General features: G+C 46.2%; 3 protein-coding genes and 1 long non-coding RNA gene across 6 annotated transcripts; 1 reads left to right on the top strand and 3 right to left on the bottom strand.

Moving 5' to 3' along the window:
• Nucleotides 1-15,731: 15,731 nt before the first annotated feature.
• On the bottom strand, nt 15,732-19,419 carry polr1g (RNA polymerase I subunit G). Its single transcript, XM_088912303.1, has 3 exons — nt 19,154-19,419; nt 18,584-18,725; nt 15,732-17,293 (listed from the first exon to the last, which is right to left on the bottom strand). The coding sequence occupies exons 1-3, from the start codon at nt 19,287-19,289 to the stop codon at nt 16,618-16,620; spliced, it is 954 nt and encodes a 317-aa protein (XP_088768429.1). The 5' UTR covers nt 19,290-19,419; the 3' UTR covers nt 15,732-16,617.
• Nucleotides 19,420-19,463: 44 nt separating this feature from the next.
• LOC148838784 (uncharacterized) lies at nt 19,464-23,178 on the top strand. The gene is made up of 2 exons (XR_016090884.1): nt 19,464-19,516; nt 21,102-23,178. It is a non-coding gene; the product is annotated as an uncharacterized LOC148838784 (long non-coding RNA).
• Nucleotides 23,179-32,410: 9,232 nt separating this feature from the next.
• Nucleotides 32,411-64,473, bottom strand: gpr4 (G protein-coupled receptor 4). 2 transcript variants are annotated; one of them, XM_088912022.1, is made up of 2 exons: nt 64,219-64,473; nt 32,411-34,367 (listed from the first exon to the last, which is right to left on the bottom strand). In XM_088912022.1, the coding sequence occupies exon 2, from the start codon at nt 33,656-33,658 to the stop codon at nt 32,582-32,584; it is 1,077 nt and encodes a 358-aa protein (XP_088768148.1). In that variant the 5' UTR covers nt 33,659-34,367; nt 64,219-64,473; the 3' UTR covers nt 32,411-32,581. The 2 variants fall into 2 exon arrangements, with proteins under 2 accessions (XP_088768148.1, XP_088768149.1); XM_088912023.1 differs by lacking the exon at nt 64,219-64,473 and adding an exon at nt 52,913-53,267.
• Nucleotides 64,474-81,802: 17,329 nt separating this feature from the next.
• eml2 (EMAP like 2) lies at nt 81,803-113,608 on the bottom strand. Of its 2 annotated transcripts, XM_088911035.1 has the most exons (22): nt 113,481-113,608; nt 106,901-107,086; nt 106,304-106,433; nt 101,204-101,317; nt 94,593-94,621; nt 93,449-93,578; nt 92,185-92,334; nt 91,548-91,617; nt 91,000-91,110; nt 90,288-90,383; nt 89,530-89,664; nt 88,901-89,000; nt 88,066-88,220; nt 87,146-87,271; nt 86,449-86,580; nt 85,293-85,360; nt 84,806-84,894; nt 84,277-84,374; nt 84,096-84,183; nt 83,098-83,193; nt 82,675-82,805; nt 81,803-82,318 (listed from the first exon to the last, which is right to left on the bottom strand). In XM_088911035.1, exons 1-22 carry the CDS (start codon nt 113,545-113,547, stop codon nt 82,193-82,195), a joined length of 2,427 nt encoding a protein of 808 aa, XP_088767161.1. In that variant the 5' UTR covers nt 113,548-113,608; the 3' UTR covers nt 81,803-82,192. The 2 variants fall into 2 exon arrangements, with proteins under 2 accessions (XP_088767161.1, XP_088767160.1); XM_088911034.1 differs by lacking the exons at nt 101,204-101,317; nt 106,304-106,433; nt 106,901-107,086; nt 113,481-113,608 and adding an exon at nt 99,401-99,497.
• Between the last annotated feature and the right edge of the window lie 17,751 nt (nt 113,609-131,359).

Genomic DNA, 131,359 nt, shown 5'->3' with positions numbered 1-131,359 from the left:
GGCAGTTTGGTCCAAAAGGTTTTCTGTTCTTGGGGTGATGGCACAGAAATTCAGAGGAGGTAATGTGTTTATGTACACTCTGTTCTTCTAAGAGTGTGAATTGAAAATGCAAGTAGGGTTTCCAAACAGCATTTCCAGGCCTATCTATTGTAAACGACTGCCAAAACTGCAATCTCATGCCCCTGGTATGCAGATATTCTCAAAAAGTCAAGCAAAGATATGCAAAACTGCAGCCCCTCTCCCCACGTGGGAATGTGACTCCCAGAATCCCCAGCAGGGCACAGCTAGTCGAGTGTAATCCGCCTAGAATCCCCAGAATTCCCAAGACCTAGGAATCTCGCCCGGCAGACCCGGCACTTAGCCCCTGCACAGCATGGTTCCCTCGCCATCGACACGCCGAGAGGAGAAAAAGGAAAAAATGGCAGGATTCGAGGTAGACGGGATTGTCCAGTAAGTCCCAGGAAAAAAAAACGAGGGACAGAATGGAAGTTGAGATCATGTTCGCTTCCGGGACAATCCCAGTTATTAATGTTCACCCAATCCTTGCCTGGAAGTCCGAGGGGTATTTGCAGATATAGTACTCACCCTGACGAAGTACGCATATACAGTATAAGGTTAAATAGATTTCAGAAAGCAAAAAAGATAGCACCCACCTGTTCTAGAAGTGCCAAATGCCGAATTGCACACAAGACTGATGCCAGTCTTGGCCAGCTGCAGAACCGCAGCCAGGAGAGCTGCTGTCTGTGTACAGGAAGGAGCTGCAAGCTGTCGCAGGAGCACTGCATTTCACAAATGACTTTTTATGCTGCTGGGTCTCATTTTTGTGTGGTCTCTTCACTGAAGCTATTTATTTTTAACATATTATATTACTATTAATAAAACAACAACAACCGCCACAAAAAAAAGGGACGACTGGAAAGGTGAATTATTGTTTCTATTTTTGGTTTTGTTGTTATTTTGAGATTCTTTTTGAAACACCATTCGTAAAACTTGACTTAAAGAGTAATGAGTATTTAAATGTTACTGTAGCATTGTGTTTGTAAAAAAAAAAAGAAAAGAAAAAAAGTAAGTTGTGTTTTTTGACCTGTGGATTTATCAGTGAAGTCGGCATTTTAGTACTAATATATATTAAATCGTTTTTTTAATTATTATTTCCGGCAACAACAGCAGCAACAACAAAAAAAAGTCATTATAAATGTTCATTTTAGCGTCACCTGTCTTCTGTTGTCTTTTTCTCCACTCTCACAACACTCAGCCTCATCCAAGTAACACATCGCACGTTTGTGCCTGACACCAGGGGTCTGATGTGTGTGTCTGTGTGCGTGTGAGTGCGCTGTGTGCGTGTGAGTGCGTGTGAATGCGCTGTGTGTGTGTGTGGACAGTCCTCACTCCCTGGCCACGATTGGCTGGTCTGAGCACCTCTGTAGCCATGACTAGCCAAGCTTGAGCTGACGTGTTTTAGACGTTATTATGGAATGTTCTCGCATCTTTCCGGGGAAACCCTATCGTCCGATGTCTCCATGTCTGAGGAATCAGCCCCAGCCTTGTGTTGACTTTTCCAAGGAGAACTGGAGAATTCAGCCCTTGTGGGTGGGCGGATTTTGGACCGGCCAGCCACTGCTCAGGCTATGGCCAGGGACTTGTGGACGAGTTTGTGTGTGTGTGTGTGTGTGTGTGTGTGTTTGTGTGCAGATGTGGTGCAGTGTGTCTTCAGTCAGTGTTCACCAAAGCTAAGAAGTGAGGGCTCCATTTTCAAATGGAACCTACTGACGTTAGCGAAGACCATTGTTCAGTTTGAGTTCGGATTACCCTCCATAAACCCACTTTCTCACAGCCACCTCTCCCACCTTTCCCTTGCGCCATGTTCTGTATTCCATTGACTACATGATGACATACTACTGTAGAAGCCACACATCAGCACAGTGTCTCCATAACCCCGAGGAGTCAGTCCCGTTAGTCCAGTCTGCTTTCCCATGAAGCACAACCATCTCCTTCCTCTCCTTCACTTGAATCCTGCCACTGCACAAGGAAGTAAGGACGGGGTCAATATCCTGACTACTCTAGTTTACTGTGTACTGGGTTCAAGTCCCAAAGGTTTATTTGCTAGAGTCCCAATTCATTCTGAAAGTTTCTTAGGCAGCAGGAAAGAACTGGAGAAAGCAAAAAATGCAAAAATGCAGCCTAAGATGGCACCACCTTATGAGAAATGAGAAAAACAGTCAAAGAGATGACAGAAGTAGTATAAAACTCACATGGGTTTGCTTTCTTCATTTAAATAATACAGAAAACTAGACATTACCAGCAGACCTGTGAAAAAAGGAGACATTTCTGACCTTTCTTTATGAACCATTTCACAGGAAACAATTCAAGGAAACGCCTCCTGGTTTTTAGTTTGTAACCATAGTGATGTTGAAAAGGTGCCTCTCGGGACATCTCAAGAAAAAGTCGAGGCTTGAGAGATAGCCTAATGTTTGTCTCAGATGCCCACGTTTTTCCAGCAAAAATCATGTGGAGCTCTATTTCCTGAGGAAAAAAGATCTGGCAGCATGACTGCCTTAGTGACCCTGGCAGTTTGATCTTGTTAGAAAGTCATGAAATCCTTAGCTAATGCCTGGACACCGAGGTGTGATTCTCCAGTTTATTTTCAAGTACAGCTTAAATAAGAGGGGAACAAAATCAGGCGAATATGAGAGTTAGCATTTGCCTCAGACCAACTACAAAAACAGGATTTGAGATTATGGAATGGGCACATACAGTACAGTACCTGCACACTGACTTGCTGAAATGGCAGGACCCCAAGAGGTCCAAGAGGTTCTACAATAGAGATAGTCCAGTCCCTTCCCCTGTGGTTCCCATAACAGCAGTGTGTGGCCTTGAGCTGTAGTTCCCACAGGTTTCGTTAGGACTGAGAACCGGGAACTGGACGTGGACAACCCACCAGGGAGAGTCTGTTCTTGTGGGCTGATAGTGATTAATAAGTGTTCCTCGCATTGTGGCCAATGAGTGAGGATACTGCCTAATGTCTCTGTTCGTACAGGAAAGGATCCTATGAGACTAACCACTAGGCACAGGTAGTTCAGTTACTGCAAGATCAGCTTTTAAATAACATGAAACCATAAGGCAGTATATGCACATAATTCAAGTATTAACTCAAATGCCCAAAACCTAAGCACTCTCTGTAATCAGGGTCTCTTAAGGTAAGTTGCACACTACATTGCTAATTAAAAAGGTGCTGCAGGTTACAATTTGTAGCAGCTTTAAATCCATTAATAAACTTGTTTAAAAAAGTGCATCATAATGGTTACTGTGTTGTACTTTCTTGAATGCTTGTAACCTCCACAGTAAGCATGACAAGCAGGGCAGTTCTGTTCCTAATGCACAAGAAATGTCATTGCATCGCCCTGCCTGAGTCATTTATAACACCAAAAGATATCATGCTCTTTCTCCATACTGTTACTCACTGACCATTCATCTAGCTGCTGTTTTGTCCAAGAAAAACTATTGAAAAGGTCCTTATTCATTTGGTCCTGCCTGTCAACGACCTGCGACAACTTTTACATTTTGACCTCTTATTGAATATCTGTTAAGCACCCTCTAAACCTAGCAAGGCGTGCAACACAAAATACAGGGGTGGCACTGTAGAAAACGCAAACACATACATTTACGTTTTAAAACATTCTCTGTCAGCAGTTCGAGCAAACGAGGCCTGCAGGAGCCAGACATCATTTTACAGTCGCTGGAAGATTTGGTGGGGTGTAACAGAGAATTCTCTCCAACTCTTTCTGTCACTCTGTTGGTCAGTTCAGGAAAGTTTTGCTCCACACCAGGGAAATACAGGAAAAGGCTGGAAGCAGGGCTGTGCAATGCCCCCCCCCCCCCAACCCCCCAGCATGAACACGATCAATATCTTAATGTGAATTTCATGTTCACACACTCACGCGGTGCGCACCAGCTCACCCAAAGCGGTTCAGAAAAGCATGTCTGGGAGAGACGACAGCCCCCAAATTCACCCCCCCCCCGTACAAATGCGGTTCATCATTGTTTCTTTTAATACCCCTCATCTCTGCCCCTGCTGTGTCCCCCTGGACTGCTCCACATCAGGTGAGCGGCAGTCAGACCTCCTCCTCATCCTTCAGCCTGGGGGCACAGAGCTCGAGTCAATACTGTAATCCCTCTGCAGACCTGCATGAATGCATGAAGCTGTGGGTACCGTCTGCCCAGTTCACCTCCCACTTCTTACATCTCCATATCAGACAGGTTACACACCACACCAGCCCAGCCCATCCCAGCTGACGCTTACTCTTGTTGTTTACACAGGCCGCTTGCAGTAAAATTCTCACGAATCTTTAGTCCACAATTAGCTTGGCAAAAACAACTGTGCAAAATTGTACCGTCCATTCTCAGACCCGAGTTCGCTACAATTCAGCCTCTGACATTCAGAAACAGAGGGGAGCTCCAGGCCAAGGAGCCTGAGTGAGTGTGTGTGTCAGAGAGGGCCAAATAGCTCTTTTGTAAGATGCAGGTGCAGGCAGAACAGAACACGTTTGTGTTTCCACGCAAGTGCGTGTGAGGGGAGTGGAGGGGAGGCAAAATGCTTTGAAATGCAAAGGAGGTCTTTTTTTAACAAAAAGGGAATTACGTGTCTAGAAGCTGAAATGCTAAATAAGCCTCTTTTTAAAAAAATAGATAACCTCATAATCTTGAAAAGTCCCCTCATTCTTTTTCTTTTTTGTTGAATTCTTGGAATAAGACAAACATGGACCAAGAATAAAAAAAGAAATAATGAGCAGAGCTGCTCAGTATATACGCTGGCAGCAGACGGTCTTATTTTTGTCACTGCTGTAACGATATACAAAGCCTGCAGTATTCTGGGGACGCTTGCATTTTAATTTACCGGATCTCCAGTGCCGACTGGGAACACGAGCCAGCCCACTCCATCCTTTTATTTCTTCTCCTCAATCAAAGCCTGAACTGACCAGAACTGCACTCTGTGCATTAATGTCCAGTCAGCTCACGGAGGAATCCCAGGAGTGCTGTGGTCATTAACAATTAGAATTACCTGCTCTTAGGAAGCGCTGCTAATTAAAATGCGGCGCAGCATTGATTGTTAATAATGGAGTACCGATGGAGTAACTGTTACTTAAACTAATTTTCGGAGTGGGCAATTTTATGAAGAAACGCTTTCGATCCTCAGAGGAGGAAGGAGGAGAAACCACCTGAGTGTAACGCTTGGACAGGCAGAAGAGAACCTGACCTGTAGAAGACCTGACTTCACTTACCCCTCCAGGCGCTCTGTCAAAGCTGTAGAAACCCTCATAGTGGAGCTGGAAAGTCACGGCATTCTTCTAATTGCACACCTTTTCCCAGAAGCAAGGAGTCTGCAGGCTAATTTATTTTCCTTCCACCCTGCATGAGGTTTATCCCTGGATCTTTCGGAGCTGCAGGTATCGCCAGCTGTTCTCCTCAGAGCTCTGTCTCCCTTCATGGAGGACACAGAGCGGTGTCAGGGTGACTGGCTTGGCCTGTGTGACCTTCCGCTGCCCTTTAGAAGCCAGAGTGATAGAGCCTCTTGCGCCTGTCCTGCTGCGGCGATCTGTTGTGGTTTTCTGAAGTCTGTCATCTTGCTGAAAGAAGAAGAGAGACAGGAGCCCAGACCCGCAGGAGACCCCGGAGTGGGCCGGCGAGGAGGCGAGCCCAGCAGGCTGAGCTCATCTGGGCCCTCCGGACACCACAGATTTACAAGTCTGCTCAGACAAAGCCTGCTCCTGTATCTGTTTCTCAAAGTCGTGGCAAGAAAACAAATCTCAGGTACATTCAAGACCGCCGAAGTGTGCAGGGTTACTGACCGCTGGTGCCGAAGTGTGCAGGGTTACTGACCGCTGGTGCCGAAGTGTGCCCTGAAGGTCATTCCTCCTTACGGGTTTACAACCCGTCAGTCCTCAGAACCCAGGACATAAACAACCGCTGATAAGAACACTTCTCAGTGAGCTAAATCTTGGACAGGTCTTCTGCCAAACCCTGACCTGAACTAGCATCCTCTTCCAGCGATCACACTTGAAGAAACCCAGCCCTGATCAAAGGAACTGCTATTCCCTGAGCTCCTTGCGTTTATAGATGCTAGATGCTCAGCTGAAGCCCTTGTCCTCAGCAGTTTGCAGACTCACTCCTGACAGGAACCCCCTCTTATAGCTCACCTGAAGGTGCAGAAGCAGGTGACACAGAGTCAGGGGCAGAGCTGAGCTTCGAACCAGGAAATCCCAGTAAGAGGCCCTGCACCTTAACCACAGCAACACCACGTCTCCGTGGTAACAGATACAGGGGTGCTCATAACTGTATCCCAGTCTCACCATCCCACCCTTTTCTTGTGCAAGCCACTATTGGGGTTTGTTGCCTCACACTGGAGAAAAGAGCAGATGTTTTCTGTCAATCCCAGGGTGCTTCCACACGTCATCAGGCTCCTTCTCCCCCATGGCCACACAGTGACACAGATCTGAGGCAGGGGACATCGCTGTACTAGTTTTGATTTCGCGCAACACGCTGTTAAATGGGTTAAAAAATTTTCACGAGTGGCTGAGCAGACTGTTATTATTTTAATTGAAGTGGAAGATAAAAAGTAGTGGATGGAAAAAAAAAAGTTTAGCAAAGTAGCTCTGTGTTCTATAACTAAGTACAGATCCATAACTCACAATAGAGGATAATACAATGTGAAGATCATATTTATAAATACAACATTTTCAGCGCCTTTCAGAGCTATGTTCACCCCTATGTTCCATCTGAACTCATTTCGAGGTTCATACCAGGTTTTAGGTAATTTTCTGTTTTCTCTAGCACTTTCTTATGACTCTTAGGATGAATTGATAAAAATAACTCTAACTCTAAAAACTGCGTGTGAATAGCTGTTTGCCAAATTAAATGATCTGAACTATTTATTGACAAAACAAATGGACGAGCCAATCAGAGGCTAGAACATGTACAGCTACAGGAGGCTGACTCTAACGCCCTCTAAGGGCAAGGGTAAGAGTTGAGTCTGTCGTGTTCAAGCACGGTAAATTCAGGGTAAAACAACAGGGAGGGGTGTTGTAAATGACAGGGACGTGTACTACAGCAAGTCTGGTACGTTCTGCAAGAAGATTTAACAAAAGTAGATGCATGGTAAAACCATGGAAAGATTATAGGAAATACTGCGTATTTCAAGAGATCTGCACAGACATACAGCGAGTGAGGTTAGCAGCCATTCACACTAAACTCCAGGGAAACAGAAACAGCACACACTTCTGGACAGGCCAAGAGGGAGGAACAAGTCCAGCTAGGCAAAGCTCTATAAAGCTTTACACAAAGGGAGGTGGGTGTCGGGAGCAAGCTGCCCAGCCGCGTTGCATAAGCTGATTTCAACAGATCTTCCAATACATGTTCCGGCTGATCCATCCTCAGAACATCAGGAACCAAGTAAGATGGGTTACATGGCTACCTGCTGTTTCTTTTCCTATCCTCTTCTGACAAGAAGGGTCTCAGTGCACATGCTGTTCATTAAGACCATAATTCAGTAAATAAGAGCTGGAATTAATCTCCAGAGCCCGGGCTGCAGATCACTCTTCTGTTCTTATGGATGGCTGACAGAAGCCTTTTTTGTGACACAAGTATTGTTTGAAATACTTTTCACAACCTGTTCCCACCAGTTGTGTGGGAGGGCGGTGACGTCTCTGTGTTTTGAACAAACCAGATGAAAAGATGTGAACTACTTCTTCGGCATTGCGCTGTGTCACCCCCTTCCCATCCCACACAGCTGCCTGGATTACCCTTCATTAAAGACGTGACAACGGCACCCAAACGACTGTCTCCCGCATCTCTGCTCTGCCTCAGGCAAAGCGAGCAGGACAGGTCGGCCCAGCTGGCGTTTCGGCACCGAGCCGGACAGGATGGCTTGTGTGCCTCGGCCGGAGCCGCCACCCCTGGACTTGGGGGCAGCCCAGGAGCAGTCAGACTCGTCTCTCGGACGGGCCTCTGTCTCTAGAGTCTCTACTGACCACATCCAGCAAGCTGGGCTCCTGTGTTTCAGAGCCTCTTCTCTCCTTGCAGTACAATTTACAAGCAAAGGTCTAATCAATTCCCCCCCAGCCCCACAAAACCACCCTTCAGGCGATTCCTCCAAATCTGCAAGTGTCATACCAGTCAGTTATTCATTCATTCTTTTATTTTCTGGCTTACATACAATAAGTCCAGAGAGATTTTTTTGGTAAAATAAGGTTTTTGTACTTCAAGGTCATTATAGATGAACTAGTGAGTGGCACTGGAATGTGAGAGATTGTAATCTGAACATTTTCAACAGAAATGTACATTTCTTTTGGCACGTGTAAAACCGTTTTTTTTTCCTTCTTTTAGACCATGCACACAGTGGAATGAATGTTTCAGGGGATAAAATGTACCCTTATCTGAACAACTATAAATAACGTGTAAATATAAACTGCAAAGCAAGGACTAGGTTTTTAAAAGCACTGTACAGTTTACAGTGATATCTTTATCAATTTTATGGTATACAAAATGTGTTTCTGCAACTTTGCAGGCGATGTTTTATTTTCGTTCAACAGACCATGCTTTAATAAACTGATTTTCAAAAATTTCCAGGAGAACACCTAAATGCATTTAATTTAACGTTAAAGGTTTTATTTGGTCACAGGTAAACAACAGACTTCCCACATTAGGAAATACAAGTACACCGATGGGAGAGGAACCAACTACTCTGAGATATATGAGTGCTGTTGTAAGTGGTGCTGGTGGACCAGTAGGTGGCGCTCTTACTGCTGATTCAGAATTTCTAAACCAATGTCCCAATATATTTTTCAAGAAACGCCCTGGGATTTTTAATAACCACAGAGAGTCAGGACCTCGGTCTTAGTATAGTGTCCCCATCACTATGATTGGCTGGAAAGCTGAGGTCTGGATTTAATCCAGGCTCTTGTCTTCAATCACTGAGAACATCTTCACAGAACGGTGTAAATTTGAGGCGCTCTCCTCTCGAGGTTCTCTCAGTCACAAAAGAAAAAAAAGACAAAAAACACAAAAGATTGTCCCGCGGGTGTTCTTATGCTCCAGTCTTTCCAAGATCACGGCGTCTCCAGAGATCGTCTTTCTGTGTCAGCTAACGAATGAGCTGGCTGAGATGCGATGTAATGGGGTGTGCTGAAATGAGACCGCACCCCGCTGGGCTTACAAACGTGACTCCAGAAGCAGGTAGCAGGGCCTTGTCTGGGAGCAGCAGGCAGATTTAGGCTTGTCAGCATCGCCTCATTTGCCACTGGCCAGCAGGGAGCAGAGGGGCGCAGTGCCTGCCATCGCCCCCTGCAGTGCCACCAGCCCCACGGACAAGCACACACACCTCACTGGGAGCCCAGCACCAGCCGAAATTCCACACAGCGTCGGGGTTATTTTTTCACCTACAAGGCAGGCAGCTCGTGCTGCTTTGTGGACGCGCCGTTCATTGGAATTCAGTTCAGGTGCGCAGAAGCGGATTTATCATTCTCAAGGACACCGCAAGAAGCCTGTCATTAGGCTCCTTGTGTGTCAGAGACGAAGTGATTCTTCTATAACAACATCATGCCAATTGCATGCAGCTGTCTTCTCCGGTCCCGAGATGAAAGCGTCTTTAAATAAACACACGGACCCCCGAGTCGCCCCCATTAGGAACCTCAGGCAAAACTACAGCCAGCAGAAAGCAGCTTTTTTCTCAAACCGCCCCGCAACCCAGGCTGAGAAGCGAAACCTTCTCGTGTGAAGCCGGGTGGAAGGAGGTGTTTGAGTGACGGCGGGTTGTGAGGCTGCCTGTGAGCAGCAGTGAGCACACACACTCTTGGGGGGAGGGGGCACTGGCTGGAGGGAGGGAGTCTTGCTTGCGGGGGGGTCAAAGGTCAGATTCTCATACACCTGGAAGAGCCAGCACCATGAAAGGGGGAGATGGGGCCACACAACTGACCCCCCCAAACATGAGCCGCTTGTGGAACCAGGTTTCAGCGCCATCAAAGTGTGGGTGCACACTTCCTCAAGCCCCCCTGAAGCACAGCTCGCGCACATGTGGTGGAAAACCAGCACGTTCCATACAGCACCGCCTCTTCAGACACGGCTCCACGATTCACCACTCAGAAATCCTGGCAGAGGGACCAGAGCTCCCAGAGACACTGGAGGTGAAACTCAGCCGAGCCTGGGCTTTTCAAGCACTGAGGTGGTGTGACCGTATTGTAGAAATAAAAATATCTGACAGCAATCAAACTAAAATGACCTCCGCTGGAATGCAAAGGCCATGAAAGGACGGCTGGTCTTCGCTCAGTTCGGGGGTACAGGGAAATGTGCAGGTTTGTCCGCGACCGTCCCGCAATCCTGACGATCATGCCTCTGTCTTCGTGAGTCCCTTCACTGCTTTTCTCCCTGAGCCCCACTTTAAACACGAAACACACAGAGTGCCTGAGAGGCGCCGGCCCAGTTTCCACAACAGTTGCAGCCCAAATAATCCAAAGTGTTTTTACATAACCCAGATTACCCAGGATGAGCCACTAATGCTTGGTTTAGTGTTTCCCCCAGCAGAACTAGATCTCGGCTTTAACACACCCGAGGCCTGTGCAAGGTTACTGCAGCTGAGGAGGAGGAACCTCTGAAGAACACAGATTTATCCCTCAGAGCTGCCGACTACTGCAGGAGGGGAGAGGGACAGACCCGCACTTCAGGAGAGTCCAGGTGATATTCCTGGGCAATACTGATATGGATATACTGTAGTACTGAGCTGGTTACTGCAACGACAGGAACAAGCCACCTGCTGCCTGATCTGTTCAGATCTCTGAAGCGGAGAGAGGCTGGGCCTGCTCAGTGCTGTCAGTACGTGGGAGACCGCACGGAAAATCAGGTGGCTGCAATGAAGTAGTGCTGGCGGACCAGTAGGTGGCGCTCCTCCTCCCCAAACCAGAATTTCCAAACCTATGCTCCAGTATAATGACAGGCAATGACTAAAATCCACACTGAGTCTAAACAATCTGTCCCTCCTAAAGTTCCCCCTAATCCACCTGGTGCAGCAGTGTGTCTCTCCTCCTGTACCCTGTACCCTGAGAGTGTCTCCTCCCTTGTGTAGATCGCTCTGCGATCCTCTGGGAGTAATTGCAATTAATTATTGTTAATTTAGGGGAAAAGCATGCAAATATTTGTCCAGCATGAAATATCTTTGCTGGATTTTGAAGGCTTTTGGTAAGAGGATATCCCCAAAACTTTTTTTTTTACTACTTTAAGGAGGTGCTTATATAAAATGACCTTTAGCAACTGAAACAAAAAAAAATAGTCTTTCGGCTAATAAGGGATGAAAACAAAAAGTGAATATTTTCCAAGTTCTAAAAATAGTTATGTTGATGAGCAAAATGACCAAAAAAGAGTTTAAGAGCAACAACGAAAACATTTCTACACAACTTTGCCAATTGTTATGCGAGATTTTTTCCCCCCCTCAACTCGTACCAGAAAAGCCTCAGAAGACTATGAAAAGCTTCTTGTGTCTGTACGGCCTTTGCCTTTGGGATTCTCTCGCCAGCCAAAACCAACAGCGTCGCTTCCTGTCCAAACAAAGGAAATTCCGGAACCGCTGGGGTCGAACGTCTGGCGAAGCCTTTTCCAAGCCGGGATCACGAGCACACACGCAGAACATGAAAGCTTCCTGTCGCACCGGGCGCTGGCAGAACGGGCCTCTGATTCCAGTAAACAACCAGCAACAAAAAAACACAGGGCTGGCTCACTCGTTTTCCGTCCACAATTCGTAAAAAGAGGGCGCAACAAGGCCCACGCATTTTTTTGAAAGCCGACTTGTGCCAGACGGTTCTGTAACACTCCCAGAGCCGCGCCGGCTGCTCTCGGCCTCGCTCTCACCTTCCTGTCGGTCCTCCGCTCACGATCCCTTGATCCGGCTTCTCCTGCTTTTCTAGGACACCCAAGCAAAGCAAACCCGACAAACTGCGGCGGAGTCTATTCTTGCTCCAAGACATCGAAAACGACGTGTTGTGTGCGGGGGGGAATTCTTGCCAATCTTCAGGGGAGCGTCTTTCCGTCTGTTACGTAAAACAGTGCGATAGGACGGGCGCTTCTTCAGTGCAGTGTAGAGTAATCTCAAGACAGATGGTCACCCAGCACGGCCGAGGGCCAGTCTGAGCCATGAGGGCTGGACACACGGCGAACTGCGCGGCATCGCCCCTGTTCTGTGCCAGCCCGATCAAGGAAGCGCTAATAACACTGTAGTTTTACCTCACCAACACCCCCTCACGTAGAAACAGACAGGCACAATGACGCCATTGTCTTCCTTGCACCTCTGACAATCTGATGCCGTTTGTTCATCGGGCCCATGAGTTACTGACAGAAACGTTATCACAGACGGATCAAACGTTGAGCTCCCTTTCCGCGGTCTCCACACGCGTTTGTCACGGGAAGAGGGGCTAGCCTTGACCACAAAATAAATGCCCAACACACACACACACCTCGACACACAGAACAACTTCATTCCTTCACCCCACAGTTCCTGCAGCTACAACAGCGTTGATATTTCGCAGAATCTTGATTTTCTTATACAGCCCTCCAGCGAGAGCTGAACAGAGGAACGTGCGTCAGCAGGGCTCCCGGGGACGCGTTAACGGCTACTCCACCCCAGAAAGCATAGCACCTTGATTCCCCAGGCATTTCCAGGAGCCAGCACTCGATTCTCCTGTCACTTTTAATGGACATCACCCAGCGCACTTTTCATATCACTCTCGGTGCTGTCTGGAGGCCAAGCGGGGTGATTTTTCCTGAGCTTCCATGTCAACGCGGCACCGACTCCACCCCCGAGCTCCCCAGTCTGTCCTGTCACAGAAACACCAGGGGGTCACATGCGCGCTGCAGGTAAGAGCACTTACAAACTGGAGACTTCAAATTATAGCTCGGAGCCAAATATGTCTGCTAGACGGAAGCATTGTAGCATGGAGTAATGTTGAAAAAGAAGGGTTGCTTTCTGTTTTCACGTTGAAATCGTTTGACTGCCATGCAAAAGAAAACTTCAAATTGAAATGTAATTGTAAAATGTAGATAACTTTTTTTCTTGCAATGTATATTTCAAAGCACAAAAACAAATCTATATTCCTTTTTTGAGCGCCACGATCTTATTGCAAGATATCTGATTTTCTGGGGGCACCTGAACGAGTAAATTAGGGGACGTGTCCACAATTCTGACCTGCGCTCACTGGCTCAGATTACACCTCGGAAGCCCCACTCTTGAAAAGACTGAAAGATTTGAGAAATATTCCATATGTGTTTTAGCTTGTAACTGTAAGTGAGCACATTTTGTTACTCATTTATATTACATTACGAACGATTTGTTTAATGAGTAAGGTTTACCAAACACGACAACAATAAGGAATCCTGAAATCTGAAATTGGGATTTTTTTTTAAAGTAAAAATGTTCTCCTGGTATGTCTGAGGACCTCTCTCCTGTGTGGCCAAGAGCAAACATTTTCTCTGGGCTGGGAGAGAAGGGGTTAACACTAATGCGGAGGGAGAGTGGGCAAGTGTGGGAGAGAGGGATCGCATCCTGTTGCCATAGAGACAGTTCATATTTCCGAGCTCAATATGCCCCCCTCCCTGCACGGAGCGTTAGAGCCACACACCCGATCGGCACCTCCTCTCTGTGCGATCAACACGCATACTAATACTCGTACTGGCTCACGAGCAGACTTGGCCAGGTGACTGTGTTAGGATAAAGTATTTAAGGCAGTTTAAAAGACCACGTCGTAGAGAATATGATAAGATCCTGAGATATTGCAGTTTTATACGCCTAAATTAGGATTAGCCATCGTCGAAGTATATGAATAAGGCAAAGACTTGTCTCTCATTCTTTACACAGGAGAGAGAAAGTTTGCGTTGAGTATTCGCCAGTTTCCAGTGAGCGGGATAGTGGCCGTGTCGCTGCGCGTTTCCACGCGAATCTCGTCGCTGTGCACGGGACGGGCTCGATTGATTGTGAACCATTATCAGCAATATTCAGAAGCCGATATCAAATAATTACCAACACGCCGCCCACCCACCCCGGAAAGAAAAAAAAAAGCTTTATTTTCGGGGGGGGGAGGGGGAAGGGGGACGGATTGTCGCAGCAGCCGCGATTTCCCGACATGAAATGCAGAACGCGCACCTCGATCCTAACCCTCGGGAGAGAGGGGGGGCGGGGTGGGGGGAGCCCGGCGGCCGCTGCTCCAAGCGCAGGCTGCTCGCCGTGACGGACGGATCCGCATCCCCGGGGTCTCAGCGGGTCTGCGTCGCCATGGAAACCGCTCGGTGCCGCAGCGCAGGCCGGCTGAGGCGCGCGGACGCAGCAGACCGGGATTCGCCGGGAAAGACAGGCAGGGGTGCGTGCGTGTAGGTGGCGCGCACGGGGAGGGGGAGCGGGGGGGGGCAGACTGCGGTAGCGGGGGCCTCGCGTTTGGACTGCGGCCCAGCTCGGGATTTTCACCATTCCCGAGCTCCGACAAGGCTGCAGTCACGGGTACGGGTCTGGGCTGACCCGAACCCCAGACCGACTCGTCCTTCCAGTCGCGGGGCTTGTCTCCGCACAGGGCGACGACTTCTACATCCATTTACAAGCCAAGCTACGAGCTCATCCACGCCGTTACAGGACAACCTGGAAAACCTGTTAAACCCGACGACCTCCGCAATGGACGTTAACTTTATGTGTGCTGTGAGGCTGTGCGGCGCCGTCATTGGTATTCAGGATGTACCCTTTTATAAAATAAAACTCTCCAGTTAAAAATTCGGATGCACAAGAAAATAAAATGTCTACTTTTTAGCATACAAATGTAATAATCCTGTGATTTATTTACGGCCAGCAAAAACACCGCGATATTATTCTATTTAAATGTGCAGAATGATTTTGTGCATGCTGGTGAAGTGTTTATCAACCAACTAAATTAAAACAGCAGCCGGCCCCGTAAAGTGGGGTTCTCGCCTGAGGAGAATATTGAGAGATCTAAACATCTGAAACTGAAACCATACGAGCCCCAGTACTGGAATCTGCAGCCTTGTCTCCAAACGCCCCCCAGACTCCCCCCAGCTCCTGCAGCCTCTGGCCAGAGGCTGTCCGACACCTTTTCCATTGTAAGAACACCACTGACACTGTACTACTGCATTACCGCAGAGTCGCTTTCACATTTCTCAAAAAACCTCCTTTAAGACATAAGGGAATCGTGTTCCAATGACTTTCGGCAGGGTCTGTGGTTATTTTAAAGAAAGCACGTTTTTGTCTACACATCACAATTAAGTTATTGTACGTAACGAGATTATCTAGAAAGGGAGATTATGAAACTGCATTTGAAATCCAACGGGAACGTCGTCCTTTAAAGATGTAAACGAAACCTTTCATCAATGCAGGTATGATAGGCGTACAATGCAGGCTGTTTTGAGCGCAGACGGGTCTCACTCGGGCCTTGGGAAATCACAGTGCAACACCGCCACCTGCCGGGCACTCTGGTTTAAAACAACTGCAGCGGCAATAAATCTGACGCGCGTAACGTCAGCACTGCAGCCCTATTCGACTCGACTCGTTTCTGTCATTCAGCATTCTTACACGACTGTTCAGCAAGTAATGTCTTATGAGTACTCACCCTACAGTGACATCTATACAGCATTTTCATGTCACAATGACATTCAACACTATCATCATAAAAAAACACAAAGAAATACATAGAGCCTTTAAATGTAGCTTCTCAAAACGCTTTACAGCAAGAAAAAAAAACACACAAGGAGAGGAGACAGCAGCATGACACAACTGCAATAAGGGTTTGGAGTACAGCAGGAAAGCAAAGGAGCAGATAGGACTAGTTCTCAAGAAGGTTTTGAGGCTGCATGTGAAAGTGCGCACGGAAGGCGACTCCAATATCCTAAGGGACATCAGATACAAAAATGAAAACCCTGGCTACATACTAGTTCACTGAAGTTTGGGATGGGGTCTTCCTGTGTGCAACCCTTCCTCTGTCTTTATTTTACTGCTGGGAAATCAGTTAGCAACAGACATCTGAACAGCCTTGTATCATGACACACAGAAACAGAGACATCGCACTTGTGAATGCAAGTTCTTATTTGCCAGACCCGTGCCAAGATCAGAGAAGCCGCACACACTGTGTCCCTCCCTCCCCCATACGGGGATGCCGGTTGTCAAAAGGCTCTCTTATCCCTGTGCAACAAACACGTTAATCGACAGCGGGCCAGGCTAGAAGCCAACCCTGACAAGGGCACTACATCGGGGAAAAACATTGAGCACTAATAGCCTGAAGGTGGGTACTACTTTTTCGATGATTCAAGTCCAGAGAAGCAAACAAGGAGGAAAAGATGCAGGAATATTTAGAAGTGGGAGGTTCTGACTGAAACTGTTTTTTTTCAATTATTTTTCTGGATGGGTTTGAAGGTGCACTGGGCTGGGACTGGATACACGGGGGCGTCAGTGATGTGAATCATTCGTGCTCTTTCAGGCACAGAGTTTCTTTCCTAAGACATCCATGTGCAGCTGCACCAAAGGCTCTATATAAAACGAAGGTTGCACTGTGGCTGCCCTGTACTGTATTTGCCTTTGTGTTAAAAACGGGCTCAGGATAAGTCCTCCATTTTTAACTTCTCCTTCTTCTTCTTTTTCTTCTTCTTGCCCACATCTTCTTCGTCCGCGTAGCCCAAGTGCAAGGGCTCTGTCTTCACCTCTACTGGCTCTTCCTTAATATCGGCCTCCTCCCTTTCCTTATTCTTCTTCTTCTTCCTCCTCCTCCTCCTTTCCGCTCCCTCGCTCTCGTCCTGCTCGAGCCCCTCAGCCTGGCTGTGCTCCTGCTCCGTCTCTTCCCGCTCCTGGTGTTTGTCTCTCTTCTTCTTCTTCTTCCTCCTCCGATCGCCCTCCTCTCCCTCGGACGGCTCCAGCTTGATCCTCCTGGCCAGCGGGGGAGAGGCGCAGGGCTCCCGATTCGCCCGGGACGGAGCTGCACCGCCAAAAGGCTGGAACCTCTGCTTCAGGCCTTCGGGGATCCGGGGCGCAGGGTTGGCTGGAATGGCCTTGGGCTCCTGGCTGCTGTTCAGGTCCCCGAAACTCTCGCAGATGTTGATGTAGCCCTCGAAAGCTGGGGCGCACAGCATCCTGTCCGTGTCCCGGCCTGTCGTCAGTAGGCGCATGCCACCGTGCCCCCCGGGCGTGCTGAAGATGTTGTAGACCTGCTGGGTGCTGCCATTTTGCGACGTCCATGTCTTCATGCCAACCACCGGGATCTTGGAACCGTTAAAGCTGAAAAAGAAAACAGAAGGTTCCGCAGCTCATTAGAGCGACAGAAGGCAGGACTGCATGGCGCAAGAGCGGGACTTCTTTCTCTGGGAGGAACACAGCTTCCCTTTCCATGGTCTCTGGAATACTGCCAGACTGACGGAAAGGGAACATCACAGTACAAGGGGTGGTCAGAGATCCACTCCTTGCTTTCAAACCTGTTAAGGTGCTCTTAACAAAATTCAAAAAGATTTTCATAGCCATGGGTATCAGGAGCAAGGCTGGATTACAAAATACCCCTTTGTAAGGAGTCTGGTCAACACCTTGTGCACTGTGATGGGCTTCATGACCTCCTACAGCAAGTTATCAGTTTGTAGTCTGCAAGACACTGTACAAATAAAATAACACAGGAACTGAGGACCACTGTATATACAATGTTCAGCAGAAAGGATGTAGTGCTCTAAAAAGCTCAGCAAGTTCTTCTTTGTAAATGTTTGGGAGTTTAAGAGCTCGGGGTACTTTTTGTTAGAGGAACCAACAATCTAGTTGCACTATGAAACCTCGAGGTAAACTGGCACAAAACTAAATGCCAATGAGCAAAGTTTCACTTCAAGACTGGTATGAAAATCAAATGGAACAACTCCCAAGGAAAACCCACCTGCAAATCAGTAAAAATAAAGATTTTTGACAAGCTGGTTAAATCTGGTGTAAAGGGTTATAACCTGGTAATAAATTGAGCTATTGGTCTTCCTGTATGACTGCACATCGAATGGGCAAACACTTCATTATTGCCAATGACAAACAAATACTGGCTATTCTGTAAAACCAACACTGCCACTGACAGCCACAAGGCACATAAAAATACTCTTAAACAAAAAAATCTACAGATATATTCAGTCAATCCTACACATCTTCATAAAAACATTCTGACATGATTTCATTAGTCACAGACTAGTAGCAGTTCTCTAATCACCCATGGGTCCACATTTTAGCATTAAAATACAAAAAAATGAGTTTATGCCAATATAACTGGCATGTGAAAGAGATATGTGGAAGACGCATGTGTGAGGAATAATCCCTTTTAAAAATCACTAATATTACAGATACATATGAAAAAAATACAGGATAGGACATGGCACGCCATGTCATCACAAAAAAATAAATCACCCCATTTCAATCGAAAGGTGTAAACGGAGAAGCAACCATCTCTAGACAGAATTATATTCAGTTTCAGCCTCAGTCAGCCAGACAGAAGTGCCAGACCCAGAGGGCACCTCGTTGAACAGAACCACCATCTCCCCCGTCCGAACCGACCTGTCCGGGTTGAAGCTGGCCGGCGATTTGATAAGCCACAGCTCCGAGCCGCCGTCAGTCAGCCTCTCCAGACTGGTACCCTCGCAGGCTCTGTAGGCACAGGGGACGAAGTCCGCAGGACACTGGTACTTCTCGCTCGTCTCTGCAGTGCACAGATAAGAAACTGGGAATAGGTTCCTCCAGGACCGCCATCTGGGAAACGAGCCTTTCCTTACCGCCTTTCAAACATGACGAGCAGCACTGTTTGTAACGAAACCTCTCAATTTGCCGTTTGTACTACTTGGTTTTGAAAAAGCATTCATGTCGCTACCCACCAATAAACTATCACAGTTGCTGGCAGCACACATACACAGCAGCAGCAGTAATGAACGAGTCCATTTTAGTCTGTATTTAATCCCCGTTTTAAGTGCACGCTGTATTGTTGTGCATTTGATAAATAAACATTGACTGATTAAGCAGTCTCCCAGAGGTTCTATGGACCCAGCTGCAATCAATACGACAAACGCATTTATGCGGCCTTGGGTTTGTTTAAAAAAGTGCAGAAATTTCTAAAACCTAACAAATACTTACTCGGAACATGTGTTCGCTCCTGCCGTCGGTGGGCCGACGCATTGCCGGTCTTCCGAATCTGAACATCAGCTTCACCTTCTAAATCAACTTCAGCCTCACTGCTTGAGGAGGAAATATCCTTCCGCTTCGCAGACATCACTGCAGGCTTTCTTACATATAACCTACCGTCATTCTATACTACGAAAACTGACACAGGAGATGAAAACAGAACACTCGCGCTATACAGCACTGAAAAACACGTGTGTACACAGACGGCAATAACCTTTGCCCCGGAGGTAGTAAGTAAGTCGGATGTAGCGGAAAAGAGCACCGACGTCGTAGATATGGCTAGAGCGGTCCTAGAGAGCAATGGAAAGTAAGCAGGTAATTTAAAACATCAGGTGTTGTAATTGCTGTATCTTCTCAGATCAATATATACATTATATATAATTAGATATTGATATTTTGTGCAACGCAAAGGTTGCCTCTTGACACTACAAAAAAACTGTTAGGGGATATATAAGGGGATTCTTTGCTTTGTGGTTTACGGGAGATGGAGTCTCCAAAACATTACATTTACATCGACGCCACCGCGTACTATCAAATGATCTGTTCTTTTCCTCCAGAAACCTAAAATGGTCATTTTTATCTTAACTTTCTTTATTTAGAGCATAATTGGCATTATCGAAGAATTACAGGGTTGCGACAGCAAAAACCATCGGCCTGTTACTGAGGAGGCTCGCTCTCTGTTCTCGCACAGAGCTACCAGCGCTATGTGAATGGCTGTTCTGATTGAGGCTGGTGCGGGGATACTTTATTTGAGGAAAAAATGTTTCTTTCAATAACAGGGTTAAATGATTCGGTTTGTAGTTGCAACGGAGTTGCACGAGGTGGCGCACGCCTGCCTTCCTAGTTCTTCCGGAGCCGCGACGTTCCTGCATAAAACTGCAGAAATGCTGGAAATATCGAGGACGCCTCAGAAAATAATAAAGCACTCCTGTACGTGAGAGAATATACGTTCCTGAAGGAGGCATCCTCAACGATTTTTACTTAGCAATTTTACACTTCCTGCTAGACCTAGCTGCGGTTGGGCATTTTCGTAGTTCTTTTTGATTTGTGGCTGAAAAGCTGATCAACACATTTGTGTTCTCTCAAATTTACTACTGTAATGCTCTACTCGCTGGGATATCTAAATCTACTTTGAACAAACTGCAGTATGTCCAAAATTCAGCAGCCAGAACCCTGACCAGGTCTAGTGCAAGTGATCACATTACTCCTATCCTGGAGTCCTTGCACTGGCTTCCGGTCAAATTCCGTGTAGACTTCAAATTCCTCATGCTCACCTATAAGGCTCTGCATGGCTTGGCACCTCAGTACCTGTCTGAACTATTATCACCCTACTCCCCACCTCACAACCTTCGCTCTTCTAATTCTGCTCTCCTTACTGTCCCCCAAGCCCGTCTACACTGTATGGGTGACAGGGCCTTCTCTCCTGTTATGCCCTCAAGCTCTGGAACTCTCTCCCCAAGGATATCAGAGAGTCACCTTCTCTAAACTCCTTCAAATCCAGACTCAAAACCCTCTTCTTCAGAAAAGCCTTTACTGAACTGGTTCCATTCTTCACCCCTCTGCTTTTCTTAGTATCACCATCCACGGTCTCCTCTGTATATTGTAATTGTGTTTTATCTTGTGTATTATTTTTATTTGTTGTTGTTGTCATTCTGTAAAGCGCTTGGAGAAGCCATCTTTAAAGGCGCTATATAACATAAAGTTTTTATTATTATTATTATTATTATTTTGATTTGAGGGAACGTGTGCTTAGGACGCGATGAAGTCAGCGGGGGAGAGAGAGAGACAGAGACAGCAATGCCTGTTTTTTCTTCTTTCACAACTTCAGAGGGGAGGTGTGTGGAAACGATATACACTGACGTTCTCGGAAATGTCTTTATGGCTCATCATTTCACTTTAGGAGATTCTCCTTCATGGAACTGGCAGCCGGCGTTCAGGGCAGAGACACTCATCACTGGGTCAAGGCGAAGGAAAGGGCGGGTCAGAACGCCTGCGACCTACATCATAAGACCATTATTATCATTACCAAAGCAAAAACCCAATCCATCCCAAAGCCAAATCCTTTCCACCACCCAGACTGCACCTGGGGCTGGATACTGAAAGGGCCGGGCAATTCAGTCATGTGTGAAAATCCCCTGCACGTTCACTACAACAATAACATCATGGTTTGGGTCCGAACTGAGGAGAAATGTCATTGACGTAGACCCAGTAGGACAAAGGGGAAGGCGGTTCTTTGGGTCTGCCGCTGTGTGAAGCATCTTCTAAGAAGCAGCTGCTGAAGAGTTGGAGGAAGCTGTTACATTTGTCCCATTAAGCCAATAATGAGCTGATGGAGTTTGTTAAGAATCGAGTTGGCCTGAAGACTGCCTAGCATATTCCTGGTGTAGCAATGTGCCTCGTGAATCACTGTCTCCGCATTCCCTGGCCACTACAACACACACACATAGTGCTCAATTATTCTTCCACTGTATAATTCTTAAGATGCGTTTTATAATCACTTGCCAGGAAACAGCTGCCATAGTCCCGCCTTCTCTAATTTATTTTTTTTTTTCGGCTTTCTGTTGAAAGACGTAAGCAGGGTTTGTAGGTCGCCCTTAACTCGTCAACTTCTAGACACTTGGAAAGATTGCTAAAAATTCTGACACTGTGTAGCGCTCCACGATCACATCTGGCAGCTGCTGAACCCAGTGACCCAATTAATGATGAGTTCAGTTGATGGAAACGTGTTCCAGCTCTTTAAAACGGCTGATTGACGTGTCGGTTTTCAAAGCTGAGGACCTGTGGCTTTTCAGGGGCAGGACTGGCTACCCCTGGTCTAAAGTGTAAAATGTTTCCAACAGAAAACTTTACGCCACAATGATTTTCCTTATTCAGCACTTTATCGACAGTAACTGAACTTGATCTACGACTGCAGCTCTGACGAACGGCCCTCCTGTTCGAGAAGTCTGCAGACTGGAGCAACCCGAGTGAGGCCGGTGATTTTAATTCCTGCGTTTCGTTTCAGTGCCCGGGGTCATTTGCTGTGTATATTTCGAAACATTCCATCATCTAAAGCCCCAAACTGGCGGCGTTTTACATAAACTCATGACGTTTAGTTAGCAAAGCTTACTTACGTTCCAGCTGTTGCAGTCTGGCATCTAGGGGTCAGTGACCCTCAGTACCTCTCTTCTGACACCCAGGGCTGAGACACGTTTAGAAAGGCTGAGCCCGAGAAGAGTCCCCCCTAACTAGCTGATCCCGAAGCTCACTGATACAGGACAGCAGAGCTACAGCAAAACCAATCACAGCACAGTCACCACCCACATCACAGCACAAGACACACAACACTGCCTCACCCACTGGGACACACACACACACACACAAACAAGCTGGAGTGCTACAGAACCCTAAACAGACAATACACACTAGGTGAGGATCTGACCAGGGTGAGAAACAGCAGGGAGAAACAGACCTTGACAAAGTACAGGCTCAGTGACCACAGCCTGGACATAGAAACTGAAAACAAGCAGACCTGGCTGTCCAGAGTGGTCAGGCTCAGTGACCACAGCTTGACCATAGAAACTGAAAACAAGCAGACCTGGCTGTCCAGGGAGGACAGACTGTGCTCCCACTGTCACCGGGGAGAAACGGAGGCAGAGATGCACTTTCTGCTGCACTGTGAGGAATACTCTGGGATCAGACAAACATTTTTTCCTAACAAATCTAATCCCAAAATGTCCCCACCTGCCAGAATCACAATACCTTCCAATCCTAGTGGGAGAGGGGGGAGGGAACTCAGTTGAACTGGCAGCCCAGTATGTGATCTCCTGTCACAGCCTGAGGAGCAGTGAGCCTGTCTCTCGATAATGCTGTATGTTCTGTGTAAATGTCCTATGATGTATTTGTATTACAGATGTCTGTAAATGTTGTATTGACTGCATATGCTTTGGCAACACTGCAATTTACCGGTCATGGCAATAAAGCTGTTTGGACTGTATTGAATTGAAAGGCTAAGTCCCAAACCTCAGCCCTCTCTCCACTCCGACACCTCTCCCCGGGACACACACTGGCTCCTCTCCGCATGCAGGATCACTCCCTGCGACACATTCCCAGCGCCGCCGCAGTGCTTCCATGCTTCCCGAAGCAGGCCGTGAGACGTGGCCGCCAGCTGCGGGCCGGGCCGCGCTGCGCTCAGCTGGAGAGCACGCTCTGCTCCTGCGCCGGTGGCGAAGTCCGGCGTCCAGACCACCGAGTCACTTCCTTCACTGCGAGAGCGTGAGAACGCATCTCCTGGCCAACAGCTCCCTTCCCTTTGGTCTTGGGAAGAAAACGAGTGGGAACTGTGTCAGCTCAGCCCACAGAGCTGTAACAGCAGGGAAGATTCTGGTGGGATTGTTGAGAAACTAATGAGCCGTTGTGGCACATTTGATATTAACATGGAGTTGAGAAACAATGGACAGTGTGCAGCCTTGGCCTGTTTATTTGTTGTAATGGCTGTGTTATTGAGCGGGATGTTTCCAGCAGCTCTAAATTATCGCTGGAGTGCACAGTATTTCGTTTAATTGCATGCGCTAACCTATTTATCAACATCAACAAAGCCTTTGAGGTCCGAAATAACTTTTTCTGTAATCCAATCCAAGCTACCGACAATAACGGTAATTCGATTGTGCGCTGAGACTTATTAGCGACTATTTCAGCTGTGCCTACGGTAAACAATACAGCACATTCCTGAGGAAAAAGAGGATTAGACAGCGTGGTTTCACTTTTCCCACTTCAGACAAAGGAGGTTTCTCACTTTCTCTCTGTGTGTTTTGTTAGGTTTCAATACTCTGTGTTGAAAGGTGCTAATTCCAGTTTACAGTCCTGGACCTGAAGGACCAGAATCTCTGTGGATTGTCACTCTAGTTCAGCTCTTAACAAGCACAACCTGCCACATAAATTCTAACTGCACCAATTGAGTGGATTCTCCCAGCATCCTGCCAGCAGCCCTATCACCCTGCAGCTCCCGGCCAGTACCTGGATGGGAGACTCCTGGGAAAGCGAAGGTTGCTGCTGGAAGAGGTGTTAGTGTTGCCAGTAGGGGGCGCTCACCCTGCAGTCTGTGTGGGTCCTAATGCCACAGTATAGTGATGGCAGACCTTGTACTGTAAAAAAGGCACTATCTTTCGTCTGACACTAAACCAAGAAGAAACTGAGGTCCTGACTCTCTGTAGTCATTAAAAATCCCAGGGCATTTCTCAAAGAGTAGGGGTGTAACCCTGGCGCCCTGGACAAATTTCCCCCTACCCTTTACGAGTCATGGCCTCCTAATAATCCCCATCTCTGAACTGGCTTCATCACTCTGCTCTCCTCCCCACTGAGAGCTGGTGTGTGGGGAGCGGACTGGTGCATCCTCCAGGTGGGGGTACACATTGGTGGAGGGTAGTCCCCATTACCTATAAAGTGCTTTGAGTGGGGTGTCCAGAAAAGCGCTATAGAAGTGTTAAGAATTATTATTTCTCCAGATGCTGCTGCTGCTTTACAGAGACCTTGCAGCTCTGCCAACACAGGGCCCTCCAGGAAACTGACTGGACCCCTGTGATAATTCCAGGCACTATTTTGCAGCCTCAGCTGATGGGAACAGCTATGTGCCAAACAAGCAGAGCTTTAAAGGAAAACAAATTAACCTGATCCATGCAGAGTAAGATTAGTGGGTCAACTTTGATCGCAAAGCCCTGTGCTAATCCCTTTAAAACCAAAGTGCCACGGACCAGGGTTGTGCAACCCTCCCACTAATCCTTAATCTCCAGAACACCAACAAAAACTTCCAGAGCTTTGAAAGCACATTTCTTAAAACGGACACCTAGGTGGTGATTTGTCTGCGTTAGAGCCCACTGTAGGCAGGACATTGTGTTCCTGGAAGAGAAAGGAAACAATTTAGAGAAACACAAACCGGAGGAAATCATGTGCTTTTGTAATACACATTGTGTGGTTATTAGCTTTTCAAGCCTTTGGCTTGACTTGCGGTCAGGGAAAAACAACAGCCCTACTGATCCAACAAGTACAGGTGAAGGCAGAAATCAGAGTCAGTCCTTAGCAGAATGGCCATAGAGTTGTTCAGCGGTTTTTCAGGCACTTCCCTTATCTAAACTTGGATTGGACTTTTAAAGCACTGAAGCTCTTTTCAGCAAAACTGAGGAACACGTCTTCAAAACTAAACTAAAACGCCCACAGAGCCCTGGCAGAAGCTTTCTTTTCCCCTTCCCCTTTTATCACGGACTGTTGCGAAAAAGGGATGATAACCATCCGAATGCTGCGAAACCAGAGCTCCTTTCACACTTGGAGCTTGTTAAGAGCAACACCCAAGCATCCGTCACCGACAGTGTACCGATTCATGAGAGAACTTCCCGAACGCGTCCGGGTGGAAAAGGCGCCGAGCTCGTCGGGGCCAGCGCGCTGGGGATGGGCGTGCCTGTACTGCCCCTTGTCCCCCCGGTGTCCCGGGGCTCGGCAGCAGCGGAAGAGGGCTCTTGTTGGATGGGGTCAGGTGCTCCTGGAGGCCTTGTTTACACAAGGGATGGGAACACAGGAATTGTGACCACATCCCGACCCCCCCACCCAACAAAAACATTCCAGCGGGGTTCACAGCATCTCTCCGAGCCGGAGCGCGATTGCTGGGCTGAGTAAACAGGGTGACGTGGGCAGGAAACGGGACGGCTCATGCTCGCGTTTCCTCCTGCTCTGCTCCCCGTCTTCGCTCTGGACTCGGACAGCGACCCAGACCCAGGGAGGAGGTGAGAATCCTGCTGGACAGCCTGAAATACTTCGGTCCTGTCAGGGGGGACAGGTGGGGCTCAGAAACCCAGCTCTTGTGCAGCTAATAAGCATAACGGCAACAAACACCTCCACCTCCATCACTGTCTGGTGAACTTCTCTCCTCTGTCGTCGTTCCTGCGGGTTCTGCTCACAAGAGCGTCTGAAAGGTTACAAACAGCAGGAGGCATTCTGTCCAGCCAGCATGTTCAGTAATCGGTAGCTAATGGATCCCAGGATCTCGTTCAGCCGATTTTTGAACGAAAGCAGCATATCAGCTTCAACCACGTGGCTGGGCAGCTTGTTCCAGACTCCCACAACCCTTTGTGTAAAGAAGTGCCTTCTGTTCTTTGTTTTAAATGCACTAACACTCTTGTCCTCTTGTCTGCTGGATCTTGTTCCCCTGTTTGTTCTGAAGAAGTCCACTGGATTTACTTTGTCTGCCCAGCGGATGGCTATACATGCACTATGCTAATTAATTCCCTCACAGTGCTGACAGGCTGTCAGCTCCAATCCATGTGCTGCTCCAGCAGGAACTGGACTCCTTTGAACTCTGACCCACACCCTCTGGATAGCGCACAACCTCTGGTGCACTTTGTTAACAGTGCAGTGATAGAAATATGGCAAGCAAAGGGTTAGGTAATCATGATATAAATTGCTGCTGGTTTGCTTTTCTAAAATTCCTTAAAGAGTAAGTATATAATGTAGTGCAGACAGACACCCAAGAGGTATTACAGTAAGCCACAAAATTACAGGAATGAGGGAACTGGGAGTTAATGCCTTTACTTGTGTTGGTCCTTCACATTGAGAAGGGGTTCAAAGGGTTCACAGTGTGCTCAGACCATGCAAGGGAGAAGTGTCAAACTCTTTTTTTCCCAATGAGCCATGTGAACCATCAAGCTTTGAGCCCACATGGGAACACAAGATTTTTTACCTCTCTTGCTTTTTGCAGAGAACATGTGAAGTCTCAAAATTATTACTGTGCACCTGCGTGACTAGCATCCCTGCCACAAGGGTGCAGTCTCATCTTTTACCCTACTCTATCTGGGATAGGTTCTGGGTTGACGCAACTCTTGCTAGGAGTAAGTGCCTAGATGGATGTAGAGCAGACATGTAGTTAATGTACATTTTAAACCTTTGAGATGCACGGTGAATACAAAGGGCCATGGTGGAAAATAGGTGAAGGACCCCTGATCACAGCAAGTGACATCTAACTCACCTTTTTACCAGCAAATTACCACACAACTTTTAAAGTGCAAAAGTAAGGAAGTACCAACGACTACAGCTTTTTCCATACCCCTCTTCTGCTTTTACCTCTGCACAGCTCTTTGGTGGAAAAGACTACAAAGGTCTGGGCTGAATTGAAAGCCCTTAACTGGGAAGGAGCAAAAAACTTCAAAAGAAGAAGGAACACCCCAGGCCTCAGATAACGAATATATCTTCTGTATGCGTCTCGACAGCTCTCTTGACTTCACTTACACACAGGTCTCAAAAAAGGATGTTGTGTGTGAAGCAAACAACCTTCCGATTTATCACAAAATCGCTCACTATGCTAATCTCTCGCCTCTCAGCGAGGCACTTGTACAGAGGAGAATGCGGCGGCGCGCCTGCAGGGAGGCTGCCCTTTGAGACAGGCGCTCTGGTGCCAGACGAGCGCGAGAGAGAGGCGAGAGCTCAGCGGCGCACGACAGGGCAGGCGGTGGTGACCCACAAGGATTTCATGCTCACGAAATAACCCCGCTAAGTTTTAAGTCACTGCTGCCACCTCCTCCCTGTCAGGCTCAGGCACCCTGGAATTTTGCAATCTAAAGGAAGAGATCGTTCGAACCTTCTATAGTCTAGACTTCTAGCTCCTTACCTAATGCTTAGCTCACGGCAGCCTGTGCGTGGAAGGGCTTACAGCTGTAACCCAACACAGGTTAGAGACGCGCCTTCAAAAATAAGCACAGGAATTCAAGGAGATGGTCATCTTCCAGCAGATAAAGATTTAGATGATATCATGTCTTGGTATGGTTGGAACTGATATTTTTCAGTCACCACCTACAATTACGACAGTTCAGAAAGGCCGGGCACTTCTACTGGATCAAACTGAGGCAACGCTGCACAAAACCACTCTAGTTCAGGCGGGGAAGGGTTAGGAATAGGAATTCCTTTGACTTGTTTTCTGTGGTGTACCAGAATACAACCACATGAAAAAGCACAGCTAGGTGTCGTGCAGCAGGACACAAGACACAGGGAACATACAGGGTAAAGGCATGGGAATGATGGAAAAATCCCAGTGGACTGAGAGCAGAATTCACCGAGTTATTCCAACACCAGTGCACAAACAAATTCTCCTCTTCACAGCACAAAGAGCTCAGATTTATATGGCTGTTGAGTGGCAAAGAAACCATTATTTTGTCCTTTGTCAAAGAACAAGAAGGCAGAGAGACCTCAAAATGGGCTCCTGGCCAGAAGGATCCCAAATCACACAGAAGGTTTCAGCTGGGCAAAGAGGCTGAACACAAACCACTTATCCACTTGAGAAAGGAAGGGAGTGAAAGTAAGGATAGATGCAGAGAGGGAGCCGTTTAAAATCTGGCACTTGTCAGAAGTGGGCGAGGAGTCAGAATGGAGGAGCACATCGACAAAAAATACCCACTTTAAAAGGTCATAAAGGACCGTCCCAATCACAAAATGTCAAATACTGTGAATTACATCTCAGGCTTCAGGAATTGTTTTGATACCTCCCTGTGGTGTTGGCAGAGATTGTGCCTCCACAGCGTAATTTGAAATGCCAGTGTGAAAGTTATGTTTAGAGAGCTTTTACAGCCAGACGGGTGTCTTTTAGAATGGATGCTGCTAAAAAGGTAGCTTGACAGACTTTGTTTTGCTTATTGTTAAATAATCTTAAATTGTCCTTGGGTGGAAGTGGTTGGTGCTGCTCACAGCTCTAACCTTGCGGCACAAGGATCCTGGGATCCTTTGAGTCCAGCTTCAGGTTCCATTCTGTGAGGAGTTTGCATGGTCTTCCCATGTTCATGTGGGTTTCCAGGTGCTCCGGTTTGCCAACACTTCCCAAAGATGTGCTGGGCTTGGCTGTCAATTCTAAATTGCCCCTTTTCCTCCTGCCCTTCAAGGAGAACACAAAACGGGGACTGAGGCATAAGCAAGGGCATTTTACGCAATTTTATATGTGGCAAAAACATCAACAGAGCTCATCCATTTATTTTTGTCATGGAAAAGCAAATCTGAAGGCTTTCACACACTTCATTCTGTGACTGCCTTGACAATGCAGCTTTTGTGCTCTTTAATTGGTTGTTTACCGAGTGTGGGAAGCTAAGGGTTCAAGTTCTTCTCCTATTTCCTGCCAGGGAAGAAAGTCCTTCTCTTTCCCAGTGCTCAGTAAAGCTGCCATTCATTTGCTCAGGGCAACTCCGTCTCCTCCAGGGACTTGAGTCTCATCCATCCATGTCCGAGAATTCCGATTCATTTAAGAGAGATTACATTTGAACATTTAGAGCTAGAATCGTTTTTTTCTTTGCACACCCGAACAACATAAATCACCAGATGTGAATGAAGTGGGTTACCTCCGATGCTCCAATGCCCAGGCTGTGGAGTCGCACTCAGGATCCCCACGGCGCCCTTCATGCCACCCGCTGGCCCCAGCAGCCCTGCCAGTCGAAGGCCTCGATCCCAGTGACACTAGCGACAGGCCTGGAGACCGCCACAGCCCGGTTTTATGCTGGTGACTCTCCGGCTGCCGCCAGCGAGCTCAGGTTGGATTCTTTTCAAGTGGGAAGCAGAGCACATTGGAGCGACTTGCTTCCTTACAGCCGGGGCTGTTTGGAGCACCCTGCTTCGTTACCTTGACCAAATTTAGCCTTCTGAAGAGACGCAAATCAAAATCACGACACTTTGCATTTTTCAGCGTGTACGTCAGTTCCACAACAATGTGAACCAGGGAGGGCAAGGGCGGGTATGTTTTGTTATTTAAGAACTGGAAGCCAGAGTTTTATCACCTGTATGAGAGCTCTCGTAGGAAAGATTAAATCATACCCACTGCACAAATTACATGAAGAATAATTACAACCGCAGAGGAGCAGCCCTTTGAGGTAACAACTGGAACTGGATGCATTTCAGACATTACAGAGCCAGCTGCTGCCTGACTGACCACAGCCATCAACACTCTGCTTTTAGAACTGGGGACAGGGCGGTAGCTGTAAATGAACTGTCAGCAGTTAAGCGAGATATCTGAAAAGCACACAAGTGAAGCACGCACCTTGTGGAAACCACTAAGGTAACACCATGAGGTTCAAAGCGTTACAATTCAAGCTAATTAAGAGATGTTTTGGTATTGCAGAAATATAACACACCTGAGAAAAAAAGCAATCATCACAGTGGAATACATAATAAAAGCACAATGGCTCTTTAACTGGGAGGTGTTATTTTTTATGCATGAGGCCTATAGCTCTCGCCCAGGAGAACTGCTATTGCCCCTCGGCAGTCAATTCATTCTCCTGGAGAGCAGCACCTTCAATGGCAAAAGCCTCTTCTCTGCTGAAGGCTGGGAATGGGGGGGTGCTTAGCATGTTATTTTGGGGGAAGTTAGCTAGAAAAACAGATTGGCCTCTTCTTCTGGTCAGAATGTACAAATATGTACAATATAATTACAAAAAAGCATTAGCATTAGGAGCCAACTGGCTGCTCACAATCTCCTCTTGCCTTTCCGAATAAAGTTCCTCCAGTCGCTCTGATCGATATCACACTGTGCAAAAATCAACACAATTACCTTGAGATCTAAAACTGAGACAAGGCAGCTGCATAACAGAACAAAGAGTCTGAGCCAGACCTGGGCTGAACTCACAGATGGGGTCGTTCTGTCAGGACAAACCAAGCTTGGCTCGCAGGCAGGAGAGGAATGGCAGAGCAGTTCACTGACGAAGAATCTCATCAAGAGCTCAGTCTGCAGGAGGGCTCCCCATGAGGGCACTGAGCACACAGCATGGTGCAGTACAGGTGCCCCGTTATTCTGACTCTGCAGTTGAACAATACATAGTCCTCAGCCAGCGATCGTGAGGGCTGGGGAGACGGGGAAGACCCCTCCCTTCTGAGGCCACCATCCGGATTCTAGATGCAAAGTCTTTTGTTTGATAGACAGGCGACACTATGAAACCCACTGGAGCCTGAGCACCGGAGGGCTATCGATCAAGTTTAAATTTCTTACCCGAATGAAATGGCTAATTTTATGAATGCTGTACTGGCTCACAGTGACAGAGCAAGGTCTGAACAGATAGCCTGTGTGTCTGTACAACGGCATGTCCACCAAGTCAGAGACGGAAATATTCACAGTGCGCACAACTGCTTTACTTCCAGGGACGACAGTTGGATTTTGTTTTACCACCGTCGATGGATTAACAAATCATTTTGCTCACAAGGCCCTGTTTTTTAAGCAGCGTCGATCATGTGCATTTCACCAAACATGCTGCACAATCTCCACCCTGAGGTCAAGCTGAATAAGACTTTTTTGTACCAACATCTCAAATGAGAAGAAAAATTCAAACATAATTAAAGCAAAGCAATCAAGCCTTGTTGCTCCCCCATCATAATGTGCACACTTGGGCTGTGTCTTTGAGTCACTCAGTTACAACCACGTGCCTGAGCCTAGTTCTCTCCTTAAAACTGCTTGATCTGTTAATCTCCCTGAAAGGAACCCCAAACCCAGAAAAAGCAGACAACGTTCCCACTTTGTGTTACCCCTCCTGAAGCAGCTTGTTGGGGACCCCGTATTGAGGGGTCCTTGACAGTGCCCGCAGTTCTCTGGGTCTCCAGCTCAAAAATTAAGAGGTCCTGGTCAATACACTTTTCATTTTGTACAGTATGAATTTAAAATATAAAATCATTTTAATATTAGGAGCAAACATTAAATAAGCCCTGTTCACCAAGAATAATTGTCTCATTCCATTTGTGGTTACCATAACTTTGTACAGTTATTTTACAAGAAAACAGAACAAAAGATATATAAAACATAGCAAAATAACTTATAAAGTGACTGTGACTGCAATGTGCACTAAGACAAAACCTTCCAAAGCATGATAAGAACTCTTCTTTTGGTAGCAATTTCAGCTAACTGTGCGTTTGAAATTATTTGTGAAATTAAAACAATAAATTAACCTTCTTATAGAAACAAAACTATGGCTATGCAGTTCCAAAAAACTAGACAAAGGATCATTGCAGCTCTGGTACAAATAAAATAAACTCCACAATCTGGAAGCTGCTGAGCTCTGGAAGAAGAGTTAACCCACAGTGCTGCACAGCTCTCTTTGTCGTGTCTGTTCGTGTTTAATCTTTAAACGCTGAACTTGGTTTGTACATCATTAAAAACATTTGACTTTTTGTTGCAATGAGTTACAGTTGAATTCCCCTCAAGTTACTTATTGGACATAAATATGGCAACCCTTCCTCAGTAGTAACTTTAATTACAAAATGTTGCATGGTTTTACGGGAAACAAACCGTGATTGCTCATAACCCTGATTTACACAAAACACTTACAAAAAAACAAAACAGAGTAAAATAAAGTACGCTCTAAAAACAGAATCGAGCCATCAGTCTTGGCGGGCGTCTGCCCTTTATTTTTTGATACTCAGTATTTTCATCTGAAGGCACTCTTCTCGCAGGGCCACCAGCTCCGTCTTGGCCTCGTTGTAAAAGCTGGGCTTCTTGGAGGACAGCGGCGTCTCCACGGTGACGGAGGCGCTGGTCAGGACCTCGGGCCGCCGGGCCTTGGTGAAGATGCGCGTGAGGGTGCTCAGGGCGCGGGTCACGTCGTGGCGGGCCCCCTCGTTGACAAAGCAGTACAGGATGGGGTCGGCCACGCAGTTGAGGCTGGTGAGCGCCAGGGACATGTGGTAGGCCGTGAAGATGTTCTCCTCGAAGCTGCAGTTGGACGGCTTGCTGAGGAACACGGCGCTGCGAGACAGCAGGATGACATGGTAAGGGGCGAAGCAGAAGAGGACAATCACAATGAGGCTGAGGGCCAGGCGCTTGATCTTGGCTTTCTCCTGCTTCTCCGTGGAGATGTTCCCTTTGATGGCCTTCAGGATCCCATGGTAGGAGAACAGCATGAGGATCCAGGGGAACAGGAAGCCCAGAAATATGCGGTACAGGTTCATCCAGGCCACCCAGTCCTCCATGGGATACTTCTCAAAACAGAAGGTGTGGTTGTAGCGGTCCTTGAAGAGCTCGTTGTGGAAGAGGGGCGTGGAGTTGGCCCCGATCTCGATGGCCCAGACGACGAGGCTAACCAGCACCGCAGTCTTGACCCTGCGGATCCTGGCAAATTTCAGCGGATGAGCCACAGCCAGGTAGCGGTCCACTGAGATGCAGCAGAGGAATGCGATGCTGATGTAGATGTTGGTGTAGAAGATGAAACCAAAGAGCATGCAGGACTCCTGCCCGTGGATCCAGTTGTCGTGGTGGAGGAAGTAGTCAATCCACAGTGGTAGGGTGGCGATGTACAAGAGGTCGGCGATGGAGAGGTTGATCAGGTAGATTCCAAGCTCGTTCTTCTGTCTGACCTGCAGGTAGGCCGCCCAGAGGGCCATGCAGTTGGTGGGCAAGCCAAGGACCATCACCACGATGTACAAAGTTGGCTGGAAAAGATGGTCGATTTTCGAGTCCACATTGCAGCTTGAGTAGTTGCTCATTGTCTTATTGTTGTAAACAGTGAGTCAAAAATGAAAATAACTCCAATGAAATCATAGATGTTTATAATCCACTTCACAACAGTAAAGTGTTCCCAGTGTCTCCTAAGGTAACAGAGCCGTGCTGGCATTTGGTTTTGAAAAGAATCCCACTGTCCTGTTTTGAGACCATTACCCACACCAGTGAGCCTTGATGACAGTTTGAAGTCAGTAAGTGTCCTGAGGAGGAGGCACCAGTCAGCAATCTAAACAGCGCGCTGCCCTTTGTGCCTGCCCCCTGGGATGTACAGAGATTCTGTCAGCAACAGAAAGGGATAGAAATTTCCTGTGGTGGAGTTTTAGGAGATTTGTGCAGTACATGCAATAATACATAGTCAGGTTTAGCAGATTTGCGTCTTTAGCTTGGGGGGCTTTTCTAGCAAGGCTACCTCAGGATGGCTCTCCAGTCTCCGTCCCCTGTTCCTGCAAGAGGCGCTTCCCAAGGGCCAGAGGAGGTTCCTGTTATCACCAGAGGGACACGCGGTAAAACCTGGCTCTCCCCTAAGGCTTCCATATATATCCTGCTGGGATATTCCCAATGTCTTTCCAGCACCACAGAGGAACTCGAGGGCTTCCTGGCGTCTTCCCTCTGTTTCTGTCAGCAAGGTGAGTCGGTCGCATCAGCAGGAGGCCAGCGTCACGGATTCTCTCCGGGCCTTTGCCTTTACCCCATCTGCAGGACGGAAAAACAGGGGGGTGACTGGACGCTTCTGGAGACGGTAACGAGGAGTAAACTAGACCAGCCTACCCGCATGGATTTAGAAAAGACAGGTCTTGCCTACATGAATGGGAATCCTTGACTGAAGTTTGGGATGGATAGCAACAAACAAGCCAACTTCACCCAGCTGTTCTTAATCACGATCTTTCCCAGCGTCATCTCAAGCAAACACCTCTTTCACATTCCACTCCAGTATTCCTCCTCCAGCCCATCTGCCACATTCCCAAGCAGATTCATCCAAAACTATCCTAACACACTCAATAAACACTCACAAGGCATCTGACTGCTGGGTGTCGGTATTCATCAGGAAATTCTGTTTACAAGCAACAGCAACAATGGATAGTAAGAGAGCCTTTGACATGGTGTATTTAGGTTTGTAACAAAGTTCCTCATTAAGGATTTTCGGGGGATGAGTCTGTTGGGATTGAGAGCTTAACATAAAACAGAGAGTACAGATAGGAAGGTGAATGCTCAATTGGTGAAGTAAGTAGTCAAGTTAGAGCAACAGGGATAATAGTGACTGAGCCTCATATGTATTTTAATGAGCTAGAATATAGTATCATTAGTAAAATAGTCTAGGAGTAGACTAGTTTTAAATATTCAAAATCCTAAAAGCCACTGACAAAGTGAACTGCATGGCCTCCTTTAGAATCATCTCTTACACAGGAATCAGAGAACACAGGTGGAAACTAGTGAAAGTGTATTCAAATCTGAAAACAGGAGGCAAATCCTTACACAAAGGGTAGTGGGAGTCTGGAGCAAATTACCCAGCCACGCTGTTGCTAGACCCACTCAGGGCTGCTGGTAGATGAGACCCTCAAATTCACTGATTACAAATTGAAGTTATTGCAAAAAAACTACTCACACTAAATAGCCTTCTGTAATTTGGAAACGTTCTTATGTTCTGTCTAATACATCAGCAAATAGATTCAGCTCATCATTTGTCCAGGCAAGTATAAAAATAATTTCTCTACTCATGTCTTAAAAAGATTTCAAGATTTTGCTCAGGCAGCTCAAAATGTGAAGCAGAATATTATATGTAATTGGTCACCTTACATACTTCTGTGGGGTTTTACTATGCCAGAATTCTCAGTAGATTGATTTCTTTCATTTCATTGATTTTGAAGGTCCTGTTTCTTAATAATAACAATAAGCTGATGGTTGCAAGTACAAAGGAGTGAGGATGAGTGAGTTCAAACCATTTGAGATTTACTGTAAAAACAGTTTCATCTGTCAAATATGGATAATGATAGCCCTTGCTATACATATATATAAACATCTCCTATACTCGATGAGGACTGCCTTACTCATTAGCGTCTGTTTCAGTTCAGGTTTATTTGCCAGTATTGTGGTTGTGTATTATCTAAACCAGAGGTCTCCAATCCTGATCCTGGAGTGCCAGTGTGTCTGCAGGTGCTCCAGGTCTCAAGCACCAGAGCACCTGAAGAGCTGGACGAAGCTGTTAAACTGGTCCAATTAAGCCAATAATGAGTTGCTTCAGGTCGTTATGAACCACACTGGATTGAAAATGTCTAGACACACCAACCCTCCAGGACCAGGTCTGGCGGTCCCTGATTTAAACACAATCTTAAAAAAAATCTCTGTGTCGCACAAATTTTCAGCTTAATCAACAAACCAAACATTAAAAAAAAAATTGTTTTTGATTAAGCTGAAGACACATGAAACTAAAATAAACATTTCTGCTGTCACAAGCAGGGCAGAAAGATGACCCTGCTGGGCTCGGTACCTGGGGGAGACGGGATCTGCTGGCAGTGCTGGGGGAAAGAGATGTGAACACTTTGTTCCACAGGCTCATTAACGGGTGGAGCTAGGGACTTTTCTTCTCCATCCTGCCTACTGGGGCGCTTGCTCTCTGGGGCACTGGACTGACTCAACTAGAGGCTCACTAAGGGGCTGAATGTCAGCACAGCTTAAAGACTGACCCCACAAACCACACTCCTGCTCCTTTCAGGACCTCGAGTGTCCAAGTAACGGTCATAACTGGGCCCTTCCTTGTAAGGAAAGAGACCTCAGGCAGGAGATGAATTAATCACATTATTTTGTTTTATCCTTTAGCAAACTGGCAATAACTACCAGTTCCTAGACTTCCAGGGAAGATGAATGCAGGACCAGCAAGGGCAGGATGGGAAATGGCCCACAGAAAACAGATCTGTCGGGACAAGGCAGACACAGAGCTCAGCAGACACGTTTGTAAAGCAGAGCTACAGATTGAACGGGTGAGGCATAAAAAGTGAATACAGCATGCTTGGACTGGCGAACAGGGGAAAGCTCTAGGTGGCAGATCAACTGGACAAAGAACATCCAAATAAGGTTCAATAAAAAGCACTGAACAAGGATCCATCCAGGGTATACCGAAGGAAGGACTCTGCACTGGAGCTTGGATACAGAGATGCATCTGTGTTTGAGAATGTGTTCTGGCTGCAAAGGAAGAAGTGAAAGCTAGTTCTTATGTTCCACTTCTAATTCCTCTTAGATTAATCTCTTCTTCAGGTATGACCAGCTGAACCATTGCATTTCTTCTTTCTACTTTACAGCGCGGAATTAGCCTTTCCTTACTCCTGGACATCTGGGTCGGCAGCAGTGATGTCTCAGGGGGTACAGTGGGGGTAGCGCACCTCCCTGGGGTCCCCCAGAGCCACCATGTTTTCAGTGTGTTGGGGTGACAAGAGCGGGACTCAGCAAGCGCATGTTCACAAGTCTGCCTGTCACCACAACAACAAACACAAAAAAGAGATCAAATTCACCTGAGCTGAAATGAAAAGAGAGGAAAAGAGCTTGAAGCTGTACAGCCGCAGGGCTACAGTGCTGTATCTCAGAGGGCCTGATAGCAGGAGTACAGCTGCTCTTATCTAGGTCTTGACATTCCAGCCAAACATCTCTCTTGCCAGCTATAATTAAACTTCCTTTGAATGCCTTCCTTTACAATCTTCTGTGAATACATTCTAGAAAAAAAAACAATAATGAGCGTAATTGCAATTTCAAAAGCTTGCAATCTGTGACTGGGGCAATTTACTTTCAGGGTACAACTTTGATAAAAATCTCATTTTGTGATTAGCTTGAAATTTCTCCTCTTGCTGGGCAGCTTATTCATAGCCTACTGTGTACTATATTTGCTGGATTATAGCACAAAAGAGATAAATTAATGTGTGTAGCCCAGCAAAGACTGATCTTATTCAGAAACAGAACAAAAAACAGCCAGATTGGATTTCAATGGGTTTAACAAATCTGATAGATTCCTTTCATGGTGGAAACACATTTAAAGAGTTTTTCTGTTCTACTTTACATTACTAAGGTGCAGCTTGCCTTTTCAATTCTATGTATATTTATATTTAGCTCAATGTAATTGCATGGTTACTGTACTTACTGCCTGACGTAAGTTTCAGTATATAAAGCAAAAAAAAAACAGACCATGAAATGCAATACACCTTTCATTAACAGGAGTATCAGCAAGGCTTATCTCTCACATATCGCGATCATGTGCACTTGTTTCCAGTTCAGATACAGGTTGCACTGGTTTATGATAAAATGGCTCACTCAATTCTGGCCCTGCAGGGGTGGTGTGTCTGCAGGCTTTCATTCCTGCTCAGCTCTTAACCACCGATCTCGGCTCATTCTTGGCCTAATGAAACCAATTTACTTCTCCCAGCTCTTCAGCTGCTGGTGATTTCGGGGGAGCTGGAAGACCTGCAGACACACCAGCCCTCTGGGAACCAGGACTGCCCTGAGCTGACACAGGGAGCTCACACAGGGGTCGGCCGTGTCTTCTCTGTGTGCAAATGAAAATGAGGGCACCTGCAGGTAACGCTCACATAGCGCCATGTGACCTTGCTTTGCAAGGGAAGTGGCACAGAAACACATTCAAGTCATGATATTTGGACGCCATTATTCATGTGCACAATGGGAGTGTTTGTGATAAGGATCAATACTGCTGCTCGGTGCAGCATATGATCAACACTATGGTCACAAGTTTGGCCAATGGCACAGTCTTTCACTGGCAGCACAAACTCTAAAACACACTGCCTGTTGAAGTCTCTACGGCATGCTCTTGCTAGTGACTTTCAGGTTACAAGGTTTCTGGAGAGATACCAGCCTCAGTGGCTGGTGTGCTGCCTGATTTTTATTGGCCCAAACTAAGTTTAATACAAATCAGGTCAGGAACAGTTTCAGTCCATGCAGTCAAGTCGTCAATACAAATCAGTAGGAATCAAGTCAGGGACACCCTCATTGTTTTTCTTCTTTTCTAGTTATCATATATCCTCCTCCCTGGTTTCCTGCTTAAAGCTTTTAAGCTTGGAGAGCTGCCCTGCATTTGCCTAAAACTCTGGAAAGCCAGTTAAACTCCGGGAATTATAAAGGCAAACACTCCGGCCAGATTTCAATGTCCTTTAAAGTTTCTTCTTTAGTCTGGTGGCACTAAGAAATGTGTGAGGTTGTCAGAAATCCACTTGTGGTAAAATAAAACAGAAAAAGACCTGCCTCAAATACCGAAAATCACACCGGGACCCACTCCAGAATGACAGATGTACAACCACAAGCCAATTCGCAGTGCTTTGTTTGGCTCTAAATCCCACTAAAATTAGGTCCCTGCTGTGTTAGACAGAATACCACAATCCCTCTGCCAGAACATTTGATCTCGCTGCATTACAGCTAGGGTCCTTGTATCCTAAAGTTTCCAGACAAACCCAGAAAACATGAGGGTCAGGCCACACAGTGACTGGCTGTAATTTGATTGCAACTTCAGCTTTTCATTGTATTTCTGCTTAATTTTACAAAAAAAGGTATGGTAGCAGTAATTGCATCCACATGGGAACAAGAGGTCTGTAATCTTACTTAACCTTTCAATCAGTTTAATTCAAATGAAATAAGTGCTTCCTGGTTTCAGTCCCCATGCATGCTTTCATAGTTTCCACTTGGCCCCTCTGCTGTCCCTTGGAGACTAAAGAGATTCAGTTCCCTTGGCCTGTCTGTCCTAGACATTTCTTTAATTGAATGTACAAATGCAATTATGTTTAAAACACTGTGAGACTTTGGAGAGAGACAGTATGGGAAAATTGTCCCAGTTGAAAATTTAGACTCAATGGAGTATAGTACAGACAGTACAGTACAGTACTCAACGGAGTATAGTACAGTCAGTACGGTACTCAATAGAGTATAGTACAGTCAATACAGTACAGTACTCAATGGAGTACAGTACAATTGCACAGTCACGGAGAAGCCAGGAGCAGTGGTGACCATTCAGAGACTGAGATGAACAGCAGCTGAGCTTTGGGATTTCTCTGCATTATCAAAACGTACACAGTAGAGAACACCCAGAGAAGTGCAACAAGACTCAGTACAGGTCTTTAGCAAATGTCTTACACAGGAACTTAACCCTTTCAACTAAGAAAACTCTTGTTTTGAGGTTTTAAAAACTTTCAAAGTAGTAAATAAAACTGACCCCGGTAGTTCCTTCAACACAACACCTGGGACAGATCAGCAGTGCACTTTGTAGAGTCAGAGATAGAAGAAAATGTCAGAGCTATTCCTGATGCTCTGATAGAAATGTATTGTTTATAACAATGACTCGATAATATCATTACCAGGCTTCCCATGTCTGGAACAAGCACACTCACTCCCATCAGCACAATATTAACACTCAACGGCCGTGAACTCACACCAGCCCTGCCTGCACAGCAAGCAATACTGTATGACTGCCCTATCTCCCTCACACCTGAAGAAGGCTCCCCAGCCGAAATGTTGCATTTTCTTTCTTCTCTTTTCAGCATGGAATAAACCTATTACTTGTTCCTAAGCAATCCGGTAAGAGAGCACCAGGAGAAAGTCCAAGCAGTTGAAAAACATGAAACGGCAGAAAAAAAAAATTAGTGTGCAGAAAAAAATGGCGAAGGTCAATTTTTAACGTTGTCATCAGCTTCGTACATCACATCAAGATGTTGTGACAGAGTCGTTCCATACCAGTTCTGCCAGAGAACTGTATAAATTTGAGGTTTACGTCTATAAAACATACTACATGCACATTAACAAACAGTTGCAGGAATATCTGATAGCACTTAAAAACTGCCTTGGGGATTGCCGTCTTCTCTCTGTGAGTCCAGCGGCCCTAACTGAAAACTAATGTGGACACTGACTGCTGCAAGGCACGCGGAAACAGACCGTAGCATCTAGTGTCACAGTAGTGACATCACAGGTGTTACTCCTGACAGCGCAGGCCATCTCTGCACACGGCTCCAATGCCCAAGGCTTTCAAGGAGCATGGCGCTGAGGAATCGACAGGAGATTCTGGGGCAGGACTGGCTTGTGTTTCTCTTCTCTTAGCAGCATAGAATAACCCTTTACTTGTTCCATTGTCCTCTCTAGTTCTCCCGCTAATTTTGCTTCCTTCCAAAAACAGCTAATTTGTGTTCAACTCAGAAAACACTCACACACACACATACAGCGGAAGGCAAGCAGCCTGTTGCAGGAAAGACTGTTTTGCTGTTAACAATCAGAGATCAACAACTGTAGTATTGCGTCACACTTTGCTGCATAAGATCACCTAAGGAGTTCCTGCAGCAGATACTGCATAAGAATGTGTTCTAGTTTCAGATAACAGCAGAGCTCATTCAGGAGGAGCTTGAAAACAGAGCTTCTCCTGAATCCTCCTGAACAACAGGTCCAGGCACCCATGCAGACACTAAGTCATCTTTCAAAATAGCACCAGACTTCATTAAAACTGCAAGATCCATTAGTCCCCAGCACAAGCCCTGTTTGCCACACGTAAAAAGCTTTTAAAATCAATACAAAGGATTTTTGACTCGAGGATATCCGTGGAATGACTTAAAAGCCAATACTTTGGCAAATGTAAGGCCCTTCTTGACTCAACAGTGTTGTGGAAGCAATGCAGTACACACCACTTAGTCATAATATTCAAAATAAATCACAATAATATCCACAAAAGACAATAACTCATGCATTATTCTAAGGGATCTGGAGCTACAGACCCCGAGTGCCTCAGGATTCTGTTTAGAGATTTAGGGAGAACTGTTATCAGAGCCTTTGGGGCAGATCCATCCCACCACACTGGAAACAGTGTCCACATGTAACCGAAAGCAGTCAAATTCAAACGGGACAAGGGTATTACTTTGGAAACCACTCATACAAAAAAACACACAAATTCCGTTTGGAAGAACTGCACGGTGAACAGAGGAGAACAATAATTCTCACCACTGAGTCCGACGGGAAGAAAGAATGAGGGACAGGATGGCTGGAACTGAGCTCCTCTTCCACAACCGGGATGACGCTGGACAGGAGCTTTTTCCTGCATCTTTCACGGGTGAGAGGAGGCCGATCGAGGCACCAGCTTCCTATCCGGCTGCCGAGACTCAGCACTGCTGGGTCTGCAGCAGCAGCGCCACCCCGCGGCCTGTGGCTAACTGACCCCTGACCTTATGCCCGGACCCCCTAGCGGGTGCGGGGGCTGGCGTCTGGGGGTTGTGTTCGGGTGCAGGAAGGCCCGGAGCAGCTCTGCGCAGGAGGGTGGCCGGGTGTAGGTGTGAGAGGGGGTGGCTGGGCACTGCCGAGCAGGGCCAGGGCAGGAGAATGGCAGCGGAGAAACCCTGTGGAGTTATTACTGGCTCCACGTCCCCTCTGCTTCCTTTACCCAGGAGCTTTCCCAGCTCTGCACTGCTTCACCTCCTCTCTGCCCTTGGCTGCTTTATTGATGACGTCTTCCGAGCCTGAGCAGCTGGCCTGCCATGTCCTCCAGGGAGCCCAAGTGGACGAGGATGCTCTCTAGCTGAAGCCTGGGATCAAATCCCCCTGCTCTTCAAACCAGCACTTCTCCCACAGAAACAGACCCACACACTTCTAGCGTGGAAAATCAGGAGTTACCAGTCCTGAGGGTTACTGGTAGCTTAAGTTCGGATCCCGTTTCTTCTGCTTGGCCCGGAGCTCTTAGCTGTTCTTTGCCTGAAAGTCTTCTCTGTCTGCTGTGCGCAGGAACTTTTCAGATTTCTTTCATGGTGAACACCAGTGAAATGCACCAGGCCTGAGCCTGCACAACGCACAGGAAACCACTGACGAAGACAGCCTGCTCTTTCGCTCTGCTTCCAAATCTCTTTTGTCCTGTTTCTTTACTAAAATACAGTAGTTAGTTAGTCCCATTCCCAACAAAGAAACAGGCACAAAAAGGGGTGGAGCAGATAAGACATAGGAAGAGAGAAAGTAAAAGAGGAGGGAAGACCGCTATTAAATTAAAAATTTAACAACCACCAGTCAGCCAGAATGAAACACTAGCCACTCGAATACAACAGTCCAGAGCACCCAGACGAGGTAGAAACTGTTCCTCAGGGATTTTCTGCTTCACCATTAGAGTCAACGCTGATCTCTGTGTTAAAAGCACCTGTGAGATTAAAAGAGCTGCCCAGCATGCTGGTAGTGCTGGATTCCTTTTTGTATTTGATGCTTTACAGTCATCTCACCTGAAACGTGGTTGACGAGTGTAGAGGACTTGGACATGTTGCTAAAGTGAGTTTAATCTCTAGGGCTGGTGGACAGAAAAGCAGAAAAATCAAGGGGTTTCGATGTTTGCTGTGAGGCACTGGGTTTGTGTACATTGGCATGTCAGCCTGGCTAATCTGCATGGCGATTTCATCTGCAGCTTTTATCATCAGGGAACATTTTTGCAGAAAGCTAAAAGCAAATAAAAATCACAATAATAACAGGAACAGACCGCTGGGGGAATAAATAAAATGCACATTTGTCGTGGGAAGAGGAGCCATGGATGACGTGCTGTTCAAACACAGGTTTTATCTGGAGGGTCACAGAGTACAGGAACTGGGCAACAGCCATTGTGCCTGCAGCCTGCCTTAAACATCACAATCTTTTAATCAAATGAGATGATAACGGTAATAATATGGCTCCCAACACTTCTAGAAGCTCCACTTTTGCCTTTCTTTTAGAAAGCTGGCTGCATGGAAGCTTCATGGAAAGTTAAATATTTATGTCATTTTTTTCTTTTAACAGCTGTGAAAAGGTGGGGAATACCATGAGACTGCCTGCTTTCTCCTTGATGTGACGTGTCTGTGTTGAAGCTTCTGGGAGCATCTGAACTTCAAAGGCAACCAAGCTGTCTGTTCTGAGCTCACTGCATGGACCATCACATGAGAAGCCACCACTCTGCAGCCATGCTACGCTACACTAGGTCCCCATCGCAGACAAACGCATTGTTATCCGGTAGCTCAGCCTTGTGCATCATGCAGGCCCTGACACAGATGCTCAAGCAGTAGGTTGAGATTTGCAACAATAGTGCAAGAGGGAAACTAGCTGCTGACTCTGCAGTACTCTCTAATCCTGCTGAGAGTACTGATGTGGTTGATGCACGTATTTCTGAACCTCTAGGCTGCAGCATCTGCAAAGCAGACCATCTTACTTAGCCAAACCCTGAGTCTCATGAGGTCACCAAGGTCCGGTCAAGGAGAGGGACTGCACTGGGGATCTCAGTGTTCGGATCTCAGTGACTCCCCTTGGGACTCAAAGCAGAAATGGCACAAGCGCAGCAGGGCCTCATGGAGAGCACTTAGAAACATCTGATGGCTGCTGGATTTGACAGGTCTACCGTTCGTCAGAAGTTCAAATCAGGTTAAAAATCATTTGCCGACGCATCACACCGATACTTCTGCTCAACAACAGCCGATACATTAAACTCAAGCTGAAACAAGCAGAAGAAACGTCCCCTGAGCCCCAGAAATGTTATTTAGTCTTCCTTACAGATGCAGAACTACGTTGCCGGAAATTCTTTTCCATGCAGAATAATCTTTGCTGGGTCGCAGTACCCTGCAGGGCGTGGGAGTCTGGCATTTCGGGCAGCAGGAGTCGGCGTGGGACAATCCCGGAATACACGTGTAGGAAGTGCAATGAAATGTATGAAATCTATACCTCCAGCGGCTGGTCCCTCCCCCTCCCAGGGCCCTTAGCCAGGGGGCTTCACCTGTGGCACAGGACACCACACCAGCCTGGCTCAGTGCCTGGAGGAGCTGTTCCTCCCAAGCCTGCGTTCTAATGCTCGCAAGGGCACCTCCTGAAAATAAAGGAAGAGCTCGAGGGATATCTGAATATTTCTACTGGCCTAACCTGGCATTCCCAAACTTGGTCCTGGGGACCCCCACCGTCTGCTGGCTTCCTTTTCAGGTGAGCTCTCTTTTGCTGCACCTGGAATTAAGTTCAGTTTTTTTGTCAGATGCACAGGTGCAATGCAATGCTTATTTGCATGTGTGGTCCAATACAAAGACATTAAGGAGACACCTAAACACAGAACAGCACCAGCAACAACAAGGCTAAATAACATACCACTGACATACAAGTCAGCATAGGCAGTGTGGAAAAAAACATCACTGTGAGTCAGTGGTAGAGGTGACCCAATAACAGGATTAATTAGAACTCTTTAATTATTTTCAGCTCCAAAACATTGCAGGTTGCCTTGTAACTACTGCATTTCGTAAGCGTCTTCCAAGATCCTTTGGGAGACCAAAGATTTGTCAGCTTTTGAGCAAAAAAAAACACTTGTAAAGGTTCCAAGGATGCAGGTCAATTAAGGATTCGGTTAAATAACGGGTGGAATGAAAGCCAGCAGATGTGGGGATCCCCAGGGCTAGTATTGGGGTTCCTGGGCCGAACCATGTGCCCTCAAATTCTGGATGGGATTCCTGAAGGACTGAATGACCTCCTGTCGTCTGCAACCTGTCATGTGTTCTGCTGTAACACCTACACCACACAGCTCTCCATGAAACACCCCTGGAGAAACGATGGAACTTTCCCAACAAACTTATTTTTAGTCACCAATAAAATGTCAAATTGCCCCATATGCAGGGATTACACTAATTACGTTTCCCACAGAATATTGCCTGGGATCATACTTAACAGCTCCACACTGGCCTTAAAAGAGTTCTTGGTAAATAAAAAACAAAATACTTGAAACGAACCAAAAATAAAGAACATTACAGAATGATTTATGGAGGGAAAAAATGACTGGGATAAACACCATTTGGAGCAGATTACAGAGAAGTACAGAGACACTAAATTATTTAAATCCTGAGCTGTTAAAACAAACAGACACTTGAAGATGTCTTTGTTTGTTTATGCCCGTAAATAGAGACATCTATACAACTAACAATTTGCTTCCCCCCCTCTCTTGCATGGCATGCACCCCATTACTCCCGGGGAGCCTCTCCTCTCCTTGCTGCTTCTAAAGATAATTGTCCCGGTATAGAAACACAAACGACACTGTGGATTGCTACCAAGAAGCACCTAAACTAAACTAAAAGCTGTTTTGGTCTGATGCTGCCGGGAGACCCGTTGCCCAGGAAACCACAGAGGAGGAGGAATGTGGATGAGGAGTGTGGCACCTGCTGGAGAGAGCACCCCATCCACAGCATTATATTACTGGGGTTCACTCACCGGGTAATTAGCCATTAAATGTGTGAGAGGAGAGATGGCAGCGAGTAAGATGTCAGAAGCATCTTAATTCTGCAAATGAAGACAAATCCTACGTGTGTAATTGAGACAGAGGGAAGTGAGCAAAGGCATGAAAATTGAATTTTTCATTTTACTTCCCGTTGTACAACTCTGACACCCTGGTAGTAACAACTCATGAAAGAACATTTCCAGCAGCCGCACATTCTTGTTGCTACTGAATCGGTCACGCCACCATCCTTGTGGATACCAGAGCAGCACGTGCACGAGAAGACACGTAAAGGACAAGATCGAGGTGCAGGTCTATTTTTAAAAGACGCGGAGGTTGCAAGTTCTTTTCTGAAACAATACAAGCAGGTGTTCACTGCTCAGCTCCAAAGAGCTTGATGTTACTGCAAAGCAGAGACAGGGAGCAGGCTGGTCTTGCAGAAGTGCCACAGAAGCATTCCTTTCTCAGATCAAGTAGCTACTAACTACCAAATGAGACAGATTCAAATGAGAAAAGGCCATTTGACCTGTTCTTACACTTTTAAATTCAATACATGCAGAAGAAGGTTCGCAGTGCATTTAGAGGACAGAGACTGTGTGCACAGACCCACCAGACTGTGCAAGTACATCAGGGACGGGGACGCCAGCACCACATTACTATGTGAGTCTGTATGTGTCTGGGGCCACAGTTGTGAGGAATTGCTCCTCCTCGAGCTCCTGAGGAATGCTGTTGCACTGCTGGGATCACACACTGAATTTGGACTCAGGACACTGAAATAAATGAGAGAAGCTGCAGAAACAAATAGATGCCCTAGGTCATAGGTCACCGCCAGTCAATATCACCGGGTGTTGTGTAACACACGAGCTCCACAAGAGTTTCAAAGCAGTTCCTCAGCTGCACAAACAACAGAGTCAAGTCTCTGAGAGCGTAAAGAACAGCATTAGAGTTCTGGCATTTTCCCTCACTTTGCAGTAAAGCGTCTGAATCCAGATACCCCAAGGAGAAATCCTGTCTAGGGGATGGACTCAAGTGCGACTTGAGCCTGTTAATCTTCTTGGAAAACAGACTCACAAACATCTCATTTCCAGTTCCACATCACTGAAAGGCCCCACAAACTCCAATAAAATTTAAAGTCCTGTTCTAGTTCGGTTTTCCTCTGGGGATCATTTTTGTGGGTCCCCCTGTCGTGCCATGCCTCAGAGTGTGCCAGAGCTGGGGATACATGCTAGCCCTGGGGAAATGTTCTCGATAACGAAAGCAGTTGAACTCCCTTTGAGGAGCTTTCTGAAGCGCTGCCAAGCCCCGACAGGCCTCTGCAGCAGCTGGGAGCCCTGCATAGGATGCGATAAAGCCCCCATTATCTCCTTCCTATTTGACAGCAGCACACAGCTATAAACAACAGATTCCTGACACTGTGGGTTCAAGTTGGGGAGTGTAAGATAGACAGTGGGACTCGAGAGATCTGCCTCCAGACTGTGCCTAGGCTGCCCGAATTCGGTACCGATGTACCTTGAACTGTCAACAAGGGTGATTATGAAGGAAGCCGTGCTGAGCTTTAGATTGATCACAGCCCCATGTTAAACCCAGCCCCAAAGCTCATTCAGTCACCCAGCGTGGGGAGGGCAAGCACATCGAACACAATTCATTCCATTATTCAATTTAATTCTTTTTGCCAAGTAAGTGCAATTTTAAAGCCTAGAACAGGCCTGCTGAGTGGCTCCCGGAGAGCAAGCTGAGCTCTTCGATCCAGGTGCTGCAGGTTCGAGCCTGGGTCATGTCTCAGACCAGGATTCTCCCCGCTGCTGTGCACAACTCACTGAACACCGCCCAGGTTCTCTCAGCCCTCTACCTTATAGTACTACAGTGCACTTTGTAGGGAAACGGATGTTCAAACACGCAGGTTAGTTATTACTCAGAAACATTAGAAACGTCCTAGATCTGGCTTGTGATCAGCCTACCACAGGCTAAATATATATGCGCAATACAGAGATTTCATGCCAACAGACACTGAAAACAGTCACTGTCCAAATATAGATCTCTGTGATACTGAACTAATGACATCACCTGAACCTGATTATCTATCCCTTATCTGTAGTCTATTGTTTTTACTTAACCGATCTGCAAATCGAAGACATTTCCTGAAATGCCTACTGCCAGTAATTTGAAAAGCCATCTGAAATCTAAATACATTATATTGTTTAGTTTTGATAATTGTTCCAAAGCCTTACATGCAATAGAAGTCAGACTCATTGTTCTGTTTATTTGCTTTAGTTTTGCCACCCTTCTTATGGATGGGCATCACACTAGAAATCCTCTAATCCCTGGAGAACGAACTGCCCTGTCTGGAACAGATGTTGGAAGAGCTGCGTCAATGTCTTACAAATAAAATAATTTCCCTAAGACGAATTGATAGGAAACTTTCAAGTCATGGAGATTTATTAATCTTACATGCCTCAGGTACACAAAACACTCCTGTCTCTTCTATGTTACTACTCTTTAATTAAAAAAAACTTTGTCCTTCCACTGTCTGAGGCAGGTTATTGACTTCCTTAATGAACACATGATAAGACAAGAAACGGTATTTTGGATATTAATGTGTTCTTTAGGCTTTTAGTCTTCAACACGAGCACTTCTACATCTTGGCCTTGATGCTACAAATAAGCCGCCTTGCTCCAGCGTTTCCAGAAAAGATCAAATGATTACCCCAGCTAGTGCAGAACATCTGGATAACCTCTCATCCGGTTCGCGATCCCAATGGTACGGAATTCTGACCCCTTCCTTCAAGCTATTGGATGCAGTGCTGGGGTTATACAAAGTCACGCTGCCTGTAGAAAGTCTTGCTTGTTAACACCATGTTACCACTCCAAGTGGTATGAGCTGTTTTCTTTTTCTGCTTCAGCTGGCACAGTGCCGGGAGAGAGGCACAGGGATTTGCCTAATCTAATTTTATTTGCCATCACGTCTTCCCGCACTTGCAGGTACAGGACTGTCAACCCGAGCTCACAGGGCAGTCTCAGCGCTCAGTGCATGGTACTGTTCTTTGTTTTGCAAAATTGTGGTTTACACCTCTTACCAGTTCCTTCCTGTGAAAAACATGGCACTTACTGATTTTTTTTCACATTAACATAAGATGAGCATAAAGAACGTGTTTGCAATATATTTAAGAGCCACGTCCGCTGTATATAAGCTGTGTATTTAAATAGCTTTTAGTTCCACTACAATAACTGTACCTTGTTCATAGGTGCTTTTAACTGGCGGGCTTCTATTGATAGAACTACAAACAAGGCAATGTCAACACCTCATCGTATTTCAAAGATCACCTTCAGACCCATGCACACCTGCATTCATGCATATACAGAGCAAACCATGCGAGTGAAACACCAAGCACAAAATGGAGCACATACAGCAAGATCTAGCTTGTGCAGGGCCCGGTGCAAATGCTCATGCTTAAGGCTAATATTTATGCCATTAATACAGCAGCACAGCACAATAAGAAGTGGACAGCTTTGCTAGGCTTCAGGTCAAGAGCTATTTTAAGGATTTTACTGGGTGCTGGTGCAACCTCTGGCACTGCCGGCACTGCTTACCCCAAATCCCAATTTCACACCTGCAAGAAACAGTCCTGCACTGTAGAGAAGAGCTCAAGCCAGTTTATGTGCAAGAGGGACTTCTTCATTAGGACATTCTAAAATGTATTATTCTTCCTCATGTACTGTAAGTCACATTCTATTAACTGCTCCAAATCTTTCGGTCTCACAGCTGCTAGTGCATGTAATGTACCCAAACCACTGAATATAAACATAATAGATAATAGATCCACTATTTGCACAATGTGCCTGGAACAGTATATGTCAAAACCCTAAAGTCCTCACCATCCATAAGCAAGACAGTCTTTTTGTCTAATCTTTGGGATTGAGGTACAATTAAATATCAAGTTTTGGACTGCACCTTGACATTTTCTGTAACGTACACACGCACATCCTCTAAAGACTACTCAAATCATTCCTTAGTTATTAATCCTGCAATTAAATCTGAGAACAGGAGGCATTTCTTGACACAAAGTGTTGTGGGGGTGTGGAACAAGCTACTCAGCCATGTGGCTTCTTTGGCAAAATGGCTGGATGAGATCCTGGGATCAATTAGCTGCTGGTTACTGAACAGGCTCGATGAGCCAAACGGCTCCTCCTGTTTGTAACTTTTCTAGCCCTCTTCCATTATTTAGAACGGTCCGAGAACCTCAGCTATGTTACTTGGAGGTATTTTGAAAGCATGAGCTGAGCTCAGAGAGATTAAGAACAAAAGATTTCAAAAAGGTAGCTGTCCAGATTGCATGAAACACGTGAGACAATGTTCAGGTTTAAAAGTTGAGAGGCTTTGCTCCAATTATACAGTACCTGAAGAGCTTTTTAAAATGCAGCAGAGAAGGTTTTGGTTCATCTAAATATACATGATGAGTCACTCAGAATGAGGTATTCAGTCGGGCACTTCATATCTAATTATGTGTAGATCATTTAAGTCTGTTCACCAACCATACATTTTCAGGCTCAGTTATTTGCATGTGTATTAGAATTAGTTATTTTTACCACCAAGTATGTTTCACTATACTGCAGCTCTCCTGCCTGTGCAGCTCCTCCTTTTGGACTATTTATTAAATGTGCGCTACTTACAAAGCTTAACAACAAATCCTGTCATCTCGTCCACCACTATCAGAATAGATTTTTTCTGCCCACTGTTAAAACTCCTTGTATTTGGTTTAAAAAATTCAAGGGACTTAAAGCAAACAAGCAGAATTTTCCAGATAAGATTTGTTGGATTACAAAGGACCTGTTTTTCAGTCAGGACAGCTGAACCTTTTTGTGTCCTTTGTAATGGAAAAACACAGGGCTGAATACGTTACGTACGCATGTCTGCACAGAGCATTTCTTACACTTACTCCTAGAAATAAGATCACGAGACATCAAAAATACCATATATACGAGACAGAGGAAGTTTTACACAATGCTGCATATTGCACAATACGTAACAAGCAATCAGCCACTGTAAAAAAGTAATAACGTTTCTTTTTTTAAAAAAGGAGCACTGTGACTCTCAATCACAGCTTTTGGTGTCAGATTTGTATAAATTAGCATCATTTCTGGGGCCATATTCTGATCCCATGGAGGTGAAAGTATCTTCCGTAAGGAAGCGTTTAAAAATATTATACTGTAGTTGGTAAATCACCAGCCCTTAGCTAACCTCAGTCGCTTTCCTGTTGAAGCTTTCATGTCAAACAAATGCAATTTTGAGAACAGTAGCAAGACTAGGAATTAAAAAATAATGCTCTGCCTTTGGAGGAAATTAAAAAATTTAAGCTTTAGGGCTAACATGGCTGTGGTTTGTGCTTGTTAATCCATAATTAATACAAGAAACAACATCCCGATTCCTCCCTCTTGAAATCTGGGGTCTCTGTATATAAAACATCTTGGTGCTGAAGAATTAAACCACAATTAGAGGAAACAAGCTCAGCCTGTTGTGGATGAGCCCAGAGTTTGTGCCTTTCCTTATATTCTAGAAACACAGAAAGAAGCCTTTCCTATTCTCCATCCTAAATTTCCATTTAGTTTATAGTTTAAATAGCCTCCTGTGCTGCCCCCATCTTTACCCCTCAAAAATCTCCTCTTAATCCCATTTGTTCCAGACTGAAGAGACTGAGTGCCTTGTCATATGTCTCTGCCTACGACAATTCCCCCATACCAGGAATCTTTGTTGTTGAACTGTTTCGAAGGCCAAATCTGAATGTAATATTCTAAATGCGGTCGTACTAAGGCATTGTTAAGCTTAAGCATTACTTCCCTTGAATTAAAGTCCACACTTTTCAATATTTACACCAGCACTCTGCTATTTTATTGGTTCCCTGCATTGTCTTGAGGAGGACATGGAAGAATCTACATAAACACCCAGATCCCTTTCGCGCGACGCTTCCTGCTGCGCAGAATGAGCATGTGATCTGTACAGTGTGTTCCTCATTCCTGTATGGATCACTCGCCCATCACTTCTGTAGTTTCTACTCTCCTTTATTTTGCACTGTCTGCAATTTCAACTTGTCTGCGGGATGTACAAGAAACTAAATGATTGATACAGATCAAAAGATCACTTTCTTGGCCCTATACAATTTCTTGCATTAGGAATTTGTCTTTTCGCATACCCCAGCTTGCTCTCCATGAGACACACAGACAGGGAGAGAAGCTTGGGGTCAGAGCGCAGGGTCGGCCATTTATACAGCGCCCCTGGAGCAGTTGGGGTTAAGGGCCTTGCTCAGGGGTCCAGCGGAGTAGGATTCCTCTGCCAGCTGCGGGATTTGAACTGGCAGCCTTCCAGCCACAGGCGCAGATCCTGAGCCACAGCATGAAGAGCAATAGGCATAAGTCAGATCTCCAGTCTACATGAGCCCTCACACTGGTGCAGCTAAAGGTTATATCCCATAAAATCTGATATTTCATATTCATTACAGAAGTTTCCCATCCATGTGTATACATTATATACATTAGTGGATTCCTGCAGCTTTTAAGCTTTCTACAGTTTATTCACGAGGAAGCATATGAATCTCATTCTGGAAATCTAAACACTCTGAAACATGTGACATGAAATGAAAACGTTTTGCTTGTCCTGCTTTGAACTGCTGGCGCAAAGAAATCTAGTCAGGTAAACAAGACCATCCTTTCCTAGATCCACATGGGCCATCTCTATTCATGTGCAAATATTTCTCTAGTTTGGCTCTAACTATTGCTTGCATGACATCAGCAGCAACAGAAATAAGAAGTAAGGCCCGTGATTAAAAATCCCTCATTTCTTAAGTATTACTGCAAGAATACCCTGGTAAAAAACACTAGAAAGCTGACGAATGAAACAAGGCTAATAGTAGCTAATTGCTTTGAGGATCTCATCTTTCTTGAATGAAGCCAGGGAATTGACTGCTACAACATGACTGTGTATCCTGTTCCATTCTCCCACAACCCTTTGGGTAAAGAAATGCCTCTTGTTCTCAAGTTTTAAACGTTCTTACCTCTAGTTGCCACCTGTGAGCTTTGTTTCCTGTTTCCCAGTTTATTAAGCAGTGCTTAAATAGCTCCTGACTGGCTGTGACAGATAAGCCACCAAATAACTTCCGCAGGCTATTTCTTCTGAAACGTTCGCTCAGAATGCCAAATTCCTCAATCATAATTTCTTCAGATTTCCTGGGAGTCTGGCCAGGCTGCCAGGTTCGGATTCGAGACCCACCCTGAAGCCGCGCCGACTCGCGCAAATTTCTATCTCGAGAAGGTTCTCCAGAGGCCGTCGGCCGAGGCCAAGGAAAGGTCGACTGATCCGGCGGGGCTGCTGTAGCCAAGAGCGAGCAGCTCGTCAGAAAGAAGAAGAGTAACGTCACTGGCAGCAACAAGGGAATGGTTAAAGAAGAGTGTCATCCAACAGGATGCAGAGCAAGCGAGAAACTGCGTAACAGGAAGAAGTGTGTTGAGACTTTAATCCCAGTTGTGCCATTTGCTGGCAAAAGAAAGGTCAGGAAGTGCAGCTGAGGGCTGATTTAGACATCTTACAGAGTCACCGCGGGTGTGTTGGGGTCTGCTCCATTCTGCTTGGGGTTTGTTGAATTTGCTGCTCATATAAAAAACATGCTGTTGAGCATGTGCACATCATGATCACAACCATGGGTTTAGGAGGTTTCTTGCCAACAATACACAAAGTAGCTGTGCCCTCCACTCCTCCCTCCAACCCCCCCCCAATGGGATTAACTAGAAATATCACAGTTTCTTCACAGCTGTGAGTGTGGCCAGGAGTGATTGTGATATTTATTTCTCAAAAGCTGCAGAGTGGGGAGTGTGTCCCGGTGAACAGGCTTCTCTGTTTCTGGCACAGCTCGATACGTGGGACTGCGTGTGTGTCTGCATGCCACTACAGACTCTGTTTATTTTCTAGCAGATCTGCTGCTGCAAGCTCTTAGCCAATCTTCTACAAATTTACAAAGAAGTACCAGATAACACAAATCCTCTACTAGTTTCTTTTAGCTAATGTTTGAGTTTTTGTGGCTTTAAATCTTAAAGATAAGAGTTCATCAATACTCATGTTTTCACACCCAACAAAAAAAACAGGAACAAACACCAAATCTCACATGTAGCAAAATATTAAGTCGCAATCTCGGTTCAGGGTACAAGGTTTTGGAAATATCTTCTCATGATTAGAACTGCATTTTTTTAAATGAAGAGTCTGCTGAAAGCAAAGGCAAAAGTGTTATCTTGAATGCAGCTTTACCAACTTTATTTTTTAAATAATTTCTGTCCAGTTCATTATTACGTATCTACCTGTATCTGTCTGTGTAGTGGGTATATTGTGCCATCTCAGTTTAGTTTATATCTCCCACCTGCCCAGGGACAGCTACTACACAGCTACAGCTTGTAGCTCAAAAAAACAGTTTTGAAAACTGTACAGTATCTGTATTAAACTTGTACTGTCATCCATATTAAGCTATCAGTCATTTTGCCCAATTCTCCGATATTATAAAACCTAGAAAATTTCTGCTGTGTTTCCTGCACAGCACGAGCCCTCAGTTCAGTCCTCATCTGCATGTTAATCTCCTGCCCGTCAGCATGCACCATGCAGATCCTGCAAGAATCCCATCCCCTCTCTACCAGGATATTCCCGCTCTCCGAAGGGCTGCCCTGCAGGGCCCTCACGGTTCTGGGATCTGGAGCTCTGAGTGGTCGCTCCGTCAACAGGGTCAAAGGTTTAGGAGCACGACATCACTTCGTTTTTAATCCAGGCCCTGGCATGCTTACCTGGAACTGTGTGTCGTTTCCAATCAAGTGTCCTCTCATATCACAAAAGCCAAAGTCATCCTCCGTACAAGGCTGGAGAAATGAAGAAACAGGTCTCGGCTCGCGCTGTGTGACGGTCCTCCCGAGTGCCACTATCACACAACAGACCAGTGATTCTCTAAATGCACTAAGACTGGAAACCAGTTCTTCACCCTTGCTGAAAGCAGAAGCCGAGGGTTTTTTTAAGAGTTACCTTCTCAATGGGATAGGAAAAGTCCTCTTGTTTTCAAGACCCAGCCAGGTCTAAGTACCGCGTGAAACAGAGAAAGGAGCCGGGCCAGGCCCACAGGTAGCAGGGAAGGTAATTCTCTTGTGGAAGAAAATGAAACAAAGAAAAGCAGCAGAAATCCGGAACCTTTTCGCATTTTCCACCTTTCCTTCCTTACGGCAGCGGGGAGTGATTAAAGTCTAGACACTGTTGGCCATGGATTGGTGCTGTCACAAATTGTTATCTGCTCACCCCTTCATCAGCGCAATTATACCTGGGAGAAAGCTGTTAGGCAGGCGCTTCACCCTGCTATTTCAGAACGTGTGGGAACAAATTCTGCACGGCACTGCAAACAGGCAGAGGAGAAAGTGACAGGAGGGCCCAGCCACCTGCGCGAGCGAGGATGTGTAGGGAAGAGGTCTTGGGCATTTCCATTCAGCACAGAGGGATCCCAGGAGATCACACAACAGTCACCTCTATTGACAGTGGATAATTACAAAATACCAGCAGTGCTCGAGGGCTCCATGTAGCCTTTTTGTTCCAGGTGTCCAAAGACTGGACTGCAAATGGTTTACTGTGGTTTCCTTAAAACACAAAATCACAGCATTGCTGCTCCTGTAGGTGTCCAGATTACATATGCCCGAAAAGTGCCCAGTCTCCAGTAAGCCTTGGTATGCACACTGAAAAGGACACGCACAACCAATCCAACCGCAAATAAGGGACCAGACAGTTGTTTGCAACCTCGACTCAATACTTCAGTTAGCAGCTTTGAAAAGACTGCTCAGGACTGCCTGCTAAGAAGCGAGCAGGGGAGGAAATTTAGTGTTGCATAAAAATACACGTAATATACTACCCCATGCTAATTAAGTCTTCCCTCTCTTAATTTAGGTTGCTAGCTATTATTAGTTTAGAGTGTTTTTTTCTGCCGCAATGCTCTGACACCAACAATGCCAGCACAGTCTAAATAAATAAAATCACAGTGAACACATAATATGTAAAAAAGTCTAAGCTGACGAAACTGAGCACAAAATCTACTATTTTTAAAAGAACCCAACCAACATGAGGAAATCAAAGTCCTTTGCTCTCAGCTCATTTCAGTTTAGATCTGAAATTTCTCATCTAAAGCAAACTGAACAAAGGAAGTAAAAGGTTTCCCAGCAATTAAAGAGAGCCTGAGGCCGCGGCCACACTGGGCCTCGTCTTCTCCGCGGCCCCAGACGTTCAGCTGCCCTGGCTCACTCGCGGCTCCACTGCTCGAGCAGCGCGGTCACGGTGTTTACCACCTGCCCTCATCAACACCATTCACTCTCTGTGTACGCGGCCCGCTGCGCCTCATCGCCGCTCGACGACAACCGCGACGGAGGGGAGGAAAGGTCCGATGACTGCGGCCAGGCCTGCAGGCTGTGCCCTCGCGCCATAGCGGGCCTGTGAGAAGGCCGGCTCCTGCCAGCGAATACCAGTGACCTCTCCCTGGCACGGGACTGGGGAAGAGATGCTCTTTTTTCCCCATTTCACGCTTCAGTGAAAGACAGTGGGGTGAGTACTGGCTAAGTCAGGCATCAGGAGAAGAAAATTAATTACTTCAGTGAAACTGCAACAATTTTCACATATAAATTCCCGGCTGAGCTGTGACTCAGAAGATGAATTCATCCCTATTACTCTGTCCTAGACCTCTCTATAGAATTGTGTGCGCTTTTGTTTTGCACAGTTTTTGTTTAGATAATAAACTATGAACTCACTTCCCAAGTCAAATCCCCCACTCACACAATCCCATTTTTGGAATCAAGTGAGTCCAGGGGGAATTTTCAGACTAGGGATTTAACAACAATACTTGAGAGATTACTCTCCCTTACTGTACATCACTCCAATTAGTGACTGATTAGTGCTCTGTATCTGATAACTGTGAAGTGTCTAAAAAACATCTAATCTCTTTGAATCTTTTTATTTCATTAAATTGCACCATTTTACAATATTGCCATAAAGGTACCTTGACCAGTTTGGGAAGGTTTTCAATTTAAACATTAATTTCAGTCAAAACTGCTGCAACTTTTATCTGTCTATATCTGTCTCAAAGTGTCAACAGGCTGACCTGGTCCTCTTACTTTTAAAAACACCTCATGCAACAAATGAGATGTTTAGTTACCCAATCAGCTTATTATTCAAGAGTCAACAGAGAAGCGTGTATAGAGATAACTAGAAGGAACTGCATTACAAGAACAAAACGTGCTTTTTACACTAAAAATCTTGGGAGTGTGGAACAAGACACCCAGCCATGTGGTTCTCTCAAACACAGCTGGCCGAGACCCTCGGATCAACAACTGCTAACTTCCAGCTGGCTGGATGGGCAGAATGACTCGTCTTTCTTGTAATCTTTCTCATACTCCTACGTTCGTCAGAACCCCAGAACCTCTTTCACTAGCAAGCAGCTTTGACTCTTTTCAGTTGAAAAAATGAAACAACAGTTTGGAAGGCAGAGGCTGAGAGATTTCTCACGAAACTGTAGCTGCATTGACTAAAACAAGTGAGGCTCTTCAAAGAGGATATTTCTCAGGCTCCAGATCCTGCCATTTCCACATCCGTTACTCTTGAAAACACTTTAAAAAGAAACACAAACCTTGCCCAGTACATTATTCTGCTGGGTCCTTCACCTTTCATTTTGTCACTCCCTCCAAAAAAAGAAAAGGAGGAAGTTTCAGGGAGGAAATTTTGCTCTTCGGGTGTTTACAGTTAGAAGCGAACCGTTCCCAGCTGCTTTTTCCACTGGGTTAATGATGGTACAAGACCAACCTGTTTTATTGACAGGCTGTGTCCTCCAGCTCGCAAAGTGCAGGAGGTCTGATACCATTTCCTAGCTAGACCCTGTCCAGCAGAGACACAGCTGCCGTTTCACAGCTCTGAGAGCATCAGAAAGGTTACGAGCGAGAGGAGGCTATTCGACTCAATGACATGGCTGGGCCGCTTGCTCTTGGTTTTAAATGCACGTCCACACAGTTTCCACTGGTGCTCTCTGGTTCTGCTGGTCTCTTCTTCTGAAGAAGAAATCAGCAGAGCTGGCTGTGTGCATGCCTCGCCATGCTAAAGAAGAGGCAGATCTCCAGGCGGACAAGACAGAGACGTTAGAAAGCACCACATCACAGGGCATCTCAAAGTTTGCAAAGGAAGGGTGGGCACACCAATATATCCCACAGGGGCATGATTATTAAGGGTGGAGTGCAGAAGAGAGGATTGTGTAAGAGCAGACTGACACACAGACTTTCAAGAGTGTAAAGCTTTAAGGAAGCCTCAGCTCTTAACCAGGGAAGAAGCCAACAATATGTGTCAGGCAGAGGAAAAACTAAGTCCTATATTCATCTAGATTTGCGTAGAAGAAGCCGGAGTGTTACAGGTGCTATACTTATGATGTTACAGTAGGAGATGAGATATTATTTATAGGTCATTAATAAAACTCTTCCAGCAGTCCTTGAACATAGCTAATACCAACTGACTGGAATGCTATTAACAGGATGACAAAACTGAACCGAATCATTATAGACTCACTAGCCTTTAACATGTAAGGTTCTGGAAATGGTAATTAGAATTAACTGGAAGGTCATCTTTGGTATGAAAGCTAGACCCCGCTGAAACGACACAAATGTCAGAGTTCTCAGAATAAGTAACAGCTGCAACAGATACAAAGTGCAGGATGCTGTGTTATATTTAGATGTTCAGTAGGCTTTTAATGAAGTTAATATTTTATGTAAAGTCCTTAATTTGCAGGTGGCAGGCATTCAAGAAAATGCTTGACTGGTGTTTGAAAACTGGTCACTTGGTCAGACAGAAAGGACAGATAAGGGGCAAATTCTCACACAGGAGTGTTGTTATTGAGGGAGCACCGCAGAGATCAGCACGACAGCCACTGCTCTTCCTAATTTCTGTCAACAATCTCCTGTTTTTTGTCTAGTTGGTAAAACTACTCGCGGTTGCAGATGATAAGAAAATAATGTAGGAGCTGCTAAGTAAAATCCAAAAGATGTGGACAAAAATCAGAACTGGCAGGTGGTGATTAATGCAGACAAGCACAGAATATGGCGCAGAGGGAGCAGAAGACAATTGTAAACAAGATGGGAGACACTGAGCTGGGCGAAGCTACTTCTGAAAACGACTTACAGTTTATTTTATGTTGACAATTAACAAGTTATATAAAAGGTGGGGAAGCAAAAACAAACAAGACCAAACAAAATGCTAGATCATGCATTTCATAGGGATGTCTTGTTAAAACTGCACTAGTAAGAATTCATTTAGAATACGGTCCACAGTTTTATTTACCATGTGATAGAAATATGTCTGCTGATCTGGAACCAAGCCAGAGGAGAGCAGCCAAATATATTCCACAGCATAAAGAAATGTAGTGCGCTGACAGGCTAAAGGAACTGGATCTCTTTAGTCTGTAACCAAAAATAACTCCACGGGAACTGGTTTCAAATCTTTAAAGACACTGACAAAGCCAAGGCATGAGACTACTTCGGAAACAACAGCAAAACACGAACCACAGGACACAAGTGGAGAGGTAAAACCGAGAACAGAAGGCACTACTTGACACAAAGAGTTGTGAGGGAGGGGAGCAAGATGCCCAGCTTGCCGAAGCCCGTAAGACCCTGGCTGCTTTCAAGAAGGGGGCAGTCTTAAGTTCTCATGCTCTCATCAAGAGCAGTGCAGCAGAGACAGAGTTGCACCCGAGAAGCAGTTCAGCGTAGTAACGCCTGTTTGTCTCGGCTGCAGGACTTCAAACCCACAGGAATGCTTTGTAAGTGCAGCTCAGCTCCTCATTTTCCAGTCTGTAACCGAGTGCACCATCTCATAAAGGCATGGCATGTTTTGTATTTCAAGACCATGTAAACTGCCTACTAACTTGTCCTCCAAAGCAGTGCATTAGCACTTTTTATTCTATTTCACATAAAACACACTGCAAAGTCCAAAAAACACACACAAGGGTTTCTCACTTGCCAGTAACTGCTGACAAGCTGAAACTGCACACCCCTACATTTTCACTCCGGCTGAGCTCCTCAGGAGGTATTGAGCCTGGAGATCATTAGCAAAATAGGTCTCTGTAGCGATACATATGCTGATAAAATGAAGGACAATGTTTTTTAAAGTGACATGAAAAAGCCTAGGCCAGCAATTAATTACAGCACATTCCTGTCAGCAAGTCAACAAACTCGACAAATTACAAGCATTTTAAGTAAAGGCAAAGCTTAAAAAAAGAAAGGAGATCAATTTGCTATAACCTTATGATGGAAAGGACTTTTCATTTGCAATTATCAGTTCCATTGATTGGAACCAGGAGGATCCTTTCCAGCTCAGGAAATACAAGCCACACGTATGATTAACAGAATTCCACAGAGCCTGGACGTCAATCAGTCTTCACTGCAAGAATACGCGTCCCGGCCACTGGATTTACTACTGCAGGGTAACTGAAGGATGCCTGCTGTCTTTGGCAAGACACCTCATTAACCCGGCTCCTGTATCCTGTTTGCTGGATAAAAGTGCCCATAAGCCAGCCAGACAGCCCGCTGGGACCCTGCTTCCTGAAGAGATGATGCAGATACAGCAGCAGAAACCGCCACCACGCCACTCAGCCAGGAGTGCTGTTGACTGTCAGGTGTTTCATTACATCTTCTTTCATTTTTAATTCTAAAGTCACAAGAGAGAAAGACAGAAAGACTGCTGGACAAAACAGAGAAAATAGTCCTTTGCTCCATAGGTACATAAGAAAGATTACAGAGACACGTCGGTGGGTTGTTACATACCCCTGCACCCCTTTGGGTAAAGAAGAGCTTCCTGCTCTCGCTTTCAAACACACAGCCCTGTCCTTTCTGCTTCCCTGGCTCACATTTCTCTGACTGCTGATGGTAAAGAAGAAGGAATTTGAGTGTTTGAGTCACAGTCTTCTCTGTCCTGCCTGTCTCTGGCTGTGGGCGCAGGATGTCCCCTTCAGCCCTGGAGTGGATCCACCTGCTCCTCTCTCTGCTGATTCCAGAGCAGTATCTTTTTTGTGAAGTGGTGACCAAAACTGTGCACAACAGTCTACATGAGACCTACAAGTTTAGAACACTTGATTTAGTTGACACAGGTTTAACAATTCGTCCTAATGTTTCTGTTAGCCTTTTCCATGGCTTTTCCACATTTGTCTATGTTGATTTATTCAAAATAAGGCAGCAATTGTGAAATATCAAGCGCACAGCATGACCCTCCATGCAAATGTCAGCAGCGCACGGCACCTGTGAAAGCCCGGAGTGGAAGAACAGCAGGAACCGGACTGGACTTCACTCCCTACAGGTAACCCTGCTGGAAAGGCAAGGTCACCTTCGTCCAGCTCTCCTGCCCCTCTCTCCCAGAGCGCCTGGCCTGCCTCTCTCTCGCGCTGCCCCACTGCTCCGCTGTCGAGTCAGGACACCCTGCTCGCTCTCCGCTCAGCGCGCCCCAGTGCTCACCTCATGGGGGCACAGGGAGGACACGGCATCTCCACAAGTCACGGCTGCTAATTTCAACATGGCAGGGCTGCTCCGGCACAAAGATGCTGCCAGTGTTTCTGTGCCTTGATCTATGACTGTCAATGGACTCCCGGCTCTGATATCATTTAATATCATCAAGAGTGATACCGCAGCACTGGTTTCAATGTCACGGAGCCGCACTCGGGTCTAGCTGGGATACTTAGCTCCAATTATTCAAAGTGCATTTCTGAGGCTTGCTCTCCGGTATGGCAGACGGATTCCGTAAGAGGAGACTCGTCAGAAGACTTGGACACTTGACTCAGTGTCCTGCCTGCAGCCCAAACCGCTGCCTGGACAGACAGTGTCTTCCCCTGTCCACGCTCGAAGGACAGGGTCCAGCCTCACACCTATTGTCCGCTAGGCCAAGACGGGGGACAGAGTTTGAGAATGAAGTATCCAGGATGCCCAGGTAGGTACCAGAAGCACGGGGAAGTAAAAAAAGACACAGAAATAAATTGTGATGACTGCATGCCTGTCAAGAGTCGTGTGACTGAAATTAATACAACTACAAGCTATACTCCAAGTATCCCTGTTCTTAGGACATTTTGCACCAGTAGAGAAAAAAAGGCAACATAAACAAAAAATTTATCAGGGCATCTATTTTCAGAAATTTGCTCCAAGCACAAGAACATAACCTAGACCTGACAACGGTTTTTCACACAAGGACCAGTCAGGCCAGCCTTGGTCCTGAAGGCTCCCAGTCCAGCAGATGCCCTTAAATCAGCACATTAGACTGGAACAAACGTGAGTTTGATCAACACATTCGTTTTACCCTTTTGTGCCAGTTCCAGCCTAAATGGGCTGAGGGGCCTCAAAACATGTGAAACCTTTCTTGGTAATATATCTACCTTTCATGGGAAAACACATACTGCACTGACGTGATTTTTTACATAAGGGTATGAATTCTACGTCATCGACCTTACCTCCTCCCACCCACCTTCTGTTTACACAACACTGAGATTTTGTACTCAACCACATGCTATTAAAAAAGTCAAACATTTGTCGATCAGACCCGCGTTACTGTCATTCTCATAGTTGCCAGCCTCATCACCGGGGCTGCAGCCTGGAGCCGGGTTGGTGTGCAGTGCCAGAGCCTGTTGAAATAACAGAGGCTCATCCAGGAGTGCAGGACGGTCCCATGAAGAGGGCCGAGAGCCCACAGCCAGGCCCTGCCTCTGCACCGAGGGCTGGCGGCTGTTCCTCCTCCCGCAGGAAGATCACAGCTCCGCCTTCGCACTCCTCCTCCCCCCTCCCCCCAGCCCGGAGAGCCAGCAAACTCCAAAACTCCGCGACAGCAGGGAGACGACCGCGCCGCTTGGGAGCAGCCCTGCAGCCAAGAGCGCGTCCAGCCTGCTGCACAGATGACCAGCACACACCCCTGAGGTGCACTCTCAGGACCTCCATTTTGAGGCAGGTGTGCTTTTGAACAGGGGGAGAAAGTCTGTGTCTTCAACACCAAGAGAACAGGGGACGTCACATCAACAGTGATCAACAGTGAGGCTGCCGATCCGCAGATAAAGCGATTTGAGATCATTTGACATGAAAGGCGCCGCACACGCGCAAAGAATTGCCATTGGAAAGAGAAGAGCGAGACGAAGAGAGCGCTTTCAGGACCGGGTCGTTTAACAACGCTCCTCGGGGTTTTCAGGAAACAAACACAAAAACTCATCGCGGACACAACACTAGCTGTCATTTTCGGCTGCGCTCGTGGTCATTTATCAGGCCTTATTAAAATGAAGGGGGGAGCAAAATGCAAATCCGAGAGAGGAGAAACCGAGACGTCCGGCCAGCGGAGTGTTGTGGCAGAAATTTCACACGGCTCGTGCACGTGTACCGTACCAGAGCGCGGGTGCGCCACGAGCCCGGCGGCTCGTGTTTGTTTTTTCAGTTGAAAGCCCGTTATCTCGAGACGACCTGTCACCCCCCCCCCCCCCCCCAATTAACGACATACGCCACTACCGCGCGGCATTCGCCAAATAATTGTTCTCATTACCAAACTCATTACAGTCCTGGCGTATCGCCACGACCGGCAGCTCGGAGACACCACCGGTGGGGTACAGCGTCTCCTGTATTTGTTAATAAGCGAACACCATTCACCTGCGTTAAAGTCATTTGGCCTCTTACTAACCTGCCTGTAATGAATTATTTACAATGAATATGACCGTCAACCTGCTTGTTTGTGAGCGGGAGAACAGAATGACTTTCAAACTTCATGTCAGACGCTGAAGGGGTTCATACAACACCGGCCAGACGCGAGTAGGGAGCGGACCGATGGAGGTCTCTTCTCCTCGGCAGGCCAGCGAGAAAGGTTACCTCGTCCGAGGGGCAGGAGTACGTGAAACATCTGTAGCGATCACCGCGCCTCGCCATACTCCTCTTATTATTTTAAGTCTTTGCGGGGGAAAGAAAAGTTGCCCCTTTCGCTCTGAATCCGCCCGGAACAATGCAGACCGGTACAAACCTCGAACAGCTTACGGTGCTGGTACTTCAAAAACGCAGGACCGCGTTAACGCGTCGCATCGGCGCGATAAACCCGCAAGACTTACAGAAGCGCCTTCGCCCGAGCAGGTCCAGTCGCCCGACGCTGGCTGCGAGGGAAGAGGTGCTAAACTCTGCATCCGCAGCGCCCCGCCGTCGTCCTGCCTGTACTCTCCTCCCGCGGGCGTGTACGGTAATGAGCACACGGACACGGTCACGGTCACGGACGGGACCCCGGAGCGCCAGCGCGTGTGCGCCGCGCGCCCGCCCACCCGCCACTCACCTGGGCTGGGAGCCGACACGCGCCCGCGGCCCCGTGCGCGGCGCCAGAGACGTGGGTTGTGTGTGTGTGTGTGGGGGGGGGGAAAGTTCAGCTACTGGCGCTGCAGACCCCTGCGCCCCATCGTCCGCAGGGCTGTACTGTCCAGGGCCCCCCAGCCGCAGTCGGGTGCTCTCACGCGATGCCAGAGGAAGCGGGGCCGGCCCGGTGTGCGCTCTGCTTCCGCGGCTGCTCCGGAGACAGACGGGTCAGGTTGTCTTCGCTCCAAATTAAGAAGCCGGCGGCAGCGAGCACCCTCTCTCCCTCCCTTCTCCCTCCCCCTCCTCTCTCTCTCTCTCTCTCCCTCCCCTAGAAGATGGCACTTGCTCTGCTCTGTGTTGCTTCTCACTCGGACGGGTTTTTTTTTAACTCTTCTGCCGCCGACACGCAGCTCTAGGGCTTGTGCGGCAGACGGGTGGCCGGGACGATCCGGGTGTGTTCAAACGTGTCATTGCTGCTGGAAATAGCCAGCGAGTAAACAGACACCGCCGCCGTCGTCATCACCCGATATCACGACAATAATAGCGATAAACACCGCGCTTATCACTGACAAGTTCACGAGTTCTGTTCTAAAACGGTCTGAAGTTCTGATTGTTTTCCCGTCTTTTGATGTTCAGCAAAGAAAGTCATGGACTAGTTGCTAATTCAACAGCGCACAGTTCAGTTTCGCTTCTCTGAATGATCTTCGCCTTGCAAGACCCAGGCGGGGAAACAAGATGGTCAAATTCTGAGGCGCCCCTCAGTCCCAGGAAACCCCATCAGCACTCACACCTGAGGGGGGGAAAATGAGAACCGATCAGTTTCACCGGCTGAAAGTTAAAACGCATTGATATCATTTTAATTTCCACTGATTTCAGGAGTTTCTGCTCCGCTCGCGGAATGGATTCAATATTACATCCCTGTTCTCTTCCTCCTTAGTGTTAGTCATCTTTGACTCTCCGGAGTAGAGTTTAGTTTGCCATACTGCTGTGTGGGGAGAGCTTCCGCTGTTCGGGGAGGCAGCCGCGTGCAGGCGCGCTTGCTCAGATGCTGGGCTGTGTCGCTGGAGACTGTACCCCTGAACAAGGAGCAACTCCCGGGCTCTGCTGCTCTGCTGCTCTGCCCTCTGCCCTCGTTTGTTCCCTCCTGGCGTATCCAGCGACAAGCAGGAATAAAAAAAAAAGGCTTCGCTCGTTACGGACTCGCCCCTCCTGCACGTACGGCGGAGGAGCGGTGCTCGGGCGCTGCGGGCCGTCGGTGTCACACCGGGCAGTGAGGAAGAGCAGTAGCGGGATGGGCTGCCACAGACACTGGGGTGCTGTCCTCCGAGGCTTCGCTGACTGACCCCCCCCCAAAAAGCAATCTTTACGCTAAGGGTGGTGGGAGCGTGGAACAAGCTACCCAGCCAGGCTGCTGAAGCTGACACCCTGGCTGCATGTGTCCCTCGACTGGGTTAGCTCCTAGCTCCTGAGCTCGGGACGGGAGGGGTGGAGTGTTTCTAGTCTTTCTTGTGTTCTTGTGCAGCATTTTATTCTCGCGCCGTTTCCTCTCCTCTTCCCCTGTGAGCTGGGGGCCGGGGCCGGGTGTGACCCAGTCCAGACCAGCCGGGTGTAAGCACTGGGCTCTGGCGTGACCAGAGGGGACAATCCCAGTGCAGTCGGAAGAAGAGGCCAAGTCCAGCAGCTTGAATTCTAATCGTCTTGAGTTACAGACGTGCATTCATGGGAATCTTAAATAACCAAACTGGTTTATCATAAATTGGTCTGAAACTGGAACCACATGACCCAGGTGCTCCCTGGGACTAAGACCGAAGAAACCCTCGATCTGTGGCTTCGCACATTCAGTACATCCAGACTTTTTTCAGGGGTGCTACGGAGACGATGTTCCCCCCGTTTCCAGCAGAGGAGTCGGAAGGCAGCAGCCGGACTGATGGGGGACACACTGGGCTTTTTGAACCTTCGCAGAAGGTCAAGCTGTTGCATCTCCATGAGGCCCCCGGACGCCCTTGAAGCCGTGCAGGGTGGGAGACGGAGGCCTCGGGTTCCAATTTCAGGTCTGTTCCGGCTCCCCCTTCGTCTCGGGAAGGTCGCAGGAGAGCCGCCGCGCTCGGCACGGAGGGAGCAGGCTGAAACCGTACACCCCGCGGTGCTCTGCGGCGCCGCCCCTGCCCAGCCAGCAGGCCGCAGCAAATAAGGTTATTTTGAGTCTGAGGTGCCTAAATGCTTTTAGCCCTGACCGTATTGAGTCCCGGTAGCGCGGGGATATTGAGATAATTCCATTGTGCATCATTTTCAGTTGTGAGGGAAGTGCATTAAATAAATAGGCTTAGCAGGCCCCGCTGTGACCTCTGTTCCAGCCATTAGGCAGCGGATGAGAACCTCCCAGCGCTCAGGCGGCAGCGCTGGTGCAGCGTGTCCAGCTGTGCTCTGCAGTGTCTCTGTCTGCGGTGCTGCAGGAGCAGGAGTGTCAGCCCCTCCCCCAGCTCTCTGTCCTGTTCGCAGCACCTAGTGGCAGGACCCCTGAGAGCCAAGCGCTGAGGGAAAGACGCTGTCGCAAAACGTGGCAGCAGAACCTTATGCAGTGAAGGTAATTCTGGTGCTCTTTCTGGAGCGATCCGGGGTGAGATGGGACAGGTTCACATACCTGTCCGTGTGGAGTCTGCACGTTCTTGTGTGTGTCGGGGGCTCCAGTTTTCTCCCACCTACCAAAGACATGCACATCAGTATTGATTGGCTGCTCTAAATTGTGAGAGCAAAGGGAAGCTGGATTGAGTGGGATTTCATATGAAGGGGCTATTCCCAGTGTGACCAGTCCTGGCTAACGGAGTGCGGAAAGTACGGAGAGACGGAACCAAATCCTTAAAAATCTTGGAAGATGAGCCAAAAAGCAGAGAGTCCAAGAGTAAAAAGAACAGTTTCTATCCATCATGTTTCGTTCCGAAGGGAAGGGAACAAGCCCACACCTCACTGGGAAAATGCCGGAAACCAGGAGTCTGAGCGGGCAGAGTGGCGCAGTGAATATCGCTGGGTTCGGCAGACTGGCAGCCCTGCGCCCTGCGTTTGGTGCTAACAGGAGGAGGAAGGTTGAACGCCACTGCAAAGATTAGCAACTCTGAGGGTGGCATGTTAGCAGCTGCTGGAGAGAAGAAAAGACGTTGGTGCAAGACAAACAAAAAAAATCTGTTTCACGTCTGCTGCCAGGCAACGGCTATAAAAAATGTTCAGCAATTCAGGGAGAGTTAATCTGAGCATTAGGGAAAAAAACATCTGTAAACTTCATGGAAAAAATGAGCCAGATCTTTTTTTTTCTGAACACAATAAGCAGAAAAGTAAATAAGCGCTTCAGCCTCTGCTCTCAAGAGGCGAGAGGTCAAGGAGAAAAATGTTGTGGTCATCGAAAAGAAGCAGCAGCAGCTCTGCACGGACAGGGCCTGCCGGGCTGCTGCGTGGCACTGGACAGCTCCAGGGCCCGGCAGGCCGGGCGCCTGTCGCTGACCAGTCCAGCGCTCTGAGAAACTGACCGGGGCTGGGTCCAGGCCTCAGGGGTCAGGAGTCAAGAGCCACAGCCGGGGGTGAGACGGGAAGGGAGGCCGGTCGTCCCAGGAGGGCTGATAGGGCCCTGACTTTACACGCTGTCGCAGGGGCCGTCCGGGAAAGCAGGGAGTCACTTCCCCGAGCCTGTCCTTCTGCCATCCTCTTAAAATAAACCGAGACGGCTCAGGAATTTCCTCTCTCCGGGAACCTGGGAACGTGTCCACTGACATTGCATAGAAAATCCCTTTCCCCCGGAGTGCAGAACTGCCACCAAAGGAGAGCATGGGGGACAGCTGACGGGGGGGGACGCTGTGGCCGCCAGTCTGGGGTTCATGGCGCGCTCGCTGGGTACAGCGTCTCGCGGCTCCGGCAGTGAGCAGGAGCGTGGAATTCCACTTAAATGATCCTAGAAGAACAGTTGGACTTCAGGCCTTCTGCACCAGAGTTTCGAATCCTGGTATTAGCCAGTCAGGATGTGCTGCTTCCATCATGTGACACGTTGAGCTATGCGAGACAGCAGCGTCTGAATTGCAGTGGCCGTGAGTGTGTTTTTATATTTTGTTGTGCATGTCTAAGCAGCTCATCAAATTAAGCTTGATTCGCCCCCCACGATGACCGTTCATGAGGTCGCAAAAATACAGATGAAATGAAATCGTCTGATGCCCCTTCTTCTCTTCTCTTTCAGGTGGCTGATGGCCCGGACCCCCCTCTCACCTTCCTCCTCCTTCCAAGACTGGTCCGCTGAAACGGCCTCCTGCCCAGCAGCGAGGAAGACCCTTGCAGATGGTTCTCCCCTCGCTCCCCTTGTCAACGAAACAAACCTCAGACAGGCCGTGAGCAAAATGAGGCCATTCGTCTCCTCCTGCTCATATGTTTGCTAATAGCTTATTGATTTCAGAGCCCTTTCACCCTGTCTCACGGAGGAAAACTTAGCAGCTCAGCGCAGTTGTGTGCTCTTTGCAGAGCGCCAAAAAGTCTGCATTTCTTTGAACACCCCCTGCCACAAGTCCTTGATTTCAGATTTTAAACACTTGTTAACACAAGGTATCACAGTTGCCTATTTTCACCTATCTATAGATGAAGGATTAGAGTAGCAAACTGCAGCATGCAGTTCTCCATACATGGACTTAGAGCGCCCTTCTCCCAGAGACAGCTGAGCCTTAACACTGGCTGTATTCCTTTGAAACTAAATTGCAAACTCTTGTCTCATAATGATCCTCTTTATTTGATATTGTATTGTGGTTTTCATGACACTTTACAATCAAACAAAGCGAATGCAAATGGCAAACAGAATTAAAAGGTAGTGGCTCCAGTTTCCTTCTACTGTCCAAAGGAATGCTGTCCAGGATGTGAGGTGCATGTGTGCGTGCGTGTGTGCGTGCGTGCGTGTATGCGTGCAATGGACTGGAGTCCTGCCTTGTGCCCAGTGCCAGCCCACTGCAGTGCTCTAAGATTAAAGAGGCTGCTAAAATGGATACCTGAATAAAAACTGCATAGAAGTATATAGTTGTATGGTAAGTACAGAAGTCAATTGTATGACATTATATTAAAAATGATTATTAGAGAATGCGTGGATAGTTGTGGTTTGAGATCCCAGATCTCCAGAATGGCTCCAGTAAAATAGCCACATGCATAAATCCACGCCTTGGATTGGAGCATGAGCCGAGTAAATTAACAGTAATGAGCAATAAAGTGCTAACTGAAGCCCTAAGATGGGCAGGAGGATCATTCCACCGCCTTGGAGCACCAGAACAGCGAATGTGTAGGTGTGGAGGGATTAAACAGGTCCCTGATGCAGTCAGGAGCCAAACCATGCGAGCTCTAAGCTCTTAGAATGAGCAGCAGTATTTTAAATATCCTGAAATCCACAAGGTGACAGTGCAAGGAAGCTGAAACAGTTGATATGTGCTCCTGCAGTTTAGTTTCAGTTCAGAGTCAAGCAGCTCTGAGTTCTGAGCATAGAGCAACTTAGTAAGAACTCGTTGAGCAAAAACTACAAAAAACACTGTAAACACGAGCCCTGGGATTCCTAACCCGGGTGCTTGGAGTGGTTTTCCCTGACACTCAGGTATTCCCTGCTCATCCTTACTGAGACCTCGGCAGACTGCTAATCCTAATTAATATTAGGACCTCACTTATTTTCTATCTTTACAAACAGACAATCTTGAGGCAGGAATACACAGAATGTGATCAGTGTTGTGCTACATGTTGTTCAAAACCCAAGTCAGTTGTCCTGCTGCAAACTGGGGCAGGGAGCAATTGGACACAAGGAATGTTTAATCACGTGTGTCACAGTGGCCTCACTAACTGTGTAAGTTATTGTTACACAAAACGAGTTCACCTGAAAATAAGCAGGTCTTGAAAACCACACTGTGCTCTCAGTTCGCTTGCTGTCACTCTGCACTAATTCCTGGTCTGAGATGGGATGAATTAGGGATCAGAGTCTGCTGTGGTGTCATTTTGTGACGTACGGAATGTGTCAGTTTAGCAGAGGAGAATGCCGGAGATAATGTGAGGAAGAGGTGCTTGAGGCAGGCGAGGTCCAAAATTAGAAGCGACTGCCCAGAAACACTGAGGAAATACAACGGAATTTAAAATCAAAAGAGCTGCTCTGAAGCCTGTTTCATGTCTTAATGTGCGCACAATGATTAAAATTACTTGGCACCTTGGATCTAGTGTCGAGAAGAACTGTTCCGACAAAAAACACGCAACTATCAGGTCATACTTGTTTTGCCTTTCTAAGAGAAATAACCCATTAAAAACCCTATTAGGACCCAAGGACACACATGGAAGGTAAGAGTTAGAATGTTGAGGACTAGGAGCAAGAGGCGTGTTTTACACAAAGGCTGGTGGTTGTCAGCAAGAAGCCTCCATGTCAAGCTGTGGCAGCTGATGCAACCAGGTGTTTCAAGAACTGGCCATGGAGGAGAGATCCTTGGATTAATAAGTTACCAGTAGCAAGAAAGGCGGTCATTATGGCCCCTTCTCCTGTTGTTATCCACACAGATCACGTGCGCACAAACCTTTTTATCATTTTAAGAAGTGCAAATAACTTGTAAAATAACAACCATGATGTTAAAGAGGGGTGTCAGTGTGTTAAACATTTACCCTTTGTCTAAATGAGTTGTAATAAAATATTACAGCTCCTGACTGGTGATTCAGATGAATTTTACGTACTGGAAGTTCTGGGGAAGAATTCCTTTAATAACGGTAAGCTGATATGGAATTCTATGACAGCCTATGACAGGAAGTGGTCATTTTCCTAAACATCCTGCACAGATTTTTTTAAACAATACAGCAGATAGGCCAGGTTGGTAAAAAAGGAAAAACCCAGCCTGATTCAGTAATCAGCAATCCACGCCTCTGCCTTTTCTCCCACACAGAAGCGTACTACAGAAATTGTTTTGCCTGCTAAGTGCTGGTTACACACGTTCCGAGTTGGCAGATGCTCCTGCTCCAGGCTCTGGGAGAGATCCAGCTGGCTTTGATGGCTAGGAATTTTGTTCCTGGTTCCAGACAGCATTCTGTGAAGCCTGATAATGTACCCATGGTGGTTTAAGGTCAGAGTGCAGGACCATGCATACTGTCTATCTGGAAAAAGATGTATACACGTGTGCTGAGAGTAGCTGGGAAGCGAAGGTGTGAATTACCTAGCAAATGCACGTCTCAGGTGGGGAAAGCGAGTCATTTTTCGAGGTTTGGTTATTCCTGAGCCATGCCTGCGCTGCCGTGCCTGCTCCGAATCGCGTGCTGTCGGGACTGTCATCAGTTTGGCCCAACCCAGGAGACTCTCCAAGGTCGGAATTCCAGCGATGATGAGGAGGTCTGTGGGCTGTGCTGGAAGAGCCGGGAGCCCTACGCCACCACTCCATTTCGAGGGCTCCGAACAATCTCCAGACAAGCCTGATGCGCTGCCTTCATGCGCGTGAACGCACTGTGTCTCCAGGGGAGCCATGATTCACAGTGTTCGCCGTCTGCACCGCTCACAAGCCCCCCCATGAAGCCGAAGAGGATGAGGGCAAGATGACAAGATGGAACTCTGTCTCTTTAAAAGAATGTGCGTGTGACAACCAGATGAGCGTGTACAGAGCAGTGATTGTCAGAGGATCTGCACATCAACTCCTGCATGTCCTTGTGTGACTATATTACTTTAAACACCTTTGACACCTGAAGAAGGATCCGTGGCCGAAACGTTGTGTTTTCTTTCTTCTCTTTTCAGCAGGGAATAAACCTAATTCTTTTTCCCTTGTGTTCCTATGACTGCTCTCTAAGGGCTGTGACCCTGATACATCAGAGGCCTTTGCATCACCGGTTCCTCACTCCGGTCGTCCAAGCAGAGTTCAGGTTTCAGATCCATCTTCCCTTTTGAAGCTGCAGCCTTTGGGAGCAGATCACACTGCATGTTGAAATCCCCCCCCGCTCCCCAAATCAATCGAGCTGTTGTATTCATTTAGAAAATTTTATTACAGCTTTTAAAAATGGAATACGTACAGAGTTGTATATTTCCACAACATGGCATGCAATATAGGTAAACTGAAAATACCATTTCAAAATAAAAATGCTGCTTTGTTTTTAACAGTTAAGTATTTTGCAAACATTGTGAAATGTTATTGGTATCTGATCCCCTGTTTTAAATGTCTGCAATGCAGCAGATGTAAAACTGCCACTGATCTTGAACACTTTCGAGTTCTTACTAGCTTGTGCTTCTACAACCCAGCTACACCTTATCACATAATTGCCTTTTGTTTTTACAATCCGCAGGGCCAGGCAAGAAAGGCCATTTCACACAGCAGATCACGCACTGGGTAGTGATCTGACCGAGTCACTCTTGTTGGTTTATATATGTTTCAAAGTGCATAACACCAGAAAACATAAACACCTGAATTTTATCTGTCTGAACCAGACACCTTGTTTACCTTCGAATACGTACACACAAACAGCGTGTCTCTCACACACGGGAAGAGCAGGTTTCTTACTCTTTCTCAGCAACTATTCACTAGTGAGCCCTCCGAGGGGCCTGCATGGCGGCGCAGTGGTGAGCGCTGCTGCCTTGCAGCTCTGGGGCCCTGGGTTGAATTCCTGGGGCGCTGTCTGTGTGGCGTTTGTATGTTCTCCCCATGTTCATGTGGGTTCCCTTTCGGGGCTCTTGGCTTCTGGGAGAATTGGCCCTGCTGTGAGTGTGTGTGTTTGCGTCTGTGTCTGCCCTACGATGGCCTGCTGTCATGTCCAGGGCGACCCCGCCTTGTGTCTGTTGCTTGCTCGGCTAGGCTCCACCTCCAAATTGGAATATGCTGTTCCAGAAATCATGCAGTTGTTACTCTATACTTTCCCTTTGCTGTGCTTGTGTGTTTTGCAGCTTCTTTTCCGCTGCAAGAGACTGTATCTCTGTGAGGACGATACGTTTCTCCAGGCAGGGCTTCAGAGTGACTTCTCGGCAAACTTTAGACAGTGGTGATATTCTATGGCTTCCTGAGCTCGTGTTCCAGGCAGCGTTTATCTGACGTTTCCAGGCAAATAAATAAGCTAATGAAGCAGCTGATGTTTTTAAGAACGGTAGTCTTGTTTTGGTTCGTCCTGGCTTACTGTAGATCTCCACGCTTAAGGACCTCATTCAAACAAATAATGAAAAAGAAATGTACAGCATATACACACACACTCACTTTTCTATCAAAATATTAAACAATGTTTTGTTCCATAGTGACTAATCCATGATCCACAGTGAACCATTCTGTCCCAAGTCGTGGGAACAGCCGAGCTCCCCCATGACTCCCAAGCAGTGTGAAGACGTACCAGACTGGGCTTTTTTTCTAAGCATGTTGTACACTGTGCATGCTGTGAAAGAAGGCTGATCTAAGCAGTCTCACAAGTGGCACGAATGTGGGTGCATGTTCCTCAGGCGCTTTACTTAAGGCAAGAGCTGACCTGTCTAATGTGTAAATTCAGACATCCCCCAAGGGGTTCACAGGGAATAGTTGGCAAAAATTAAACAGCCCAAACAGGAATTGCAATCTTGGCCACAATAAGATACTAAGCTGTTCCCCATACCTCAGAACCAAATCTACTGTTTTTGGTCCCATAACTTCAAAGAGACATGCATTAGTCTTCCGCTAGTCATCCAGAAGATGTGAACCTTCGGTAGAAATGATTCTGCAACACGCTGCAGCCACAGTCACTGCTGGAGGTGAACTGCCTCTCTGTTAGGAGTATTCTCGAATCCCAGGACTGAACCGCAGAGTTAGCCGAAAACGAAAGAGCTTAAAAGAGAAGAGAACAATTGTGAGGAGGGACACAAAGGACAGAAAAGTTCCAAAGCATGGTTTTCAATTAATAATTTAAACCTTTTGTGCACATCACAAAGCCTTATGCCTCTTTTTTGATCTAAGTGTACACATGGATGCTTTTGAAGACAATAATCTGTTGCAAAGTAACCCTGTTCCCTCGCTGATCTGCGTGACTGTGGTTCCAGGAAGCCAACGAGGCCTGGCTTCCTCAGGCCTGTTTCTGCGGGCCAGGTGTGAGCTGGCAGCAGGAAGAGCGAGGGGCGTGTGTGGGGCGCTAGCCTGTGGTGTGTCACATCCTCCTGCCAGGCCAACCCGAGCGTGCAGTACACATCCAGCACAGGCCTGGCACCAGCACTGTAGCGCAGGGCTACCTGGCCTTTATTTAGGGGAGACCCCCTGCCCAACACCCCTCCACTGCCCAAAACAGCAAATGATAGCAAAGAAAAGGAAAGCAAATCGTGACGCAGAATGTGCAGTGGGGATCAAGGAAGGACAGTCTCTGCTTCTCTCTGCCCAGGCGCAGGAGCCAGACGTCAGTCACGGGGCAACAGAGACTTCCAGCCCTTTCATTTCCTTGCAGTCTGTGCTCTTCACCTGAGCTCCAGCGTCAAGATACTTTTTAAGAGGAGAAAAGTTTCCTGGCTTGTCTGACAGCCTCATAATAAGGATCCCGGAGCCAAGAGTGAGTATTCAGGGGCTCTCGAGCACTCCAGAGGCGAAAGGCCTGCCAGCGCAGACGGCTGGGAGCGTGGTCGCTGGGTGTCTGCAGCACTGACGGAAATACCGGCTGTCAGCCACGATCCTCACTGATACTCAACAGCCATCAACACCCAGGCACCACCTGCGGAGGAAATAAAGAAGAAAGCGTCTTTTTCTTCCTCCAGTACACAGTAACACGATTTCCAAAGCCCAGAAGCATCTCCTGGCAGGGCCTGGGTGATGGATCTGCCTGCCAGTTCGATTACACCAGCGCTCCAGCTGTGCAGAGTAATGGCCTTTAAACCAGCAGTGACATCATAAATTATCTTAATGGCATCGCCTCCGTCCGCCCAGAGAGGTGCACGCTGACACCGATCCCCTCCAGGGTCGGGGTTTAAGCTCGACACTTAATCATTTGTTTCGAAACGAAGCCTGGAGCCTGTTTCCAGAGAGAGCAGCTGCCTTGGGGAAGGAAGGCCTAACATTACGCTACTCGTAGAAATGAATGCCAGGTGAGCAGTTTCAAATGGTGCTGTATTAAATCCATTTTGTGACAGACATGTCTCTTCTGGTCATTTATTTCTAAGAGAGTTATCTAGTCCTGTGAGAACAGCAAACTTCAAAGGATATAAAATGCCCTTTAAAAATAACTGCACAAACCTCCCAGGTTGAGAGATAAATCTACTGTAGCTTTCGGTTTTTAAAAAAATACAATTTTTAATGCATTTTCTTCTTTAAAAAAAAGGCTTCTGTAAATGCCATGCCCAGCATAAAGAAGCATGTGATTGTGTCCTGAATTCGATTCTGAAGTAGAGCACCATCTGTGTGGAGTTTGCTAGTTCTACATGTGTGCATTTGGGGTTTCTCCAAATGCTCTGAATCCCACATTCCCATAGCTAGGTTAATCTTTGTCTCTCTGTGCTTACATGTGTGCCCTGTAATGGACTGGCATCCCTCCAGGAATAAGCCTTTTTGTGTCTGATCTGCAGAGATCTGCAGAGTCTGTATCTTAACCTAAGAAATTCTTCTTAACGGCCTGGAGGAAGCAGCAAAAACATGTGTTTTTTGTTTGTGGGTACAAGCTGTGGAAAAAATGCAGCATATTTGCAATTAAAAATCATCACAGCCAGAGGCTGCCTGTCCTGAAAAAACCCACAGGCGAGCTCCCCTACGCCCTTGCAATCTGACCACTTTCTGTCTTTCCTGTGCGCAGTGACATGAGCTCCCTGCCAGTGCCAGTCGCCCCCAGAGGCAGGAGATAAACTCAGATTTCTACCTGACTAACATGTTGCCAGATCCTGACTGCCTGACGTAAGACAAGGAAGCAAACCAAGAAGGGAACAACAGTGGAAATGAGAAGAGAATTGTCCCACAGTGGCCGTGTTATTGCAAGCATGGTGTTCACTCATTTTGCCTATACACATATAAACCAGACATATAGAAACTAAGGTTAATAGTCAAGTCTTCTGTAAATGTTCAGATCATATGGGTTCTGAAGCATGCAAAGTTCCCCAGTCCCAGTCCCAGTTTAGATTACATGTGGATTGCTCTTGTGTGGAACTTTGAAGCCCCTAACTCAGCAGACACACACTTATAGCAATATAAGGCTAGTTAAAACTATAATAACTTTAACCCGGCAACTGCCAAAAGAGGCAATGTAGTCCAATGTGACTCATAACCCCATAAACTAGCTTCGTGCCATGCACAACATGTTGAAATTTGCTTTAAGGGCAGTAAGAGCAGGTGGCGGATTTCACAAAGGGCCAATAAACTAAATGTTTCTTCCTTCACAATAAACAAAAGGGCAGGCTTTCTCTGCTAGTTTACCCCCCATTTAAACCAGACAAATAAACACTACATTTCGCCTACAGTCCGTCTGGCCACGTCCGATTCAAATCCCAACTGGGGCGAGAAATCCAATTTCGGTCCCCTACAAAGTGACCTCGACTAAAAACAGAATCCAAAATACATGGCTTCTGATCAAGACTCCCTGAGCCCAGCTGCACTATTGGTAGTATTAAGAGGCGCATCATTCAATTAAAAAATAAAACTTTCCATGTTCACACCCTGCAGCCATTGACAGGAATTACATTTGTGCAGCACAACACCAAGCACAGACCAGAGCAGCCACAAACCAAGCAAGACCTGCTGTCTTGGCTCCTGGGGATTTCCAAGAAGGCTGGTATGTGCACATGGGTGCAGAGCCGCTGTGGGAAAACTGGACAGGTTCTATTTTCTCTGGAGGCGGTCATTTTCATACGCCAGCGATCAGGATGAGTTAGAGGGAGGTGATGACAAGCCAGTGTAAATATTATAAACGCAAATGATATGATAAAGGAAAAATGAAGGAGGTAAAAAAACAAGCAGATCTATTCTTGCCCTGCACGTGTGGTGGCATCTATAATGGCAAGCAGGGCATCCCGGATATATAGGCTACATCTGTGGTTCTCCCTGGTTTTTTTCCAAACAAGCCCCTGCTTTCTCACAGCTCCGGCTTCCTATCAAGAACATCTTGTTCTCGACTGACACAGCACTGAATAAACTGATCCCAGGCCCCTGATTGCAGCAGAACAAGGCAGAGAGCTCAGCAGCAGGGAAGGCTGTGACAATAGGAGTAGAACAGGAGCAGCATCAGTTTTTTTATTCCCTTTCTCACAGCAGAGACGTCACGGCATTGCACGCAGAGGACAACAAGGACAAGACACAAAATCCAGGGTCAGCTGATTAAACTTCGGAGTAAAGAGAATGTCCTGTTTCAGACATCCCTGGCCCAGCTGTTTTTAGGACTCGACAGCAACGGCACAGGTCTTTGGTTGTGGGAAAAAAAGCCGCCTGTTTCCATGGTTATGTTAAACGACAGAAAAAAAGAGACTGAAGCAATTCTGTCATTGAGACAAAACACAGGCCCCTCGCAGGAAAGCCTGCTCGGGATTGTTTCTCTTTCCATGGATTGCCTTCGTTTTCATCATGGAGCTCTTATTTTGATTCCAGCATAAAAGAAAATGACAAGTTTCATTAATCACTCCGTCCTGACTTTTGAGATCATAAAAACTTTGTCAACAAATGCAGATAGTGAAAAGCACACCAGAAAAATCTATCAATCTCGGTTCAGAAATGCACCCCAGAAGGCAAACGCTTAGCAAACGACCACACGGAAACCGGAAAAAAAATATTATTTTGAAAATGTCTGTTTTGCTATTTTGAGGCACCCTGGACTAAAATGGTCAGCAAAACATTGCAAGTTGGCAAAACACCAGCTGTTCGAAATTTGCTGTCAGTCTAATGCTGCTTAAGAAATAAAAAACCTTTTTATTTCCTGATCCAGTCAACATTGCTTTCTCTCGCCTGGGGATGACTAAACTAAAGACTCAAAATGAATGTTCCCACACTCCTGAGCCTAAAAACACCACCACATCTCGCACTGTTGCTTGGCAACCAATTAACCAAGATGTGCACTTCCTCTTTATACATGAGCTAAGAGAAGTGCACAGTGGCCTTATGTGTTGTAAATTTTTAAAAAATTGTACATGGGCTGAAGGTTTCAAGTCAGTTCATCCTGGATTTACACTAATACTGCTTTTAACAAACCTGTTTGAGTTATCTCCAAAATCAATGCCCATTCAAAGCTAATGATATCAGGGCTGCTGGCATCTGTGCATCCCATAAATGACCAGCTCCATTATAATCCTCACCAAATTCCTCCGGATGGGGTCTCTTCTGCAATGCAACCCTGAAGCGAGAATTAATAGATCAGACAAGTCTTTCTTCTGCAAAACCACCAAGACAAAACATATTGATAAAAACCCAAAAGATCAAAATTGCCTTCTTCAGTGGCAGCTTATACACAAGGATGGTGAAAAGAAAATGCAGATTTATATATTCTTATTAAAGCACAATTCGGCGCGACCTGTTTGTTGCAGATGCAAGCAGGTCCTTCACCAGAGAGGAAGAAGAGAGGGTTAAAGATGCATCTCCAGACTTGCCAAGATGAAATATACGCAAGTGCAGGGCCTGTGCACTGAGCTCTACCTTTATCTCGCTGTGTCACCTGTAGGGTGAAAACAACAGGGCTCGTCCCGTGATCGACTGGAAACGACTGCAGGCCACCAGCACCTGCACCAACGACGAATGCCGGAGCCTGGCGAGCTGTGCAGAGCGGGCGCTCTGGACTGGGGCAGCTGGGCGGCAGAGGCGTGCCAGGGATCTGAAAGGAAGGGAGTGTCACTCTGACAGTCAGCCTGGACTCCAGCTGTAGCCCTCAGGAAGAAGAAGGATTCCTCCAGCCTGAGGGCTACAGCTATCGATTATCAGGAGAAATCAGAGTTTTTGTCTGAATTGTTCAGGTTCGGCGAATTCTCTCCAGTGTATTCCTTGTTAAAACCGGGCCGCAGTACAATGGACTCGAAGACAATGATTGTGCTCTCCCCAAGGCCCAGCTGGAGTAAATGGGTCATCCCACTAGCTGCTGTGCCATTACTGCAGTACATGGAGAAACAGCATCATGCCAGCTGGACAGAGATGCTTTTTACTTAATTGCCCTCTTTCAGTGCAAACATACCATTAGCACTGCAATGGCAAGTTTGCTTTTCAACCTAAGAACAGACATTTTACATGCAGTACTTTCTTGACAGGTAACAAATCATTACAAAACAATTATCCAACATCATCATGATAATTGATTAGAGCCCCGTCCCTAGTAATTAACTAAGTGCCTGTTGCACAGCCAGCTCAGTTGCAATGACACTCACTGGGTTCAGAGCACTGGCAATCAGACAGAAGAGAAACACGCTCTTGGGTTTTATTGCAGGATCATCCTAGATGTTGCTCCAGCCATGTAAACATCCATTTTGTGCTACGTTGCTGCGTTGTCATATGCATTCATTTTCTCTTAATAGGAAAAAACAGTGCATTTTCTAAACAGGCTGGGGAGCTGAAACTAAGCACTGTAAATATCAAAATGAAAGAATTATAACAACAGCAATATTCCTAACGTGATGGCTGCTTCACAGAGGTGGTCGTAATACTCTTACTACTTACACAGTTTTTAGCACAGAAGTACAGAACCAACCTTTTGGTTTTATGGAGGTGTACAGAGGAACACCTAATGATAAATCAATCAGACTGGCTGCTCTTGTGTAGTATACTTTATCTTGAACTGTGATCACGTTTTTGAAGATCCTGATCACAGCAAGTTAAAGATCTCTAAATGACGAAACCTGTCGGTTCTGTTCTCACCGAAACCAAGCTGTAGTACCAACAAAGATGTTGCAGTGACAGAAATCATGAGTGGGAGCAAATAGTCGAGGCTCACAGGCACATTGAAACTCCTGGCTGTGTCCAAGGCTGGTGCGTGTTGTCATGTCTTTGCAGGCTGCAGCCAGGACTGTAGTGTTTCTAGTGCTCCCGCTGTGCTGGCAGTAAGGTGGCAGATGGGGAGACAGCGGGTGTGGAAGCACGTGGTCCACTGCAGCGATCTGCTGGACTGGTCATCGTGGTCAGCGGACTCACAGAGCCCAGTGGTCATCATGACCATCACGGCCAGCGGACTCACGGAGTACAGTGGTCATCACGGCCAGCGGACTCACAGAGGCCAGTGGTCATCACGGCCAGCAGACTCACAGAGCCCAGTGGTCATCACGGCCAGCGGACTCACAGAGCCCAGTGGTCATCACGGTCATCGTGGTCAGTGGACTCATGGAGCCCAGTGGTCATCATGACCATCACGGCCAGCGGACTCACGGAGTACAGTGGTCATCACGGCCAGCGGACTCACGGAGCCCAGAAGGCCCTGGAAGAATTGAAAGCACAACCACCTCTTAGACAGGCCCATCTCCCGGGGCTCACTGTCGAGGCGATGCCCCACGGGGGGGTGAAGCCTGTAGTGCTGATGGAGGAGTAACTCACTGGCTCCGGCGCCGGGAGGTTTTTACACACACTTCTCGACTCTCCTGATCTGGGTAGCAGAAAACACTGACACAAACTCACACACGGCCCTCGCATCCAACTTTCTTTCTCATTCTGCATATTTTTTAAGGATTCTGCAGGGAATGAATATGGTATGTCTGGGGCAATGGGTCAAATCTAAATTCTCTCCCAAGAAGTGTGCTCTTTGTGCAGAGTGACCTATTTGCACGGGGGGTTCCTGACCAGGAACTGCGCAATCTCATTCACCCCTCCTCCCCCGTGGTGCCTGGCCGTAATTGCAGGGCGGGAGCTGGGAGGCGGATCGGAGCGACGCGATGGGGCACCTGCAGGTGACCTGAAGAACTTTAGAGGCCTCTTGGCTGCTCAGGCCCGACTCCTGCAGCACTTCTGGGTCTCACCCAGATTTGCAGATGTGCAACTAAAACAGTAACAAGTGTCTGAAAATATCCAGCTGAAGAGTTTTTTTTTTAAATTACAGAATTGCTTAGAACATTAAGAAGATGAAGTTTCCAATGGTTTCCAAAAACACAGCACTGAAAAAGATGAGCTTTGTTTTAAAACTAATGACAGTTGCCTGGTGCTGTTTTTCAACTGACTTTCTTCATTTTGCTTTTCCTCAAGCTTCTGATTTTGAAGGCAGTTTTTTTGCTTTACATTTGCAGATGGAAAAAATTTCCAGTCCACAAAATGTTATCATCTCCTTCCCACCTCTTAACGGAAAGCTCAACTTCCACTTTAGGCTGCACTACAGCTCCTAGAAATCCTGGGGCTTTCCTGTTACCCAGGAAGAAAATCTTTGCACGGCTTGTGCACAGTAAACACGCCTACCTCCTGCTTCAACAGTGCTTGAACTATAATCTACAGCTACAGCCAAAACCTCTGCATGATCCTGGCAGCGCAGACAGCAGGAGAGGGATGAGCTCCTGGCTGTAGCTGCAGGAAGGCTGCAAATCCAGCCTTGCCTGTGCCAACCCTGTGTCCTGACGGCTCATCTTGGCCGAGGAACTGGCCAGGGCTCCCACTCTAGTGAAAATAAAATAAAGCTGGAATAATGAAAAAAGGAATCATGCCCACATCAAAGCAATAAAATACAGTAAGAAAACACAGAGACATGCCGCTGCAGCACATATCCAAGTACAAACTTTATTAACCAAAAAAAAAAAGAGGAAGAGGTGAGCCTAAATACAAGTTACTTAGGTCTGAAGTACTAAAGTCATCAGTGCTACAGCAAAATGAAATAATTAACCTCCACAGCCATTCAATAATAAATCTTAATCTTTCTCTTATAGAGTATCGCAACAACACTTACAGCATCTACAATTTTCTTTAGACATCTTTAAATAAAGTTTTCTCAACATGCTTATTTTCTGTTAGGCGGTGCCTCCCTCTAGTGGCTGCAAAGCTCATTGCAATGCTGTGTACCCTTGACTAGTGGAGAAGGGTTACAAACAGGGTCAGGCACAGCAGGGCTGCTGCCCTCTGGTGGTCAGGAGGCTGCAGTGTAAGACTGGGCAGTGTTGCCTAGGCAACGGTCCACTGCAGGATGCTGGTGTCCTTCCCTCCAGTGGAGATCAGGTAGCTGTCATCATGGAGAAAGGCAACATTGGTCACGTGGCTGCTGTGGCCACCATAGACATGGCTTGGAGCCTAGAGGAAGAGGAAAGACCAGAGAAGAAGAGTTGTTATCCCATGCTTCATTAACCGGGAGTTTCTCTCTCTCCCTCACACCTGAAGAAAGCTCCACAGCTGAAACGTTGCATCTCTTTCAGAAAGGGAAAAAACCTTTACCTGTTCCTTTGCAGCCTATGCTGCGTGCTGACTCAGCTCCCTACTCAAACAAGAGAGACATTTTCACCAAGGCCGAAGGTGGCATAAACCTAAATCTGCCAAGATATTTTAGAAAATGAAATGAAATTGCTGGGATGAGCTCTTAAACAAGGGGCTGGGCTGTTCTTCTCCCGAGCTTGTAGAGCCGCCTGCACTCGGAGACTCGGCGCTCTCACCCGGGGATGGGAGCAGGGGTTGCAGAACAAGTGCACTTTGCCAAAGTCGTCCGCTGAGGCCAGGAGCTTCTGACTGTTGGACCTGCAGACGGCATTAATGTCCGTTCCATCCACCCCTTCGGGCCAAATGCCTGGAGAAACACGAAGGAGAAACCAAAAACACGCTCAGTTAAAGGAGCCTGGTTTAATATTTTGGGGTTCAACTTAGGTACTGTAGTCGCGCAGCCCTGTTTGGCGTCTCTATGAATTGTCAACATTTTACAGAGCTTTTCACCATGTTACTGAATCACATTACTGTTACTGAATCACAATGTTACAGTGTGATGAACTGGAGCCATTGGCTTTCAGCAGAATACACTTAGAGGAAGCGATAGCTAGAGCTACTGTATAGCTATGCTGTCCAGTTCCACCGACTTCTCTTACCGAACACGCTGAAGCCCAGGACGCAGGTAGAGGTTGCCCAGTCCAGGTTGCGGACAGCGTCTGCGTTGGTCACATGCTTACAGCTTGAGGATTCCCCTTTCGGACAGAGGAGGATTTTTATACAGACACTAGAGTATGTATGATGATTTCAAGACAGTCCCTCAACCAAGAGAGACTGTTATCTTGAAATAAGCTTACATACAAACTGCCAACACCAGCAAACAGTCTATGTGGGCAACTTAACTCGAATCTGAGTTTTTAACCAACATTTGACTGACATTTCTGTTCTTTCAAAAAAAAGCAGAATGAAAATAAAAGCCTTACAAAGCTTTTCTGCTCGGTTCTGTGAAAGAATGAAAGTGAAAACAGGGAGAGACCCATAGGATGATTTCCTGTGTTCTTTATAAATGACAGCTGGTGCCTGGAAACGTGCTGACTACAGGACTACAGACCACAAAATGTTTTTTTTACATGCACCCCTATACAGTCCCCCCCCCCCCCCAATAAATCTTTATCTCCTTTCGATTAGGACCCTGAAGATGAGCAATCTAACTATTTCTAATAGTAAGTGCACAAAAAGATTGTAAAAGACATGTGGACACACACTGAAAGAATGCACGTGAGTGTAATTGTACACCGTTACATCCATCCATTATCTAACAGCTTCATTATCTAACAGTGAGAACATACAGACTCCACACACACAGTCGCCCAGGAATCGAGCCCAGGGCCCTAGATCTGCGAGTCAGCAACGCTCACCTCGGCAGCACCACGCCACCCGGTGCACGGTTACATTTCACAGGGAATTCAGAAAGAGACCTGTTTTAAAGAGTTCTTTATGAAACACCTCAGCAGACGTTTATTTTCAGATGCTATATAACCTGTTCTGTTGGGTCACATTCTGGCCTTCACTGTTTTTTCTGCACTTCCTCTCATGAGAAATCTTCCTAATTGGTTTTTTGTAGGCAAAGGGAGGTGAACCTCCAGAGGAAACTCACAGAACAGGATTTCGTAGTCCCCTGAGTTGGTGACGATATACTGGCTGTCCACAGACCAGTCCAGGTGGGTCACGAAGCTGGAATGACCCTGCAAACCAGACAGGGATGAAAGGACTTCCCGGATTTCGGAATGCAGCAGGAGAGGCTACGCAAGCAAGATAGATATTCATCTGGGACCCACCGTGCACTTCCCCACTCGGCTGTACTTCCTGCCGTTCTCTGACACCGCGTAAACGTAGATGAAGTTGTCGTGGGACGCGACGGCGAGGTAGGCTCCATCTGTAGATGACGAGATCAGTCAGCTCTCTGACCAGCTCAGCCCAGCGCACCTCCTCCAGGCCGAATATCGCCCCGGCCACTTAAAGGCCCTGATCGCCGAGCAAAACTCGATATGTGGTGACAAAGCACAGATTCTGTTTTCAGGGATGGATTTCCATAATGCTGGAAAGAAGCTGTTCCCCAGTCAAAGCAGCTTTCTGCAGACTATAGGCACATTGCTAGATATTAAAATAAAATGTGTACTTAGGCTGCAAGTGAAAAAGCCCCTTTTGGCGCATTTTGCATTTTTAGAAGTTTAGAAGAAAACACATGTGATTGAAGGAGGTATGGAGCCTTTAAAAGGAGGGGATTCTATGCTCTAGGCTGGACCACACTGCATCTGTGATACTTTGACTTACTGGATGTGTTCACTCTAAGAGCACCTACAGTACCTGGAGAGTATTTCACAATGGAGATGATCTCATTGCCATCCGTGTGCGCACACACTACGTCTTGAGTCTCTGTGTCCAGCACCAGCCACCTACCAACAGAGAGGAGACATGACAACCAGCAGATTCGGACCCGAGCTTTGAAGTGCGTTCCAGTTCCCTTAGGGCTTCTAAATCACCCCTGTGGGCACATGTGTGCTCACCCTGGTAAGGACTGATGCCCTGTCCCAGGTATAGCTCTTTCACACACTTCCAGCACGGGCTATGGGATGTTGTGACCCTCAGCAGGATTAAGCGCTGGATATCCTTCAGTAGCCGTGTCCTGCAACTCTCTACTGTCCCACTACAGCTACACGGGAAGGGCTTGCTCTCAGAAGCACTGGAAACACTGCTTTTCTCCAGCTCATGCACCGTCACCGTCTTCCACACACCGTCACGCTGTGGAACGACTGCGCGTCGAGCAGTAAAAGTGAAAGGTGAGATGATTTACCTTCCTGTCATGGTTCCCAAGGCGACCACTGATCCGCTGGGATGGAAACCAGCAGAGCGTGCCGGATCCTGTGAAACAGCGGAATAGAAATTCAACGAGCAGCAGGTGGAGCAGACCGTTCCTTAGAAATTAAAGGCATGATTTCTGACACAACAGAAAATGAAATTAATGGTCGACTCCATGTACAATTTCCCCTTCTCGTTACTTTTATACCACATGCCCCCCCCCCCCAGCAAGCCAGCTGCATGTTTCCTCATACACCAGAAATTGCGACATTTACTTGGCACAGACAAGCCATTGCAGTTACATTATGATATACAACCTTATCAAAGTTCTGTTGACTTTTATTGGACTAAAGGTAATAGTACTATTTAATCAATGGTGTCCTGCCATGTTGTTGTGGCGAACACCCTAAGATCCTCCAGAAAACGGAGGATGGAAGATTTTGGGGAAAACAATATTGCAATAGCAGCAAAAGCAAATACATTTTTTCCAGGACAACAACAGCAAAAGAACTGTATGAGAGTAATAGAATGAACTTTGTCACATTAAATACACTGCAGAATGCAAATGTGTTCAAGAAACACTTAATTACGAGGTTTAATGTTGCAGACTTGTTAAAGTTATACAGAAGGAACCAAACAATTACAGAAACCCAACAGAACAACCGGTTTCCCAGACTTCCAAGGGGTGGGAGACCGAAGGGGAAACCAGGGTGCTGCTGTAGGTGGTGCTGGTGGACCAGTAGGTGGCCCCTTTTCCTCTGGAGTGGAATTTCCAAACCAATAACCAGTATGGTGACAGGGGACACTGTGCTGTAGGTGGTGCCATCTTTTGATCAAGATGTTGAACCAAGGTTCTGACTACTGGGTCATTAAAGGTCCCACAGTACCAGTTCTCAAGAAGAGAGATGTTAACCCAGGTGTCCTGGATGAATTCCACCCTGGGCATGTGCAGTTTACCCTTTCTAAAATACCCCTTAGTGAAGCATTCTCTGATTTCTGTGTAGTGGGGCTGCTGGTGATGAATGGCACAACCCAGGTGGGTGCTACAGGTCACTGCTGGGTGAAGCCCGCTCTTACGTGAAAGTGCTTGACGATCAGGAATGAAACCACCCATGAGTCCAGTTACGAACCGGGCTGAGTTAGCACCTTACCTCGATGTACTTGCTCCACAGGGGCTGGTGGGACACAGCATCCCACAGGTGCACCAGCTTGTCTTGACCGCAGGTGATGAACTGCTCCAGGTTGGGGTGGATGTCCAGCCCCCACAGCTCATCGGTATGACCCTGGCAGGAGGGAGACGACAAAACTGATGACCAGGGCTCAGATTAGCTGGTTGGAGGCTTTCAGCTGAAAGTGGTTTCTGTACATGGGACTTGTTCAGCACTGGTGACCCTACAGTGATATCAGCTGTAGAGACACTCCTGCAGCACTAACTCTCCTATAAGATGTTGTGGAAGCTGTAATGTGTCCAAAGAGCAGCCCAGACTGGAGGGCAGATGGAGGAAATGTTTCTGTAGGCATATACATGTCATACATGTCTTTAGATGAGCCTGTACTTAACTGGTTCTGTTCTTTACCCCCCTTTACTGTCTCTTCTTATTGTGTGTGTCTTGTGTATTTGTTTTTTACAAAAAGCACTTAGAGAAGCCACCTTTAAAGGCACTATGTAAAATAAAGTTTATTATTATAATTTACCTTCAGCAACAGCTCTTGTTGCTGTTACCCTGCTTGCTTTGTAGTTACTACAAGTACACAGTGCTGCTACTGAAGACAACAGCTGTGTTGCTCGGGAGCCCCTGCAGGGGGCGGTGCCCAGCTTCACCACTTCACACAAAGCCTTGCTCTCACCTGCACTATGGGGCGGAGCTCCCCGGAGAGGGAGCCCTGCAGAATGCAGTTCCGCGTCGTCCCCACAAACAGGCTCTCCTGCTTCCCCTCGGCCAGGCAGCGGACTGGGCCGAACATCTCGGGCACCTGCAGCGGCAGGCCGGCGGTAAGAGAGGAGCCGACACGCGGGACAGAGTGCAGGGAGCCCAGAGAGGGGTGCACAGCGAGGACACAAGGACGTGAGCTCCAGTCCACAAGGACAGACGCCCAGCCAAGATACTGAAGCCAAAACCCCGGCTTCTTTCAAGACACAGCTGGATGAGTCCCTCCAATCAGGACAGGAGGCACTTCTTCACACCAAGGGTGGTGGGAGTGTGGAACAAGCTACCCCTCCATGCTGCTGAAGAAGATACACATTTCCTTTCAAGAAACAGCTGGATGGGATCCTCCAGAACAATTAACTAACGAGTGGGCTGGATGGGCTTTCCGCCCTCCTCTGGCTTGTAACCTTTTCTGTTCCACTAAATAAATGTCATGTAAGACGTGTCAAAGCTGAGTTCCAGGAAATGTTCAAAAGCGTTGCTCAAAGCTGCAAAACCTAACAAACCGAATCACCATCGCTTTTTTGCTGTTTAGTTTTGAGCGTTCTTCACTTTCACATCTATTTCCCGGCAGTCCCCTCAGAGAATCGGTGCCGTCTGTGTTCAAGGCCCCAGTTAGACGAGACCCAATGTACACGGTGACAGACACGTACACCAGTGCAGGCAAAACATAAAAAACTAAACGCTGTATAATATTCATTTTTGCTGACAAAACAAACTTCCCAATAAGAAATTGTGGGAAGAACATTCCTGAAGTTGTACAAAAATGTTAAAGGAAAAACAAAAGGCTCCAGAATGAACGGAAAGAGCAGAGGGCTGCGGGCGTTCAGGGCCCCTCACCTCCAGCTCCTGGCGCTTCTGCAAGGTGCTGTCCCACAGCACCACTCTGCGGTCCTTCCCCCCGCCCGACACCAGCGTCCCGTCCCTCAGCACGCACACAGAGAAGATCCCGCCCTCGTGGGCCCCTGCCACCACCTGGCTGATGCGGTTCCCACCTGTCAATCACACACTGACAGTCACACGGAGCGACAGTGAGCGACAGTGAGCGACAGTGAGCGACAGTGAGCGACAGTGAGCGACAGTGAGCGACAGTGAGCGACAGTGAGCGAGCCCTCTCTGCAGCCAGGCCAGCACCAACATTCCTCATCTCAACAAAAACATTCTTCTTACCTTAAAAAGGCACGGATGCTTCTATCAAGCTTTTTTTTATTAATGTTCCTGTTTGCAACAACCTATTAAATGAGCAGTCTGCAGCCCCAGTCTGCTTTGAATATGCTCAGCTCAAGCCCAGATTAGCGCGGGATGAATTGCAAAGCAAAACACAAGCTGCAATAAAAAGCAGCTGAAACTGAGAACTGTAAATGATGTTGGAGGAAACCCGGTAACGGCGCAGTGGGAGAGCAGTCGGATACAGATTAGGCATTCGCTCTCTCGGCTGAGTCCGGATCTAGCAGAGCGCCCTGCACCGACTAGAGGCCAGGGGAGGGAACAGAAACTAACTTCACAGGATCCGCGTTGTCAACGAGGGATGATCTGTAGCTCTTGAACTTCAGGTACAGCTTCCGAGAGCAAGTGGCAAGCAGATTTTCCAACAGCCGGCAATTACTCCTCTGACCATCTGCAGGGGCGTCACGGACGCAGCACACTGACCGCGGGGGTGCGAGAGTGAACCCACCTTTGCCCCATATGTAGATGTTCCCACTGGAGTCCCCAGTGATGGCATCTCCATTCTCCGCAAAGGCAATGCACAGAACGTACTTTGGCTTCTCATGTTTCTGAAGCAAAATTACAACAAAAAACAACAGGCACGATAATCCTAGGATTAAAATAGCAGGTACTGATGTTTAGGAGCATTTGTAGTATTAAGCAGCAATCATAAAAGTGCAGGTATAGTTTCACAATAGTTCCAGGCTCAGTTATGGAGAATTAAGATTACACAGAATAGTGGTTGTAAAGGTAAATGAGCCTAGTTCTCGTACTCATCAGGATCTGGGATACTAAGTCCCTCATGTATTTGAATAGTTCATTCACTAGAACGTAACATTATTAGATTGAAGGTGTGTTACATTAATAAACATGGTAGATTTTACCAATATTAGCAAATACAGAGATTCCAATAGAATAAGCTATAAAATCTGCTTCTTGGGATGAGTCAACCAGCTTTTTTCAAATAACTGAAAACTGAAATCAATATGGGATTTCAAAGTCCACTCTACGATGCCAAGAGCACCTTCGTGTCTCAGAGCAGAACAGAGCTTTCAGGAGCTGTGCAGAGACAGCGTCAAGCGCTGGGCTGAATCCTACCTCGAACAGGCCCTGGCGCTTGGTCAGCGTGTTGCCTTCCATGGTCCAGAAGTTGATGTGCGACTTCCCACAGGTCACAATAAGACCGGCCTCCATGGGATGGAACACAGCAGCCAGGACAGAGTCATTGGAACACTGTCACGCGAATGAAACACAAATACCAAGCTGTTGACTTAAGGAAAGCTACTGGACAGACCTGACCGTTGTTGTCTGTCGTTTACTCTCCCAACCTGGAAATCGACCGAGTGGCCGACGCGCTGCACTGTGCCAGACGGGAGAGCTGTTCTGGTGCTTCACTAACCGCACAGCGCTGCTTGGGGAATCCCAGTCACACTCGGCTAATGACTGTGCTGAGCGGGGCTGCCTTTTTCAAATACAGCAGGTCACCTATCCCACCACAGTCTGCATTCTCAACAGCTAACTGCAGGGCCCAAACACACATCTGCACTGCGCACGTCTTGCATGGTCTACCATGTATTTTTTTTTGTTTTTGGTCTCACTACTACATATTTATTTTTCCACACCATATTTATGGTTCCTGTTGTCTACACTGTGAGGTGTTGTCTGTTGTACTGATCTCCCGAGAGATCAGCGCGATGAAGAATTCCAATGCATGTGTACATATGGCAATAAACTCCTCTACTCTACTTTTTTAGCAGGAACAGGGCTAAGGCTCTGGCATTTGGTGGCACGCTTAAGGAGTTACAGGTAAACACTGTCATTCAAGCAGCCTGGAGCCTGTGTCTCATTAACTTCACCTTCACATCCGCGAGCTGCTTCTCATTCTGCCAGTCCCACACAGTCAGGATGTGGTCATTTGCATCATCCACAACGCACAGATTGGCACCACCATTCTGGGCCACAGAGAAGAGAAAGGAGCAGAGTCAACACTCCCAACTGCATTTGTATTAGTTTTCACCGAGATCTATGCTAACTCCAGTACAGCGTGATTCCTTACACTGTACAGAACAATCAGCTGCCTGCACTATGTATGTAAATGAAAAGAAACAGTATCATTGGTTCCCTCCTTAAGCTGAAATAGCAAATGAACAGACCACACAGTCTTGTAGGAGATACAAAACAATACATCAAATTAATGTTCTTAACAACCTATTCACATTTTAAAGCGTTTAATAAGTCAAAAAGATAAACAAATGATTTTGAGTAAGCTACTAGCTGCTATGAAACGCTGTGGCTTATTCCATCTAATAATTAATTCATTACTGTTATCTGAAATTTGAGAAGTGAGAAAGCTGAAATCTAATTATGAAATTGGAATTAGTTCCAATAGATGAACTGTTATTTTCTCAAAAGTATGGATGACTGTAAATGACTGCAAAAAGTACTTGACCTAAAACAAAATAATTTGACTTCTACTAATCAAGAGACAGAAACAAACCCACTTCAGGTATTCAGTAATTGTCCTGGCTAATGCTGGTATAAACATCAAGTTACACCTGTAGGACTTACAGACTTGGAGAAGGCCACACACGTGGCCGCCCGATCGATCACCCCCATCCCGATCACGTGCAGAGTGTTGAGACTGACCGAATCCCACACCCGGACATGGGGGGGCAAGAGCTTGGGGGGAGGGGGGGGGGATAAGGGAGAAAGAAAATTGGAGTCACGGTCAGTAACAGAAGCCCAGAACAAACTCAAGCGAGACCCATACGCAAGCTTTCTTGCTAGAAATCAGAGGACGGCGGTTGTTTCTCATTTGGCAGAACCGCAGATTTTTTTTTGGCATCGGAGTTAATTTTGCTCCATGTTCTCATAAAGCATCACCCAAGACTGGCCTGCGAACAGAATACGAAATATAACTGGCAGGCAGCCTGGACAGCCCCCGAGTCTCCACAGTTTGACTGCGTCCGCCGTGACCAGGAAAGCACAGCGAGACATATCTAACAGCCCAGGCTGGGATCCACGTGCAGCTCACAGACACCCCTCCAGGACAGAACAGGCCTGGGAAGCACAGCGTTTTGAAAAACTCTTACTGACTGACCCCCAGAGTGTAATACCTTGCCATCTTTGGACGTTCCAGCTACTTGTCCTGTTGCTACAGTGACCATATCAGGATGGACCCCCAAACTGCAAGAGAGGAACTACTGATTATTTCCAACGTACACTGCTGAGCGAATGAGTCACTGCTGGGCGACTTCCCCAACAGCACCTTTTTGTTTCTGTACACAGACACTGCACACACTCCTTCTAAATATTTGTTCTAAAAACGAAGGCAAGAATAGGGCTGCCTGTTCCCTAACGCTCAGACATACTGGAGCCACACTGCACTGACACACAGTGTCTGAAGAAGAGAAGGTGTGATAGCACCATACAGCCTTTAAGTGGCTTCTGCAGTGTACTATGGTAAAACACGAGACAGCCTGGGAAAAGCTGGGCAGAGCAAAGAGCTGCAATTCATGAATGGAAAGGACACAGAAAATAAAGGCCTGGCGGGGATAACTTATTAAATTATAACACACACGTGTCTTGGGAAGACAGGAGGAAACCACAGCACCTGTGGAGAATCCACACAAACTCCACACAGAAGGGAACAGGGCCCCGGACTAACCGCCACACAGTGCTGCGCTTGCTAGCCCAGTTAAAACTGGGGTTTCAGGTGGCCGTGGCGACGCGCGTCTCGCAGGCCAACGTTACCATTTGACGTCATCGTTGTGGCCCAGGTAGTGCCGCTGCTGTTGCTCCTCCACGTTGTACAGGACCACCACAGAGGCCACGAAGTACACGACCTCGCCGGTGGGCAGCAGGTACAGGTTGGAGCGACAGTCCCTGCCTCTGTATCCGTACCTGGACGTACCCAGTCAAGGCAGATCCAACAATGCTCTAGAGAAACACTCGGCCAGATCAGACGAGGGTACAAATGAGGCTGACAAGAAAAACTGTCCTATGAAAAGCGCTGTACCTTACTGCCAGTAAAGGCAGACATCTACAATCTGCCTTTGCGTGGATAAGGATTGTAGCCCTTGTGAAAGGAGAGAAAACAAAAAGCTGCTTGTTCATGTCTCATAATTACCTGTACCTTGGCGATTCTTAAAACACAGACAGTGTGAAGCCCCACTTCTCATTCTCACACAAGGGAAACACAAAAATAAGAGCAGGGAGATAGGAAGATGATAACCAATGCTGCAGTGCAAGACGGCGAGGGGCAGATCCCCCCAAACTTGAACATCGTGTGTGGGTGCAATTGTTTAATACTGAGATTGTACCATGTATTTCAGATGTGCCACAGTGTTAGTGCCATCACACACACACACACACACACACACACAGGGGCATGTCACTGCTCTCTGCTTTTCACACGCTGTGAAAGTCATTTAAGCCTGGTCCCTCCATTAAAAAAAAACAGGAGTTCAACAGCAACTCAGTTCTGCTGGGATTCCTCCTGTTGGTTCAGAGAAATGCCTTTTGCCTTGATTATGAGCCAAGGGCTAAATTAAAAGACCCCAGTAAACAGGCTCACTAATGCTGTATAGTGACCTTGGCTGTTTCTGAGGGGTTTTATTAATCCTCTTCTGGAGCGATTATTGCAAGGGGTCAAAGGTCAACAGGCTTAATGCACTTGCCAGGCTACAGGCAGTTTACATTTATTGGTGTTGGTTAAGAATGAAGGCAAAACCCACACAGAGGAAAATGCAGTCTGTCTGCTGTACACCCCTTTTTCGCAAGCTCTCAGTAAAAAAACAAACCACAACGTACGCAATTCAATTACGCCACATGTTGGAACCTCAAGGGGTGATTGTCAAAGCTTCTTGTAATATCTGATCCAACCTTTCTTGCTAGGCACAAAGATCAAAATCTACTCATGAGACAAGGAGAAATAGTGTTCTGCAATGAAATAGAAGGCTGCATCTGAGTTAGCAGACGGCCAAAGCAAAGCCGGCCTCAACCAGGAAAAGGATACACCCACTGCATCTTGAGCTTGTGCTCTGGCAGGTCCTGCTTGCTGTCCAGGCTGTAGGTGCCTTTCAGCCGGTCGGGCAGGTGCATAGTGACCGGGCGGCCGCGCACAAACATCTTCACATGGCCATCGTCTGGTGGGGGGGAGGGGGTTACACACAAGGCTATTCAACAGGTGGATGTCACTCTGCAGTTAGGAGATGCACAGAGCACTGCCAAGTAACACAGGCACCCCTACAAACAAGCACAGCGGAAGATCCCCGCATCACGGCCACACCCACTCACACCACCTTCTGCGTCAGCCCCCGCACGAGAGCTTCGCACAAGCTGCCACGTCCCGTGCGAGGTTTTCTTTTTCTTTGTAACATGGCTGCTCGCCTTAGCTTAGCCACCAGGGAGCATCAGCACCACTCCTGCAGCCTTCCCCGTGTTTATCACCGCCTTGCAGAGCTCACGTTCATCACAAACAACGGCAAGTTGCACAGGACACCTTGCGGAAAATGTACACTTAATGCCGCTTTCGTGTTCAACATTGTTGCAAAATGTTGTATCTTTAACCTTAGTTTCTGCACTATTTTAAGGGCCAGTAATTTTGTATTTAAACACTTCAAGGTGACATGATACATGATGAGTGAAAGCCTATCTGATTGTTAGCAGGACCAGCACACTAGACAAGGGAAATGCGCAGGGCCCATACAGCTCCTGCTCGACTCTTCTCAATAGAGACTGGCCGGCCGGCAAACTGCTGCTCTGCTCACCCCCCTCCCTGGTCTGTGCCGGCCAGAGCCTAGGAAAGCCTCGGAAGGCTTTGTCCTGGATAATTGGGTCATTAAAAATGAATGAGGCTTCTATTATAGAAGCAAATTAGGTCTACAAAAACACTATGGACTGCTTTTCTTTTACTATGACTGGGAGTGCCACTGTTCCCCAGACTGAACAGAAATAAATGCACTTCATTGTCAAAGTGATGTCCCCTTTCCTCGCGTTCCTTTCAAGTTCTGCGGCTGGGCTGTGGGCGTCATTAGTAATCTGGTGCCGTTGCCATCCTCATTCCTCTTCTGCCGCTCTTTTTTTCTGGCTGGACTCCACAGAGCAGAGCGCGAACCTGCGAGGCAGCGTAACTCTCCAGCCATGCGATTCAAACTTACCAGCACTAAAGGTGGTTTCTTTGGATTTGCTAGAGAAAGAGAGAAAAAACAGACAGGGATTAATGGTGCGCTCGCCATTCCCCCCGTACAAGTACAAACCCCCACATGAGCATCACTTGCAGGTGTGAATTCATTTTCATCTCCGTTCTCACAGTCCTGTCACCATCTTTATATTAATAAAGCTGCACTGGAAATTATTTCTGAAGCGCCTGGAAAGAGCACAGTGAAAAAGACCTTTGCACTGTTTGGAAAATGCAGCATTTTTTTGTACTTCAAATTCTATTAATCACAGAAGCACTGTCCTCAGAATGTTCCCACGAGAGACTGAACGCTCTGCCTAACCCCACGGTTCACATTTCAAAATCTTCCACATCTAACAGAGAAACTCGACTCTACCCAGCCAGTTAATAAAATAATAAAACAGACTGAACTGACAACACGTGTCTAACAGACACCATTAAAAGCTAGTTCTGACAGACACGTGAGCCTGGTACCACCTGGCCAATCTCTGTGAAAATGGTCGTGCTCACGTGTGCCTGTGTGGATTTGGCTTTTTCACGGTTAAGGTGTACAGAACCTGATTCTTCGAACTGTTAACAAGATGCAAAACCAGGAAAAGGAAGTTACTACCAACAATGGGGGATCTTTTAAAGGTAATTTTTAATTCATTTTTTTTAAAGATCTGATCTGGATTAAATTTGACTGTGCTCAGTATATCAGAGGAAGGAAAGAGCTTCCCGAAGATAGCTCATGCGAGAACTGACGAGATAAGACAGCAAAGCGTGCGGAAAGCAGCGTGCGCCAGGCATGTGGTCAGCACTACCGCCCTATGGCTGGAGCAGATTTATTTCCTGCTTGGGGGATGTCTGTGTGGAGCTTGCATGATCCATCTTCCATGGACTCCAATTTCCTCCCTGCTCCAGAAAATGTGCAGTTTAGGTTTGCCCGGCTGCTCTTAATTTTTTCTGGGGGTGGGGGATGGAGGGGCAAACTTTTAATTAGTAGCCATTCTGATGCTTGGAGAAAACTAATGACACGGCTGCTGTCAATGCAATTCTGCGAGCAGGCTGAGTGTGTGCGCCTACACTGCAAATTATAAAGATCTATGAAATCCCACAGGGCCAGGCTGACAGTATGTCGATTTCCCATAACCTGCTCATGGAAAAATCGCCCAGGCGTCAGCTTAAAAGCCATGTGGTTCTGTCAGTGTGTTTGACATGCAGGGGAATGAGGACACAGGACCAACATTAAAGGCTACAGAGGCCGCGGACTTCTGTGGGGACTGCTGGGAAGCCAGGATTTGTAGGTACCATTTTCGCTTTCCTGATTTTACTTGCAATAATTAAATATAATTGGAAATATTTTGTCACATAACTCTAACACTTGTGGAAGCATAGCAAAATTAATTACATATTTGAGGTAGGATTTACAAACAGAAGCAGTGACCACACCTACTGAAAATCCCACAAGAGCACAGTGTTTCTTCAGTCATGTGCAGGTCTGAGTCTGAAGGACTTTATTGTACAGACCAGAGGAAGGACTGTGGTTGTTTGCAGGCATCTGACCGGAAAATGCTTTTACCGGCCACTGAGTTTTGCATGCCTTTGCAACTCTTCCTTGGAGCGACACTTTCTGGCTTAATGGAGCTGCATAATATCAGCTCCCTTGTTTCTGTTTTCTGCCCTGAACGCACTTCAATTAAAACCTAGGAGCTTTGTGGCTTAACCTTCTAACACTGCAAGAGCTCTCTCTCCAAATAGAGCCAGGCTAAAATGTTTCAGCGGTAATAAGTTATATCGTATCTTCTTCCTGATTTTTTTTTTTACCGCTTCCAGAGAGCAAGGAGCATGTTTTGTGTCCAGAACTTTAAAAGCCCTGGAAGAAAATGCAGGCTCAGAGTTTCGAATGTGAACTAACATGGTGCACTATTATGTACACACCCTGTAACAGATCCTGATACAGTGCGGGGGGGGGGAGGGGTGGAAAAGGCATTTGTTTATATTGTTCCAAACAGTGTTTTGGCAAGAAACCAAAAACGGTTTCTCCTATTTTACTACAAAGCTACATATTTAGTTACAGGCCATCTAACTACACAGACCTCCCTTTGGCAGGAGATAAGACGTTAGTCCCCCCCCCCCCCACTCATCGTGGATTCCTCAGCCCGAGCTCGGTTTGTACGAGGCTCGTCGGTACGCCTGTAACAGCACGAGCAGGACCGTGAGCTACACCACCGCAAGCAGGGATAACACTTCCAAAGCAAAAGCAAATAAATTACAGGAGATGCATCGAACATGGATTTCCAGAGCAGAGTATGTGTCCAGTAATTATATTTGACTTAAACGGGGCAAAACAAAAGCCAGTGACTAGTTTTCTTCTTCTGAAGTCTGCAGAGTGGAACCCGTTATTCTTTTCTTAGACTAAAGCAACCTTAAGGAACAGTGGGAGGCAGGCTGTCCTGACGTGGAATCTACAGTTCCAAAACCACTAATTGCACAGCAAAACAAACAGCAGCAGGAAGACAAGGAGCAAACTGGGAAGAAGCGCTGGCTGTCCGCTGCAGATTCAGCCTTTTGAATGGCGCAAGCTTTCCTTCAGGTCTCTTTCCACAGCTGACGCCCCACACGGTGTGCTCACTGCTTCCTCAGAAACACCAGTCCACTAGCTCAGAGCCGAGCACCAGCAAACAGAACTTCAATTCAGCTTCCTTCGGGAGAAAACGCACAGGAGACCGCCTCAAGACAGGAAATCAAGGAACTGGAAACCAGGTTTCCGCCTTTAAAAAAAGTGTGAATTGATTTTGTAAAAAGGGAGTGAAAAATAAGTCTCACTTAGAAACTGAAAGTTTCCTCCAGTGTTTACTCAAGGTCTGGAAACACGATTACAAAACAGCCATGTCTGCATGCAGCCCACTGTCCTGTTGTGCACTATTAAGCCATTGATCCATTAACCAGCAATTTCAGGATCAATACAACTAGGAAATGGAATTTTAAATGTATTCAAATCAGAGATGGGGGGGGGGACATCCATAAGCTACTCCACAGAGGTCTCTCTTGCCATCTATTTACTGTATCTAATTATTTTTCTTTTCAATGCTTGTGACAAAGAAAGTATTTTTCAGCAGTTTTTTTTCTGTTTTTCTCTGAATTCATTTCTCATGCACTTTCATTAAATGAACAATAAAGCTTAATATATTTTGTACAACCTTCTAAGTCAAAGGAAGGGAAAGTAGCTACTCTCAAGATTTTAAAAAAAGTAATGACAGCACTGTATGATGTGAAATGTGTGCTGCCATTCCCAGATCTTTGCTTTAAACAGTCTTGGATAATCTACCCCGCTGGATGCAAATTCAGGATCCTGCACACAGCACAAGAAAGCTGATAAGGTGGGTTTCAGGAAGCACCAGGACTGTATTGCAGTAAAAGAAGGGAGGGAGGGAAGAAACTAATTTCAAAGGGATCGCAGGGCTGAAAGGGCAAGAAAACTTGGCATGTTTCCCCAACGAGCACATTCTCATCCGACTGGATCGGTCCCAGCAGAACTGAGAGCCAGATCTACCCTATCCTTCTTCTCCCGCAGGCTTTTCCAGAACAAAAAAAAGACTTTTGTTTGAGGTTTGTCTCCAGTATATAAATGACACGACTACATTTGTTCTTTACTGTCACGAGTAATTATCTTTCTGTATAGGTGCCTTAACAATAAAGCATTATTGAGTATAATGTGTCAGCCAGCTGACAACATGCAACCTACTGTACTAACTGAAGAGTTTGAGCTGATCTGCCCGATATATTAAATTGGCACACAGAAACTCAACACAGCATGTTCTCATTTCCCTGCTTCAGAATGCGAGCACTTTAAACCTGGATTTCCAGTGTCTGACATTTCCTTTACCCATGGGAGCCCTGAATTAGTATCTTCATGTACAAAATCATTAAAATGTCATTTAAAGCTGTGAAAACTCAATACAGGAGAAATAAGAAAATAAAGTGGTGGTTAAGCTTTTAAGGAAGAACAGTCTAGTAGTAGTAGTTCAGGTAAGAGATTTGATGTGAACAAGCAACATAGTTCCTCATGAAATTTTCATTTATGTAAAGGTTTAAGCAAATGTCATGCAGTGTCACCATGTCCAGAGCCCTATCTTCTTTTCTGCTGTGGCTTGGGATTCATTTTGAGGATGAAAGAAATCAATGTGCACTGACAATATTGAACAGTACGTGTCTGCCAAAACTAATTACCCCATTGCACAACACCAATCCCTTAGGTTGTAGGTTTAAAGTAAAAATGTCATTGTGGAACACTATAATTATATATATATATTTAGAAAAGCATAGTAAAAGTTGAGAGCACAGCTTTTTACTACAAAATGTCACACAAATCACTTTAAAACAAGCAGCTGTGGTGATGTTGCTATTATTAGTTCTGCTACATCATATGTTAAAGAAATTAGTTCACCATGTTTTCTACTTCTCCTGATGACTATACTTCAGCAAAACCCATCATGATTTTTAAAGTCTGTTATAATTATTAAGTGCAGATTAAACTACTGTGCAAGCTCACACAGAGAGAGTTCTACTTCATCACTGATGGCCCCGGGTGTAGCTGCAGATTCAGAGAGCGAGCTCATTAGAACAAACAAACCAGAAAAACCACACCAGGATGTTCTCAAAAGTACACAGAGCTAGACTGTGTAAAACAGAACCCCTCTGACATGCAAATGCAAGTTAAAAAAAATGAGCTCCACAGCTACATACACATGAATTCTTCCCACAACTTTAGCAAAAGGACAAAAAGTTTACGGGCAAGAGATTTACCTGGATCCCTTTTTCATGGCGAGTGGTGTAGTGTAACAAAGAAGAGCAGAACTTCAAACAGACTGCTTCAGCCTTCCCTGTTGTTTCAGTGAACTCCAGATCCTAGTATATATATATAGAGGGCTCACATGGCCCTGTGAGCCAATAGCAGGCCACTTCCTGACTAACCCTGCCTGCCTGATGCCACTCCCACTGCCTGCAACTCTGTGGGCCGTCTGCCTGCCTTCATGAGGACAGGGGAGGGATTGGCCGGCTCATGAGAGAGCTCACATCTAACTTCATTTACAACGTAATACAGCATGATTATGGCTGCCTTGCCTTGTCTTGTTTATTTCTGCAACAATACCCAGGTGGTAGGGGATGAATTAACTATCAACTATGCTGGACTCTGTGAGCTGAAGTTTGAGGTGTAGATTTACTATTACATGCCTTTAAAACAGCAATCAATCAATTAATGAAAGAACTCCTTTTAGAGTTAAGGTGTCTTTTTAAGAGCAAGCTGCCTCTGTGAATTATGGGAATGAATATTAGCTCTCGTCATTCATTCCCATCATTCCTCTCTATCAAATCTTTTGTTAGGGCACACTCTGCCATTTTTGCATTATTTGTTCTCACTGAGAGGAATTCAAAATAACTGGATTTTCAACGACAGATTTACAATGGCTATGCGTCACGAGCCTATAGTCCATCTCCAGTATGCATTCTTACACTCCGCGTGCTGAGTGCTTTCGCCCAGTATGATCCTGCCCTGTGTCTGTGTGCCCTGGAGAACTGTTCCAGTCATCAATATCCCAACTGGGCTGGATGGGCTGGGAGCAACAGTCAATTAGGTGCTCAACAGCCACGGTCTCACAGTTCTCACCCCCTGGGCCACCCATGACTAAAAGCCTTGGCAGAACAATTCACCCATGAAGGAAACCGAGAGCTCAGGGAACACAATTAAAATGGAAGAGATTTGAATATTGGCAACTGTAGTGTCGGCATACCTTTTGTGATTTTATAGCCAGCAGCCATATCACTCTGCAACTCACAACAATGGTATATAATAACATGTACGTGCGTTTCCTCTGAGTGCTCTAGTTTCCTCCCACTGTCCAAAGACATACTGGTAGGTCAGTTGGCTCCTGTGAAACCTGGCCCTGGCGTGAGTAAGTGTGTGTCTGTGTCTGGATCTGCCTCCCGTCCAGGCTGTCCCTGCCTTGTGCCTGTTGCTTGTCGTGATGGACTGTGGCCCTCCCACTACCCTGTACTGATATCAGCGGCTAGAAAATGGATAAATGGATAGTAATAGTAACTTGTTATTATAATAATTATTATTAAATTTAAATTTTTACATGTGAATTTTGTGAACCTTGAATATCGCGTTTTGCTTAAAAAGAAGTACACTACCCTGGAAGAAGGGTATTGTCCTTGAAAAGACAGATGTCCATAACTGTGAAGCACCCAACACATCTCCCCCTGCTCACAGAAAGGTGAGCATGTTTCTGATCAGTACATGTAGAAGGCTTATGGCTCCTAACACTACAGCACTTCACTTCCTGGAGGACGGGGCTGAAGTCACCGACTGACATTCACTGCTGAAGACTGAAAGAGCTAAAACGTCTTCTTCACCATCTGCTTTCACTAACAAACAAGCTAGTTCACTAAATGCAGTGCAGCTAATGCAGCCATTTCTCCTGAAAGGGTCAGCTGGCTCTTGCTTGTGCCTCATCTGTTGTCTAATAAAACAGGAAAGGACATGCGGAGACCGCTGTCCCTCGGCGGGGTCCGGGCTGCCCAGGGAGGAGGCCGGCGGTCAGTCACCTGTCCTTCTTCCCGCTGGACGAGCTGCTGGAGGAGGTGGTCCTGCTCCTGGAGTCCGACAGCACCTCCCTCCGCACCGAGGACAGGCGCTCTGTGGAGCTGCTCCTGCGCATGCTGAGAGGAAGAGAGGCAGGCCCGTTAGCACACAGCTCGACAGGGAAACGAACGAGCAGCTTTTGTGTTTGTGGGGGAAACCGTGCAGGGCGTTAGAGATCACCTCTGGCAGGATTTCTGTAGCGTAGCTAGACCAGAACAAAACCCACCATGCTCAGTCTTTTCATCATCATCATCATCATCATCATCATCGCTTTCCTGTGCGACACATCCGGAACAGAAACCGATTCCCTTCCACTCACTGCGGCTATGAGGAAGACAACAAGCAGCCCAAGGCCTACTGGTTTCTTTCAGTCAAGCCGTGCTGTGAGGAAGAAGAACCATCTAATGCTGCGCGAAGGAGCCAACTCAATTTGTCATCACACACAGTATAAAAGGAAAAAAACATTCTGCGACAAATGTGACAGGTGAAGTTCCAGCAGTCGAGGTTCTGCTCACCTGGCCAGTAGCTAACCATTGCTGTGCTCCCCCCCCTGGCCAGAGCAGAGCTCCTCAGTGTCCTCACCGCCATGTGTACACACACACCAAGACGCTAAGAAACCCTGCTACCTTTCCCCCAGTACCATACAGTTCAGGATTCATTATGGGTCACACAAAACCATGGCCTGCTTTGAATAAAGAGGAAGGCAGGAAAAAATAGGAAGTGTTTAGTTAACAAAAAGCCTTTGTTCAAACTTTGTTGAATAATACTGTCAATGTCTTTGATCGATATGAATCTGAGTGTATTTGTTTAAGTACTGAGAAATGGATTAACCGTCCAAAAGCACACAAACGCATTACAAACCTACTACATACAGGTGTGCATGTGTCCAGTACAACATGGATTCTTATGATGAAAGTAAATGGGAGAAACAGGGCATCCTGTTCAACTACAATACATTAGACTAGCCTTGTCCAGGAGACATAAACTGCTTGCCCGTTTAGATTTTAGTCTCTAAAATTAACATCAGAGAAAAATAAGAACCTAATCTTACAATACAAAAAAACATCTGTGCCTCTATCATGGGTTACAGTGATATGCCATTGTAAAAGCAGGGTAAAGTGTAGTAGGACAGTGAAATCACAGTACAGTACAGAGCTGTCTGGTGATAGAAATTGAGGAACTGTGAATAAAATAAATACATGGCATAGAATAACGGCCCCTTCTAAAAAGGTTCATTGTCAATCTAACATGGTAAATTGTTCTAAAGGTATATACCGTACAGTTACATACTGAATACAGTATACTATGTTAATTAGCTCTAACTGTTTCACACCACAAGGAAGCAAAGGTGTCTAAGAAGACACATAATTCACAATTCACAGCAACTACTAGTTCTTAAAATAAGCAGACACCGGAACCTGAAACATACCCTATATTCTAGATATTTACAGTATCTCACAGTGCACATCTCTCAGGGGGAGGCCTTCCACACTCTCTTTGCAAGTACTGTAGCTACTGTTGTTCAGGCCCTACTGAACAATGCGTCAATTTTCCATCTCAAACCTTTTCAATGGATGAAATGAACCATTCTGAAAAGACTGCCCCGTCTCCATGGAGAGCGCCTTGTTGAACCAGTGCTGTCCGGAGCCCTGGAGGCGATCCTGGGCGGAGGAACCCGGGATGGCGACTGTGTCAACGGTCAGCCCTGCTCTTCTCGGCCGGAGGCGCAGAAACATGTACGATGCACTTGTGGACACTTGTGGACACTTCCCCCCCCCCCATTCATCTCAACGTCACAGCCCAGCGCTCAGAACAAATATGGTGTCAGGGTTCTGGGAAATCTCTCTATCTCAGTAATAATTACACCTTCCTTGACTGAAGAGAGAAACTGAGACCTGCGTCATCAGTGTCACGTGTTGAGGGGATTATAGGACAATCAGTGTGGATTTAGGGGATAATCAGCCTCATTTCAAAGGGCAGGTCTTGCTTGACTTAAGTCGTTTTTTGAACAAGTGACGGCCAATATGGATACAAAAAGAATATATGATATGGTATTATTTACGTATATTTTCAGAAGGCTTTTGATAGAATTCCTTAGTAAAGATTAATTCCAAATTTAATTTTGCATTCACTGTAAAGCATTATTTGGAATAAAAATAAAAAAGGATACAGGTAAGGGGTGAAATTAGAGTACTGTAATTACCTCAGGTATCTGTATTGGAAGCACTGCTCTTCTAGAGCTATAGCAATTATCCCGATTATGGTATAGTTGATAAAACAGTCACGTGTAGTGATGGTATTTAAATATAATTCAAGACGATAATCTGAAAATGTAAAACCCAGAGTATTACATACAGGTTGCAGAAACAAACTATGTATGCAAGATGAGAAACACAGAGCTTCCAAAATGGATCGAAGAAAAAGCCAAGGGTGTTTATTGTCGACATTTTTCTATTCTAGATGAAAGGGGACATTGATATGTGAGGGCAAGAATGCTATGTAGTTAAAAGCACTAGAGAGGCCTCATTTAGAATAGTGTTCAGTTAAGGTCACCATGAGGCCAATACAATATTGTCACTCCACTATCAATCCAGAGAAGAAATTAATAATAAAACTGTGAACAGGAGGCACAAAAAAGGTTTGTGGGTATCTACAATAAGATGATGCTTGGTTCATTGCAGGAAACAGCTGGATGAGATCCCTGGATAAGCTACAGATTACTAAATGATCTACATGGGCTGTATGGCTGTAGTCTTTCTTGTGTTTTTTTATACAGGGAATTGTTTACAGTTAATTTTTACCACCAAGAAAACAGTAGTGAGCAAATGTATAAATATCAAAGGTCTTGTGCTGGAGGAACCTTGTGTATCCTGTCATTCCACAATTCAATAAAAAAAGATACTACAAACCATGACTTTGGCGGATGGTAAAATATTTGAATGTTTTATGGATGTTTCTGTATTTTGTGGCATAATAGTTTATTTGTGGACTGGGCCTCTTACCTTGTAAACGAATTGGGATTTAAATATATCAATTAAAAAAAACTGTAAAGCTTTTAAAAAGCTGGAGTGATCATGTTTAATCATAGAAATATAAAATATAACAGTACTGTATACTGAAAATAAAATGTGATTCCAAACTATGACTAATTGCAATAATCGTATTCAGTGCCACTTGTTAGTCTGAGATGGCATTGTTTCAAATGTGTCATTTGCTCTGTGCTTATAGCTTGTCTTTCTCTGAATGGGCATAAACCACACTATTGACTAATACATTACCAGGACACTTAGAAAACGCACATTAAGATAGCAGGCAGGCCATCTACAGGCAGGACATCTTATAGGAAAGCTGGAGTGGTGTCTTTTGAAAGCACAGCTGAAGAGTGGGTTGCATTTCACACGTTAATCAAGCTTAATGTTAAATCAGAGGGACGACCCACGGGGTATTTCACTGTGTGGTTTCTGGTTTTATTGCCCTGTCTTTTGCAGTCTCAACACTTTCATATGGATTTAATGTAAACATTTCAAGTTAACTGTCTCTGTAACCAGCTGGTCGATATCGAACATAGAGCAGAGAGACACCAGAGCCTCACTCATTATGGCAGACCTACGCCAATGGGTATGAGAACACGCAAACTCCACACAGACAGAACATCCAAGACCAGACCAGAAGCCAGGACCCTGGAGCTCTGAGGCAGCAGTGTTGGCCACCATGCCAGAGTGCTAACTACACTCCAACAGCATGTTTAGGATTGTGAGAGCTAAGCTGCCCTGCCTGTATGTTTGCCGGGCAGAACCGAGGGATAGACATAGTATCACTTCATCACACATACCTGACATTCTTCAGTAATTCATGAGCATTGTTCCAAAGTCACTTTGAAACCTAGCAGCCTATGCTACACAGGCTGCAAGGTTATAGGGATGTCAGCACCCCCCCCTTTCCACAGAGAATTCCAAGCAAAACAAGGTTTTACTCCCTGTCTCTCTTTGTAATGTTAATATGACAAAGTTCCTGTATTTCTACAGAAAATTTGTAATCGTGCTGTTTTCGGTACATGCCACACTTTTGGCAGTCTAACACAGCACTAACTGTGAACACTCCAGCTCAAATGTGGGCATGTGCATATTCAGACTGTGAAAACTACTTTGTGTAACTGCAGATATTTTACTAAGTTAATTTTGTGAACTACACATCTCAAAAGCAGTCCCTTTTGGATGGATTTTGTGATTTTATTTTGAGGAAACACTGAATGTCATCTATATCATTTTTGTGATAATATGGCAACACTGTTATGTGCATGTGGTTTACTAAATAATCTGAAGACCAAAAAGGAATGTATGTGCATTTTAAATTAGTTTATTTTATCAATTAATCAACCCTGTTCAACTTACGTATTTATGTATTTTATTTGTAGAAAGGCAACTCAAAAGGCAACTGGCAACTTCTTACCACTTCAGATGTAAATTACTGTCAATGTTACCATCTTTAACAGTGAAGTCTCCTTAATGTACTTCACTTTTTAATGTAAAACTGTAAGTGGAATTTGCTATGCACCCATAAATTGCTTTTGTTTGTAACAATACAGCATAACAAAAATACTAGGACCAGCTGCCTTTCCAGAACTAGTGCTTACCTCAAGAATGCATTTGCTAGATTACGACACTTTATTGAATTTACTGAATTGACATGAATAATGCACATATGCGGGTCTATTCTCAACATCCTTGACTGTGCACTGTACATCCACATTCCATTTTCGTATTAAAATTTATTGTAAGCGGCAACAGCCCATAGATATTTCTCATTTAACAGTATCATATCAGACAAGGGATACACTGACCTCTACTGGCAAAAAAATGAAAATGCATTTCTGGCTGCCAGATCCCAAGCTTTCAGAGGATCAAAGTGAAAGAGATTAAAACATTAACACGATTTAAGATGTCTTCTAAAGCACCTCACAAAAAAAGGATTAGAAAAAGAAAGGAGGAGATCTATCCTATACATGCATATTGACATTTTTACACAGATAAATCCTATTTGTTTAAAAAAAATAAGCCACTCACTTTTTGATAGACTGCAGCATGTCTTTCTTGGGGGAGGACGGAGATGAGGGGTAGCCCCCCAGCCTCTTCTGTGGGAGGTACCCATTGCTGAAGTTGGGCTTGGATGGCAAGGCTTGCAGAAGCTGACGAACTGAAACCAAAAAAAGAGGAAACCGGAGTTTATATATACTCGTACAATACATGAGCATTTCATGGGTAATACAAGAGCAGCTCTGTTTGTCTGGAAGCTGAACATCAATGCTTTCAGAGGCATTCAGATACAAGTGAATAGGACAGAACTGAAGCTCTGATGTCAATGAAACAGCAGAAGCAGATGCCCGCCCCTGACTTACAGTACCAGTGCTGAGAGGTATATGAAATGTAAAATGTATTTCTTTCTTTTACCAGTTCACCTTCTCCCCATCCTTGCCCACATCTGTTGCCTTTCCCATAAACAATCTGGCGCCTGCAGTTATAACCCCAGGGGCAGCTCTGACACCTGTCCCTACCCCTGGAGCTGGCGACGCAGAGGCTGCTGAGCAAATAGATGCACTCTGGGACGGAGGGCACCGCCCGCCCCTCGAGGGGAACACTGCACCCCGCCCCCTGGGCCCTCACCTCTTGAGGGCGCCGCCCTCTTGCCAAACAGCTGGCCCTGCTCCTCGCAGCAGCCCAGGCGCCGCAGCGCGTCCGCCAGCGCCGCCTTCAGCACGTGGATCTCGTCCTCCTGCAGCTGGACGCGCTGCTCCAGGTAGGACAGCCGGTCGTCCACCTCCATGGCGCTGCTGGCCGACAGGTTGTCATCTGCCCGGCGCAGGGGAACAATGCAGTGCATGTAGATAAGAGAAGATCTTGTATTAGGAATTTGTCATTTCGCATACCCCAGCTTGCTCTCCATGAGACACACAGACAGGGAGAGAAGCTGGGGGTCAGAGCGCAGGGTCAGCCATTTATACAGCGCCCCTGGAGCAGTTGGGCTTCAGGGCCTTGCTCAGGGGCCCAACGGAGTAGGATTCCTCTACCAGCCGCAGGATACGAACTGGCAACCTTCCAGCCACAGGCACAGATCCTGAGCCACAGAGCCACCACTCCGCCCATATACATCAAATGGGACAAACTCAGGCTCTCCGGCTGGTGCACAACAGACAGTACTTTCTTTCCTTAATATGGATCCAAGGGTTCCGACTTCTGCATAGAACACAAACCAACCACAAAGTGTAGCAATTTAGCCTATTTCTCCTGTGGACAAACAAAAACTACACAGGGGAACCCGCACTGAAATGGCAGTGACGTCTTTAGAAAGGTACTAACTGCGCTGGTTACTGGCCGGGAAGGATGCAAAGCACTGACTGTTCAGAGTCTCTTCTTCGTCAAGAGAAGCTCTGGGAACAGCCTGCAGCAGATTTCCAAACGAACGGCTGCTCCTGGCCACAAGCAGCCACACTTTTCAAATAGAGTGATGTGCAATGTTTGTCTTTTCTTCTTCTTTTTTTTTTGTTTGCATTCTATTTAAATGTACAGGAGTGCTGGGTGTCCATAAAAAATTTCCCTCAGGGGACAATAAAATCTTATCTAAAAAGAGTACAGCAAAATAGAATTACCTATGACAAAGTGGCATCTTGCTCGGACAACACCGACGATCCTATTTTGCAGTCCAGAAACAGGTATGACACAACAGAACTGATTTGTAGTGGAATTACATCCTGCACTGGTAAATTCCTTCACGCTCAAAAATTCACACGTTCTCCAAAACGATTGAAGCGGGTCTCGTCACAGGGCCCAGACCAAAAACACCCCTTTTCATTTCGTTTCGGAGAGCAGGCTACAGATCCCTGGGGCGTCCCCTGGTCCAGCTTTAAGAAATGAATACAACACTCTTGGAGAGTGATGATCACGATCTGACTGCACCGTGAGAGCCAGCTGCTGACTGTGCCTGAAGAGTCTGTATTGAAAATCCGATAATAACAAAAAGAGACGACTGCAAAGACAGGGAGGGGAAAGCCAGGGAACCTGGACCAGGATGCTACAGGACGAGAGGATGGTAAGCAGCATCCACGGCATTCGGCTTGCTGAGGAATTAAATATTTATTGACGTTCTGCCTCACCGCCTGCTTACCTGCCATCCTGCTTGTCAGTCTGTAGGTCCAGCCCCAGCCCTTCTGAAGCTCAGGTCCTCCCCTGGGGTTCCTCACCAGCTCGTGTGCCAGCTGTCCGCGGCACACGGGAGCACGGCGCTCCGCAATCGGACACCCCTGCCCTGCCCTGCCCTGCCGGTCTGCAGACTCCCTGATGCAGCGTTTTGCTCCATGCTGGCTCAGGCCCAGACACGCAATCAACCATCCCAGACACCCAGTCGAGGGGGAGGCTAAGCCAGGCGGAGAGAGCAGCAACTTCCTTGCTCCTGATCTTTTTGAAAGGTTCTTTACGATTTAGGAAAAAAAAGGTTCTTTTACTAATTAGAACTTTGTCCCAGGAGAGGGGGGAGGAACTGCCTGGGGGAAACACGACTAAAGTGAAGAAGCAGGTTCAAATCCACATTTTGTCAGCTGAGACTAACAGTCTACAGCGAGAACTGCAGCCACCCTTTGACATGGCAAATATCTTTTAAAAGAGGCAGAGTCCCTGGTGTCATCCGACACTGTCCAGCCAGTACAAGCAAATTCAGATAAAACGAATTAAAAACAGGCTTGCATGCTCCTTTAATAAAAGCAACCTTCAACTACAGTACACTCCTCCGTAATTTCGCAAAGGTAAAACTCACATTTAGTCTTTTCCTTTGCAGTAAAACTAAACTATATTTGCATATGTTTAGGCAATACAGTATTGTCATGACTTTTTCTGTAATGCATTTTGCATGTGCCATTGATGTAATGTATTCATATGTACATAAGCAATGTGTGTCCCTAAAATCAAATCACCCCTAGGATACAATAAAGTTTCTTATTTTACATATTATCTTAAACATTTTAAGATTCTGACCAAGATATGCTGATTAATCTCCTGTGAAAATAACTGCTCTGTCCCACAGTAGGTTTTAAAGTTGTGTGATCACATCCTCTAAAAGTGTATAGTATATTGCTGATAGTAACTCTTAACACATTATCAGAGACAATTTCAATAATAATAAAGATCTTGTATAAAACCTACGCTTTCAGCAGGGAATTGGGTTTCAGTCCTCACATTAATTATTTACAGCAGAACAGGAAACTTTGTGGCCTTGTCATAACCAGCAGAACAGCGAGAACTGCCTTTGCAGTCAACCATCTCCCACCCTTCCTTCCCTGACGGTTATTTCATGGATGACCTCTGCTGGTACTTGAAAAGACTTCACAAAGCAGAAGGAATCTCGTCGTCACCACCAGCACGTCGGGAGGCTGCTTGTTGTGCCCTTCAGAAGACAGCCTTTCCCAACAGCCTCTCTCGAACCTGCTCCTTAATCAAAAGCCCTGTCTTCCAGGAACAGGTCTGCCCTGCTCCTTACAATGACTGTAGCTCATGCAAACGCAGCATTTTCACATATAACGCCTCTGATGGTGCTGGGGTTGGCCTGCCGCCTCCAGCGAGTTGCCCTCTTGTGACCGCTCCCAGGGGAAATTAAAGCCGCGCAGGCTGGGAATGGATTCAGCCACCTACTTTTCTTTTTCCAGGGATACAAACACCGATGCCACTGGCAGGAGGAAAACAGCTCTCCCAGCAGTGATATTGAACTTGGAAACACCTAAGCCGAGACCGAAACACTTTCTGTACTAATATCAGCCTGCCGAACTGGGAGAAGAGAGGCGGGCAGTAAAAGCTTTTGTAGGAGCAAAAAAAAGTACGGGATGGTACGAGCAAACTATGGGAGAGCAGAGAGAATTTTCCTTAAAAACCCTTTGTAGACACGGATGTAAAAAATATCTACAGCGAATATTTTACATGCAGTTACCATAAGATAAATTTAAAACAGTCAGACAAATTCAGTTGTTCAAGCATCCTTTTTTAACTATCTGTAACTAGAATAACGAGACTCTATAACGCTACAGTTCTGGGGGTTTTATATGCTATGATCTAGTAGGTAATGTGCTTACTCTTTCTTCTACATCAGAGCCATGAAACTTTAATGATCACGTGCATAAGACAGGACCTGGGCTACACATTTAACTGAAGGTCAGCAGAACAAGGCCGATCTTGTCTCGTGTTTTCACTTGCCATGCTCCCCTGTATCTGCTGCCTTAAGATCTTCTGTTGTTTTCCAGATGCGTCACAGATCAATAAATAACTAACCAGAGGAAAAACACTGGTGATGTCAGACATCCCTGCATCATCAGACAGAGTCTTAAGTATCAATAATACTAGGATTTTTGCTGCTGTTGTGTATTAATATTATTGGGAATATTGATTGAGAAGAGTCTGAGAATTACCTTTTGTTCTTCGTGGAGAGAGTTACAAAATGGGCATGAACACCAAACATTTCTCACACATCTTACATTCCAAAAGCATGTCACAGTCAATCGCACACTTCAGGATGAGGTGTAGGAACAATTCACATAGCAAACTGGTTTTTGCATTATTCATCAAAAAATACAGACAAATAAGTGCTATACAGTATGAGTAGTCAATTTATTTCCCTCAAATAGACATTCTTCACAATTTCCTACTTGAAGCAAGGAAGAAAAAATGTTTAATTCAATGATCCATGATTGATACAAAACCCCCAAACACTGCAGCAAATTCATTTCGACAGGCAAAGAGCCACTTTTGTTCAAAGTGTTTCAGGCAGCCCTGCTGATGACAGACAGAAGTAATAACTCTGCTACCACACAGGTAATGTAGGGGCCTGGGTCCTCTGCTGGGATCTAGCCTCTAAGGAGAGAGAAGTCTGTCAAGTTCTACAGAATGACATACAGTACAATGCTTGCCTGCTGCAATTCTTTAAAGATCAGAGCAATAATTCTAAGCAATCAGTAATACTTCCTGAACATCAGAGCAATATCATTTTAAATGTCTCTGGCAGATTCGCTGTTCCATTGCTCCTCCATTAAAACCAGCTCATCTGAGTCTTTCTGGTCATAACTGTCTGATTCTATTTCATCTTTCTCTTCCCCAGTTCTACAAATGAACTCTTAACATTCTGGGAGAGAACTACTATATGAGGTAGTCCTGTGTGCATGTTTTAAATAGTGAACAACTACAGTACATTACACATTCGAGTAAGGCAGAAATAACATGTCTTGTACACACATTTCACCAGAGCCTTGTGTTTTGTTGTGGGAAACACCCACAAATATGATCTAATCCTTCATGTGAGATGAAATGGTATATATTCCTATGATGGAACAAGAAAAGGTTTAAATCATGTTGAAAAGAGAAGAAAAGAAACAATGTTTCGGCTGTGGAGCCTTCTTCAACACTCAATAAGCTACCTACTGTACGTGAACTATATTCTTATGATGATAACTAATAAGAGTTAAAAAATAAAATCCACATCAAGCCCCACAATAGCCACAGATCAAAGTTAGCAATTGCAGGTGTGTGGCTGTCTGCTCTGCGCTCAGTATCGTGGCCCAGATGTTTCACCACTCCACTGAAGCGTCTTGATTTTTAAAAGGCAAAGGTGGTCCTCTAGGCAGAGGTAGAGGAAGGGGAGATGGCAGCAGTAACTGCTTCGTCAAATCCAGACTAGAAAAAACCGATCCCATCTGGGTCAGATGCACTCGCTTCTCTAAGAAGGCTGGGTGGCGGTGACACCTGGGAATCCGCTCCCTGAGGCAGACCCGGCAGATCAAATTGTGGTAACTGGATGATCACCCAGCAATTAGGGCTGTCTGTGCTCATCAGCTGTTCCCAAGGGGGCAGTGCACACAGCGGTACGGAGCCCAGGTTACTGTACAGCATCGCGCACGGACCTGCTGCTTTCTCTGATGATGACATCACTTGCTGCTTTGTTTTCCTTGCGACAGACTGGAGTCACATGACGCAGCCAGGAGCGGCTGCTCTGCAGGGAGACACAGAGCTGGCGGAGGAGCATGGGTAAGGCACAGGTGCCAGAAAAGAGGCTCCTTCTCAAAGACGGTGCTGCTTTGAAGCCAAAGTATTCCAGCCACTTCTGGTACTTGAGAGGTGCTGCTTTAAATTCTCCATTTGTCACTTTGCTACAAGCTTACGGATGATACGACCTGCAGAAAATTACCAATTTAAGCTAAGGAAAGAAACAGCCAAAAAAAATAACAGCCAGTCAAAGCAGGAATGTCACTTGAGCCTGTGGTGAAACTTAAAAATGAGTCACTGATGATGAACTTGTTTTGGTCCTCTATCAGATCCATTCCTGACAGCCTGAGAGCCTGTCCCACCAGATGAGCTTGACCCCCTGCAATGAGGGTCCCCACTTAATTACACGGGCAGACTCGGACACAACAGCACTGCCTGCGACAGGGCCTCGAACCCACAACCAGCCAACGCTGAGCTGAGTCCAACCCACTACTCTGTAATAGTCTATATCACAGAGCCCTGCTTTCTCTCTCTACAAGACAACAGCGATGAGACCCAGAAGAGTCCCTTCTCCTCAGTCTTCCACATTTATAGAGCTCAGCGGACCTGGCTACTGTACATACTGTAGCACACTTCAGCTACTTAACATTAAGGACACGTCCGTTGCCGAAATACTGGATCACACACTGTCTGCGCAAGACATCGTAGAACCAACGTTTTAACTATCATATACTAGTAGGTCTGAAATGCACAATAACTTTGAATTCAAGGAAGATAAAGCAAACAATGTTTTTAATTTACGCTCAAGTTTCAGCACTGGGGCGGCCTCTGCGCGCCTCACCTGTACCTCTGAAGGTGCCTTACATTGCAAAGAAGCCCTAAGGTTTTACTCAAGGATGCAAAACCTACCGGGCGCAGTGATATCTGCCACCACACGCCTGACACCTTTCACCGGTGCGCCGTGCTGTCATCGCTAAGCTATGAGCCGCGCTGGAGAGCCCACCTGCGCGGCCTCGCCGTGTTTACATCGCCGCCGGCCTCGTTCTCCCCAGCACGGCGCACGGAAAGGTCGAGCCCCTCTCTGCCTCGGGGTCAGGAGGGACGAACCAATCCCACACGCACGCACGGATCAGGGCGACACAGACTCTATAACCTGCGCGGCCCGGCGCCCCGACAGCGCTCCGCTCCCGGTGTGCAGGCGGCGAGCTCCCCGGCCCGGTTACAAACTTACCGTTGCAGTACTGGAGCAGGGAAGAGGTGTCATAAAGGTTGCCGTACGACGATACCCTCTCTGCCATTTCGCCCCCCTTTCCTGCACCCCTCTTTATCAACAGACCTTCCCGAACGTCTACACCCCGATCTCCACCTCCCTAAAACCCACTTCTTCCCTCTCCGTCTGCGCATCCGCCTCGGCTCCTCTCTCTCCCACCTTCTCCCTGCTTCGCGTTTCTATAGCAACCGCCTCACCACCGGGACTTTGTTTTTCTTCTTCCACGGTACGTGGCTCACAGGAGCAAAAGCTTTCACATCACCCCACTAAATAAATAAAGGAGCTGCCGTTCGTTTCGATTTTTTTTTTGTTTAATAAAAAACAAGCTTTTGACAGCTTTTTTTTTGTTGCCGTTTTGGCTCTCTCTGATTCGTGCGCATCTTCTGTGAAGCGTGTTACCACTGTCGCGGGGCTGCGTGGCGTGTGCACGCGTGTCGGGAAGCTAAAGCCCGGGAGCTACTGGGGGAACTACAACCACGCGTGGGGGAACTACACGCGTGAACCCACGTGGAGTCCAGCATATCCGACTGCGATGTGAAGCGGGGGACCTGAACGCATTTGATCAAATTAATACACTTTTGTTGTGCTTCCACTTCAGCCTTCTAGGAAAATGAGTGTGTGAGCCTCCTGTGGTGACATAAAGAGGCTTCACGCGTGGGGGCCGTGCAACTTTTTGTAAACCACGTCCTGTGTGCCATGTTCTGTTGACTGCTTCTGCTTTCTGCTTTAACTGGCATCGATGTACTGTAGACACATCCAGCGGTTACGCGTTTTGTCTGTCATATTTACCATTCATTACAGATCTGCAGAACGGAGCGCGGAGTTGTCGTATGAATGTAGACCACGTTTCACTGAGTCGCCCCCAGACGGGGAGCCCACGCCTGCGCAGGGCAGGGTACACCCTAGACGGGACGCCAGTCCATCGCAGGGCAAGCGCAAGCCAATGATAGGACCTTCATATTCATACTATTAATTTTTATTTAATCCTTTATTAAACCACATGCATCAACTGAGAACAATATAATCATTATGGGGGGCATGGTGGCGAGGTGGTTAGCATTGTGCTGGGGCCCTGGGTTCAATTCTGGACCTGGGGTGCTGTCTGTGTGGAGTTTGCATGTTCCCCATTATTACTCTGATGTTCATGTGGGTTTCCTTCTCGTGCTGCGGTTTTCTCCCACAGTCCAAAGCTGGAAGGTTAATTGGCTTCTGAGAAAATTGGCCCTGGTGTGAGTGTGTGTGTCTGTGTCTGTGTCTGTCTGTGATGGACTGGCGTCCTGTCCAGGCTGTACCCTGCCGTGCGCCTGTTGCCTTCTGGGATAGACTCCGGCTCCCCCACAGATGGATTTGCTGCAATACACCCATTTACACAACAGAGCAGTACTGCAGCAGTCTGAGTGAAGAGCTTTACTCAAGGTGAAAGGAGCAGCGTCTCACCTGGGATTTGAACCCACAGCCATCTGGTCCACAGCCGCAACCACTGCTCCACACATCTGCCACTGACTGTGTACAGTCCTGTGTTTAGAATCCTTTAATCACTTCAGGCAGCAGAGAAATCCGAACCAGCCAGGAGACTCAAAACACTGCTGCGCAGAAGAAGAAGCAGTGAAAGAAAGGAAAAATAACTCAGTGAAATGTAACTATAACACAAGACGTAATCGGATGTGAGTCAGGCTTGGTACAGAGCAGTTTAGATTCTGACTGAGAAGTTTCCCACAGCCGTCTCATGAAGGAGTCCGAGAGTTTAGAAGTGTGTAACAGTGGGTCTCTGTTGATAGACAGACTAGCACATAAAAATGATGAAGCCTAGCTAGATTAGGCAACAAATAACCCATGTTTCACTGCGTACAGCAGGTCTCTGTTACGCATCATGTATCACTCATTTACTATTGCTCAGCAAGCTGTGCTTTAGTAGTAAAGTACTAAGAGAAGGCCTTCGGGTTGTGTTTTAATAGTGGTCACCATGAAAGACTCAGAGCGATGATGCAAACCGAGTTCTCCTTCACCTCCAGAGGTGATCGTGACGTCGTTACCCAGAAGCCACTGTTCTTCAACCCGTCACATGCAGTAATGTCCGAGAGCACTGGAGGGCGACATTTCCCCAAATATAGGATTTTGTTGGAAAACAGTTGTTTTCTAATCTTCCCTCCTGCTGTCGCTGTGGTTATTGCAGAAGTGCGATACTGTACCGCTCACGCGCAACCACACACACTCCCAAAAACACTCTGCAACCAGGAGTCCTCCAAGAGTGCAGCAGGGATAAGGAGGAAAATTCAAGGCAGGATTCTTGTTTTTAAATCTAAAATATGTTTGAACGCTTGAGGGTACAGAGGCATGATAATAGACTGAAAATGAAAAAAAATGCTGTTTTTCCACAGCTACTAGCCAGGTTTAGACTGCAGACAAACGTGACAGCAACTCATCATATCAATTTGCATTGTCATTCTTGTTTCACACGTAGTCTTGGAGTTTTGTTGTGGCAGAAAATGAATCAATTCCTTCACAATGCAGAGAAATGCATGTAACTAAAAACATTTCAGGAATGACTATGTTTTATGAGCTCCAGTTACACTACGAAACAATAGCCACACAATTATATCGCTTATTTTAGAAAATCCATTTTCTAGGCAGTTTACGTTCAGTGATTCACAACTTATATTTATAGCTTATGGTTCTGCTACCTGCCTGCACCACTCCTGCTGTTTACATTAAAAATCATCTGTTATGCGTGTGCCCAGTCTCGAATTCTTTTTGAATGACCTTTGCTGCTCCTACAGATGATCAGTTAACACTGGAGAAATGTAAAAATGATGTGACTGAAAGTCTTCATCAGAGGTGACTGGAGGCCTTCTCACAGAATTGATTCCAGTGTTCAGAAACCTCAAAGGCTTTGACAGAGTCACCCCAGTGGATTTTCACAGCATCAACAATGAAACACAAACCACAAGTAACTGAAAAGAAGAGGCATTTCTTTACACAAAGGGTTGTGGGGGTCTGGAACAAGCTACCCAGCCATGCTGTCAATGTCAGGTTCTAACAATAAATGATTGAATTAGCTCCTCAGATAAATTAGCTACTAACAGCCAAACATATTGGCCCCCCTCCTGTTTGTAAACATTCATATGTTCTTATATTTTAATGAATGGCACATCACTCTGAAAGGTTATTTTAACATGAAATTGAATGCATGACTCTGTATAGTAGCATGTGGGGAATTGTAATATTGGCTCATGGTGGTTCAACAAGCTATGCTGCATTGTGCAGATTTGACTGGAACTCTTACAACAGGGATTAATTGTTCATCATAGCAGAGAGCAAAAGCGCATTCTTCTCAAGAGCTGAGGCTGATTTAGAGAGAGCCCTTTTAAAATAAAGGGTTAGAAAGGCCAGAAAATTAAATTCACAAGTTACATCCTCAGACCCTGACCCTTTATATCTTAAATAAAGCTTGTGTTACCAAAGCCTAATGTTGTTTGCTGAAAGGAAGCTTGTCTGATAGATTAATATGGTTCTAAGCAGCTTAATTTAGGATTAACGTCCAAGAGACCTGGGTGCTAAAATAGCTCAGCGAGCAGTAGGAGTCAGAGCCTAATGACTGCAGATTTGCAGGCTGAAGGAGTAAGCTACATTGGATGCATGTCTGAGCTTTGTGACAAACACAACAGTAATTACTATTACTGGAACCAACTCTTTTCTGTCTCAGACTCAAAGCCGATGAGTGGACTTGGCTTATGTGTTAGAACATTATCATACTGTACGTGCTCTTGCAGTCACCCCACGACCCATACAGCTTCAATTCAGCAATGAAGAGAGGCCTGGGAACTAGAAGATAAAATTAAGACGAGACACATTTCCTGTTGATAACTACAGTACATCTTTCCGCATAATGGCCGTATGGGATGGGCTGCAGTACAAACAGCCCCCTGAGCAAGATGGACCCAGTGGTTCCATGAAATTCCTGCACTGGTGGCGACCTAGAAGGATCCAGCAGGGCTGGAACCCCCTGCTGCCCTAAGGATGATGGCTGGGTATATAATGAACAGTGAAATATGAATCAAAGTGTCAAAGTGGGAACTGACTTTAAAACCAAGAACTGAAGGCCCTTCTTTACACTAAGAGTTGTTGGAGTGTGGAACAGGTCATACAGCCATGGTGTCGAAGCTGATACCCTGGCTTTGCTCAAGAAACGTCGGCATGAGATCCTCGGATCAATTAGCTACTAATTACCAAACAGGTGAGATGGGTCATATGGCTGCATCTCAATTGAAATCTTTATGTTTTTCTTTCTGTTCTGTTATTATATGTTACTGAAGTACAGCACAGGCACCAAAACTATCTGATGCTTGTGCGTTGTGGGCTAAGTGTTTTTCAGTGTGTTTTATTACGTTAAACGTACTGAAAAGTGCTCCAAATTAGGCTTTCATCAAAAGCTCCTTAAGTGTAACTGAGCTCGTCTAATCTGAAAAGGTTGCTGCCTCCCAGGAGGAATGAAGAAAATGAAAGTTGCAGACTGATAAAACAGAGCTTTTAGGCCTTGGATACAGGTTCCCCACATCATGTCCTCCTCTTGAGCACTTTTAGAAGGAGTTCCATTCACTACTTTTGCTGGAATGCTTTGCAAGTCTAATCACCACCTACTGTATGTAAATACCAGCAATACATACTGTAACATTACGGACCACTTGTAGCAGGGCCTGTAACCATTACACAACCTCAATGGAAAGTGATGATAATCCTAAGGCTCTGCTGTAATAGGTGGACTAAACTACTCACACCTGAGTCCTGGGGGTTAGGACCCTAAGTGTGATTCTAGGTGGGACCAGTCAAACTGTGGAAACCCCAACGAGACCAGTTTTGGACTGATTCTGTAAAGCACCTTGTATTACAGAGGCACCAGGGAAGTAAGAGCAAGATGAGGTGTAGATTTGGTTTTGCCAAATTCTTAGGGAATTTTGTGCCTCTGGTGCCATTAGTAACACATTCACAAAACAAACCGTTAAGTTTGACAGTCTGAGGAAGTAGAAAAGAAACTAGGTAAGAAAAATAAATAGAAAAATATTATAAGTGAAAATGAAAAAATAGTATTAATAATAATAACAATTGCTTACACTTAAATTGCACTCTTCTGGCACATTGGGGTTACACCCCTACTATTATTAAAAGTAGTATTAAAACTGGTATTAAAAGTTATGCTTTTCACTTAAACATGTTAATAATACAATAAACCAAAATGTATTACTGCATGTTTGAACTGCATGCCAGTTTATGCTTGAACTTAAAATGTAATGCCTGTTTCCCTTAATTAATGTAACTCTACACTTAGGTACAAACCATTTATCTTGTTTAAGCAAAACTGCGGTTCTCAGCCTGGTGAACTGAGATTCCTTCTAGAAAGTGCTAAATGTAAGACTTTAACGGCACCAAGCAGAAATATAAATATATCAGCAAGCAGTGATTTATAAGGCAGTTCTTGTAGATTCGTAAGTGTTGTGTCGAGACCTGGTAAGCTTTAAGTTGACGTGTTCTTGTAGCTGTAAGAGAAGCCTGGAAGGTTGGTTCTAAATCCTGTTACAAAGAAATTCTGTACATCCCGTTGCAAATTAAATCAGGTTCTGTAACAGTAAGCTAAGCAATGCCCATTGCCCAGCTGGTTGATTCCTTTTCCAGTTTGATCAATATGAGTTTATGTTTAATTATACTGGTATACCGGGACACAGTGGTGAGCATTGCTGCCTAGCAGCGCTGGGGCCCTGGGGTACTGTCTGCATGGAGTTTGTATGTTCTCCCTGTCTTTGTGGGTTTCCTCTGGGAGTCCTCCCACAGTCCTAAAACATATTACATTTGATCTTAGCCAAAAGGCAAGAAACAGTATGGTAGGCTAACTTGCTTATGGGAAACTTGGCCCTGGTTGGTGTGTGTGTTAGTGTGTGGCCCTGCGATAGACGGGTGTCCTGCCCAGGGTGTACCCTGCCTTGCACCCATTCCTGCCAGGACAGGCTCCAGCTCCCCTGCAACCCTGAGGGGGAAGAAGCAGTTAGAAAATGGATGGATGGACAATATGACAGGGAAAGGATACATTTTCATTCCATGTATTTGAACAAATTTACTAAAAGAACATCTGCAAAGATAAATGTAAACCAGTAACAGCACACAATCTGATGCTGGGTTACATAAGAGCATGCAGCTTGTCAAGTCTGAAATACGCCAGTGGAGCTCTTACCAAACTCGCTGAGAAGCCTTTTTAATCCCCGGAGATACATGCACAGTTTTTTATACATACATACAGTACTGCAGCCTCAGGCCCAGGTCAGCTGGCTGCCTAAACTGCAAAGACCACCTCGCAAACTGGCTCAAGCCGGGCTCGTCCTCCTGCGCCCGATGTCTCGTCTCCGATGACGTCCTGGGAGAGACGCAGCTCGCTGGAGAGGCCCCCACCACCGCTGGGTCAGAAGAGCAGCGAGGAAGAGGACCTCACTCGACAGTTTCTACTGCAAGCGCAGCTGGCGGTGTTTTTCTACTTACTGTATCTCAGTATAAAAGAGACTTCTTTGTGTTGTGAGCTTGCCACTTCAGAAAAATGCATTCTGTAAAACAGGTGTAGACAGTGAGGAGTCATCTGCAGTCTGGAGACTTCTTCAATGCTGGACAAAAGGGCCCCATTTTGACCCTCCCAATGATTTTTAAAACAGCTAAACACTTTCCTATGTTATGAATGAATCCAAGGCAGGTGAGCCTCCTCCACCATCCACCTTGAACTGTTCCACAGATTTACAGGAACACTAGAAAAAAGACTGGTGCAGTACAGGCAGACATCAGAAGAACAGTGCTGACAAGAGTGAAATCAAATTAATCTTGGAGTAAAGAAAGAGTGCATCTGGTTGATTCTACTGTCACGTTAAAGCAGAGAGATGGATGACCTTCCTTTCTGGCATGTCTCAAGGCTCATGAAGGAGGTGAATGTGTTCTTGCTTAGTGGAGGAAAAAAATTAGTGCTTAGTGGAGTGACTACAGGACCCCACGATCAGCTCGTGCGTATAATTCTGTAGAAATGTATGAAAAAACTGCTGCTGGTGCGTTTTGATGCCCTTCTTCCCACCATACGTCCTACCCAGCCAGAGCCCAGCGAGGCGCGGGGCGAAGGTGAGCGTGCGCAGACAGGTGTGTGCCCGTCAGAGAGCTCAGCTGCCTTTGGAAACACAGGCGGCAGTGCGGTAGCAGGGTGCACTGTGGGCCAGGCGTGAGCGGTGATGACGCTGGAGGAGGCCGCGGTGTTTCAGGTGACGCATCAGCTACGTCCCAGTGACACTGTAGTGAAGCAGTTAAAAAAGGCAACCAAAATGACAGATATATAACCAAAAATCACTTTTCTAAGCCAAGGCCTGATTTAGAATATAGTGTATAGTTTTGTTGCTGCTCTGGAATCAGTCCGGAAAAGAATAACCAGATTCATCCTGGAGCTTCAGGGAAAATCCTGCACTGACAGGCTGAAGGAACGGAACCTTTTCAGCCTGGAACAGAGGAGACTATGAGGAGACCTGATACAGCTGCTCCAAGGCATTGACCAAACCAACCCGAGGGGTGTCTCAGTATCTGCAGTGAGACAAGAACCAGAGGATCCAAGTGGAAACCACACGGAAGGGCATTTAGCACTTTATACTAAGGGTTGCAGAGTGTGGACCGAGCTGCCCAGTTACAGGGTGTTGTTGGATGTGGGAGGATAATGTCCCCTGTGCAAGTTGTCACGAACTACCAAACAGACTCGATGTGCTGAATGGCCTCCTTCCATCTGTGTCACATCTCATGTTTTTATGTGTTTGTGTAGTTTCCTGTACAGACTGGGCTTGAATGTGGAATACAGATCAGCAAATGAGCTGCAGTAACATGCTCCCTGCATAAATACTACACAGCCAAGGTTAAGCATGAAAGGAGCTCAGCAAACTAAAAATGAGCAATTCCCTCTCCACATCTAAAGACATGAAATGCCCAGTTTCCCCACACAACCTCTACACCCTTGATATGAAACCCAGCCTTCTGTATGCTGGACAAGCAAACAGATACTGGGGTGTTTGTGTCTACTACATTTTGTGCTCTGCATTGTGTGCACCCACTAGCCTCTGCAATTTACTTTCTGTTCATAATAATTCATTGTTTTCAGCAGTCTTTTTCAAACTAACTGCAATCTGGCTCATCAACAGTGAAAGGCTGTAAGAGTGCTGACCTTCAATGTTTTGTAAGGTACTGTAGTTCACTTTCATATCAAGGGGTCTGTACAGCTGCAAGGAAATATGTACAGTGTCTATAGGTCATGTTAGTCTATGCAGACATACTTTGGTCATTTGTACAATATCTGCAGGTTTTTCTTCTTCCCTGCCACATAATGTTTGACTTCAAAATAGTCAAAAAATGTTTTCTTTGCAGAAGGTCATGTGCCACTTTGCGTAAAACAGGCTTAATCTGAAACAGGTTAGAACTGGCACTGTGCGCCCATCCTGTTTACACAGATTTACATTGATCCTACTGCATTCCTTAGAATAATGCAGAGTTTCTGGTGTTTACCAGCAAGGAGCTCCAGAGTAAATCATGTGCTGACAGAGTGCTACAAGAAGTTTTCCAAGTGGACCTACTGCATGGTCTTAACCAGACTGCATTATTCTAGCCCTGATGCTGTGTTCCTCAGCACAATGGCTTGGCATTGTCTAGCTATCTTCTGCCACAAGTGGCTCAAGGATATTACAGAACAGGACTGCGACTGGGAACTAAATGCCACATACAGTAACTGTGTTGCAATAGTGACAAAGCTTTCAATGAAGGTACCTCAAAACAGAGATGAAATATGTCCAAAGCCTGCAAGATTCCAACAAGAAAATCTAAGTTTTGCTTTCACAGGCACATAAGCTGGTGGCATGACTGTACAGTGGTAAAACATTGCTGACTTGCAGCATTGGGACCCTGGGTTCAAATTCAGATGTGGGGTGCTACTAGTGTGGAGTTTGTATGCTCCCCCTGTGTTTGAGTGGGTTGAACAGATCACTTGCTGAATTAATCAATATTTTGTGGGCTTTCCCAGATAGGTATTATCCAGGGCTTGGATTGGAGCTGCCTGGTTTAGACCTTTTTTAATTGTTCTCTGCCCCTAAAATGTTTTTAAATGTTTTAAATGTGTTTAAGTGGCACATTTACTTGTCAGTAAATTTAGAATCTCTTAGTGTTGCACTGTTGAAAAACATTTCTAATGAATAAATAATGAGTTAAATCTGGGGTGTAATACAATAAACAAGAGCTCACCTGAAAGCAAAACAGACACTGTCTTACAGGGCACAGCAGCTGAAACAGTGCAAACAGAATGAGTGCAGAGTGCTGTGTGGAGGCAGTCTGATACTGTGAATATACTGCAGAAAGGACTGTGTGGGGGGTATTAATTAAAACACAATACTGAACCTTTCAAAAAACACCCACACTCTTAAACACACACAGTCTGAACACAATTGTTTACATCTGAACTCAAAGCAGCTGTCTAAACACAATTGACACCCCTTTCCACCCTTCAATTGAAGTGCAAGGCTAACTGTCAAGAAAACTGATCCTATTAATTAAGTGGCAGACTCTTTAATATACCATGATAAATGTCCATAACATTCCTCTGTTACACCCCCAGCCTCTGCCTTTTACTTTCTGTTCATAATAGTTCATTGTTTTCAGCAGTCTTTTCAGCTTAACTGCAACCTGGCTCATCAACATGAAAGGCTGAAAGTGTGCTGACCTTCAATTTTCCAGCAAGAGAGAGCAGAAGAGAATTTATAAATGGAGAATACATCAGACATTAGGAAACACACAAGAATTAGAGAATGTGCTGTATTCCCAAGACACCTTTCAAAGGTGAGGCTCGGGGAGGAGGGAAACTCCAGTTTCTGACACTGAGTCCCTCCCACCAGGACCAGAGGTGGGTTCTTCAGTTGGGCCAATGGCTCATGTGCGTCAGATAAGGGGTGCAAAACAGACACATTATCTGGCTGGTGGCGGGAGGGGGGGGGCTTTTTGTATTCTCAGTCTGAAGGCAGGGGTCCTGAGCAATGTCATGAAATGTTGTTTTGTATCGTGGTATTGTACTGTTGTTGTATTGTATTATTGTCACGTATGGTACAGTGTGTACTGTACCTACGTTTCCCTTCCCAGAATTCATATCCTTGTGAAAGTCACCTTAAGTAAAGCATTCAGCTAATTAGGCCCCTACATTGTTAGTGGAACAAAGCATGCAATTGAGGTTGATAAAGGTGCAACTGTGGGCTCCTTTGCAAGAAGCTAATAAATTATAATTCCAACATCATGCTGCGGGATCTTACCTGCACAAAGCAGAGCCCAACACCAACGTTTCATGACCTGTCCTGCTCTGAAGCACTGCACTTCCTTATTTATTCTGGGCTGTACTGCCGCTGCTGAGCCAGCCGCCCCTCCCCCGGCCTCCCCTGCGCCCGCAGTGTGGAATTAGCTGCTGAGGAGGCCGTGGGCTCCCTTCACACACTGGGGGACCTGGTTTCCAGTGAGCTCAGGAGAAGGCTCTGTGTCACAGCGAGCACTGCTCTTTGTCCTTATAAAGCTCTATTAACACATGTCAAAACCTTTTATGGGCCTGGAGGCCGTTCCTGTGAGTGAACGGCCTCATCTGGGTCTATGGAGGCCCTCATGAATTTCCTTTCAAACTTCCCCGTCCGCTGCGACTGTTCCACTCTCGTACTGTAGGTGCTTCTTAGCCAGCTCTAACCCACGCATTTAACCCCCTACTAACTGCTCCCCCCGACGTACACTACTCACGCCAGAGAGAGCTCCTTATTCGAAGGCTTTAAAATCACCGCAAGTAAAACCTGCTAGATGAAATGTCCCAGGTAATCATTTTCTCAGTTTGCCAATTTGCCCATAGAATGACCATGCACGATTCATCCACAAGCAGTCCCCTTCTGTATTATTTCTGCATTGACCCTCCTGTTCTTCTGGGCTTTTCTGTGGTTTCCCAGGCCTGTGCAGTGCTGAGCTCTGCTTGTACACTGGTACTGGTACTTGTACTGTGGTACTGTGGAATAAGGGCAGGACAGCATCAACCTCCCTCCCTCCTTTCTCTCCAGCCCCCTGCAGGACAAATCTTTCTCTGGCTCCTGAACCCCAGCTCCCCGTCTCACAGAAGAAATGCGTCTGTGCTAAAGACGAACACGGATCATGCACAGCACTCGTCCTTTTGAGACTGGAACGACAACACGTAAAAGATGTCATTAGAAGCTGGTAGTTGTGAAACAGTGGGATTCGAACCGTCGTCTCGTCAAAACCAGCTGGGCTTCACTGGCCTTAAAGAGAGGATCACACACACGAACAAGATATCCAGTCCACCATTTTGTTGGATAACAATGGGGGCGTTATATACTGTATGCCATATAACTTCACCACTGGCAACCTGATTTTCTTCCTTCGTGCAAAAAAAAAAACATGCACAGATGAAGTTCAGTTTTGTTCCAGGGGGAAGAGTTGAATTCCTTGCAATCAGACAGTTCCGTAGACACCTCTGCGTAGATTTGGACACCTGAGTGCTTTGTGAAAAATGAAATGTGATACAAAACTACTGCAGTTCCCCGCAGATATCAGCATCATTCCTCCGGTTTGCTGGACTGTTTCTTTCATGTCAATATCAAGGGGGAGGAGCTGTCATTCCTGACCATTGCTACAATGCACCAACATCCAAAGGTTTGTTGATTGTTTATTTTGTAGTTTGAAAAAAACTTCTCCTGTAAAGCTTCAGGAAACTCTTTTAATCTGCGTGTCTCATTTCATTCAATAAAAACAGCAACAGAACTAAGAAAAACCTGTTTATATCAAAGTGCCCAGCTCCTCAGGTGTAACAGTCTATAATTCTTTTAGTCCGTCAAGGCCCAAGTTCGTAGTCAGTGTAAAAGGAACTACAGTTTACACTGAGCATGAAACACTCCACTTACCAAAGTCACCTGCTAGTTGTCACACACAGGGCACCACTGCAAACTGGCAACATCCCTTGACAACGTCCTCTCAACACTCCTTATTTACGACAGCTGAAGTCAAATAATCCCGACCTCTCTTCCACACTATTCCCAAACACTGCCAGACATCACACCAGCGAGCTCCTTCAATTACATACAGTACTTCAGCCAACATACTGTCAGCTGGCAAATGCCCCCTTCAAATTTATTAGCCCAAACTAGAGAAAGGCAGAAACAACATTTTAAATTATTCAAACAAAACTAAGAATGGTTCATTCAAGCCAATGTCTCAGCCAGCCTCAATGGGATTTCAGAGTGATCTAGAAGAGGCAGACTGGACGAAGGCCAGTCCTCTGTATAACGTGCAAGGCCAAGTGTTTGTGGCTGCTCCTTTTTGTGCTTAGTGCTCTGTTGTCGGCTCAAGACTGCTTATTTTATTCAGGTCAAGCTAAAAGCACTGAGCTGATTTAACAGTCACCTTATTTGCTGTCTGAATGCAAATCAAAAGGTCTGGGAAAGGCGAAGATTTTCCTGAACAGACAGCCAACACAACTAGAAGCACATCAGTAAGCATGAGCAAGCAGTATGAAAAAAATACATCTCAAGAAAAAGACTGATTACTGGAGCACTCAGAGTTTCTCTCAATTTCATGAGCCCCCTGGTCATGCAGTATGTGTCCTGGATCATGAACTGGAGTCTCAGAACAGCAAAACAGCAGAAACAACTTGGGGAGAACATGGGTCAAGATTACTGTACCGGTAAAGTTGATCAAAACAGGCTAATCCAAAGTATTGAGAAGTTTTGTGACCTCTTATAGGAAAAGTCCTGTACAGTATGTTGTTATTTGGGATGCCTCTGAAGTCTGATCTCTGGGATCAGAAGAAGAGTGAGGTAAACACTTCAGGCTATATTCATAAGACTCTTAAACTGGCACATTTTTACAGCTATTTGGTATTTTTGATAAATGAACCCGTATTGCATCACAGAGAAGTCAGAATGCTTAGAAGACATTTTTAAAGTTAATGTTGATGTTTTGGTACACTGGCAGCCTTTTTAAACCTTTTTAGTTTCTAGTACATTGAAAAAGGTGCCGTACAAGAAATAAGAATATGCCTCTGTGTCATGTCTGCTAAATAGTTGATGTGAAAACTCTTTTATCAATGGCAAAACGATTTCAAAATGGACCAGGAACTACGACAGAAAAGTCTGCACCTTCTTAACACAGTCTTCAGGATTTTGGTTTAAAAGGTAACACCCCTTTATCCAGTACACAAGAACTGCGATTAAAAAGTTAGCTACTGTAGCTGAGTAATTTTGTACTTTTGAAGCCGAGATTGCAGAAAACTGTCAACAAGGTGACAGTTAGGTGTTAAAATATTTTTCCAGCCCTTGCAGGATACTACAGCATGATAGTAAATGTATGAAGTAAATAAAACTGTATAAAATTGAGTGCATTTCTACGGTGTGATTGATACAAGATCTTGTAAAACCTGAAAGGGATGAAAATGCTACAGTATGTGATGGGAATTTGGAGCTTTTTCTCATTTCATTCATTTCTAGTTGTTTCTGATCTGCGCTTTGCCCTAAATGTTTCACATGTAATGTTAAGATAATAGTTTTTCTCAAAAAAGAGAAGACAAGGAATACTTTGTTTAATGTGAATTGGTTCTATGCCAGTGAACATAAACAATCAGCTTTCGGAAGAACAAGATATTTTAATCCAGCACGGCAATCAACCATGTATCAATTTACAGACTGCACGGGGCAGTTTTCACTGTTTGGAAATAGACCTATTTTTCTAAGTGCTATACTTATATTTTAAAAGCTTTTAGAAGAATGATTTATTGCTGCCTGGCAGCCATTTGAATAACATAAAGGGCAAAGAAACTACAATAAATATTTGACACTTTCTGTAATTATAAAATACCAATGGGATCCTCAAGACAGAGAGAGTAAGTATGTCTAGATAGGAGATTTAAAGTGGAAAAGACGTGAAACGTGATGTGTTGATATCTCTAGTGGTGTCAGGTGTTAAACACGTTTATTGAAGCTGTTCTGCTGCAACTGTTAGATACATGTGGACTGAGTGCACAGGCAGCTTGCATATGACTGAGGCTGGTGCAGTTTGTCCATGTGCTGCTCTGTCTGTCGAGGCTCTGTGTCTTAGGAGGCTGGATCTGGGTCTTTAAAAGGAACAAGGGCACTATACTGTATGTCACCAATAGTGTGAATATTTTACCAACTAAGTGTTTCGGCCCTGTTGCCTCTCTGCTCTCCACGTCTAAGTAACACTCCTGGGGTCTTATGACATAATTTCTAGGCGTTCCTCTGGACTGCTCTGCTGAAGTGGGTTGTGACAATGTATGTGAAGACACAAGGTTTGAGCCCCACTGTGATCTATCCATTCCCTCTTTGACCTGACACAGCAATGAGGTGTTTTTTAAGAACTGCAGCTCTCCCTGCACTGTATGAAAGTGCTCTTATCTGCACACTGCGGCTGTGGCAAGACGAAAGAGGACAGACAGAGGCATCGGTGAAGAACAGGCTCGTGTGGCATCTGTCCTGTTTTCATGAGAGAAGCCAAGTCTGGCCCCTGCAGAAGCCTGGCTGTCTCCGAGCGCATCTGTCTCAACGTGAAGCTTGTGAGACTGCTGGCTGCTCCTGCCGGATGGCTTCTGACATGGGAGCTGACACTTACTCTGTGAATATTGTGACAGCCTACACCCCCCCAACCCCATCTCTGCGAGAGCACTGGCGGCCTGCTGTCTGGGGAGCCCCGAGAGAGGAGGGGGTGAAAGCAAGAGACCTGGAGTTTAGGAGTTAAACAGAAAACTGGGGGAGAAGACACTGAGTTCACGGCACAAGCACAGAGAGGTGTCAATAACCATGATGCAGAACTATAGGAAATCAGGGTAACTTAAAGTGAAAGCATGGAATATAAATAAGTGAAAACCATCAGTACTGATTTAGTGCTGACTGACTATCCTCCATTTCTCCTTGGAAATCTGTCTTTTAGATGTCTCGCACCTAAACTATGGAATACTCTTCTCAAAGAGCATATTTCTTCATGAAGAATCAAGGCTTTTTGCTTTGAGGACACAGAGGAGAACAGGCCATTTAGCTCATCTATCCTGTTTGAACAACAGTATTTAAGGGGGCAGCAGCAGTCACATGCTCTAGCTGAAGTACAGCTTTTACTGCTTCAGCAAATGGGGTAAAGTGCCTGTTGATGAACTGACCTTTACCCTGTGGTACTGTATACACGTGGCACTGAGGAAATTTATTGACAAAATGTCCTATACTTGAACTCTCCTTTAAAGAAGGCGTATAAGGGGAAATGCCAGGGCTTCCTTCTTTTTCATCAGCAGTGGTCCTGTGAGTTTCGGACAGTGTGCAGGTCTTCCCAAAAGCTCAACTCCCCCCATCTCTAGAAATTTTAGCAACAATCCAAAAACTCCAAGTGGAATTCTTGAGCAACTCTGGTCACATTTTAATGCATGCTAACAAGAAGCATCAGTATTGCACGTGTCCTTCCACAGCCTGAAGCCTGCCTGTGCCTCAGCCAGGTGAGGGGAACCAGTCAGGAGCGGATTCATCGCCCTTTCTCTCCTGTCTCACATTGCACTTCAAATAACCACCTTTTTTCATCCAAACGAACTGGATCTCATTTCATTCAGGCGCTCCTGTCTCCAGACATGTGATCGTTACCGTTCAAGGCACCAGTGCACTCAGCAGTGACAGCAAATCACACCAGACAGCTGCTTTTTCAATACTGGGGATTCCATCACCCTCTAACTAAATGTAGGCCATGATTACTCCACCTCCCCTCCACTGCAGCTCCTCAAGTTATTGTTCCATTAATAAAAAGCCAAGCTTAACTGTTAAATGTAAATCTGCATTTAAAACCAAGAACAGGAGGCACATCTTTACCTAAAGGGTTGTAGGAGTGTGAAACAGGACGCCCAACCATGTGGCTGAAGCCACTATCCAGGCTTCTTTTGCAAATTAGCGGTATGGGCACTTGGATTAATCAGCAACTAACCACCCTACGGGCTGGAGGGGCAGAGTGGCTTCCTCTCATCACTGCTAATCCGCTTCACACCCACCGGGGCAATGGACTCCCAGACGCTCGCCCACCACATCACGTCTGTTGGCATGTGAAACGGGTGAAGTGCAGAGACTCAGAACAGGCGTCACCAGTCCACTGCGCTGCAGGGTTTTGCCAAGGCTGGTGTGTTAAGTGTTCAGACAAAGGCAAATCCATTTAACGAAGCGGGGGCTGTACCACAGGCCTGGACCTGAAGGAAACTGGCAACCCCTGAATGTTTACCTCATGTGGCATTATGAGGGGGCATTATGCAGGGGCATTTACCTCATGTGGCATTATGAGGGGGCATTACTCAGGGGCATTACGCGGGGACGTGCCCAGTGTGGAGGCGGAGCCCTGGGCGAAGGGCGACACCTCGCCCTTGTAGTCCTACAGTATATACTGTACGACCTATACGCACAAAGTTCTTGTTTTGTTCTTCCCTGACGCATGCTGCTCACCAGACTAGACCCTGCTGAACAGAGTCAGTCCAGTCTGGTCACCGCTGTGCGAACGGTTCTTTTTTTCGTGGCACAGCGGTATGTTTTTTTTTTTGCCTTTTTGTTCATTTTTTCACTCCTTCTGTGTTATTTTTGGTTCCTGCTAACTCTGGTGCTTCCGCCTCCTCACCCGGCGCTTTGACTTTTTACCGCAACTCGCCGCGGCGACGTGTGCGGTATCTGTTAGGATTATTCCCTGCCTTCATTGTGCTGCGCCCTGGCTTCACGGGCTTGTGTCATAAGTCTCTTTTCTGCAACCAGTCACAGTGCGGGGCTACACTTTTTTACCATGGTAACCTGCTGCAAACTCTGCATCTTCAATTTAAAGACAGGTTGTTAAGTTTGGGGGCTATGGATACTCATAACACCAGTGAAGAAGTAACACACAAAAATATTCACATACATGCCAGGTGTCCAATGATATCATAAGCTTTGGAGCAAAGATGAAAACCAGGTAAAAAAATATCCAATCTTACACAGTTCATACAGAACACAACCTTTAAGATTATTCACTCGGAATTCTTTTTTTCTTCTGCAGGATGAAGCAAATGGCTGCATTATAGAATTCGCATCCTGCTCCATTAGAATGTGTGGGCTATGATTAGTGGATATCAATCCGGCTGGCTCTGTTGTTGTAAATTACTTTTTTAATGCACCACTTTTCATCTCCGGGATAGTAATGGCTTCTCCTTTAGTGCGGATCCTTATGATCTCTCCCTCACATATGTTGTCCTCACATCATTTTCTGAGAGCTCAATCACACTGGCAATGGTCCCAGCTCAGAGCTGTGAAGACAGGATTTGGAGTCATACAGCATGTTATATAAAGATCTCTGCTCTCGGGACTCCTGAAGGGTTTATTGTCAGCTGGTAAAAACATCCACCTTTGAAATGAAGAAAGACATAAAAGAAAGAGATTCTTTTAATAAAAGGTTACTGGCATCTGGAAAGCATGCTGTCCCACCTGTGGTGCTGACAGTGTTTTCCCTCCAGAAAAACCTGGACTAGATTCCTGGATAAGCAAGCAGATTTTGGTCAAGTAATCAAGAGACTAGTCCACCAATTGGACAACACAATTAAATTCAGCTCTTTATATTTCAGGAAACAAACGAAACGTGCTGAGCTGTTCCAGGATCTTGGTGGAATAAGATCATCCTATGATTGCCTATGATTATGCTGCATTAGTCAAATCTCTCCCATCTTGCTCTTTTCTCGTCTTTAATAGCAGTGTATATGGAAGCTCTCTCACCCCTCTGAT

The sequence above is a fragment of the Atractosteus spatula genome, chromosome 3 (assembly GCF_055471065.1).
Source record: "Atractosteus spatula isolate fAtrSpa1 chromosome 3, fAtrSpa1.hap1, whole genome shotgun sequence".
Classification (NCBI taxonomy): domain Eukaryota; kingdom Metazoa; phylum Chordata; class Actinopteri; order Semionotiformes; family Lepisosteidae; genus Atractosteus; species Atractosteus spatula.
Note: the sequence above shows the minus strand (reverse complement) of the source record. Positions and strands in the feature narration are given on the sequence as shown.

Excerpts from the sequence above, each read along its gene's own strand:
- polr1g (XM_088912303.1), bottom strand. The coding sequence starts at position 19,289 with ATGTCTGCGAAGCGGAAGGATATTTCCTCCTCAAGCAGTGAGGCTGAA. Across the intron at positions 18,726-19,153 it reads GGAGCGAACACATGTTCCGA|AGACGAGCGAGAAGTACCAG; the intron begins GTAAGTATTTGT and ends TGTGCACTGCAG. Across the intron at positions 17,294-18,583 it reads GCCAGCTTCAACCCGGACAG|CTTTAACGGTTCCAAGATCC; the intron begins GTCGGTTCGGAC and ends TTTCTTTTTCAG.
- gpr4 (XM_088912022.1), bottom strand. The coding sequence starts at position 33,658 with ATGAGCAACTACTCAAGCTGCAATGTGGACTCGAAAATCGACCATCTT.
- eml2 (XM_088911035.1), bottom strand. The coding sequence starts at position 113,547 with ATGGCAGAGAGGGTATCGTCGTACGGCAACCTTTATGACACCTCTTCC. Across the intron at positions 106,434-106,900 it reads GAGGGCGGCGCCCTCAAGAG|TTCGTCAGCTTCTGCAAGCC; the intron begins GTGAGGGCCCAG and ends TTTTGGTTTCAG. Across the intron at positions 92,335-93,448 it reads AAGCTCAAGATGCAGTGGGT|GTACGGATACAGAGGCAGGG; the intron begins GTATCCTTTTCC and ends GGGTACGTCCAG.